The sequence below is a fragment of the Canis lupus genome, chromosome 27 (genome assembly GCF_003254725.2).
Source record: "Canis lupus dingo isolate Sandy chromosome 27, ASM325472v2, whole genome shotgun sequence".
Lineage (NCBI taxonomy): Eukaryota > Metazoa > Chordata > Mammalia > Carnivora > Canidae > Canis > Canis lupus.
The window spans coordinates 17,622,931-17,767,109 of NC_064269.1; the positions used below are offsets into that span (position 1 = coordinate 17,622,931).

Sequence of the window (144,179 nt, forward strand, 5' to 3'; positions counted from 1 at the left end):
TGTGATCTTCCTGGATCCTTACAGTGGCTCTGCTGAGGCAGATGCTGTTTGGGGGCATAAGAAGATTGAGACTTTTGGAGATTGATTTTCTAAGGTCACTAGCAGAAGTTCCTGGGCCAGACCTAGCATTTTCTACAGTACTTTTTTTTCCTCTTTAGTTTTCAGGGGCTTTTGCTTTTAACATTTCCCATGGTTTTGCACGGACAAATGTTTTTGGTGCACTGCTCAGTTTTGCTGTTTAACCAAACCTTGTGAACTGGACAAACTAGATTCAGTTGAGGTGTCCTCATAAGGCGTCGTTCCAATAGCTCCCGAAGTTGAGACCGGATGACTCCTTTTCCATTGTGAAAGTGAAAGCTGGAGGAAATAAACAGCATTTTGAGAAAAACCCTGATTTGAAACTATTTCTTAATTTAGTCATAGTTAATACTACTGCTATCATTAGTTTCTATCCCTTCCCACCATCACTACCATTGTAGTCTCTTGGAGACTATCCCCTATTTCTTTAGCTTATTTATCACTTTTTTTAATTTTTAAAACTGAGAGGTCTGTCAATTCTTTTAGAAAAGTGCACTCAGATCCCTGGGTGGCGCAGCGGTTTAGCGCCTGCCTTTGGCCCAGGGCGCGATCCTGGAGACCCGGGATCGAATCCCATGTCGGCCTCCCGGTGTATGGAGCCTGCTTCTCCCTCTGCCTCTCTCTCTCTCTCTGTGTGTGTGACTATCATAAATAAATTAAAAAAAAAAAAAACAAAAAAAAGTGCACTCAGTTTTTGTTTACATGTTCCATTTTAAAGGAGACTATCATCGACTTCTATAACATTAACAAAGTACTAAAGATCTTACGTTTATAAGATGTATGTATACGCTCATATATTTCAGGTGTCATGATGTTGAGCCCTGGTGATACAGAGGCTTTTGGAGTAGAGATATTCACGTGCTGATTATTTATCATGTTTTAAAAATTGTATTATTAAACTTAAGAGTTTTTTGTGCATTGGGTTTTAACGCCCATTCTCTTTACCATGTGGACTAGATTCAAGCCTATTAACATAGACCAGCAGATGAGCTGCTGCCAACAGATGGGGAAGACAGCGGTGTGATATTCCATTTAGAGGACTAAAATGTTAAATCTCAAAGGCCACAGTGGCAGTGCTTGCAGTAAAAACTACTTCCTGTAATTCGAGTTGTAATGCCAGTTACTGTGCTGGCACTCTGCTGTATTTCTTGGGTAACATTCATGTCTAGGTGCCAACTAACCTATATAAACAGATGACTCATAGTACTCTAACATCATCCTTGTGTTCTTCCTCTAACTCCAACCCCTACCATAGCTCTTTTGGGGTTGCCAGATGTGAATTTTCAGTTGTCAGTGGAAACCTCTAGCTGTCTAACTCATAAGCACTTTTAGTTCAACATGTTGAAAGGCAAACTACTCCAAAATTTAATACTCCTTCAGGTTGCCCTGGTTAATGACTTCCACGGGTCATCAAAACTTGAAACTTCAGAATCATTCTTGGCTTCCCTTTGTTACTTTATATATTGTAGAAGCCACAAATTACTGTTGCGTCAACTTGTGAAATGTCTCCTGTCTTACCTTCTTAATTTCTATCATGGATATCCTATTTCAGATCCCTTAATCAGTTTCACATGCATGCATTTATTCATTCAACCACTATTGATTGCTTTTTTACATACTAGGCATAGTGTGAGACTAGGTCTCACTATGTCTCGTTCATTAAAGGTTGAACAACCTGTCTTGTCTTTTAAATTGAATACAAAGATAGTTAATACTGAACATGTTCCCTAGGCCATGTGATTATCTCATTTTGTCCTCAAAACAGCTCCTGGAAGCAGATGAGACAGACGTACAAAGAGGTGAGACATGTAAACCATGATAGTACAACCAGACAGTATAGCTGGCTTACATCCTACTGTAAATAATGTAAGTGTATCAAGAAATAGACATTCTCTCAAAGAAAAAAAAAACTCAAAAACAATGAGCCATATATAAGTTAAACATAAGTTATGGTTTAGGGAAAGCTATTTTAGAACACTTGCAAAGAAAGATGAAAGAATCATAGATGCTTATGGGGTTTTTCCTGTTGCCTTAGACACTGCTAATTTGACATTGTTTTTTTTAGCAATTTATCTCCACTGAATCTTTGCCTACAGAGTTTTAATGGAAGTGTCAATTCTCTTTAATTATGCATTTTGTTAAAATTTTTGAGATAATTGTAGATTCTCATGTAGTTCTAAGAAATGATACAGATGGATCCTTTGTACCCTCTAATTTACTTCAATGGTAACATTTTACAAAACTGATAAAATATTACGACCAAGATTTTGAGATTTCTACAGTCAAAGATTAGAGAACATATCCATCACCAGAAGGAGCCCTCCGTCATGTTGCCTTTTATAGTAATGCCCACTTTCCTCTTGTCCCCATCCCCATTTAAGCACTCACAATCATTTATCTGTTCCGTTTGTAAAATGTTATTTTGGGAATGTTATTTATTTTTTAAAAGTAGGCTCCATGCCCACTGCAGGGCTCAAACTCACCATCCTGATATCAATACCCGAGCTGAGATAAGAGTTGGATACTTAGCCCTCTGAGAAACCCCATTTAGGAATGTTCTATTTTAAAAAGTTACATAAATGGGATCAGGTAGTATGTGAGCTTTTGGGATTGGCTTTTTTCACTTAGCTTAATTCTCTGAAGATTCAGCCTGGTTGTTGAATAGTTTTCCTTTTTATTGCTCAGTAGTATTCCATTGTATAGGTGTGCCAGTTTGCTTAACCACTGTTTTCCAGATAGTTGGTATCATTTTAAACTCCTACCAATAATACTTGAGTGATCCAGTTTCTCTGCATCCTTGCCAGCATTGATGATGTTACTTTTTTTTAGTCTTTTCTCTCTTTTTATGTTATTGAAATAACAGCATCAAGCATCTCCCTATTCTAAATCATCTTCAGTGCTACCACACTTCAGTTTTAGACATGTGCCTTAAAGGATTTGGGTATATCAGGTAGAAACATGGTAGGCATTTGGATACATTTAGTTTAAGGAAAGAGCTCTTGGTTAGAAGCAGTTTTGTGAGTTGTCTCTGTTGAGTTGATGGTTTGAACTTATCTAAGTGGATGAAATGACAGAAGCATAATGGGTTTAAGAGAAGAGAAAGAGGAGGGCTAAAGACAAGAGTTCTGAGAAGCACCAGTGTTTAAGAGTTGGGCGATCAAGCGAGCCATCAAAATATTATGAATATATTCCTTATAAGGAAACGTTTTGTAAAAAGAACATGTAATACAGTGCCAGATACAAGAGAAAGACATTTTTAGCATTTAGTATCTAAAGGATCAGAGTTGATTTTTGCTTGGCAGTTTCAGTGAGGGAAACAAGGGCAGAAGACTATGGATAGCTGATTGAAGTATGAGTAGGAAGTAAGGAGAGAAGGAATGAAGACCATTCTTTGGAATGAAAGGTGAAAAAGAAGGAAGAATAATTAGCATTATTGGAGAAAGATTGTTTTTTAACTGGGGGAAACGTTTTTAGGCTGAGGTTGAGTCAGTGGGGAGAAAGGGGTTGAAAATACAAGAAAAAGTATTACAAACTAGTCAACTGTGAGCATAGAATTGTACCCAAAATTTATTTTAATGAAAAATACATAGAGAAGAGATTAAGCAAGGTCCCAGAAGAGATAGGAGAGGACTGGTTTCAGATTGGATGTAAGGAAGTGAGGACTGGTAAGCAGAGATTTGTTTGAGTGAGTTGAGCCTGATGACTTTGTTCATCTTTGCATGGTTCTAGGAGACAGGTAAAGAGTTTGAGAAGAGTCTCGAGGGTTGGGACAGTTGCTGGGAGAACGGAAGATGGTGCTGATTAAAGAAGGAACGGGATTGTTGATCCTGAGAAAAGAACACACATTTGTACTGGTGTCAATTTGTACAGTGGGTTAAGGGGTAGACAAGTTGAATTGGGGGTTCAGTAGCAGAGAAGGATGTGTTTCGGGAATGGGGAAACTAAGAACTAAAAAGGTAATTGAGTTGGAAAACAGGTGTAGAATTATTGAGGGAGAGCGAATGGAGGAATAGGTCTTAATTTGAAAAGAGGATATTGGGGTTAATATTTCAGAAGTCAAGGAGCTTTAGATTATCACGAGGCCCAAGAAAGGAGGTTAATGAAGTAGTGTGGGGATGAAAGTACTACGTTTCCTAAGACCCTGGAGTGCTAAGGAGTTTTTATTTTATCTTGAAATTGATGGGAAATCATCAAGGAAGGGACATGACAGTGTCAACCCTTAAACACTCTGATGTCAGTGTGGAGAATGGACTAAAGGGGGAACACGGAGCCGTTGCCAACCCCTGTGCCATTGAATTTATTGTCACAGTGGGTGGAAATTGTATACTCCTGGCCTTTCACTCTTTTTCTTAGAAGGTACAGACCTGTTTCAGAAAACTTCAGGCACATGGTTTCTCTGATCTCTTTATTTTCACACTTACTCTGTAACATTGTACGTTTGTCTCTTCTATCAGCTTGTAAGTTCCTTCATAAAAACCTGCATCTCGACCATCTTGTTGAGATGTGGTACCTACATATATCTCAATACTCTGCTCCAAAACATGTTTGACAAATGTTCAGGGAATGAATGAATGAATGAATGAATGATGGCTCCCAGGGACCAAGGGAATCCTGCCCTCCCTCGCGTGGGCTAGGTGATCTTTAGGTCCCAACAAGTGTGCCCTTGCACAGGTTCGTACTCACAAAGTGCCGCTCCATCTGTACATGCTTAATTAGGAAGTAGCTGTAAAGAGACCTGGAGCCTGCTGGTTTCCTCATCTGGGAAGCCGCGGAGGCTGTTTTCCGTAAGGCGGCATGGTGGCCTCCTGCCCAAGCCCGGGAGCGCCGTTTCTCTCCCGGGAAGAGGCCGGCGCTGTTTTCCGTACAGCATCATGGGGGCCGCCAGCGGGAGCGGCCATGGCGCCCCGCCCCGGGGAAGGGCCCGCCGTAAAGGAAGCGCCGCTTCCTCTTCTTGCTTCTCCCGCCTCCCACCGGCTGTCGTAAAAGGGTGAATGGAGAGCGAGTTGTGGGGGGTAGAAAGGGAGGACAGGGGGCGCGGAGTCAGAGTGGCGCAGCAAGTGGCTGCAGGTGGCGACGGTGGCGGGGGGCGGGGAGTGAGGTAGTGCAGGGGGCGCGAAGGAGGAGGCTGCGAGGGTCAAAAGGAAAACTGAAGCTGCAGTCTGGCCTACTGGTCCGGGGGCCGCGGAGCCCCCGCCCGGGGAGATGGACCTCAACCGGATCATCCAGGCGCTGAAGGGCACCATCGACCCGAAGCTGCGGATTGCCGCCGAGAATGAGCTCAACCAGGTGAGGCGCGGGCCGGCGCCCCCCCCACCCCCCCCCCCCCCCCCGGCCCCCGCGCGCGCTCCGGGCTCGGCGCCCCGGGTCTCCACCCGGCCGGTGCCCCGGACCCTGCGGCCGCCGCGGCCCGCCCCGCCCCCGGCCCGCACCCCGCCCCCACCCTCCGCGCCCCGCCCCGCCCCCACCCGCCCCGCCCGCCCCCGCCCCCGCCCCCGCCCCCGCCCGGGCCGGCTTGGCGCCGCTCCTGCGATCTTTCTTCGGCCAGCACCTCGCGCACCTGTTGGCCACCTTTGCATCTTTTGGTCCCGCGTTCCCGCACAGCGCGGGTGGCGCGGCTCGCCCGGCCGCGGCGAGGGGCTCCGGGCGGCTTTGCTAGGAGCGCAGGCAGGGTGGGATTTCCCCAGGGACGCCGATTTGGGGGACGGCGGGAACGCTCACTCACAATTCGGAGTTCTGCTTTCCTCCAGACCCAGCCTTTTTTTTTTTTTTTTTTTAATTTAAAAAAATTTTTTTTAATTTAAGGTGTTGCGGTGGGAAACCCTGCCCATCGCCTGCTCCCGTGGGGTTGGCAGGACTGTTGGTGGACACTGATTGGCAGAGTTTTGCTGGAGCGCCGGGAAGCGCCGCCGGGACGGTGCAGGGGGAAGAGGAGGCAGTTTTCATGGTGCTACGATTTTACAATAGGCACATCTAGGAATAGGCATCTGGAGGGATTTCTTTCTCTCTCTCTCTCCTTTTTTTTAAGATTTTATTTATTCATGAGAGACACACAGAGAGAGGCAGAGACACAGGCTGTGTGTGTGTGAGTGAGAAAGAGCCAGATGAGGGACTCGACCCCAGCACCCCAGGATCACGACCTGAGCCAAAGGCCGAGGCCCAACCACTGAGCCACCCAGGCATCCCTGGAAAAGATTCTTTATAACCGCTGAAATGTGTAAGACTTTTTTTAATTTTATTTTAAAGATTTTATTTATTCATGAGAAACACACACACAGAGGGAGAGAGGCAGAGACACAGAGGGAGAAGCAGGCTCCATGCAGGGAACCTGATGTGGGACTCGAACCCAGGTCTCCAGGATCACGCCCTGGGCTGAAGGTGGCGCCTAAACCACTGGGCCACCAGGACTGCCCAAGACTTTCTTTTATCTTCTGTCCTCTCTTCTTACTAGCCCTGACCCTGTTCCAGCCTTACCACCAACAATTTGAGAGTGTAATGATCCCCCAAATTAGCTTATGATTTTCATCCTCACCTATAAAATGAATGATAGACCTCTCATTAAAAAAAGTATGGGGACGCCTGGGTGGCTCAGCGGTTGAGCATCTGCCTTGGGCCTAGGGCATGATCCTGCGGTCCCAGGATCCGAGCCCCACATCAGGCTCCCTTCGAAGAGCCTGCTTCTCCCTCTGCCTGTGTCTCTGCCTCTCTCTGTGTGTCTCTCATGAATACATAAATAAAATCTTACAAAAAATAAAATAAAATAAAAGTTATGAATTAAGGTCTACTCCCCAGGGTAGAGTGACAGCTGGTTGAGGTTTTCCTTAAAATGTAAAGGAATATACCCTAAATGAGTGGTTTTCAAAGTATTGCCTAGGATGAGCAGCATCAACATCACCTGGGAACTTGCTGGAAACGGAAATTGCTGGGCTTCCAGGTTAGAGAATTAGAAACTCTGGGGGGTGGGCCCCGATTATGTTTTAATTAGCTAGGTAGGTGATTGGGTGCTTCCTCAAGTGTGAGAGCAGCTGTCTCAAGTAAAAGTTTCTGCCAGAGTTCACTAAGGTTTTCCCTGGTTGGAGTTGACTTTAAAGTGCAGTTGTGCATTTTAAATCTTTGAAATCCAGTGGGAGATCTGGATGGTGTTTGGAGTAAGTGTGAATTCAGGATTCCCAAGAGATAAAAGGGAGAGTGAAAACACTGGAGAGGTTGAGTTAAACTGAAGCATAAAGAGAATGTGCTGTTACCTCAAAAAGAAAAGGACTCTCGCTCAGAATAGGGGAAAGTTAAAGTGAGTACCTGTTCCAGGCTTTGCAGAGCAGAGGTACTATATGTCGATTGGCTAGAAGAACAGTAACCCAGGGATTGGTTAGAAGGAACAAAGCAAGAGCTGAAGTTGCAGTCTATTAGTATGAACAGGGGAGTTGGCCTGCTGGTGACCCCCTTCTCTTCACAATGAGGCCAGATGTTATTTTGCTAGTGTCAGGAGGGATCATATCTTTGATATCATGTTTTACTTTCCTGCCTCCGTTAGCCTGTCCTTGCTTTGTTTCTGATTCATCAGCGTATAAGTGCAGTTGACTGTATAGAAGGGGAAGGGTTGATGGGAAAGCCTGCAGAACTAGAAGAGACGTTCGGGACCCAATTCTACATTTTCTTTCTTTGTGGTATTTCAGTTCACATCTATTTCATCCAAACTCTTGCCCTGTCCCATATCCACCCGTTTCATCCCGGGCTGTAATTTCCTCTGTAACTTGTAAAAGGAGCTTATTGCTATGCCACTCTTTTAGCATTCATATTTTGTATAATGCTTTTAATTGTAATATGCTCTAAGTATTTTTTTTTTGAATTATCTGTAAGTAGAAGACAAGTATACCGCAACATAACCTTGTAGTAAAATATGATTATAATGTTGGGTTTTGTGTGCTTATTTTTTTATCATTGCTGTAATATCCGGCTTTGTTGGATAAATGGGTGGGTAATCTACCATAAGTGATTAGGGTCCAGCTCATGTATTTTAGTCTAGGTCCCCCCACAGCACATATGCTCTGTGTAAGAAGTAGGAGCAGCTTCTGCAGTGTACTGATGATTTGTCAATTGCCATGTAGGAGAGTAGGCAGTTTCAAAACATAACAGCCTCTGTTCTGAAGGATAAATTCTTGTTTGGAGCTATGTTTTTCTGTAACCAACATATTTTTGTTACCAGTGACTGGTTCCTTGATTGCTCTGTGTGATATTGTTTCTGTGGGAAAACATATTTTCATTTTTTTTTTTTCTTCTTCTTCTTCTTTTTTTCTTTTTAAAGATTATTTATTTTAGAGAGAAAGAGAGCTTGTGAGCGTGTGGAGGGGCAGAGAGAGAGAGAAACTTCAGCAGACATGGGGATCAATCTCATGACCCTAAGATCACGACCTGAGTTGGAAGCTTAATTGACTGAGCCACTTAGGGGTCCTGGGACAACATATTTTCAGTTTTATCTTAGGATGTTAAGAATGCATCCTGTGCACAATCTTCCTTGTCTCTGGGCCCAGAGCAGCAAAGGGAAGTAGGAATGGGTAGATATCTTGCTCTAGTAACTCATCCACAAAGGTACGTTCTTTTAATAAAGCATTCTCCACATGGCCTCAATAGGGAAATAAAAAGAATTACTTTCTTGCCGAGCTTTGGAACCCCTGCTTCCATACATCTGTCTCTATTATTATTATTTTTTAAAGATTTATTTATTTATTCATGAGAGAGAGAGAGAGAGAGAGAGAGATTGAGGGGGGTGGGCAGAGACACAGGCAGAGGGAGAAGCAGGCTCCATGCAGGGAGCCCCATGTGGGACTCGATCCTGTGACTCCAGGATCATGCCCTGGGTGTGAAGGCAAGTGCTCAACTGCTGAGCCACCCAACCATCCCTGTCTATATTATTTTTATCGCCCTTTAAGAGAGTTTGCTTATGTGAATAACATATTTATTGAGTTATAATGCAGACACTAACACAAGGCTCAGCTTTCACAGAGCTTGCATTCTTGTTGGGGATCCAGACAAGTAAACGATAAAATACCAGGTCATAAGTGCTATAGATGGTAAAGTCCTGGAGAGACAGTGTTGGGGGTAGAAATAGTGTAGTCATTCTCTGAAGGGTGATATTGAGCAGAGACCTAGATGTTGTGAAGGAGTGAACCAGGTGAAGAACTGGGAAAGGAACAGAGGGATGAGCTAGTCCAATAGAAGCCTTCAGTGTGGTATGTTAGAAGGACTAGCAAAGTTAATGTGGTGGGAGTGGTAGGGCAGAGAATGGGAAACAGCAGGTCTTTAAGTGAGTTCTCAACAGATGCAGAATTACGTTAAGTAAGTAAACTATTTTCAGAAAACTTCACGGATACAAAGTAAATATCAAGAAATGTCTTTTTTTCCTCCCAAGGTGGAAAAAGAAAGTGGATAAACATTCGTGAGGAAAGTAGTATGAGCCTTTATCTGAATTTACCCCTGGATGTTTTAGCTGGTCAAATTAACATAGTTTGAATCAAGGCTGACAGGAGAAGACAAAAAGTTGCACAAGTTCATTCAAATGGCAGGCAGTTGCAAAAAGAGGAGTTCCAAAAAGGGTACAAAGGCAACAGTGTTGAAATGAAAGCAGTCTCCACAATAACTACTTTTAAATAGGTACCATTAATCTAAGTGTACAGGTTATTTTGTACTTATGTGTAATAAGATATGTATCTAAATTCTAGAGATTGGAACTAAGCTATGGATGTTTTAATCTGTGATTCACTACAGGATTTTTCAGTATCTCAAATGTTACAGACATGAGTTATTTTATAATAATGTAAACGTAGAAGGTTAGAAGTTTGGGCTAAATGTGTATTAATTTTGACTCCTGTAAACTGCTGTTGAAAGAAATCTGTTTTCCTAAAAACTACTTTAAAATGGTGGTTTCAATTTTGATTAAAAGAGAACTTACTTTATATATGACAGGCTTAAGATTCTGAGATTTACACAGGATGAATGAATGGAAGAACAATTATTAAGATTTTTGGAAAGCATAATGTTCTTCGGTGGGAAAGATCAATATTTTAAAGACGCCAATTTTCTCCAAATTTTTTAGTCAGACATTTATTTTAATAAATGCTCTTATGAATTAAATGAGTAGGAAAGGTGATAAAAAGTTGAGTGGTATACATAAACCTAGTGTTATATTGAATAGGATGCCTCCGTAGATCCAGGCTCCTGGGAGAAGGTACGCTGAATAGATTCTCTTCATCACTGTTGGCTTTAGCCTTACTGAGAATTTATGAGTCCTTTCTGGGAATGTCAGCCGGCAAGGCCAAGTGTAAGCTCTGGGAATATGGCAGGATGGTAACCTGGTCCAGGTACTAGATATCTGGAGAGAGTATTATGAGACGGAATGAGTTGCTTTGTATTTTTGTTTTTTTTAACTACTAAAGTCCCCTTGTCCAAACTCAGGAGTAGGACAAAGTAGAACTTTGGGGGTGGGGTGGGGTGGGGCACAGAGTGACAGCAGGCACTTCAGCATAGGCTTATTGGGGGTCAGGTTCAAAAGATGCTCCACCAACCGAGGGCAGCTGGTGATGACGACTCTCAACACTGTCTGGTGAGGCACATTGTTCGAATCTGGCCTGGTTCCTCTCCATAGCTCATGCACAGATAATTGATATTATCTTGTCTGTTTTCCTGTGTTGGATCTGCTGTTTTCTGTAGCCCATGTTTTCCATGTTTCTGTTTATCAAACATACTGTTAAGCAAAACTGAAGCACAAATAAGCTAGGAAGAAACACTTGCAATGTATAGGTCTAATAATAGGTTAAGATTTTAAATTCATAAATAGCTCTTAGGATTTATTGAGAATAAAACAAATATTCTGTTCAAAAAAAGATAAAGAGAATAAGGATTTGTAGAAGAAAACAAATAGCCAGCAAAAAGGATAGATTCTTTTTTTTTTAAGATTTTATTTATTCATGAGAGACAGAGAGAGAGAGTGAGAGAGAGAGAGAGAGAGAGGCAGAGAAACAGGCTCCATACAAGAAGCCTGATGTGGGACTTGATCCTGGACCCCGGGATCACACCCTGAGCCAAAGGCAGACGCTCAACCGTTGAGCCACCCAGGCATCCCAGATAAATTCTAACTTAGTAGAAATGCAGTTTAAAATATGAGTCAGTTTTGAAGAAATGATAATGCTTAACCTTGTATTGGATAGGTGGGCATGTACTACTCGTGGGAGTGTAAATTGCTACATTCTGGAGAGCATTTTGACAATATATGTTAAAAAAAACATAGAAATATTCATACCCCTTTATTCATCAGTTTATTCCAATTTATTCTAATTTTGATTTGAAATATTTTGGTGATCTTAATTTGCCTTAGAGAATTTCTCTCGTTTTAAAAGTTTTCCTTTTATTTGGACAGCAATGTATTCAGTAACAGCGCTGTTACTCATTTAAAGCCCCTATTTTATAAATATTTCTTTGTAATTTCAGTCCTACAAGATTATCAACTTTGCCCCCAGTTTACTTCGGATTATAGTCTCTGACCATGTGGAATTCCCAGTACGCCAGGCAGGTAAGTAGGTTTCTCATCCTTTATAAAATTATTTATATCTGTGGTTTCTTCAAAAAATAGGAAGCACACAAAGTATTTCTAATGGCTTAAAAACTCACTTTTGTTTTCCCTGGAAACTTAGCAATAGATACAAGGCTCTTATACCTCTCCTAGCCTTTCCACTCCTTTTCTCCTGCCAATTCCTTGCCTCTGAAACTTTGCCATTTTCCCCCTTAGCTTTCACACTTTTAATGGATTAATATCCCTAATTTTGTTATTCCTGGTGGCCGACCCTTTGGGTCCAAAGATGAAAACTGAATTTATGTATGTGGATTTGAGCTCCATTCATAAGTCAGATCATGGAGGTAATATGTGCACATATGTTCCTAAACACATGTTTGGGGAACAGGACTTTTGTTTTATTTTATTTTTATTTTTTAAAAGATTTTATTTATTTATTCATGAGAGACACACAGAGAGAGAGAGGCAGAGAGACAGGCAGAAGGAAAAGCAGGCTCCATGCAGGGAGCCTGATGTGGGACTTGATTCCAGGACCCCAGGATTGTACCCTGAGCCAAAGGCAGATGCTCAACCGCTAAGCCACCCAGGCATCCCTGGACTTTTGTTTTAAATATGAGACTTACTTTCAAATCTGTGGGATTTTACGGTAGTTCCATGATGTTGTGTGTTCCTCTTTTTGCCTTTTTAATGAGCTGGTCCTTAGAGCCCAGAAGGTAAAAAAATGGGAGACAGTCTTGGAGTGTCATGAGTCCTGAAAGGTGGTAATTTCAAGATAAAGGAAGTAAAACAACAAATGCTAATTAAAAACAATTGATATTTAAAACGTTTTTAAAAATCATGTCACTCAGTATATACTCATTATAAATAATTTGGTCAATACAGAAAAATACAGAGATGAAAGTAAAACAATTATTCAATACTCATTGCTCAGAAATGGCCATCATTAACATTAGGTGAACATTAGTCTTTGCAGGTCGGTAGAAGGAAAGATCAACAATTTTATACAGGTAGGATTATACTCTACATGCTGATAAAAGTAATTTTCCTTGAACACAACAGCAAAAAAAGGTAAGGAATCATTAGCTGTGGGAAAATACTTGTAGTAATATGTATGATTTCCTAAAAGATCTCTTTGTTGTTAAGAAAAACCTATGGAAAAACACAACGTTGCAATTATTTGGTACTTTAGTAAGGTTTATAAGACTTGTATGTAGATTTTCTGAAACCATAACTCTGAGTTGTTTAATCTTTGTTTTATAAAATAGGGCTGTTCTAAAATTACATTTTGCTAAGTGGAACCTATTTTAATTTTATAGGGCCATTGTGAAGGTCCTGTGAGTCTTTGTAAAAATAGTATTTTTAAAGATCTTAAAGCAGTTTGATTTAATATGTCTTCTTTACATATAAACATTACAAAAACTCATTGGATTGCCCTTAATTCCACCCCTAAAGGTAGCTGTCCTCAACTTTGGCAGGTTCTCCTATTCTTTTTTCTCTCCTATAGATACAATGGCTTTATTTATTTATTTATTTATTTATTTTCTTTTTTATTTATTCAGAGGCAGAGAGAGAGAGAGAGAGAGAGAGAGAGAGAGAGGCAGGCAGAGAGGCAGAGACACAGACAGAGGGAGAAGCAGGCTCCATGCAGGGAGCCGGATGTGGGACTTGATCCCTGGTCTCCAGGATCACACCCCAGGCTGCAGGCGGTGCTAAACTGCTGCGCCTCTGGGGCTGCCCGATACAATGGTTTTAAAATGTAACAAACATTGTTTTTATTACACATGGTGTTTTGTAACTTTTTCCATTGAACATATACTCTTGAGGGGGGGTGTTGCATGTCAGTGTATATGCAGATATGTGTACTTTATGCTTTATCACAATTGTTCATTATTTCTTTGTACAGAACTACTATAGTTTATTTAAACAACTTGATGGATATTTCCTTGATTGTCTCTGTTATTATTGATAGAGGCAAAGCTATAATGAGGCTCTTTAGATTTATCTCTGGATACTTGTGGGAATATTTTCAAAGAATAAATGAAGAAATGGAAATGCTGGGTCAATGGATAGTAATGATATTAACATTTAGAATTTTGAATCTTGGGCAACCTGGGTGGCTCAGTGGTTTGGCGCTGCCTTCAGCCCAGGGCGTGATCCTGGAGACCTGGGATCGAGTCCCGTGTCGGGCTCCCTGCATGGAGCCTGCTTCTCCCTCTGCCTGTGTCTTTGCCCCTTTCTCTTTCTCTCTGTGTCTCTCATGAATTGATAAAATCTTTAAAAAAAAATTTTTTTTTGAATCTTCTCACTAAGTTGCTTTTGTTTACTTTTGTATTAACACTGAATTAAATGTTAGGTTCCTCATATCATCTATGCAACTTTGAATCTTAATAACTTAGATAAAAAAGTTTTGATATGAAATGTAAATAGCATTTGTAGGCAGTTTTTCTTCATAAATTATGTAGATTTCAAATCTGTTAGTCACAGGAGTTTATCTTAGTTGTTAATTTTTTAGTTTATTAGGACAGTTATCTCTCCTAGATAATCCATTTTATCGTTGAATCTGAAATACACAGTATTAAATTCTATAACTATCCTGAATTTAAATGCCACTTATAAATTTTCTACCCTATTTATTATTAAAATACAAGGATGTCCCAAGAACCTTATGGCAACACCCAGGCAGGTAATTTATCATTTTATCATGACATTTAAAAGAATGATGTGATCTTTGCTTAAAAAAAAAAAAAATCAGCCTGCATAAAAATGTAAAAAATTATGCTAATATTAAATAGGAAGGCATAGTTCTGCAGAATATTCAGTTCTTAATTTTTTGGCTTGGGGGTAGTATTTTTGTAGTTGTGAGTCTGAGTCCAGGGCATAGGGCTTACGTGATGATTTGTTGTATCTGAGAAGGAGAGAACTGTGCGTATGCTTTACAAAGTTAATTTCAAACTTCAGAGGCTTAGCATGGTAAGTGGATTTTGTAGAAAAACCAGGTTTAATTCCTTTATGACTGGATGAAGATGATATTTGTGTTTTGTTAGCTCTGGTAAATGGTTAGATAGGTGTCTTTAAATAATTAAAGGGAGGGACACCTGGATGGTTCAGTGGTTGAGCGTCTGCCTTTGGCTCAGGGCCTGATTCCAGATTCCCAGGATCGAGTCCCACATACGGCTCCTCGCATGGAGCCTGCTTTTCCTCCCTCAGCCTGTGTTTTACCTCTCTTTCTGTGTCTCTCATAAATAAATAAATAAAATCTTAAAAAAATAATTAAAGGGAGATTTTTAGATTATTGATAGTTTGAATTATCTTTGGTACTTTTTTTTCATTATTCTTAGCAATCCATGATTATCTGTAAGAGAAACTAATATTCTCTTATTAAATTATTACATTATGCTCAATTTTATTTTAAGTAATTGAGGATTTAATTTTTAAAAAAGATTTTATTTATTTGAGAGAGAAAGTGCATATGTGTATGGACGCAAAATGGAAAGAAGGAGGGACAAACCGACTCTGCACTGAGTGTGGAGTCCAATGAGGAGCTGAATCTCAGGACCCTGAAATCATGATCTGAACTGAAATCAAGAGTCAGATGCTTAACTGATTGAGCCACCCAGATGACTCTAATTGAGGATTTATTTTAACATTTACAAATTAGTGTGCCTTTTACATAGGCCATCCTGTATAGTGCCCGATAATAAAAATAGTTTTTAGTAGTAAAGTTAATGACATTTAACGACTGAATTATAAATAAGTCCACGATTTTACCATGTCTGTATCTCTGCTGTCTGAACTTTGCAGTTTATTTTCAAGCTTCTTCTATAGGATTAAAATTTGGTTTTGTGTATAATGTAGCTGATTTTCTTTTTGCAGAGATTAATGAAATCAGTTTGAACTACTGACAGGGTGGGCCATATTCTTAGATCATTTATTCATTTTTTCAATAGTCCAAATTCTTATTGCCGATAATATAATAAATGTACTGGGATAAAAGATGGTAGGTACTTAGTCTAGAGCTTGTGTAGTCTGATTAGAAACAAGTAAGCCCTGCCTCCTCTCTCTTTCTCAAATAATTTTTGTTTTTATAAAAAAAAATGGAAATCTCAAATGGAATTCTCTTTTTCAGACCTTGACTGAATCAAAACTAATGAAAGAGGAACATATAGTATGTCAAGTTCATCATTTCATTAAATTTCAGTTATATATATATTCAGTGTAGAACGTGTTGGTTTATTCTCGGTGTCATAATACTTGTGAGCCAGTTTAGTTTTATGTAAAATTGGGATGAAGGGACGGTGGGGTGGGGGAAGAAGAGGGAGGAGAAACTCAAGAGAAGACAGTTATAATGCTTTGCAGAGCACATCTCTTTATTCTTATGTATTATCTCTATATATCATGTTACAAGTATTTATTTACATTCTGTGTTCAGCTGGAATAGTTAGAAAGCTTCACATTCCCTATCAAAACCCGGTCGTCATACATCAGTTTATTTCTTTCAGAAGCCATTTGCTAACTATTGAAGATGGTTACACAGAATAGGAACAAAATTATTATGTATTTTGATGAAATAGATAAGAAATTTCCTGAGATTTTACAAAGATATTTGAAGATTGATGTCTTTTTTCCTTATTGTTTAATTTACAAGTGGTAAATATTTCAGAAGGGTTTGATAGAAATTAGCAATATTTCAAATATGGTAGTGTAGAATAGTGGCCAGTGAAGGAAAAAACAAAAACAAAAACAAGAAAAGCAGTGTATATGAAGGACGGTAGAATTTCACCTGTTGTGGACTCAGCATTAGTCATTAGGAACAGTATGATCTTTATGCTATCAAAATACAGTTAGTGGAGTTTCATTTAGACTACCTTATATTTATTCTCAGCATATATATACTTGATTCCTAGATCATTTTTCTGTCCTATAAACTCTGAAACCTGATATAATGAAAAGTTTTCTGCTTAGATTTGCTTTACCAGCTAATGAGAAACTTTAAATTCTTACACATTTCCTTTCCTCACTTGGCTTTTTATAATTGTAAGATTTTTTTCCATTTTTGCTGAGTATCATGTTTAGTAGTGAAGGGCTCAGCCTTTCGTGCTCTCTAAAGCTGAATTAAAGCCATCTTCTTAATACTGCTACATTAGCATATTTTTCTCTACCTTAGCTGCCATTTACTTAAAGAACATGGTGACACAGTACTGGCCTGACCGAGAACCTCCCCCGGGAGAAGCAGTATTTCCATTCAACATTCATGAAAATGATCGCCAGCAAATACGTGATAACATCGTGGAAGGAATAATTCGGTCTCCAGATTTAGTGAGGTACATTATACTACATATGATTAGTAGGAAGCATAGAATGTTTGGGAGAGGTTGGATTTAATCATCAGTCTCAAGTTTGTATTCCTAGAGAGATAAAATAATGAAGGTGGGCACTCCAAAAATACTCTTTTACCTATTTGTCTTTGCATTTGTAATCTTTGTCTCAATATTTTGGAAAAGATTTAGTTGCCGTACGTTGCCAGTTAAGGCAAAAATCAAAGTTAACTAAGATTATATAAATCCCTGCTACTTAAATAACCTATGTTTTTAGTTATGATCTCTTTACTTTTTACTATCTGCTTTCTTCCCCCCCTGGCAGGGAAATTGATTCCTGGGAGTTTTAACCTACCACTTTTCTTTAAACTTTACCTATCTTTTCATTCCTTTTTTGAACTGAGTATCTTTTTCTTTGGAGAAGACAGGATAGAAAATTGGCTCTGGTTTTTAAAATTTAGGTTAGATGCTCTTGGGCAGCACTGTCCAGTAGACCTTTTTGTGATGATGGAAATCTTCTGTGTCCATGTGGAGTCTGTGGCTATTGAGTACTTGAAATGTGGCTACTATAACTGGGGAACTGGATCTTTAATTTCGATTAAGGTGCGCACATAATGCCGGCGGCTTCTGCTATTTCACAGCAGAGCTGCAGAGTCACAAACATTTTGCAGTTTTAAAATAGGAAAAACAGGGATGCCTGGGTGGCTCAGCTGTTGGGCGCCTGCCTTCAGCTCAGGTCATGATCCTGGGATCCAGGATCGAGTCCCACATCAGGCTCCCTGTGAGGAGCCTGCTTCTCCCTCTGCCTGTGTCTGCCTCTCTCTCTCTCTCTCAGTCTGTCTCTCATGAATAAATAAATAAATCTTAAAAAATAAATAAAATAGGAAAAAGAAATCCTTTTCTTGTGAGCTAGTAATTAGATTTCTATTGAAAATGGAAGAGGGAAAGAGGTGAAACTGACGCAGGGGGATGAAATTGTTTAACGTCCACAGATGAGCTATTGCTTTATCCCTGAGTGTCTAATGTACATTATGTCCTAAGCAGGAGGAATAGGGAAGAACCTGTGAGGGAAACAGCAAGGAAGGAGAACAAACATTGAACTCCTCTCTGTGTGGCTCTTTTGTTAGTTAAGAGGAGAAAGGATGTGTACAGATTAAAGAAAATCACTATTATTCTCAATGGGTGCCCAGCAGTGGTTCCCCTTCTGGCACCATCGTGTGTCCATGTCTTGTTAGAATCTTTACACTTTCAGTTCCGTCTGAATCTTGTAATGCTTCTACATAGTAAGGTACGAAGGGATGGATGGCTGCTCATAGCCATTCTTTGGTTGGTTGGAGTAAGAAGGGACTGGGAGGTCTCCAGAAGGTAAAATCTGAAGAAATGACAAGTTTCAGTTTTACTGCCCACAAAAATAACCTACTTATTGTTTAGAAACAACTGCTGGTGACACAAAAGGGGACTTTTATCTTTATTATGAGACAGTTGCTTCTTTTATATCCTGAAGGCTTATTGGTAATAATTCATGAAGAACTATTCTTAAAGTTTAAGAGCGTGGCAAAGGAAATTTTTCAAAGGGATTTGGTAACATAGAGAAATGGCATTATTTTTTGTGTGTTTCATTTCCGTGAATGGAAGTTATTAGCCAACTGAACACATGCGTTTTTTTTTTTTTTTTTTTGCATTATGCAATCCTAATTTAGCAAGGTTCACTTTCTAACCATTTGTAAATGACCATATAAGGACATATTGATAGTTTGTGGGAGAGAAATTTTTTCCTCATTTTTTTTTTCCAATCTTAGTTACAGTAGGGATCCCATTGAGGAAATGGTTACTGACATAAATATAATGAGATCACATCTTTTATTAAAATTTGTAGTTTTATTAAAGAGAATTCTCTCTGTTTTATGTCTTTCTTACTGCTTTTTTCTTCATTTCTTTGCAGAAAACTTAGCTTTCCTCTTTAAGAACTACCAGCTAATACTTGTTTCTTATTTAGTCTAAAGGACAATTGCTGTCTCAGGAAGCTTTGATAGGAGCAGCATACTGTGTTGGCTATTAACTGATAATGGATGTTTCAAGGTTTTGACTCAACAGAGATGCTTCCTACTGTTATGTCAGCCTCTGTTTTATCTACTTTGGCTATTTTTAGGCTAAGTTTTTCCAGTTGAAATGACACAATATTTTATTTATTTTGTTTTGTTTCCCCCTTAGGATGTGATAACCAAAATACAAAAGGTAACAAGCTGGGGAAAATTTGCAGAGCTGTGGTAGATTCATTCTTTTTTTTTGAAAATTTTTAAATGAATTTTTAGTTTTAGATTTTTTTCTCCCCAAGGCAGTATTTAGGATAATCCCATTTGAAAGTTTTCATTCATTGTAGGAAATTACCTATTCTGTTTATTTTCAGGAAATGGAGCTACTAAGGTGGTTTTTCTTTATAGAACTTTTCTTTTTTCCCCTTCCCCGAGATATGTAACTATATAATATAGGTAAATAGGGGTTAGAGTGCTTTTGGGTAAAATATTAAAGGTGTTTGAAACCTGATATTTATAACTACTTAGATTTTGGACTTTTCCCCCCCCCACCTTATAGAGTCCAGTTAACAATGTGTCTCCGTGCCATCATTAAATATGATTTCCCTGGTCACTGGCCAGCGGTAGTCGACAAGATAGACTATTACTTGCAATCACAGAGCAGTGGAAGCTGGCTTGGCAGTTTATTATGTCTGTATCAACTGGTGAAGACGTATGAGTAAGTTGATTTCTATTGGCTAAAGATACCAGTCTTGTGTTACTTAGAATTAAATTACACCTCTCTATGCAGAGAGGTCTGCTGTGTGGGTGTTCTGCAGAATCAGGGTAGTTTGGGAATTGTTGGGTTAAGCACAAACATGTTTATTTACTATAGTTATTCAAAGAACCTTTAATTTACTAATGTACATAGCTAATCTCTAAGTGATAAGATATGCAGTGTTTCTTGAATTCATTTGCCAGTTTCAGAGGCCCATTTATTAACAGCTTTCCTTGGAAACTCAGAGAGAGAGAGAGAGAGAGAGAGAGAGAGAGAGGGAGAGAGGGGTACCTTAATATTTAAGTTCTTCAAGTGAGCACATTATTAAGTAAACCAAATATTTATCTTTCTGGATACAAAATAGAAAATGTTAAAGTTTCGTTGCTAGTGACATCCTTTGCCATAAAAGTTGCCCGGGACATAGGAGACTAGTGAGCATCACATTTAATAGCAGTTGCTTTCTGGTTTCTAAGAGGGTTGCTCTTTATGTATGCAGGGTCCTGTAGTGTACCTTTAAAAAAACTAATTAGTTCAGACTTTTTAGAGTTTTTAGAAGATATTTGAGATTTGGAGCATCAAAGTGATCTATGAGCACCTGAGTTTGCAAACTATTTTAACATCTCAACTTAGTATATTACAAGAAGAAATGTTTTTTTCCCCTGCATTATTTGTTATATCATAGGAATGTCTATTTAAACAGGAGTATCAACTTGTATTTTATAGGAAGAATTGTGGTATGATGAAAATTAATGTAAGTCATAGAAAAATTCATTTTGGAAATTTGCAAAATAGTGTAGAATTGTTTTAAATCAATTTAACTGTTTTTGGAAAGATTTTAGGTTTCTCTGCCTAACAGAGGGATATGTTCTTTCCCACTCTCTTTCAAGTTTATTCTAAGAATCCAAACAAAATGTAAGCCAGTGTTTGGAATGTTTTTGTTTCATTAGCTTTATCTAGTTAAAAAACATATATTTAAAAAATTTTTTTTCATTCATTATTTATAGCTCCTTTTTGTAGGGGGGGAATTATTTTTTTCTCTTTTTGTCTTTGCACATGTAGATATAAGAAAGCAGAGGAAAGAGAGCCTCTTATAGCAGCAATGCAGATATTTCTGCCTCGTATTCAACAACAAATCATGCAACTCCTTCCTGATTCCTCACATTATTCTGTTTTACTACAGAAGCAGATTCTGAAAATCTTTTATGCACTTGTTCAGGTAAGTTTCTGTTGCAGAAGGTAAATATAGGACCTTGTATTTCTGCCTGACATGGAAAGTGCCTAATGAGTGTCAATATGTTAAAGGTTATTATATATTCCCACATGTAATTCTTTTTAAAAAAATCCTATGAAGGAACAAGCTCACAGAAATTAACTTAATTGTCCACGTTTATCTTAGGGGCAGAGCTGAGATTCATTGACTATGCCTTTTGATCCAGTGTCTGAAGTGTCAGTGAGGAAGAACCAGAGTAATTAAAACTGCCAGAGATTATTTGACTCATCCATCAGTAACATTCTGCCTGTTGATAAGTTAGGCTTATAGGAAAAGAAGAAGGAAAAGAAGAGGGTCCCTCTTTTACTGGGAAATCATACGGGTGATAGTTTCTTTGCAGTGTGACCCAATTTAAAGCTAACAAAGATTTAGTGCTTCATTTTCTCTCATTTAAAATACTTCCTTTGTCTTATCTGAAAGCTATAAAGAATATTAATATGAGAGTCTAAAAAATAATTAGAAGAGGACAGAGATGGAATGTGTTAGATATAAAAATATTTAAAATTTAATCCTTGGGAGAGTTGGATAAAGTATTTAGATCTGGGTGGAGGAAGAATAATTGTTTTTAGTTTGTTTAAAGTGTTTGATGATGAATGAGTCAAACTCTGTTACATCCTTTTTTTTTTAGTTAGATCAGTCATGTAAGAGGGTGGTGTTGTCAAGCTAGAGAGCCAAGATAGTTGGTTTTGTTTTTGGCTGTTATGTCACTTAAGTACTTTTGTAATGTTTTAGAATATTCCACTGCAATAAAGATTTATATTTTTAGACTCCTCTTTTATTTATTTTATTTTATTTTTTTTTCAAGATTTTATTTATTTATTCATGAGAGACACAGAGAGAGGCAGAGACACAGGCAGAGGGAGAAGCAGGCTCCATGCAGGGAACCTGATGTGGGACTCAATCCTGGGTCTGCAGGATCACGCCCTGGGCTGAAGGCAGTGCTAAACCACTGAGCCACCTGGGCTCCCCTAGACTCCTCTTTTAAACTTTTTTTTAAAGATTTATTAATTTTAGAGAGAGATAGAGAGAGGGGGAGCGGGGGGAGAGGCAGAGGGAGAGGGCGAATCTCTGCACTCAGCACAGAGTCCAACATGAGGCTCAATCTCACAATCTTGAGATCAAGACCTGAGTCGACACCAAGAGTAGTAGGATGCTCAACCAACTGTGCCACCCAGGCACCCCTCATCTTTTAAACTTTTTATAAAGGGTGGTCTGAAGTAATTTTTTTTCTTCCAGCTTAGCAGGGAAAGGGAAGATGGAGAGGAAGTAAATCTGAGGTGGGAAGATACTAGGATACTAGGAAACTATCCTCCCTGCCCCCCTACTGTTCTTTTAAAGTAATAGGAAAGGAAGATATATGGTGCCTTTGGCTTTTTTTTTTCTTTTAAAAGATTTTATTTATTCATGAGAGACACACACGCAAAGAGAGAGAGAGAGAGAGGCAGAGAGAGAGAGAGAGAGAGAGGCAGAGAGAGAGAGAGAGGCAGAGGGAGAAGCAGGCTCCATGCAGGGAGCCTGATGCGGGACTCAATCCTGGGTCTCCAGGATCACACCCTGGGCTGAAGGCAGCGCTAAACCGCTGAGCCACCTGGGCTGCCCTGGCTTTTTATTAATAAGCACCGTTCAGGAAGTTTCCTTGGGAGAATCACTTTACTCTGAGGCAAATGTTTTTTATTCAGAGAGAGGTTTTGCTACTGGATATAGTAATATCCCATTTATACTGAGGCTAGACTGCCCTTCCCATTGGAGAAGCATCGTAGGAATCAGGAAGTAAGACCAGGCTCTTGAAATAATTTTCCTAAAGCCTCTACCTCTGATTTGCTAAGAGGGCAAAGTCTAAAAGTTTTTTCTCAACATATGCTGCTACAAACCTAAAAAAACCAGTGCAAAACCTCAAGATTTTTCATCATTTTGGTACTGTATTATATACTACCAAAGTAATATGCTCCCTCTGGGAATCCTGGAAACAAAAATTTAGGCAGCTTTAAAAGGCATGATATAATGATAAGGTAAGTACAAAGTTAATGTTTGCTAGTTTGGAAAGAGGCAGAAAAGTTTGTTTTAAAACGTATGATACAATTAAATTGATTTTTGTCTAAGTAGCATTAAGTAAATGTTTATTGTGTACAGGGCACGTGGATATTACAATCATACTCCAGAATTCAGTTTGTTCAGACGTGAACTCTTAGTCACTTAACCCACTAACCCGGAATCTGTACCTCTTCAGCTCCCTATTGTAGGATCTAACAATTCCCCATTGCACTTAAACTGGGAACTTCTTAACATAGCCTATAAAACCCTTCATCGGTCTACCTTATCTTTTACTGTTCTTACCTTTGTACTTTGTACTCTAGCCATCCTGACCAGGTATCTACTTCATTTGGTCATGCTCTGTCTCATTCTGAGCCTCTGAAATACTGTCTTTCTGTCTGGAACACTCTAGTCCTTTATGCCCTGGCCAGTTTGTGCTCTTTCTCCAAGTCTCAGCTTGTGTGTCACTTCTAGAAAGATGTCCCTAATATATTACTAGCCTGGTTGAGGCAGTTCTCTGGTGTGTGCCTTTAATGATACTGTGTGTGTAGGTGTATATATATATGGTCAGATTATCACATTGTGTATCTTACACAATGTTGTATGTCAGTGGTATCTCAATAAAGCTGGGAAAAAAGTGGTTAAAATGAAAAACTTGACACACAAAGAGTTAAATGGTAAAAATCACTTTTCTAGAATCTCATGCTGAATAAATGAGACCTTACTGTATTAAAGGATTTTTTTTTTTAATTTAAAAGTAGTTAAAAAAAAATAAAAGTAGTTTAGAGTGCCTGGGTGGCTCAGTCCATTGGGTGTCTGCCTTCGGCTTAGGTTATGAGCCCAGGGTCCTGGGATCGAGCCTCCAAGCCCCGCTCCCCCCTGCCGTGTGTGTGTGTGTGTCTGTCAAATAAATAAATAAAATCTTTTAAAAAAGTAGTCCACAGAAACATTTCATGGCATGCATATTTCTAGATTTTCAAAATTTTAATTTGCATATGCTTTTAGATCTATTTTAAGTTAAATTTTAGGTTAAACCATATGAGATTACCATTTTTGTGGTCAAATGTTAGCCATTTCATATGCTGCCTTTTTTGGAAGGGAGGAATTGCTGTTTGATGATGATGTTCTTCTGTTTTCAGTATGCATTGCCTCTTCAGCTGGTGAATAACCAAACCATGACTGCATGGATGGAGATCTTTCGAACTATTATTGACAGGACAGTTCCTCCCGTAAGAAAGGGCTTCTTGTTGAGAAAAACTGGGAAAAGTAGGGTTTGGGATGTTTGTGGTAGACTGATTTATTATCCTAGCTTGCTATTTGGAAAAAAATTACTATTGTAATGAAAAGAGTAATACATACTCATTTTTATAAAGTTCAGATAGGCAAAATTAAAAAAAATAACTGTATTTAATATTACTAAAGATGATAAAAACCATTTTTAAAAGTTGGTATTTATTGCTTTGGTCTTCCCCCCCCCCCCCCCCCCGGGTCTGTATATAGGCACATTTTATTAATAAAAATGGTATATGTAGGTCCTGTTTTGAAATTCATTTTTCATTTAAAATCTCTTATAAATATTTTTTATATGAATGTTTTTATACTATCATTTTTGTGGAGTGTTTCATTTGCTGGACATTTAGGTGGCTTTAGGGTGTTAGTGTTTTAACTATAAGGATGTAGTTAAATTTTTATGCACATACATGATTATTTTCTTTGGAAAAACTCCTAGAAGTGGTTAAGGCTTTGACAGATCTTGTAAAGTGCTCTCTAGAAACATTGTCCTGGCTTAAACTTTAATAAGTAGGGATTGAGAATATCTGTTACATTAAATTCTAAGTTTGCCAGTTGATAGGTGAAAGATAGTGTCTTGTTTTTATCTGTAATAACAATGATGCTATATGTCACTTATGAAATTAACTCAAAACTAGTCAAAATAACTAAGTAACATTTTAAAATTTCAGCTTGTCTTCAAATGTGCAGTACTCTTTCTTTTATCCATATCTTGGGACACATTATATTGAGGTTTAATTTATATACAAAATGCACAGAACTTAGGGAACAGATTAGTGAATTTTGACAAACACACACCTGTGTTACTGTTACCCAAGACAAGATATAAAACCTTTCTGTCATCCCAGAGTTTCCTCAAGGGACATGGTGTTTTGTATTTTGTTTTCCACTTATTTGGGCCTTTTGAAAATAGGAGATAAATGTGAACAACAGCATTAGTTGAAATTTGCTTTGCTTATTTAATTTCAACCTAGCAACCTATAAGAAAGAATTTGCATTTCTATGGCAATCTAAACTCACATTTAATAGTATGTACTCTATAACAAGATTTATTCTGCTTTTATTATTTGCATAAACTCTTTTATTATGCAGAAATTTAATGTGGATGTTTTTGTCCTCTTAGGAGACTCTGCAGATTGATGAGGATGATAGACCAGAACTAGTCTGGTGGAAGTGTAAGAAATGGGCACTGCATATTGTAGCTCGTCTCTTTGAACGGTAATTCTCTTTATTAGATTCATGATCTTATGATCAATACTTCAGTATTGGACACAGTAAAGCTGGATAGGTCTCTTGATGCTCCACAGTGTATCATTATTTGTCTTTAAAAGCCAGAGTGGGCAAAAAAAGTTACCCTTTGTTTTAAGGTAGGCTTAACTGATTGTTGGCTTTGGGATCATAATGAAGTGAACCATCTTCTCTGGACCTTTCTGTTCCTCTGTGAAAAAAGAATGGATACATGACATTGGTTAGCTCATTGAAAATATATAGGAATTGTACAAGAAGGTGCATGGCTACTCAGCTCCATAGACAAGTTAGTCAAAGTTAATTATAGAAACATTTATTTAAAAAAAATCAGATATAACATTTTTATTTGTAATATTTGCCCTTGGTTAAATTCTTGGTTAGGTAGGTGGACGTGTCTGCTGAAATTTTAAGTATGGCCCAGAATCTAAGTACAACAAGCACATCATGATTTCATCTTGGGGCTTGTAGAAAAGGGGAGAGGGTCAGTTTTCTGGCCAAAGAGAATAGATCTTTCAACAAGGGACAATATTTAAACTAGTGAGCATGCTTTGTTTTAAAAATTTATAGTATTTAAACATTTTCTCTTTGTATTTTAAGATATGGAAGCCCAGGAAATGTCACAAAAGAATACTTTGAATTTTCTGAATTCTTTTTGAAAACCTATGCAGTGGGAATTCAGCAGGTAATAAACGTATGCTTTTTAAATAGAAAGACAGTTACTTTTTAAAGTAGTTAAGTCATTTCTATTCATTTAAAAGTAAGTTATATAAACATAACATTTTTTTCCCCTCTCAAACTAAGAATTCTTAATAGATTGTATATTTATAGATGTTGAAATGGTAGTTCTGGGAATCTAATATAGTGCAATCTGTTTTAGAACCAGATGTGCCATGGCAGCTTCCACAAGAAGTGCCCTTCCAAACTCCTAGATGCTAGACTCAAACCTTCTAAGTTTGTTGATACCGATGTTGCAGGACCAATGCTTAGATTGGGTTCTTCTGTTAACTTTCTGATCTCTTATGCATGTCTTATTCTCTATTCCTTTGATCCTCACCTCTTTCTTTTTTTTTTTTTTTTTTTTCTCACCTCTTTCTTCTAAGCTTTTCTATCAGAAGTTTTATGTAATGAGCTGATCTATTTCAAGATGGGTAGAGCTCAGAAGTTAAGAGCTTCAGCGAAGAACTTACACATTTTTGTGGAAGTTTGGGAACCATTCTATACAGTGAAAGTTAGGAGTTCTTGAGAAAGAAATCCCAAGTTGGTATTAATATTTAAAACCTTCAAAGGACATTTGGGCGTGAAGATTGGTTGGCCTGTGTTGCCATTTGAATCACATTTTTGTTTATATTTCAACAAATGAAGTTTAATAACTATTCAAGCACTGGCTGTATCAAGACCACAGTAAGGAAGTAAGGATTAATCAAACATAGTAAAAACCATTAACAACATAGAGGGTGTTTCTAGGTTTTTATAAATCTGTGCATATTAGTCTGCTTTATTATCAGTGGTATCAAGTTAAATACTTCAAACCTGTCGTCATAGATCAAATACTTCCTTTTATGGACGATCATTTTGTCTGGTATCAGTCTATGGATTATCATTTCTAAAAGGTGTCTCATGACAATTCAGGAGAACTATGGCTGTAATTTTCTCACAAATTATTTTGTTAGCCCATGAGGCAGTCTGTAGGGAAAATTAGTGAATAATGAATAAAATGATCCATTCAGGCATTCTCTGTGGAAACTAGGATAATCAGGAAGCTGGTCAGCTTTGTCTTCTGCTATCTCCACTGCTGTTCAACTCATTAGGCATCCTAAAGTTGATGGCTTCTTGAAGTGTGTTCAGCCCAGTTTTTCCAGTGTCACATATACATGTGTATGTTGTTGTATGTAACATGCTTTCAGATTTCATGGCTTTGTATCTATGTCATAAACTATTTATACCTTGGTTACTTAAGGTATATGTTCCTAGTATTTAAAAATTGTTTTCTTATGAAAAACTGTTTTCTTCTTTGCTCTTGTATCTCCTCTCCTACTACCCCCACTTGGTATGAGCAACAACTGTCTTAGAAAGACCTGTGTTCAGTAGCATCTACTTTTAGCTTGCATTGCAGAAAGGGCATCTAATTGATGGTAGGACTTCTGACAACTTTTATAAACGTGAATTTTACATAACTTGAACTGAATTCGTGTTCTGGCTTTATAAATTCTGTACATGTTTTGAAAGAGCTCTTTTTGTTTATTCAGCAGTTCAGTTTTAAGCTTGCTATAGTGATGTGCTTTGGGATCAGGAATTGGAAGATTTGGACTTTGTTGTAGCGCTACCTCTGATGGAGGGTCCTTGGGACAGTCACAGCCACTTTGGGCATGGTTCCTTCCTCACAAATGATTACTTTTAAAAAATAAGACTTTAATAAAAAATAACTTTTTAGTTTTGTGTTATGTTTGCAAAGACTTTCTGTGGTCTAAGATTATAAAACTAAATTCTTTGATACTTACTCCTAGGCATCTGATGCTTTCATTTTTTTTTTTGTTTTGTTGGTGGTGTTGAAATAGCTCCCCATCTGGAATTCATTTTGGTATGGAGTTTAGTTAGGGAGCTGACTTACTATTTTTTTTTTTTTTTCATAGAGCTCATCAGTTGTCTTGATACTGTTTTTTTGGATAACTAATCATTTCCCTTCCAATTTGAAATGCACCTTTATGAAATATTGAAATCTGTTTATGGTGTCTCTTGCTGTGTAGATGCTTTCAGTGTTCAATTAGTACAGTCTGTTATTTGTATTTCTTTTAACAGGAGTCTTAACTTATTTGAAGAGCTTAGTTACATAGCATAGAGTGTAGACTTACCCTGAGTTGTTCCCCAGGTTAGAAGTGGGACACGTGGCTGGAAATCACAGTTCAAAAGAACATGGACCCATCTAATAATTAGAACTTCCTGTGGGTTTTCTCACAAAATACCGATAGTCCCTAAAATCTGTTTATCTTTCTCGATTCTGGATTTTGTGTCCTGCCTAAAATGCCCCTCCTTTTAATCTGAAAATTATTTATGTTCTCCTCTACTTTCTTGTTCTCTTTTCCTGTAGGTACTACTAAAAATTTTAGACCAATACAGACAGAAAGAGTATGTAGCCCCCCGTGTTCTTCAGCAGGCATTCAACTATCTCAATCAAGGGATTGTTCATTCTGTCACCTGGAAGCAGATGAAGCCACATATACAGGTCAGTGTCAGGGACTAGCTCTCCAGAATCCTTCTCCGGTTAAGTTAGGTTTTCCAGACAAAGTAAGTCACTAATCCTGTATTATGTATTTAATGTATTTTTATTTCCATGAAAAATTTCAAATGCATGCAGCCGTATATCTGATATGATGGGCTTAGAAATTTAAGTATTTGGGAGAAGAGGAAGACCTTCTAGTTTAATGAGTTATAAGACCTGGATTCAGCTGGTCTTGCCTGGAGTCTCATGTAGCCTCAATTTCTCTTCTGGTCAGTCAGGTAGTGTTTTTCTATCCTGCTTATCTACAGGTTGCTAGGCTCAAATGTGGTATTTTATGTGATAACATTTTGAAAGGAGTCACCAAGGCTCTAAGGTGGTAGCTCACAAGGTTTTGATGTCTCTTTTGGCATTAAGTTTTATGAAAGCAGAAGTTAAAGCTTTCTGTTTTTATATCAGTTATGTACTTAAAGATAGAATGTAGCATCATTATTTGATTAAAGAACAAATGAGAATGAGAAATTATTGGCCATTAATAAAAAAATTCCTTCTTGCATATAATTTTGAGTAATTCAAAGATGTTAGGAACTGACTTTTTTTCCCCCCTCTCAAACTAAGAATTGTTAAATTCTGCAATCTCTGTGATAGTACCTAAAAAAGGCAATGTATCTTTATATTGCCTTTGGTGTCCAGAGTAGAATTTGTTATTTATTTATTTATTTATTTATTTATTTATTTATTTATTTATTTATTTATTTCAAAACCTTCTTATTTAATAGAACGCTCTTCATGATACCTCTTAGAATATAAACAGAGCTTGGTGTAAAGAAGCTCACTGTCATGACTAAGACTTCTCTGAGGAGTTAGGCAGTATCTTGATCTATCCCCACCCCCTAACAGATTTTCCTAAAACATGTGGGATAATCAGGGAGGAAACACATACATTCCTTTCCAAATGAGGGCAATGTTACTCTTCCCAGAAGGTAATGTTACAACACTGGCTCCTGAAGGCAGCAGCCGCCCGCCAGCCACGTTGGAATGGACAGTTACAGCTGTGCACTTTGGAACCTGTCAGGTCTCGAGTCTGATGTCTGAGGAGTTTCAGTCCACCTCCATCCCATGAGGGGCAATGGAGTTTGGTGGCTGCAGTCAGCATTCTATCCTTTGATCACAGCAGTTGGTCTCAGTTTAATGGCCTTCTTGCTGATTCCAGCATCATGACAGGTGTTCATCACATCCGTCACATTCTTATAGGACTCAGGAGCCTCTTCCATAACCAGTTTGGGTGAGGCAACTCGGACTGCGATTCCCATATCTGCCAGTTTGTCCAAGACATCCTGGAAATCTAAATTATGACGAGATTTTGCTCGGGACAATGCACAGCCCGCTCCATGGCAAGTGGTCCCAAAGGTCTCCGTCATGCCCTGCTTGGTGCCCGTAAGAACGTAACTGCAGGTGCCCGTGGTGCCACCAGTGAGCATCAGCTGTCCAGTGAGTTGGTAATCCACAGCAATGAGAGGATGGTGAGGAGGGAAAGCCCGAGTGGATCCCTTCCTGTGTACCAACAGTGTCCGTTCCTTTCCATCCACCACGTGCTGTTCTACTTTGGCAATATTGTGAGAAACATCATAGATCACATGTAGGTCCAAGTCATCAGGGGTTGTGTTGAAGACCTTGGCTAAAGCCTGACGGGTTAAGAAGGTCATGGAAGAGCGGTTGACCCAGGCATAGTTCCCAGCAGCTGCCATCCCCTTCAGGTAGTCCTGACCCTCTGGGGAAGCAATCCGAGCACAAGCCAACTGCCGGTTGTTGACTATAATCTTGTCTCTTTTCATGGCTTTTTCCATAGCTACCAGTGCATCTGTGGCTACTTGGTGGCCCAAGCCTCTGCTTCCACTGTGGATCATCACACACACTTGTCCCTTATGGTCGATGCCCATTTTCTTAGCAGCATACTCATTGAAAATCTCATCCACAACCTGGATTTCTGCATAGTGGTTGCCTGCTCCCAGGGTCCCCAACTGAGGAAGGCCTCTTTTCTTAGCCCTTGCAGAGACTTTATTGGGGTCAGCCTGCAACATCCTGCCGTACTCCTCACAGTGCTCCTTGTCCTCAGCCCAGGCATAGCCTTCCCTCAGGGACCAATTCACACCCATCTCTAAGGCCTCCTCCAAGTCTTTGGCACTCATGGGGATGACACCTTTTGATCCCACTCCAACAGGAATGTGGTCAAACATAGTTTGGGCAAGCTGCTCCTTCACAGGCTGGACACCACTTTCATCTAAATTGGTTCTTAGCAAGCGGACACCACAGTTGATGTCAAATCCGACACCACCTGGGGATACCACTGCTTCGGGGTCATTCATATCAAAGGCTGCCATATTCCCAATAGCAAACCCATAACCTGAATGGACATCAGGAAGCCCAATAGATCTATGAACAATCCCAGGCAGGGCTGCCATGTTGCCAGTTTGTTTCATGGCTGGTAGGAAGCCACCAACACCACCACCTCGACCGGCATTTCTTAATTCCTCAAACATTAATTTTCCCAGAGCATCATTCACATAGAAAACACCTTCCACCTGCATGTTGGGCACGAAGCCCTTCTTGATTCTCCAGCAGTTTTTATTGATCTTTTCCAAGAACTGTAGCTCATCATTATAGCTGCGACTCATGGTGACAAGGCTGACGAGAACGCCCGGCTCCGCCTAGAATTTGTTTAGTGTCACCTTATTATTGGTCTGATAAATATAATATCTTTTGTATTTTCTGTGGACATCTTAATAATATTTATCTAGTTCCCTTGATCAAATAGTGGTAGTTTCTTTGCAATTAATAATGATACTGACTGATTTCATTTTATGTACTATAGTTTTATAAATTAAAAGTGAATTTTTTTTCTTGATGCTTTTGGCCTTATTTTTACATTGCTGTAATGTAGGAATAAGAAAAGTCCAATTCATTGGTTGAATTTTTTTCTCCTAGAATTTAATTTGGAATAAGTGAAATGATCCTATTTTTACATATGTAGTTGTTAAAGCACAAACGAGCTTAGTAGAGCTTCAGCAGCAGTGTACATAGAGGCTATTATTATTTTAAAAAGATTTTATTTATTTACTCATGAGAGACACAGAGAGAGAGAGAGAGGCAGAGACACAGGCAGAAGGAGAAGTAGGTTGTATGCAGGGAGCCGGAAATGGGACTTGATCCCAGGTCCCCAGGATCACACCCTGGGCTGAAGGTGGCGCTAAACTGCTGAGCCACCTGGGCTGCCCTAGAGGCTCTTAGATATGATTTTTTTTTTTTTTTTTGACCTGAAACCTGCATTTCTAGAGTAGGAAAATTTTTTCAAAATAGAAGTAGAAAAGACATTTTAATATTGCTGGTACATTGACATTTAGGACCAAAATGGAAATATAAAAATGTTCACAATATGAAACACAATAGTAAATATAACCTTGGCTTGATATTTATTTTTCTTCCTTAAATAATTAAGGTGTGTTTAATATTGATTTGTTAGTAAAGCTATTATCCTTGCTGTTGCTTCAGAAAATAGCATTTCCATTTATCTCTTCTCTATACTTTAAATCAGTTATTTTAAAAAGCAATCTTAAGTTTAACTCTTTTTCCCCTGTACCACGAGGCTCCCCTCAGCCAATGCAAGCTTAACACAAAGGTTAATGTAACAGTTTGGAAAACTAATACCCTAAAGGCTGTCAGTAAATACATGATTAATAGTCCCCAAATTTGAATAACCCATAGCCATTTATTGTTTTGTTTTGTTTTTTTCCTCTTCTTAGAATATCTCTGAGGATGTGATATTTTCTGTGATGTGTTATAAAGATGAAGATGAAGAGCTGTGGCAAGAAGATCCATATGAGTACATAAGAATGAAATTTGGTAATCAAGAGGATTTTATTCCTCATCAATTCCTGCATATGTAAAGTAATATGACTAAATTTGTATTTTTAAGCAGACTTTATTACTTTGTTAAATTCCCAGAGTTCTGTGTTACCTGATAAACTCTGAAACTCATGAAAGTTTGATGTTCTCTTGAGCCAACGGACTTGAGGCCTTAGTGTGTAGAAGATGGAAAGCCGTTTTGTTCATCCCTCTTATGGGTGCTGAAGCATGGTCATGAAGCCATCTACAACTTTTTCTGTTGTGATGGTGATCTGGAGGGACCATCCCTTTCTGTACCTTTTGGGATACCTATTTGTAGAATGGGTTGTCCTGAGTCTGGGATATTGTTTGGATTTCTGCATATTTTGGGAGCACACCAATTTAATTTTTTAATTTTTAAAAAAGATTTTATTTATTTTTTCATGAGAGAGAGAGAGAGAGAGAGAGAAACAGAGACATAGGTGGAAGGAGAAGCAGGCTCCATGCAGGGAGCCTGATGTGGGACTCCCTGAGCTGAAGGCAAATGCTCAACTGCTGAGCCTCCCAGGTGTCCCAGGAACACCCCAATTTAGTATGCCTCTTTATCTTGGTGTCTAAGTATTCCACATGAGAGAGAATATCACTGTGTGGTCCTGTCTCAGGAGGAAACTTTTCACTTGGATCTTTCTGGAAGTTACTGAAAAACTGTGTAGGTTGCTTGAGTTCATTGTCTTTTATCTCCAGTTTAAACTAATTGCTTCATGGAATACTCAGTACTTAGCATAGCAAAATGTTATTTGTGTACTTCTGTTTCTCCTGCAACTTAGAGCTATTCGAGGGAGGGAACTTTATCTTGTTTATTTGTTTGATTTTGCATTCTCCATCCCTTCTACACCTCTCCATTCTTCTGCTAGTGTTTGGCTCTAGTCTACCTTCAATAAATGTTGAAATAAACAATTGATAAAACTAGCACTGCCCAGGGGATGTTGATGATAGTGACACGGTGGTGTTTTTCCCTTGTTGGGGAAAAGCCAGGTGTCTCTGGCTACTCCAGATAAGCCTGCTGGTAGAGGGTTATGTTGTTTTTACAGTGCTTTCTATTTAGTACCATTTGATTCAGTAAGTGAGAGGGTACCCCTTCTCTTGGAGACAAAGTAGAGGAGAAGAAAATAAAGGAGAAACAATATTTACCATCTGCCTTATCCCTTTGTTCTACTGTTTCCTTTTGAAAATGGTTTTACAGATGTATGATTTATTATTTCCCCTTCTTAATACTTTCATTTTCCTGGGAGCAGAATGATTAGCCAGTCCTTAATTCTATTTTCAAAGTATTCTTTTAGTGTTAAGTTTTTCTGTAATACCTGTGTGTTTTTTTAATGGCCAGAGTATTTGTTTAGCGTTCGAGAGTTACCATTATTTCACTTACTCTTCATGTCAAATAAGATAGTATCTCAGTTTTTAGAAATGTAATAATAATAAATGTAATAATAAATGTATTATTACAATAATAATAATGTAATAGTTGTAAAAAAAAAAGAGTTGTGCATGTTGATTGACAGAATTTACATTTTAAAAAAAGATTTTATTTATTCATGAGAGAGACAGAGAGAGACAGAGGCAGAGGAAGAAGCAGGCTGCATGCAGAGAGCCCCATGTGGGACTTGATCCTGGACCCCAGGGGTCATGTCCTGAGCAGAGACTCAACTGATGAGCCACCCAGGCGTCCCTGACAGAATTTACATTTTATTGATTAAAAGAGAATATGGATAATTCAAGATTAACTGAAGTCCTTTTTTGAAAAAATCATTTTCTTTTGTGGGCTAACATATAGTGCCTACTATTTGATACGTTTATTTTCCTTTTGGATAACTATAGGGAAGAACAATTACACAATTATGTAGTTCTCTTTTTTAATATTTTTGTCATTTACAGTTATTTATATGAACAAAATATTCTTATATAACTGCGTTGACATTAATAATGTTTTTAGATTTGGTAAAACTATGAGAGCTCAGGCTCTTTTTTTTTTTTAGATTTTATGTTTTTATTTGAGAGAGAGTGAGAACACAAGCAGGGTGAGAGGCAGAGGGATTAGCAGACTCCTTTCTGAGCAGGGATTCTGATGCAGGGGCCCAATTGCAGGACCCCAGGATCATGACCTGAGCTGAAGGCAAACTTGACTGACTGAGGCACCCAGGCGCCCCAAGAGCACAGGCTCTTAATGTTGAGATGGTGTGGGTATGATCCTGAGTCACTTACTCATTGTGTGACTGTGGGCAAATTACTTAGCCTTTCTGAAATGCATCATATTCAGTTTTTATCAGCAACACTAATAGTATTGGGAGTATTAGGTGGGATAATACATGTATGCTAATGTCTTTGGCTGCTTAGAGTATTAGATGCTTGTAAAATCTCAGCATAGTGCCTGCCAAAGAATAAGTACCTGGCACAGTAGTTCTTATGACTAGTGTCCAGCATTCAATACATGTTAGTTATTAGTATTATTATATTTGTATTTTATATTTTGGCAAAGACTTAGATTTGGTTTTATTTTTATATTTAAATGTATCCACATTTAAATAGGATATAGGAGATACTTTTCAAGTATCTGCCTATTCTGAAATTTGTGAAAATTTTCATGATGTTAAGTGGTGTGTTTTACATAGGCATATATTCAGTCAATACCCCTTGGATCTACTGGTTGAGAGATCCCAGCACTGGCCGAGTAATCCTCCAAGGCTTTTACACTTGTGGTTTTCTTTGGAGAGCTTTATCATTAGATTTCCACGTGGAGTTTTCTCCCTCCATTCAATTTCTGCTTAAGTGTTACCCTAACAGAATTGAAGAGGCTTTCCCTGACACCATATTTAAACTAGCACTCCATATAATGTCACTCTTTCTTCTTAACCTGTTGTACCTGGTATGTGTGTATGTGTATAATGTTTCTTTCCCTTATCTTGTGAGTTCTGTAAGAACCCTTTTTGTTTGATCTTTGTATTCCTAGAGCCTACAGCACCAAATAAATTTTTGTCCTCAGTGAAACATAGACCCAATATATATTGTTCTCTCTCTTTTTTTTTTTTAATCTATTTATTTATGATAGTCACAAAGAGAGAGAGAGAGAGGCAGAGACACAGGCAGAGGGAGAAGCAGGCTCCACGCACTGGGAGCCCGATGTGGGATTCGATCCCGGGTCTCCAGGATCGCGCCCTGGGCCAAAGGCAGGCACCAAACCGCTGCACCACCCAGGGATCCCTATATTGTTCTCTTTAATGTGATTGTTTAAAAGGATAAGCATATAGAGTTTGATAAATAATTGTTGTGCCTGGGAGCACTGATGATATATCCTTAGCTTTTTAATGCTATAAACCAGTGTCATATGTGGGCAGTTTTATTTTTATTGTTTTGGAATAATGGTCAGTTGGGTTTAAAACCTGTAATAAGTAATTGTATCTTTACTCATGTGGTTTAACCTTTTAAAATCTTAGATATTTTTGAAGATTATGCTTCTCCCACCACAGCAGCCCAGACTCTCTTATATACTGCTGCAAAGAAAAGAAAAGAGGTAAGAAAAGAGTTACTCTTTTTATTTATTCTTATTTTATTTATTTATTTATTTATTTATTTATTTATTTATTTATTTAGAGTTACTCTTTTTTTTTTTTTAAGTATTTATTTTTTTTAAGATTTTATTTACTTATTCATGAGAGAGAGAGATACAGGCAGAGGGAGAAGTAGGCTCCGGCAGGGAGCCCGATGTGGGACTCGATCCTGGGTCTCCAGGATCAAGCCCTGGGCCGAAGGCAGGCGCTAAACCGCAGAGCCACCCAGGGATTCCCTTGAGTTACTCTTTTTAAATCCAAAGTTGAGAGATGGACTGTGTTGATTTGATACTCTGTTATACCCCTGCTATATGAAAAATTATATTATTCGTTATAATCTGTTAAATATTTTTCTGTCCTACTAAGGGAAAAGGGTTATTTTCTTAATTATAATTGCTTGATAAAACACAACAAAATGGCTTTAGTTTTGAAAATTTGTATATCATACTTAATACTATAGTAGCAGTTAGTCAGTGAAAGCTCACAAAGACTAAAATGGATTCTTCTGTTTCTCTAGGTGTTGCCAAAAATGATGGCATTTTGTTATCAAATCCTAACAGACCCGAACTTTGACCCAAGGAAGAAAGATGGAGCTTTGCATGTGATTGGTTCCTTGGCTGATATTTTATTGAAGGTTAAGCTACTCACAATATAATTTACTTAAGCATAGGCAAATGAGAGAGTATGAGAGTTGTGAATAATTTAAAAATTATGACTGCTTCTGCATTATTGAGTTGACTGTAAACATCCATTTTTCTTTAATTCAAAAGAAAATTTCCCGTTTGTCCCTTTTTCAGTATGAAAGTATTGCCATATGAAAAAAGGATACAAAATGACTAGTGTTACTTGTTGCTACAAAAGTCAATCAATATCAAATTATATGTAAGGTACTGTTTCTGTCTTGTCTTAAAACATAAAATATGTAGGTCAAATAATTTTATGAAATTGTACATAGAAGTATATTAAGTCATAATAAATATACTGTATTAGGTTGTGATTTTTTATATATGATAAAGGCATTGGTAAGGTGAAACTTCATTTCTGTTTCCTCACAGAAGAGTTTATTCAAGGACCAAATGGAGTTATTGCTACAGAATCATGTATTTCCATTACTGTTGTCTAACCTGGGATATCTTCGAGCTAGAGTAAGTTTTTCATATTTCCATTATGTATCTTAAAGTGTTCATTTGAGGGGTGCCCAACTGGCTCAGTCTTGATCTTGGGGTCGTGAGTTTGAGCTCCATGCTGAGTGTAGAGATTATTATTAAAATAAATAAATAAATAAATGTTCATTTGTAAGATAATTATTGAACTAAATATTTTTGGATAAATTGAACTTTTACCACATATTGGTATAAAATGAAGTCAATTAGAATGTCCCTTATTGTCACCTAAGCTGAATAAAAACAAACTAGTAAATAAGAGATTTATGGATTTTAATTCCAACTGCTTTACATTTTCACCCTAGTCTTACTTGCTGCATTTCTAACACATGCAGAGAGACGGACGATGTTATAGCAATCGTACAAAAAAAATTCATAAACTGATTAATTTTCAGCATCCAGAACAGCATGAAATTCTAGTTTGGCTAAAAACTTGACTAGTATAAATCGTATTTTAGGTCAATATATATGTCTTAGAAAAATGGAGAAAATAATAATCCATGTAAACTTAATTTGTGTTCTAAGTGTATATTACTTCTAGAATCAATCTTTTATGGAGAAATAAAAATAGAACTTTAATTCAAGAGTCTAGTATTTGTCTTTATAACTACATCAACACAAAAAATGTCTGGCTATAAGGAACATATGTTAACAATGTCTTGCACACTAAAGCATTTTATAAAGAGAAGGTAATGTTCATAGGAGAAGTATTTGGGCACACATAGATTAAGAGGTGCAGAAGGCGTACACGTATTTTTATAGGTAGGCTCTTGTCTTTGACAGACTGAATTGTAACTCCCTTGTTAAAAGTCTTTGACAATTCAAATTACAATTAATTGTGTTTTATGTACATAGAGAAAGTAATAATATGATTCTTGGCATTCTGTGGTCTAATAGTTTAAAATTTGATAATCTCTATATGGTTTAAAATTCTTCATACCTTATATGAGCATAAAAAATAAAAAGAAGTTTGCTAAGTCTTGATGCTGGTAAGGGAAAATAATGTTTCATTTGTTTGCTATGGAGGCCAGCAAATGAAGTCAAACATTGGTTTGTAGTAGCTCTTACATATAAATAAATAACAAGTTAGTTATGAATCATAATATTTATTAAGCATGAGCAGGATTTCTGTTTTCAGAGATGTTTCAGTTTGGTTCCATTTTCTTTTTCCTGTGAAAAATGCATATAGATGATTTAGAAGTAAAAAAAAACACCTTTTTAATTAAAAAAAAAAAGGGAAATCCAGAAGTTAGCAACTAAAGCTAATATGCTAACCCTCAAAACAAACAGTACTTGATAGGGTTAATGATATTTTACTTAAAAAAAGCTTCCTGTGTGTGTGACTTTATTATACAATGCCACAATCCTAATAGTTCCCTACTTAATTTCTTCTTCCAACATAGTCCTGTTGGGTACTTCATGCATTCAGTTCTTTGAAGTTTCATAATGAACTCAATCTAAGAAATGCAGTTGAACTGGCAAAGAAGAGCCTGATTGAAGATAAGGAGATGCCTGTCAAAGTTGAAGCTGCCTTGGCTCTCCAGTCCTTAATTTCTAACCAGACACAAGGTAAAGCGAAAAATACCTTTTAAAGGGTGTATTCTATTTTTATGTTTGACGTCGTCTTCTCAAATAATTTCTTTATTTCCTTTCCTGATGAGGATGATTCTCTGAGTCTAAAGGTGCAGGGTTTAGATTTCTGAACTTTTGTCCCCTCAGAACTTTATAGGAGTTTATTCTTCCCCATATTAGGAGTTATTATTGACTGGTTTCCAGAAAAATTTTATTATTTTATTTTATTTTTAAAAACATTTTTATTTATTTATTCATGAGAGATACATAGAGAGAGGCAGAGACACAGGCAGAGGGAGAAGCAGGCTCCCCACAGGGAGCCCAATGCTCTAGTCATCCCAGGACCCTGAGATCATGCCCTGAGCCAAAGGCAGACACTCAATTACTGAGCCACCCAGGCATCCCTCCAGAAAAATTTTAGATTAGGAAATAAGTTGATAATCGCTGGGCACTCGGGTTGACTGGGAATCAAGAGACCTGGTGTCTAATTTTGATTGTGCTCCTGGGTTGCTGTGTAAACCTGGGCAAGGCACACCATATGTCAGGAGTTTGATTTCCATATATTTAAATTCAAGGAGTTGGACTAGATGGCCTTAGGAGTCTTTTTAACTCTAGGATTCTATGATTCTACTAGTTTTGAAAGTAGCAGGTGGTATTTGTTTAGAAGAATATGTTTAAAGTTCAAGTAAACCTTTGAAAGTAAATTCAGTTTTATGAAGAACATGAACTTAGTTTACTTCTATTCTACAGTGTTTCAGTGAATATTATACAAGGAATATGTGGCAGGGAATGGGCACCATCAATATTGGACATAGTTTTTGTGTACATGATTTTTTTATATTTGTATCTTGATGTCATATATATGTCCTATAAGCCTATAAGCATTTGTATAATTAGAATTTCTCAATGAAGGCTCTTGGCATTTTGGGTAGGACAGTTCTTTCCCATGTTGTGGGATTGACTACCCCTAATTACTTAATGGGAAGTGGATATATTGGTGAAGATTATTTTGGTACAGCTGTGTCTTACTTGCCAGAGAGCAAGTATCTGTCAAGAATCTATTACTCTGTGTCACTCTACCTTGTGACCAAGGTAATTCCTTTCACCAGTTGTGAATGCCTAATTTTTTACTGATTTTGTTTTATTGCATTAGCTAAGGAATATATGAAGCCACATGTAAGGCCTATCATGCAGGAGCTGTTGCACATTGTTAGAGAGACAGAAAATGATGATGTTACTAATGTTATCCAGAAGATGATATGTGAATATAGTCAAGAAGTAGCTTCAATTGCTGTTGATATGACCCAACATTTGGTAAGAATGGGCAAAACTTTATGTTAGCTTGAAAGCAAATTCAGCCTTGAATAATAAAAATAAAAGACCTATCTAATCTAAATACATTAAATTCCAAAATTTGAGTTCAGTTTTATATGTAATTGAAATGTTAATATAGAAATGTTTATTCTAATAATTCTGTCAGTTAATTTCTAAAGTAAATTAGGCTTAAATGATGCTGGGATCATTTGTTTTCATCTGTAGTATTCTGAGATTTCACAATGATGTGCTTTAATATAAGCCTTCTAAACTTTCGCTTTCCAGACTTTGAATCTGGAAACTCATTTCCTTCAGTTTGGGGCAATTTCTTGAATTATTTGATTAATTTCTCCCTACTATTTTTTTTTTCCTGTTCTATAGTTTCGATATAGAATATTGGATCAGGACTGAGTCTTTAATTTTCCCAACTTTTTTCTCCTGCCTTCCACATCTGTCTTTTTTTGTTTCATTTTCTAGATGATTTCTTGACTTTGTCTCCTACCTTCTATTGAATTTTTCATTTGTGTATTGCTAGATTTCGCTTTTCCCAGACTTAGGATTTATTTGCTTCATAATAACCAGAGGTTAAAAAATAGCTATCTTATTGTTATAGCTAATGTATATTCCACCCTAGTGACTAGACTAGGAAAAAATGGCTGTATTTAAAACATGGTTTTTATCATTGATTTACTTGGCAAAGTGCACAAATTGAGTTTGAGCAAGGCTGACATCCAGAAGAGTGCCACTGCCCTTTTATTATAACAACAGTGAGAGATAGATACAACAGCACTAATTGTTGAATGTGTATATGTTATGTTCATAGGCTGAGATATTTGGCAAAGTTCTTCAAAGTGATGAATATGAAGAAATTGAAGACAAAACAGTGATGGCTATGGGAATTTTACATACTATTGATACTATCTTGACAGTTGTAGAAGATCATAAAGAGGTGGGATTTCTTTGTGTTTTATTATGTCATTATAATAACATTAATTGAAATTTACATGATCAGTGGGCATGACTTTAAAATTGCATTTTGGTTATGTTGCTAGATTTAAAAAATTACTTTCAAATATTAAAGGAACACTAAAATAATTGAAGGGGGAATATTACTTGTTGTTTTAAGATATATACTATATTCCTTTGTACTAAAACTGAGTTTAGTTTATCACATCTGCTATGTTCTAGGTTAGGTTGTTGGAGAATATCAAATTGAATAAGACATAAGCTCTGATTTCTGGAACCTACAATCAAGTCTTCTTGGTAGAGAGAAACAGCCATTCAATCACAGTGGCAGATATTAAATAATGGAACAAAATTCGAATGTAACAAACATTATGAAAATGGAAGGGAAGAAGAACTTAAAATATCATTTTCCTGAACTGAATTCCAGGAGAATATTGGGATAAGAATTTATGAAGACAGTTATTTTATTTTTTTTAAAAGATTTTATTTATTTATTCATGAAAGTCAGAGAAAGGGAGAGGCAGAGACATAGGCAGAAGGAGAAGCAGGCTCCACTGCACTGGGAGCTCGACGTGGGATTCAATCCCGGGTCTCCAGGATCGCGCCCTGGGCCAAAGGCAGGTGCTATACCGCTGCGCCACCCAGGGATCCCTGAAGACAGTTATTAAATGCTTTCTTCTCTATAAGCTGTTAGAATTTTACTAATGTTATTAAGAGATCATGGGAGCAGATAAATAGTAATGTCTTTTTGATGAATTGTAAAACAAGTTTAGGTAGTATTGAGAAAATTGCTCATGGCCACAGAGTTTTGGGTTTGTAGCCAGATTATTTCAGATTATTTTGATAATACATCCATTCATCTCCACCTGCAACCTTCCACTCTCCTACACAAGCATTACATGGCCTCTCCTTAAATCAGATTTGAGTTCGTTACTTCGTGAACTCAAGCTGACTTGAGCGGCAATGGCGGCAGCTCCTGTTTCACATTGTGCGATTTAGGAAGCAGGTGTCCATTCTTTAAATAGCATTTTGTTAAACCCTATGGCTGTTGACTTATTCTGTGTTTATCACATACCAATGAAAGATTACCAGATTCTTAAAAACAATTCACTATTCTTCTCCCGGGCAGGCCTCCTTCACCTAAAAGGCTGAATGTGAAATTTTACTTCCATATTCATTATTGTTTTATTTTTGTATCCTTGTTAAACTTGTATGGGTCACTCAGAACAGTGAGATGTTCTAAATTAAAATACAACAAGTATGCTTAAGAATAGTTCTTTCATCTTATATGTGAACTTGTATTTTCAATTTGGAGAGACCTTAGAAATTCCCTAGTCCAGTTTTCCAAAATGTATGTGTGTGTGTGTGTGTGTGTGTGTGTGTGTAGGACAGGCAGTAGTAAAATGAGCAGCAGGGTTAGTTTAAAAACAAAACAGTATTTTACCTTTTTGTTTTAATTTTTTTACTCTTTTTTAAAAAAAAAGACTTATTTATTCATGATAGTCGGTGTGGGGGGCGGGTGGCATAGACACAGGCAGAGGGAGAAGCAGGCCCCATGCCGGGAGCCCTACGTGGGACTTGATCCCGGGACTCCAGGATGACGCCCCGGGCCAAAGGCAGGCGCTAAACTACTGAGCCACCCAGGGGTCCCCTAATTTTTTTTACTCTTGACATTAAATTTATTTTGCATTTCATATAAAGGAGCATGTAAACTTACTGTGATTATCAAAGAAGGCATGGTTTAAAATTGAGAAACACTAATCAAATCCAGTTTCCTTACCTACAGATGAAGAAAACTTAAAGCCTTCAGTAAGTGGCTTTACTAAGGTCATAGATAATTAGAGGCAAAACAAGGACTGGAATCTTTGTCTCCTGACTGCTTGTCCTGTGATTTTGAACTTTGACTATTAAAAGCAAACTTTGAGGAGAATGTTTCCTTAAAACGAAAAAAATCACATGTGTATGAATATATGTACAAATACTTAATGTATGCAGAATAAAACTAGAAATCTAAACCAGATGCTTATGCATATGCAGTTTTGCTTTAATGGCTTTAAATATATTGACTAATTTTTAAACTGGGAGATTTTTGGATCATTTGAACTTTAAGACAGTACTTTATTTTTTTAACAGTCATTGTTAGCATTTATTGTATATTCTTCCAAATAATACATGTACATATGTCTATTTCTAGGGCTGGTTTTCAGGGATATACAGTGATAAATAAGCATATCAGTTATTTACAACTGGCAGCTGCTCTGGTGGTTTGGTATCCATCCTACCGGTGGCAAAATATGTTGACTATTTAAGATAGTACTTTAGGGTTGAATATTCAAAGAATATGCTCAAAAGCTAAAATGAGCTACTTAGATGAAAAATGTAACCCATGATGGAATTTAATTTTTTGCTTATTTAAAAAATATTTAGTACAACATATGTTGAAAAATTCAAAAGGTGTGAAAAGATAGTAAATTTCACCTTCTCACTTAGCTCCCCAGATGTAATTCTCTGGAGGTAACTCCTCTACAAGGTTTTGTATCCTTCCAGAGATTTTTTCCTATTATAGTACCTAAGCAAAAAAATGAGTGTATGTATTTTTCTTTTATGAAAAGTATAGTATTAAAAAAAAGTATAGTATACAGTTTTTATCTGCCAGTTTTTTTTAATCTGCCAGTTTTGAATTTGAATTTGAATAGTGATCCTTCCATATTAGTCACTAAAGTTAAATATTTTTAGTAGTTACATATTCCTTTATATCAGATGTCAAGTTTATTCAACCAGTCCCTCATTAGTGAACATAATTTAACTGTCCCTTGTTAAATGGAACTTTAGTTGTAACTAAGTGAGTGGCTCTTTACATGTCATTCCCATAGGTAATAATATGTCTAGAGAGCAAATTCCTTGAAGTGGAATTGCTGGATCACAGGATGTATGTATGAATAAGCTTGAAAGGTATTGCTAACTTGGCCAATTTACATTTCCCAAATCAATGGACAGCAGTGTGTCTCTTCTCAGCCACGTACTTTTTGATCATTACTACCAGTCTGATAGGTGAAAAGTGATAATCTGGGGCTTATAATTTGTACTCTTATCATGTATTAGAGTGAACATCTTGTTAAAGGCTTAAGGTCTGTTTATATTTCTTTTTCATAACCTTTGCTTTTTTTTCTGTTGATTTGATTTCATGGGAGAGAACATTATCTTTGTCTGTGATACCATTTGCAAATGATTCCCTCAGTTTTTCATTTATCTTACACTGCCCCCTACCCTGTGCAGATACTAATTTTTGAAATCAAATGGCTCAATATATTTCTGATTTCTGTGCTTTTGAGCCATTTTCCATCTTTAGGGTTATACACAACTTCTTTTCATTTCTTCTAGTATTTTTATGGCCCAAGTTTTCACATTGAAATCTTTCATTCATTAAGAACTTGTTTTGGTATAAAATATGAGGTAAGGAGCTAACTTAATTTGTAATTTTATTGCAAATTTAACTCCCACTTTTATCTCTAGTTTACTTTTCAGAATTTCTTGGTTATATTTTTCACTTGAAATTTAGAATTGTCAACTTTCCCTGTCAGAAAAGTCCTGTTATTTTTTATTGGGCTAATATTTATAGACTAAGGGTTATCATGATGAATTTTAAACTGAAGACTTAAATTTGTCTTTAGGTTACTCAGCAGTTAGAGAATATCTGTCTACGGATCATTGATCTTGTTTTACAGAAGCATGTAATTGGTAAGTTCAAAGGTAGAGTAAAAAGGTAAACTGATATTTTTAATTTGGTGAACTTAAAGTGCATTTTTAGCCTTTCAAATTCAACAATATGGACAATTTTGAGGAAGAGAAGCTTGCATTCTCTTCTGTTTTGGGATATACTTTCTAGTATTAGATACCTATATTTTTATTTGGGGGAAAATTTAATACATCCAATAAAGTTTTGTTTTTAAAGATTTTATTTATTTATTCATGAGAGACACAGAGAGAGGGAGAGGCAGAGATGCAGGCAGAGGGAGAAGCAGGCTCCATGCAGGAAGCTCGATGTAGGACTCAATCCTGGTTCTCCAGGATCATGCCCTGAGCTGAAGGCGGCACTAAACCGCTGAACCACCAGGGCTGCCCTAAAAAATTCTTTTTAAAGATTTTATTTATTTATTCATGAGAGACACAGAAAGAGAGAGGCAGAGACATAGGCAGAGGGAGAAGCAGGCTTCACGCAGGGAGCCCGATGTGGGACTCGATCCTGGGACTCCAGGATCATGCCCTGAGCTGAAGGCAGACCTTAACTGCTGAACCACCCAGGCATCCCCCATAAAAATTTTTTAGTCTTAGAATTTAAAGCACAGAGAACTTTAGATTTTACCTTTTTTATTTTTTTTTATTTATTTTATTTTATTTTTTATTTTTTATTTTTTTTTGATTTTACCTTTTTTAAAAGGAAGAACTGGGATGAAGTTCAGGCCAGGTTACTTTAGTCTGGAATTGAAAAATGTGAAATAATAGACCTATGTCCTATCAGAAGTGTGAGATAATTGTTCTGTTATAGTGCCTGACTTCTGAACAGAATGAGTAACTAATAGAATCAGGATGTTACAAACTGATGGGAATTTGTAGAGGAGGCTATTTTTCCATAGTAACCAAGCATTTTGAAGATGGCAGCCGCAAGTCATGTGGCCACGAGGGAGATGCAACCTGTATAACGTGCAGATGGAAAGGTGGAAGAAAAGCATGTGACTGCTTATGAGCACTTGTCTCTAAGCGCTTTTATCATTCATCCCATTAGTAAAAATGGAGCATGCATTTTTAATATAGGTGAATAATATTTGAATACATATTATAGGCAATATACATGTGTTACTAAATTACATTTACATCCATAAAAATAGAAATGTAAAAGTATGGGATTAAGCTTCTCTCTATAAATGTGTTCTCATACATTATTTTCCTTTCTCAGTGGATTATCTTGTACACTGCCTGGGGTACATACTGTTTCCTTTTGAAATTATTGCTATAAAGCAGTAGTTCTCAAACTTTGCTGTGCATAAGAATCACCTGGAGCTAGTTAAAATGACATTTCTGGACCATAACCCTAGAGATTCTGATAAGCAAAAAAAGAGTTTATTCACTTATATCCTTATTCATGGAAGAAATTGTAACTGAAAATTCTCCATTTAAATTTAAAATAATCTTGGGGTGCCTGGGTGACTCAGTCGGTTAAGTTCTGCCTTCAGCTCAGGTCATGATCCCAGGGGTGCTGGGATGGAGCCCTGCATCAGGCTCCCTGCTCACTGGGGAGTCTGCCTCTCTGTCCCCCCACCCTCCCCACTACTTGTTTTTTCTCTCTCTCAAATAAAATCATTTTTAAAAAAATAATCTTGAGGAGTGAAGCCGTGAAGTAAGGCGAAGAGAAATAGTTTATACCAACCTTCTAATCTACCTATGATAACTGTTTGATTTGCACACCTGCAATGTCAGGATGTTAAGGGAATGCGTCTATTTTTGGGTGCAGTGGGTAGAGGAGAAAGCCGTGGTTCCAGTTGCCTATCTGATATTCCATCCTTAGCCCTAAGGTGATGGATGATCTTTCTTATGTTTGTAGCTGTAATGTAACGTTAATGGCTGATTTTGAACCAATATTTGTACATACAGGATCCTAGATTAAAAAAAAGATACTTGTGGGATGCCCAGGTGGCTCAGTGGTTGAGCATTTGTCTTTGGCTCAGGGTGTGATCCTGGAGCTCGATCCAGGATTGAGTCCCACATCGGGCTCCCTGCATGGAGCCTGCTTCTCCCTCTGCCTGTGTCTCTACCTTTCTCTCTCTGTGTCTCTCATGAATAAATAAATAAAATCTTAAAAAAAAAAGAGAGAGAGAGAGATACTTGTTCTTCAAGATGTCATGGGCTAACTCTCTTATTCCAAGACCTCTACCCCAGCAGCCTGACTTCATTTGTGTCCATGGTCTAGTCTCTGTCCATTGTTCCACTTTCCTTTTTTCCCTTGCCTGTTTTCATTGCTAATTTACTCATAAAATTTAATTTATTATTAGAATCCAGGATTAGCTATGACTGCTTTAACTGCTTTATTGTGCAGGAAGTCAAAGTAAGTGCAGCCATCCCACCCTAACAGTCAGTCTTCTTGGTTGAGAATGATTGAAATAATTTTTGGTAAATTCAAGCATAAATGGAACTTAGGAAGATGTATGGTAGCTCACTGAATGTGTGGTAAGGTTGAAGCTGGCTGGAACCAGCAGGATTGTGCTGTAGAAGTGGTCTGCTGAGAAGGCCAGGGCTGCCTTTATCAACACCGGCTGCTGCACTGCTGCCCACCACAGTTCAGACTCCAGTACAGCCACAAAAAATAATCCGCAACAGCTTTGCACCTTCTAGTTTTTTTTGTTTTTTTTAAAGATTTTATTTATTCATGAGAGACACAGACAGCGGGGTGGGGGGGCGCGGGGGCGGGGCAGAGACACAGGCAGAGGGAGAAGCAAGCTCCATGCAGGCAGCCCGATGTGGGACTTGATCCCGGGTCTCCAGGGCCACGCCCTGGGCTGAAGGCAGGTGCTAAACCTCTGAGCCACCCGGGCTGCCCTGCACCTTCTAGTTTTTCTGTCAGGTTTCAAAGTCCTGATCTTCACCATCTGAGTGGCTGGGCCATGCACATATGCTGAAGTTGCCAGGGAATGTGCCAGGAAATATTGGGCCCCTTTTCTGTCTGTAGGCTTTGTGTTAGGAAGAGACATTTGCTCTCCTTTCCTCCTATCCACAGTGTGGTGTGGTGATAAACAGAACTTTCAGATATTTCATATTCAATTAGTGTTGCTTTTCATGTGATTGTCTTATGTAACAGATTATTTCCCAGTATCTGTGATTTCCATCTTATTTTGCTCTTGGTAAGAAAAGTACCTGTCTACTAGCTTTTGACTATATTGCTTTAAATAATGTTATAGAGCAGCCTGGGTGGCTCAGCGGTTTAGAGCCTCCTTTAGCTCAGGTCGTGATCCTGGGATCCCAGGATCGAGTCCCATGTTGGGCTCCCTGCATGGAGCCTGCTTCTCCCTCTGCCTGTGTTGTGTCTCTGCCTCTCTCTCTCTCATGAATAAATAAATAAAATCTTAAAAAAAAATAATGTTACAGAAAAAGAGTTCAAGCACATCCAGGGTGTATATTAGTTCTTTTAATTTAATTTTTTTTTTTTTATTTTTTGAGAGAGAGAGTGCACAGTGGAGGGAGGGGTAGAGGGAGGAGGAGAGAGAGAATCTTAAGCAGGTACTGTGTTCATCACAGAGTCCAATGGGGCGCTTGATCTCATGACCTTGAGATTATGACCTGAGCTGAAATCAAGAGCCAGATGCTTAACTCACTGAGCCACCCAGGTACACCTAGTTCCTTTTAAATAAGAGGAAAAAAAACCTTAGAAGTCAAAAGACTTTTGCTCAGTGACATGGTCGGAATTACTTGAAAATTTTGTATTGAGAATTGTGTTTTCTGATTGTATGTTTAGATATGATTTCCTTTTGACAGAGGGTAATAATATATATGCAAATACAAGAGCATTCCCTTTGGACTCTTTATACTGGGATATAATTGTCTTGTAGCAAATACTGTACAAATTTTACAAGGTTTGTAAATTGACAAAATATGGTCCAGAATATAGTTTGTAAACATATGTGAGGCAGGAAGATATTTTAGCCTAGCTTAATTAAGCTTCCCAAAGAATATTAATTATCTGTAAATTACAAATCCTTTGCATGAGAGATATACAACTATTTATTCCTTCTTGTATCCATTTCTAACATAGCTTTAGAAATATAAACTATATTTTATTTATTACACATTATCAACAATATACATATTTCCAGTATTATGGGTAAGGTTAGTAGAAATAAATCTTTGCCCTGTTCTATTGGGAAGAGGAAAGATCTTGGTAAGAAATAGAAGGTGGCAAATATCGGTAGTTGAAGATGGGAATGCCGAGAAAATGGCGCTCAAAATATGTTAGGTATAAGAGGAATGTATGTGAGTGGATAGCCTAAATCTTCCTCTCTGTGGTCTTTGTGTTTAATTTTTGCTGTTTTCTAAGCATTCTAACTAGAGATTTTCTTCATTCTAGAATTCTATGAAGAAATTCTTTCACTGGCATATAGTTTAACCTGCCATGGTATTTCCCCTCAAATGTGGCAGCTGCTAGGTATATTATATGAAGTTTTTCAGCAGGACTGTTTTGAATACTTTACAGGTATGGCTTTTACCATGTAACATTTTTGCTTTTCTGTGTCTAGACATTATTTCCTTTGACACCTGATATAAAGACATATATGATTCCACTACTAATCAGAAAATAATTGTTGTTCTTTCCTTTCTGAGTAAAGGATGCTGCTATCGGAGCAGTGTTTTACAGCCCTAGAAATACAGGCAGCACAAGGGAGACTGTTTCTTATTATATCTTAAATTAGTTTGCAGTCAGAGCATATATCCATAGATTAATTCACTTAATGTTTCCTGAATGCAGTCTATATTCCAAGCACTGTTCTAAGCACAGCAGTATAGCAGTGAACTAACTAGACAGTGCTAGGTCTTTGGGTGCTACCATTCTAGTTGGGAACAGGGAAAGTGAGGAGCACACAGACAAGCAAGAAAATAATACAGTATGCCAAATGGTGATGACTCCTATGGAGAAAAAGACAAAAATTTGAAACAATTGCTTTAATAAATGATTAGTACTTTAATCTTTCTGATCCATATTTTCCTCATCTATAGATAGAGCTGATCTGTCATTTTTGTTACTAGCATTTTGTGGTTGTGAGGAAAGATAGTAGACCTAGTGTTCTGTGTGGGTGCTACAGAAATAGGGTTTCAGTGGGAATAATTCGTTTCTACTCTTGCTACTCAAGTGTCATTGGGCTTTTGAATTTTTTTTTTCCAGATATGATGCCTCTCCTGCATAATTATGTGACAATAGATACAGATACTTTGTTATCTAATCCAAAGCATTTAGAAATACTTTTTACAATGTGTAGAAAGGTAAGTGTGTCCTAATCAGGTGTTGTAGTGGTTCTTACTAATGTTTGAGCATTTTACTTCAGGACACTCTTTTAGTTTGTCTCTTATACTTGACTTCTGTATCACCTTCAACATGTATTTGCCCTTTTTTTGTTTTCTAATAGACCTTGGAATTGTGATTTGACAATTTTATATTGTATTGTGCTTAAGAATGTTTGCCACTTTTATTTATTTAAAATTTTCTTTCTTTTTTTTTTTAAAGATTTTATTTATTTATTCATGAGAGACACAGAGAGAGAGAGAGGCAGAGACACAGGGAGAGGGAGAGGCAGGCTCCCTGTGGGGATCCTGATGCGGGCTTCCATCCCAGAACCCTGGGGTCATGCCCTGAGCCGAAGGCAGAGGCTCAACCGCTGAGCACCCAGGTGTCCCTCTTTATTTATTTATTTTTTAAAAAGATTTATTCATCTATTTGAGAGAGTTGTTTTTTTTTTTTTTTTTTTTAAAGATTTTATTTATTTATTCATGAGAATACACAGAGAGGAGAGAGAGAGAGGCAGGGACACAGGCAGAGGGAGAAGCAGGCTCCATTCAGAAAGCCCGACGTGGGACTCGATCCCGGGTCTCCAGGATCACACCCTGGGCTGCAGGCGGCACTAAACCGCTGAGCCACCGGGGCTGCCCTATTTGAGAGAATTGTGTGCCGGGGTGGGGAGGGGCAGAGGGAGAGGAAGAGAGAGCATCTCTAGCAGACTCCCTGCTGAGAGAGGAGCCAGACATTGGGCTTGATCCCATGACTCTGAGATCATGACCTGAGCCAAAATCAAGAGTTGGAGGCTTGACTGAGCCACCCTGGTGGCCCTTATTTATATTTTTTTAAAGATTTATTTTATTATTTTATTTTATTTTATTTTATTTTATTTGAGAGAGAGAGAGAGAAGAGGGGGAGGGACAGAGGGAGAGAGAGAATCCCAAGCAGACTCTACGCTGAGCTTGTACCCTAACTTGACTGCAAGATCATGATCTGAGCCAAAACCAAGAGTCAGACGCTCAACTGACTGAGCCACCGATGCACTCTGGATGTTTGCCACTTATATAGCTGTGTACTTTATGATGTTTAGGGTAAATAATTTTGTGTTTTTTTTTCTTTAAAAAATGCAAACTTACTACTTGATTAAAGTTCTAAAAGTAACCCTAAAAACAAAAGAGCAAAGTGCTAAGAAAATTAGCCACAGTTTGTCAGTCACTGATTTTTGAAAGTTGAATGTGTATATTGGAAACTACTAGATATATATGTTTTGAATACAAGTAACATAAGACAAAAGAATTGGAATAGTTGGAAAAATGGCATCAGTACAGGATGATTTGTTAGCCATTTACTGGCTACTGTTATATTTACATACAAATATGATTGTCTGTGTTGTCTTTGTCACAGGATAGATTTTGCCCTCTGTTGGTTATATCTGGAATCATTGATGAGTATAGATAATGTTTTCCTTCTCCTTTAGGTGAATATTTATATATACATAAATATAAAATTGTATTGCATAGAGCTCCCAGATACTTAAGTTTGGCCTTGGGAATAAAATACCTAGTGTACAAAGTATTTTCCTCACTGGGAGAAATATGTACCAAGATGTTAAGAGCTCTGAACTGATAATCAGCACATCTGATTGAGGTCTCAGTTCACTTGTAAAGAGCCTGGGAGATTTTGGGAGGTCGTGAAGTTCCATCACATATAAACTGAAGGAGTAGAATCATGATTTTTAAAGATCCATTTAGCTCTGTAATAACCTAGCTTATTAAATCATAATCACTTGGCAGTCTTCAGTATTCTAAGTTGTAGAGATAGTCGCTAGTGAGGATAAGGGGAAGAGAAAACAGCAAGCAGAAAACATAACAGTACTACACCCATTTGTATAGCTGCTCTGTGTTATAGCAGCTGGGATAAAAGTGATGTTCACAGGGATGTCCTTAGACTTACCAAGTGGTTAAAATATATGTTGTAGGGCAGCCTGGGTGGCTCAGTGGTTTAGCGCTGCCTTGGGCCCAGGGTGTGATCCTGGAGACCCAGGATCGAGTCCCATGTCGGGCTCCCTGCATGGAGCCTGCTCCTCCCTCTGCCTGTGTCTCTGCCTCTCTCTCTCTCTCTCTCTGTGTCTCATGAGTAAATAAATAAAATCTTTAAAAAAATAAAATAAAATATATGTTGTATTCTTGTTTTTTTTAGTAATAGCTAATACTTACTGAAGTCATACTGTATATGAGGTATTTCCTAAGTACTTTTTACATATTAACTTATTTTATCTCTACAATATTATGAGGAAAGTATCACCTTTTAGTAAAGAGGAGACTGAGGCACAATTTTTTGCGTCATGCCTGAGTCACTTAGTTTTAAGTCACAGAGCCATATTTGTTGGAGCCATATTTGAAGCCAGGTTGTCTGGCTCCAGAGCCCATTTTTTTAAATTACTGAAATATATTTTGTTTCTTCTTCTGGAGGTAGGGACCAAAACCAACCACCACCAACAACAACAAAAAACCCTGGGTTAATGCAATCTGGGGCAAAGGGAGTGATTGTTTTGTTTTGTTTTGTTTTTTCTGTATTCTGCAGCCCTACCATGTTACGTATATTATTATACTCTTTATATAGTACTGTATATATATAGTAAGACACAGAGGTTAATTAGCTTTTTTAAAAACCCTGATAATGGGATCCCTGGGTGGCGCCACGGTTTGGCGCCTGCCTTTGGCCCAGGGCGCGATCCTGGAGACCCGGGATCGAATCCCACGTTGGGCTCCCGGTGCATGGAGCCTGCTTCTCCCTCTGCCTGTGTCTCTGCGCCTCTCTCTCTCTCTCTGTGACTATCATAAATAAATAAAAATTTAAAAAAATATTAAAAAAAATAAATAAATAAAAACCCTGATAATAAGTGGCAGAGCTGGAATTTGAACTAAGGCATTCTGGTTCCAGAATCCATTCACCTTTAGAATCTAGATGTGGATACATTGCCCTAAGAAGTAGAATTTTAAAATTTCTGTAAATAGGGTTGATTGCTGGCTTTACCAGCTATAGCTTGCAGTTCAGCTCACTGATCCATTTTTTTTTCCATTTCTAAAATTTTATAGCTGTCTACTTTTTTCCTTTTCTCTTAGTGGATTTATGTCTCTAAAATCTCTTTACTGTCATTTTAATGGTCTTTTGGGAAGTAATAAAATTAAATGAGAATGTTCAGTCTGTCTTCTTTATCCAGAATTTCTTTTTAATTCAGTTTTCTTATATTGTATTTGTCTAGGAAATTATCCAATTCATCTGAGTTTTCAAATATATAAGGAATATAATATTCTCCATAGTATTCATTTATTTTATTCTCTCCTTTATCTGTATTTGTCTTTCTTCATTTCTAATATTTTTAAAATTTTGCTCTCTTTTTAAGAATAATTTTGACAAAAGTCTGCTTTATTGTCTTTATTCAATGAGGCTGTCTTTTGTCTCTCTTTGTTACCTCTTTTTGTCTGTATTTTTTTTTGTTTTTTTTTTGTTTTTTTTTTTGTTTTTTTTGTCTGTATTTTAATTTCTGTCTCTTCTTTATTCTTTAGATTAAGTCTGTTCTTTTTCTTACAGCTTGTTTGAACTCATTAATTTTTCCGTATTTTCTAATTTCTAATATGATTATGTCTCTATAAATCTCTCTTCTGGGAACCTTATGAGGCAGTTATATTCCAAATTTTATGTACAAACAAACAGGTGCATTGTAGAATTATTTATAATAGTGAAAATACAGAATTGACAAAAGAGGCATGGCCTGGTAAACTGTTATATTTATGTACTGTAATATTTATAGTCCTAAATGGTTATAACACCCATGGAAAATATAGTTAAAAGTCCATATGGAGAAATTAAAAGGTATATGAAATTAAATTATGGTTATTATTAAGAAAAAATGAACTCAAACAGAAAACTACAGGGTTTGTTTCATTGTTTAAACAGAAGGTTTTCTTTTATTTTATTTTTTTTTTACAAAAACAAAACACCGACAAAAAAAAACACAGTTTATTTATCTTTTTAGTTCTTCCAAAATTGAAAATATCAAGTCCTACTGCTAAGGAGAAAAAAACAAACGAACAAATAAAATCTGAGACCCCTCCCCCCCTCCTCTCTTAAAGTCACAGAACACTGAAGGGACTGCAGCGGGACAGGTGGGGGCAGAGAACCAGGAGGGGAGGACGGCGAGAGAAACTCCCCAAATACTTAAAAGCTGTTCAACAGAAACTGTGATAAATACAGGACAAGGCAAGACAAGTAAAAATAAGGAGCAGCAGTGACGAGGGGCTGTGCTGCAGCCCGGCATCCCTTCCTCTTCTCTTCTCTCTCCGGGGCATCCCAGGCCCAGGGCTGGCCTGCCCCTCCCCGAGCTACCCAGGCTTCCTGAGCTCCTGCTAGGGCCCCTAGAAGCGGCAGGAGGCACAACCATTTTTCCTCGGACACACCGGGAAACACACAGTGGTAGTTCTGCTTCTGCCCCTGAACCATGTGTGGATCCGTGAGGAGGTGGACGCTGGGCAGGCAGGCCGCTGCGTCCCAGGTCTTCCAGGGCAGCAGAGGCACCTCTATCTGCGTGAGGCACAAAAAGCAGGAAAACTCGGGTGGAGGTACCAGCCCGATCTGCCTCACTAGCTCAGGTTGTACGCTTTGTCACGGCTACTAGCCGATCCCAGGAACCTTCTCTTGAGCACTGCAAAGATGGAGCGTAAAGAGAGGTGAGGAAGGTCATGGCAGGTAGGGTGGGATGGAGGGTCGAATCTGCTGGTCTAAACAGAAGGTTTTAAAAATTTCTTTTGATTTCACTTTCTTGCTTTGTTGCCTTTATTTTTTTATTTTTTATTTTTTTCGTTTTAAACTTTGTAAAAAATACACTCTTTGGCTTCATTTTATTTCTTGAGTGCTTTGTTGCCTTTAAAGGGAGGCTTCATTTATCTGGAGAGTTAACTCCTATAGCTTACTTTATTAATCCAAATTTATATAGGTGAATTATTACTCCTTATAAGGAATTAGAGTAGATAAAGAAGATAGATAGAGTTTATATTGACCTTCCTTCTTTGGGTGGGCAAGGTAAACTTGCAAAGCTATGATTTTTTTTTTTTTAAAGATTTTAATTACTTATTCATGAGAGACACAGGGAGAGGCAGAAAGAGAGGCAGAGACAGGAGAAGCAGGCTCCAGGCAAGGATCCCAATGTGGGACTTCATCTCGGGACTCTAGGATCACGCCCTGAGCTGAAGGTAGACACTCAACTGCTGAGCCACCCAGGTGTCCCTGATTTTTTTTTTTTTTTTAAGATTTTATTTATTTGAGAGAAAGAGAAAGCATTAGCAGGGGGAGGGGCAGAAGGAGAGAGAGAGAGAGAGAGAGAGAGAGAGAGAGAGAAGCAGACTCCCTGCTGTGCAGGGAGCCTGCCATTGGGGCTCCATCCCAGAACCCTGGGATCATGACCTGAGCCAAAGGCAGATGCTCAACTGACTGAGCCACCTAGGCACCCCAAAACCCCATGATTTTTTTTTTAAATCTTTTTTTAAAAAATTTTTATTTATTTATGATAGTCACACAGAGAGAGAGAGGCAGAGACATAGGCAGAGGGAGAAGCAGGCTCCATGCACCGAGAGCCTGATGTGGGATTCGATCCCACGTCTCCAGGATCGCGCCCTGGGCCAAAGGCAGGCGCTAAACCGCTGCGCCACCCAGGGATCCCAACCCCATGATTCTAATGCCTAAATTTTCCTGAGATATTTGCTTCATGTGGACTCAGTGAAATGCTATGCAGTCTCATTCACTGCTGAGCTAAATTGTAATTATTGTAGGTACTCTGTGGCGATGCAGGAGAAGATGCAGAATGTCATGCAGCCAAACTTCTTGAAGTCATCATTCTTCAATGCAAAGGAAAGGGAATTGATCAGGTAATACATGTATAGAAAGTCTGTACTTGATGCTTATATTGAAAATTTACATGCTTGAATGACATTTATATTATGATGGAAAATTAAAAAGGTAGCTTTTTGTTTGTGCTTGCTTCAATCCTATTGAAATGACAAAGAAAGATACCCATGCAATTTGCATTCTAGCTGAGAAAGAAATAAACAGGAAAATATATACTAATTTAAGAGGCTATCAAGCAAATCATGAAGGAGATAAATATGTAAATTCTAGTCACTTGGTTTTCCAGAGATTTGCATTTTCCTTTTGTTTTTGTGGATTCTATTGTTATATTCTCAGATGTTGTCTTTTAACCATAATTGAAGATACTGTGCAAAAAGAGAAAGTTTGTTTTACTGATTTAAAAGCACGGTAAATTTTCAACAAAGATTAATTTGATATAATACCGGTATGATAGTAACTGAGGAAAAATGTTCAAGTAAAATTGTGTTGTCTTTTTTTCTTTCAATTCTGTAACTTTTGCTCCATGTATTTTTTGGTAACAGCTTTATTGAGCTATAATTCACATACCATATAATTCACTCCTTTAAGTGTATATACTTCACTGGATTTTAATATATTCACAGAATCATGCAACTATTCCTACAGTCAGTATTAGAACATTCCCTCCCTACGGCCCAAAGAACTCTATACCCATTAGTAATTATTTATTTCCCCTTAAAACTCACCCCCCAGCCTAGGCAACCATTAATCTACTTTCTTATTTTAGAGATTTGCCTATTCTGGACATTTTATATAAATGGAATCATGTGGTCCATTGTGAATGAGTTTTCTTAGTATGATGCTTTTTTTTTTTTTTTAAAGATTATTTATTTATTCATGAGACACACAGAGAGAGAGACAGGCAGAGACATAGGCAGAGGGAGAAGCAGACTCCTTGCAGGGAGCCTGATGCAGGACTCAAACCCTGGACTCTGAGATCACGCCCTGAGCTGAAGGCAGTTGCTCTCAACTGCTGAGCCACCCAGGCATCCCTAGCATGATGTTTTAAAGGTTCATCCATGTGGTAGCATGTATACTATTACTTCATTTCTTTTTATTGCTAAATATTCCATTGTGTGGATAGATCACATTTATTTTAGCTATTCATAAGTTGATAGATGTTTGGATTATTTCTTTTTCTTTTCCTTTTTTTTTTTTTTAAGTAAGCTCCTTGCCCAACGTGGAGCTTGAACTCATGACTCTGGAATCAAGAGTGGCATGCTCTGCCAATGAAATCAGCCAGGTGCCCCTGACTATTTCCTCTTTTTGGCTATTATGAATAATGTTATGAATATTTGTATGCAGATTTTTGTGTGGACATATTTTTGTTTTAATGTCTATATTGCCTATTTGTGTATCTACTCTGGCTTTCATATGGTTGCTGTTTGGATGGTATCTTTTTTCATGTTTTTACTTTCAAGGTATTTGTATTTTTGTCTTTTTTCCCCTTTTTAAAAAAAGATTTATTTGACAGAGTGTGTGCAGCAGGGAGGGGCAGAGGGAGAAGGAGAGAGGGAAAATCTCAAGTGGATTCCATGCTGAGTGTGGGGCCTGACATTGGGTTTGTTCCCACATCCATGAGACCACCATCTGAGTGATATCAAGAATTGGATGCCCAACTGACTGAGCTACCCAGGTGTCCCAAGCTGTTTATATTTTTAAATCTAAAGCATGTTTCCTGTAGATAGCATATAGTTGAATCTTTTTTTTTTTCAAATTGGACATTCTCTCCTTTTTCATTAATCTATTATTATTTAATGTTGTTATGCATGGATTTTATCTGTCATTTTAAAATTTTTTATCTCATTTTTTTGTTCCCTTATTTTACTGCTTTCTTTTGAAATAAGTAAATATTTTCTAATGTCACATTTTAATTTCTTTAATATTTTTTTTCACTATTTAAAAAATTTACTTAGTGGTTGTTCTAGGGCTTACTATAATACATCTTTATCAGAATCTACTTCAGATAGGCAGCCCAGGTGGCTCAGCAGTTTAGTGCCGCCTTCAGCCCAGGGCCTGATCCTGGAGACCCGGAATTGAGTCCTGTGTCGGGCTCCCTGCAAGCACCCTGCTTCTCCTTCTGCCTGTGTCTCTGCCTCTGTGTGTGTGTGTGTGTGTGTGTGTGTGCGTGTGTGTCTGATGAATAAATAAATAAAATCTTTAAAAAAGAATAAAAAGAATTTACTTCAGATTTAGATTAACTTAATTTTAATGAGATATAGGTACATTACTCCTATATAGCCCTATCTCCTCTTTCTCCTTTTTTGTACTGTTTGTACTGTTACCGTTATATATATATAAAACAAATATATTACTTTTATATATGTTATAAGCCTAATAATACACAGTTTATAATTTTTTTTGTAATTTTATGTGTTAAGCTAAGAAAGGTAAGCAAGTATATATTTTTAGAGTTTGTCAAATTAGCCTTCTAATCTACCATTTCTCAATTCTTTTCATTTGTTCCTTTGGATTAGAATTCCCATCTGATGTCATTTACTTATGCTTCTATCTCCTTTGTATTGTTAATGTTGAATATATTATATTTCTATATTTTATAGTCCCAACAATACACTCTTAAGATGTTATTTTATGCAGTTGCTTTTTCTTTTCTTTTTTTTTTTTTTGAAGATTTTATTTATTTATTCATGAAAGATACAGAGACAGAGAGAGGCAGAGACACACACAGGCAGAGGGAGAAGCAGGCTCCATGCAGGGAGCCCGATGTGGGACTCGATCCTGGGACTCCAGGATCATGCCCTGGGCCAAAGGCAGGTGCTAAACCACTGAGCCACCCAGGGATCCCTGCTTTTTCTTTTTCATTATTTTTCTTTTCTTTTTTTTTTTTTTATTGCAGTTGTTTTTTTAGACAGTTAAGAAAGTCAAAGAAATAGTATTTTTCTATTTTTGAAAATTACATAATTACCTTTACTGCCTGTAACTCTGCCCCTCTCTCTGCGTATGTATGTATGTGTGCGTGCGTGTGTGTCTGTGTCTGTCTTTGTCGTTGAATTGCCTTCTGGGTCATTTGCTTTCAGTTTGAAATTCCTTTAGTATTTCTTATAAGGTAGGTCCTATAGCAATGAAATCTCTGGTTTTGTTTTCTGAGAATGTTTTTATTTTCAATTTTCAAAGACAGTTTTTACTAAAATCTTGGTTGACAGGTTTTTTCTTTTAGCAATTTGAAAACCGTTATTAATCTTACTAGCATTCCCTATACTTGGCAATGATATATGTTTTTTCTTGTGCTGCTGTATTTTCTCTTTTACCATTTTTACTATGAAATGTGTTTGTGTTTATCTTATTTGGAATTTGTTGACTTTCTTGGATGTATGGATTGTTTATTGTCACATTTGGAAAGTTTCCAGCCATTATTTTTTCAAATATCTTTCCTTCTTGCTCTTTCTTCTCTTCCTCTGATGCTCCTATACACATCTGTTGGTGTGCTTAATGGTGTTCCCCGTTTCTCTGAGGCTCTGATCGTTCTTCTTCTCTCTGGTCTTTGGATTGTATATTCTTTTTCAGTCTATCTTCAGGTTTGTTGATTCTCTCTTCTGCCAGTTCAGATCTATTGTTGAGCCCCTGCAGTGAATTTTTCATTTTGTTTATAGTATTTTTTTTTTTTTTAAGGTAGGCTGTATACCCAACATGAGTTTGAACTCATAAGCCTGAGATTAAGAGTTGCAGGCCCTACTGGCTAAGCCAGCCAGGCACCCCTATAGTACTTTTTGACTCTAGAATTTCCATTTGATTCTTTTTTATAATTTGTATGCCCTAATAGATATTTTATATTTGATGGACATGGTCATCATAGCTTTCTCTACTTTAAAAATGATTTCCATTATTCTCTAAACATTTATAATGGCTGTTTTGAAGTTTTCAGTCTGTGTTTGAGTTTGTTCTGACCCCAGGAGGACTCTTCATGACCATCTTTTTCCTTGCTTTTTCTCATGTGAACTGCTAGCTTATGGTTTATCTTTTTATTTTAATTAGAAGGAACCACCAGCCTCTCTTATATGCTTACCACCAAATTCTCCATTATATTTGAAAGTGACCCTTCAGCCTCCTTTTTGTATCAATAAAGTTTTAGACGTATTTTGGAAAGCTTATTTTCTCCTTCAGTGAGTAGTGTTTTAGGTGATAACAAAGTAAGGAGGTAGTAGAACACAGGATTTGAGTGTGAGTAGAGAAAGGTTTAGTTCTGTTGACTGGCTTTTGGAAAGTCCTGAGCAATAAAATCTAATAATGCCAGAAAGGTATAGAATAAATCCATGCCAAAGAGTTTAGAATCTCTCCTGTAAGCCAGAAATGGGCAAGGTATGGCCCGTGAGCCAAATCCAGCGTGAACTGTATGTATAGCCTAGGAATGAAGAATAGTTTTTACATTTTTGAAGGGATGTTTTTTGAAGGATGTTAAAAAAAGTATGTAACAGACTCCATGTAGCCTGCAAAGTTGAAAACATTAGTAAGAAGTGTAAAAAAATTTTTATATTTATTTATTTATATTTTAAGATTTTATTTATTTATTCATGAGGGACATCCAGAGAGAAGCAGAGACATAGGCAGAGGGAGAAGCAGGCTCCTCGCAGGGAGCCTGATGCACGACTCAATCCCCCCAACATGGGATCACAACCTGAGCCAGAGGCAGACACTCAACCACTGAGCCACCCAGGCATCCCCCCAGTTTTTATTTATCTAGAGAGCAAGAAAACATGAAGAGGAGGAGGGGCAGAGGGAGAGGGAGAGAATCTCAAGCAGGCTCCACACCCAGCATGTGTAAGTTGATGTGGAGCTCCATCTCATGACCCTGAGATCATGACCTGAATCAAAATCAAGAGTTGGTTGCTTACTGACTGAGCTACCCAGGCACCCCAAATTGAAAGTATTACTAAATATTTACTAACCCTTGCCATGAGCAATTGAACAGCAAATCTATTGAGCAGAGAAATAACTTGATCAAAGATAGGGACTTAGAATGAAGAGTCTGCTGGCAGTGTCCTTTTTTTTTTTTTTTTTTAAGATTTTATTTATTCATGAGAGACAGAAAGAGAGGGGCAGAGAGAGGGGCAGAGTTACAGGCAGAGGGAGAAGCAGGCTCCTCACAGAGAGCCTGATGTGGGACTTGATCCCCGGACCCGGGTTCGCGCCCTGAGCCAAAGGCAGATGCCCAACCACTAAGCCACCCAGGCGTCCCTGCTAGCAGTAACCTTAATCTAAACAAGTCTACTGCATGTACTGGGCTATGAAGATGAGCAAGGAAGCTATTAGCTAATTGAAGTCTGAGGATACTGGTTTTGCTTAAGGCCAATAGCATTGGGAATAGGAGGCTAGAACAAGATTTACAGTGGGGACCATTGAAAACATTGCGCAGAGAACACCTGAAAAAAACAAATTGTTAGATGAGGAGGGCAGGGGAAAGCCCAAGAGCACAGATTTACTGTAGAAAGTCATAAAGATGACTTTTCCCACAAATACAGAGACTATAGATACCAGTAGATAGGAATAGAGTGATATTACTCAAACTGTAACCATCTAATGGTATTAGTAGGTGTTCAATACAAAAAGCATTCAGTGGTCAAGTAAGTCTGGGAAATACTGGATAAAACAAAGTTCAACATATTTCATTATTGCTTGACTTCTAGTGCCTTTATCTGAAAATGTGTCAAAGAGGATGTTAGTATCTGTGTATTTCAAATTAATTTAACTCTGGAATGTTTTTGTTTTCCAAACCCAAGGAACATCTGTTGATTGTTGTGAAAGTGCTCTTTGGATAATGCTGATAGATGTCTTGAGGTAGAAAGAAGAGGTGTAGAAGCTTAAATCCAATAGCTTTATCTTCTCAGCAAAGTAAGAAAAGTTGTAGAGTGTGGAAAATGTTGAAATTTCAGTTTGGAGGAGTCTAATATATAGTAAAGAGTTGAATAAAAGAATTGCTTTTATTAAAAACAGAACTATGATCCAGCAATTACATTACTAGGTATTTACACCAAAATACTACTTCAAAGGGATACATGCATCCCAATGTTTATAGCAGCATTATCAACAATAGCCAAATTATGGAAAGAGCCCAAATGTCTATTAACTGGTGAGTAGATAAAGAAGATACGGTATATATATGGTGGACTACTACTCAGCAATAAAAAAGAATGAAATCTTGGCATTTGCAATGATACGGGTGGAGCTCGAGAGTATTATGCTAAGCAAAATAAGTCAGAGAAAGAAAAATACCATGTTTTCACTCATGTGGAATTTAAGAAACCAAACAAACATGGAAGTAGGGTGCAAAATAAAGGAGAGGCAAACCAAGAAAGAGACTCTTAACTGTAGAGAACAAACTGATGGTTGGTTACCAGAGGGGAAGTGGGTGGGGGATGGGAGAAATAAGTGATGAGGATTAAGAAGGGCCTTTGTGATGAACACTGGGTATTGTGTCTAAGTGTTGAGTTATGAAATTCTACATCTGAAAATAAAAAATTAAAAAAAAAAAAGAAAGAAAACTAGCTCTTAGCTGGATGGACCCATTTGAAGTTAACAAGTGAGAATTTCTGGGTTTCTACTCCTAAAACTGGGTTGCAGAAGGATTAGAAAGTTGGTGTTCAAGAATCTCTTTGTCAGAAAGTTAGGGTCACTACGGAACCTTTACCGTTAGGGAGGTTAGGTTACAGTTAGAGTGCACTCTGGTAGAATTGAAGGACTGTGTTGCTTGAGATTACATTCCTCTGTATTTCCTGTAATATGGGAGTTAGGTCTAGAAATTTGTTTAGATTCATTTGCTATTCTTTTGGCAAGAATACCTCATAGATGGTGGTTTGTATTTCTACCAGGAGGCACAGAATGTCCAGTTGTCTCTCGTCTTGGGATGTTAGTGCTGTTGGTGGGGATTATCTTGTCATTCCCTTTTCATGTATTAGCTGAAATATTTATACGAAGAGAAATTTTTTTTTCCATCTATTATCAGGTTACTCCGAGGAACAGTTAGAGTATGACTATTTATTTACCATGATTCAAGATAATCATTTTGTTTCCTAACATTCTCCAAAGATGACCAGGGAGGTGTTTTTCTTTTTGTTTTTTAAAGTATAGTTATGAACTTACAGATTCACATTTTTTTATGTGTTTCAGTGTATTTCAGTGTTTTTGTACTTTTTTGGATAAATACCCAGTAGTGCAAGTACTGGATCATAGGGAGGTTCTATTTTTAACTTTTTGAGGAACCTTCATGTTGTTTTCCACAGTGACTGCACGAATTTTGCATTCCCACCAACATTGTAAGAGGGTTCCCCCTTTTCCCATAGTAATATTTTTTAATGTCGCCTATATCCTCTGTGCGTTGTGCTGTCTGAATGCTCTTTATCCGAATTGAGAAGAAATCAATAGGGTTAGTCAAATTAGTCATCTCTTTATAAAATACCAATCTTAAAACTACCATGTATAGTTATGTTTTGATTTTATGTATCCTTGTAAACAAGGCTAAATCTGCTGCTCCTAACGTATTTATTGTTTGGACTACAGAAGGTATTAAATTCAACTCTTAAATTTCTACACAAAACTTAGTTCTTTCAAAATTTTTATTTATATTCAAGTTAGTTCACATAGAGTGTATAATATAGTGCATTATTAGTTTCAGGAGTAAAATTTAGTGATCAGTTGCATACAATGCCCAGTGCTCATTCCATCACATGCTCTCCTTAATGCCCATCACCCAGTTACCCCATCCTCCCACCCCCTTCCCTGAAGTGCCCCTCAGATAAAACTTTTCTCATAGACCATTTTCTAGAGCAGTTACAGATTCACAGCAGAATTGAGGAGAAGGTACAGAGATTTCCTGTATACCCTTTCCCTACAGTCTTCTGTTATCACCATCTGCACCAGGGTGGTACAGTGGTTATAGTGGATGATGTGCCTACACTGGCAGTGCATCATTTCACCCAGAGCCCATGGTTTACTCTAGGGGTCTCTCTCAGCGTGGTCTGTTTTATGGATTTGGACAGGTATAAATGACATGTACCCACCATTCCAGTAACTTACTGGGTGTCTTCACTGCCATCAGACTCCTCTGTGCTTTGCCTAGTCTTCCAATTCTTCCCTGAAGCCTTAATTTTTAAAATTTAATTTTAAAATGAGCTTATATTAAAACCTCGGAAGTTAATTTTATGCAGGTCATGTCAGCCCGTCCCTTTCAGTGAAAATAACTATTAGGAAATACTTGTAATGAAAGCACTGCATCAATACTGTAGAATTGGAATCAGATGCCTTCATTTTCACATGCGAAGTCCAGTCATTTTTTCTTCGATCTTTTATTATGCTAACAGGAATTTTATTGAGATAATTTTGATGAGTAGCAGGTTAGTTTCAGGTATATAACATAATGATTTGATATTTATATATGTTGTGAACTGACCACAGTAAGTCTAGTTGACATCCAGTACCATACATAGTCACAAATATTTTTATTTGTGATAACTTTTAATATCTACTTAGCAGGTGCCAGATACGCAATACAGCATTCTAAAGTGTGGTCACCATGCCTTATATTACATCCTATGACTTACTTAGGAATTTTCTTTCTCAAGAGAAATTTTGATCACATCATAATTTTCAGTCTCGTTCAGTTTAACAAAGAGAAATTTCGACCTTGTCATTTTACCTTAAACATGGAAGTGGCTGAGTCTACATTTGGATTATTGCCATCATTTGAGTGTGGACTCTCGTGGGACAGTCTTCAACCAACCGTAATCTGCACTCAGAGAGGAGACTCCCTCATGCTGCCCTCGGACCTCTTTCTGGCCATATGATCTCTAGGTTTTATGAGAATATGAATTTGTTGAATAACTCTAAAAACAATTCAAGCAAAAGTTTAATCATCATTAACAGTATCTTATTGATGACACTCTCTACCAATATGCTGCTTTCTATAAAAGGTACCTGGTTTTTATGTGTATGGTTGACTCTCTTTTTCATTTTTTCCTTCAGTGCATTCCACTCTTTGTTCAACTTGTTTTGGAGAGATTAACCCGAGGAGTCAAAACTAGTGAGCTCCGTACCATGTGTCTTCAGGTTGCAATTGCTGCCTTGTACTACAACCCTGATTTGCTGCTACATACTTTAGAACAAATTCAGTTGCCTCACAACCCCGGACCTATAACTGTACAGTTTATAAATCAGTGGATGAATGATACAGATTGTTTTCTTGGGTATGTGTCTTTTGGATTTTACTCTACATTTCTGTTTCTGGAAAGTTGACTTTTAAAGGTATATAATAGCTTATAGAAGGATGATTTTCGGGACACCTGGGTAGCTTCTTAGGTTGAGTGTCTGCCTTTGGCTCAGGTCATGATCCCAGGGTCCTGGTCCCTTGTTCAATGGGAGCCTGCTTCTCACTCTGCCTGCCCTCCTCCTTGTGCTCTCTTTCAGCCAAATAAAATCTTTAAAAAATGATTTTCATTTTTAAGAATTATATTTAGTGTATTGTTAACATAATTTTTAGAGAATTACGAATGTATTTCAGGAGTATAACCTGGAAAGAATGCAGGCTTGGAAAATTAGATATAGCCTGTCCCTACTCGTTTTTGACTTATGTGATAGCATTACTAAGCAAAAAAAATTAAGTGTCCATTGGGTTCCATGACTATTAAGTGTTTATGGGAATTGTCAAGTTTCTAAGGAAAATTGCCAGTTCGGTAAAGATGTGTTGTCCCAGGATATTGAACTTTGTCCACCTAAGGGGAGCTTGTTCTTAAATGTGAGGTCAGAGAGAAGGATTATTCATTGTTAGCTCAGGTGCTGTGCTGGTGGGAGAGTTTGTCTTTATGTGAAGCACTCCTGGTTTTCGAACTTAGGCAAAGTGAGATGCCAAGTAGCAGGTACGTGCCCACCTTAAGAGACTCAACACCTATTCATGATTGTGTTATGCTAGAATTTCAGCTCTGACAATGTCTTCCTGGGAGGGTTATACCAAATATAGTCATCTTCTCGTTCTTAATAAACAACTTAAACAGAAAAAATTATATAATGTATACTGGTCAAACTTTTTTCCTTCAGAATCAAATTTCCCTTATCCTGTGTTAAAGCAGAGAACATTTGATGGATTTAGCTAGAGCCATCAAGTTAAGCCTGCTTATTACATACTGAATTTCTGAAGAGCTTTTGACAGGCACTTGGGCTTAGTGTACAGTATATGTGCTAAGAAACCTTATAGACTAATCTAATGCAGAAGGCAGAGTCTAAATTTTTCCTTTTCCCCATGGGGTAGGAATTTCATGCTGTCAAGTATAGGTATTCTTGCTTTAATAGAACTTGTTATGCCAAGCCCCAGATCTAGCACTAATATCAATCATAAATTGATATTAGAACAAGATTTACCATATTAATCACAGACTTCTGTAGCTCTTTGATGATGATAATTGGTCTATAAAACTTGATTTATGTAAGGATTTCATATGATACAAAATAAGGGATATCTCTGTATGGTTCTATTCACTGAACCCTAAAATATACCTTGGCCATTTTTTCTTGTAGTTTCTTCAATTGTCATCATTTCTCATGAACACTTTTTTTTCCTTTGTACTTTGTAGGCATCATGACCGGAAGATGTGTATAATAGGACTGAGTATCCTTTTGGAGTTGCAAAATCGACCTCCTGCAGTAGATGCTGTGGTGGGACAGATTGTGCCCTCAATTCTTTTCCTTTTCCTTGGCCTGAAGCAGGTCTGTGCTACCAGACAACTGGTGAACCGTGAAGATCGCTCAAAAGCAGAGAAGGCTGATATGGAAGAAAATGGTAAGGTCTTCTAATTGTAATGAATACTAGAATTTGATTTTGATTTGAGCATGATTTTTTTTTTAATTTTAGTCTATTTAAAGTCATTAAACAGTTACAGACTTTGGCTTGTTGCACATTTAACAAATATTTTGGGGTGGCTTTACATATCATGTGATATAAATTTAGATTTGTTCATTTTTTGACTTTTTAAAAGTATTTTATTTATTTGGGGCAGCCCCGGTGGCGCAGCGGTTTAGCGCTGCCTGCAGCCCGGGGTGTGATCCTGGAGATCCGGGATCAAGTCCCATGTCGGGCTTCCTACATAGAGCCTGCTTCTCCCTCTGCCTGTGTCTCTGCCTCTCTCTCGCTCTCTCTGAATAAATAAATAAATAAATAAAATTCTTTTTTTTTTTTTAAGAGATTTTATTTATTTATTCATCAGAGACACAGAAAGAGAGGCAGAGACATAGGCAGAGGGAGGAGAAGCAGGCTCCATGCAAGGAGCCCGATGTGGGACTTGATCCTGGGGATGTGGGACTTGATCCTGGGGATGTGAGGCTTGATCCTGGGAATCCGGGATCATGCCCTGAGCCAAAGGCAAATGCTCAACCACTGAGCCACCCACGTGTCCCATTTTTGGACATTTTTTCTTTTTCTTTTTTTTTTATTGGAGTTCAATTTGCCAACATATAGCATAACACCCAGTGCTCATCCCATCAAGTGCCCCCCTCAGTGCCCGCCAACCAGTCACCCCCACCCCCCACCCACCTCCCTTTCCACCACCCCTTGTTTGTTTCCCAGAGTTAGGAGTCTCTCATGTTCTGTCTCCCTTACTGATATTTCCCACTCATTTTTTCTCCTTTCCCCTTTATTCCCTTTCACTATTTCTTATATTCCCCAAATGAATGAGACCATATAATGTTTGTCCTTCTCCGATTGACTTATTTTACTCAGCATAATACCCTCCAGTTCCATCCACATTGAAGCACATGGTGGGTATTTGTCGTTTCTGATGGCTGAGTAATATTCCATTGTATACGTAGACCACATCTTCTTTATCCATTCATCTTTCGATGGACACCGAGGCTCCTTCCACAGTTTGGCTATTGTGGACATTGCTGCTAGAAACATCGGGGTGCAGGTGTCCCGGCGTTTCACTGCATCTGTATCTTTGGGGTAAATCCCCAGCAGTGCAATTGTTGGGTCGTAGGGCAGGTCTATTTTTAACTCTTTGAGGAACCTCCACACAGTTTTCCAGAGTGGCTGCACCAGTTCACATTCCCACCAACAGTGCAGGAGGGTTCCCTTTTCTCCGCATCCTCTCCAACATTTGTGGCTTCCCGCCTTGTTAATTTTCCCCATTCTAACTGGTGTGAGGTGGTATCTCTCTGTGGTTTTGATTTGTATTTCCCTGATGGCAAGTGAGGCAGAGCATTTTCTCATGTGCATGTTGGCCATGTCTATGTCTTCCTCTGTGAGATTTCTGTTCATGTCTTTTGCCCATTCATGATTGGATTGTTTGTTTCTTTGGTGTTGAGTTTAATAGGTTCTTTATAGATCTTGGAAACTAGCCCTTTATCTGATATGTCATTTGCAAATATCTTCTCCCATTCTGTAGGTTGTCTTTGAGTTTTGTTGACTGTATCCTTCGCTGTGCAAAAGCTTCTTATCTTGATGAAGCCCCAATAGTTCATTTTTGCTTTTGTTTCTCTTGCCTTCATGGATGTATCTTGCAAGAAGTTACTGTGGCCAAGTTCAAAAAAGGTGTTGCCTGTGTTTTCCTCTAGGATTTTGATGGAATCTCATCTCACGTTTAGATCTTTCATCCATTTTGAGTTTATTTTTGTGTATGGTTTAAGAGAATGATCTAGTTTCATTCTTCTGCATGTGGATGTCCAGTTTTCCCAACACCATTTATTGAAGAGACTGTCTTTTTTCCAGTGGATGGTCTTTCCTCCTTTGTTGAATATTAGTTGACCATAAAGTTGAGGGTCCACTTCTGGATGCTCTGTTGTGTTCCATTGATCTATGTGTCTGTTTTTGTGCCAGTACCACACTGTCTTGATGACCACAGCTTGGTAGTACAACCTGAAATCTAACAGTGTAATGCCCCCAGCTATGGTTTGCTTTTTTAAAATTCCCTTGGCTATTCGGGGTCTTTTCTGATTCCACACAAATCTTAAGATAATTTGTTCCACCATTTTTGGACATTTAAATTAAATTTTTGAGCTTAATGAATTTCATTACACTCTAGGAAATACAAATACATTTGTAACAGAATCAAATGATTTTGACAATAAGTTAGCAACCAGTATTTCATTTTCTTGTTTGTGCCAACAGTCTCAATGGAGTCCCCAGCATGAATTAAATGAACCATTAGTTAAGAGCAGAAGTGTCACAATAGCAGATTAATAGAGAGTGCCCAATATGTTTTTCTTTAATGGTTCTTAATCAGAAATTGTAATTGGGAGATAGTTATGGTTTATACATTGATAAATTTAGAATGAAGTACACAAATAAAGGTTATTTGCTTAATGGAAAGTCAGAATAAGATTGTTAGAGTCAAGGATATAAGTTATTTTATTTGAGGATACTGCCGAAAACTACTTACTTGGGCCCAGGAGGTAACATTAACCAACTCCAAATGGAATTTTTCCTCTTTGGGTTTGAAACAGACATTTCTTTAGAGGAGAAAAATCAGAACTTATTATAGAAAACATACTTCTTTATTTTTGATGCTAAATTCTATGGTTTTAGCAAATGTAGATTTAAAACATTTTGCATTTAACTGGCATCATCCTGGTTTGTTCGTGTACAAGGAATGGTACCCTTCGCTAACCCAGAGCACATCTTCTGATCTAATTTGTTTTTGTTTCTTAAATTTTCTTTTGAGAGAGAGGGAGAGCACACATGTGCATGCACATGAACTGAGGTGGGGGAAGAGCGGTGCAACAGAGGCATAGGGAGAATCTGAACCATGCCCAGTGCAGAGCTGGATGTGAGGGTCAGGCTCATGACCCTGAGATCGTGACCTGAGCCGAAATCAAGTCAGGGGCTTAACCAACTGAGCCACCCACGCACCTCTAATTTGTTTTTCTGAATATTATGTAGGACTTTTGCAGTAATGTTTATTAGAAGGGTTTTTTTTTTCCTAAGTGTAGGCCAACAATTACAGAATTCCTTTTTTTTTTTTCAGAGAGTTATAGTATTCTCTAATTTTTTGTTTTGTAAACTGTTAGTTTACTTTTTAAAGATTTTATTTATTTATTCATGAGAGACACCCCTCTCTTAGGGGGAAGCAGGCTCTCTTAGGCAACCTGATGTGGCACTTGATCCCAGGACCCCGTGATCACGACCTGAGCCACCCATGCACCCCTGAAAACTGTTGGTTTATTTTTATTTAAAGATTTTATTTATTCATAAGACACACACATACATACACACACAGAGGCAGAGACACAGGCAGAGGGAGAAGCAGGCTCCATGCAGGGAGCCCAATGTGGGACTCGATCCTGGGTGTCCAGGATCTGCCCTGGGCTGAAGGCAGGCGCTAAACCACTGAGCCACCCAGGGATCCCTAAACTACAACTAATATGACTTGAGAAAAAATTTTCTAGTACTTTCCCAAATTTTTCTTTTGAATTTCCACTGAAGTATAAAATGATTAATTAGGAAAGGTATTTCTTAATGTCTTTGTAATTGTACCTTTGTCATGTATGTATGATCAAAACTATGATTTCTTGCCTTATCCCTAAGACTACTTTGCAGTTTAATTCAGGTGCTTCAGTGTGGTATGCTTTATAGAACTATTTTTGGAATACTATTGCCTAGTTTGGGTTTTTCCCTCTTAGGTTGATTTTGTTATGCGTTTACTATCTTCTGGTTATTTACAGTACTGGGCTAACTGCTTATAACAGATCAGTACTGAAAATAGGAACAGAATCCATGATGATAATTCAGCTTTCAACTTTTCAATCCACTATTTTTTCTTTATATTTCTATAGTTTTCTGTTTCTCTTAGCAGAAATGGTCTCATCTGAGCACTTCTAAGCAGTTCATCATCAACTTAGGTAACTGTTAAGAGACCAAATTATCAGTGGGAGGTCATTGTTATTTAAAACACATGCAGGGCAGCCTGGGTGGCTCAGCAGTTTAGCGCCACCTTCGGCCCAGGGCATGATCCTGGAGACCCAGGATGGAGTCCCACATCGGGCTCCCTGCATGGAGCCTGCTTCTCCCTCTGCCTGTGTCTCTGCCCCTCTCTCTCTCTCTGTTTCTCATGAATAAATAAAGTCTTAAAATAAAAAACAACCCACATGCATTGACTGCACAGTTGTCTTTTTTTTTTTTGACAAAAAATTTGGGACTCTGATTAAATAGCATTTTTATATTAAAGAGTATGAGGCAGCCATTGCCAAATAGTAGTAATGTCCAGCAGACTTTAGATTTTAGGGATACTTGGAAATTGTTTTTAGTGAGAGTATAAAGTCATCTTCAACTTAGCAAACTATGATAAAGGTTTAGTTTTAGAATTTCATGTAAAAATAGGTGGTAGTTTTAACATTTTCAGAATGTTTTGTCCTTCTGTGTTTTCATTCCTCTTAAATAATTAATGGATTCACAGAGGAGATTTCAAGTGATGAAGAGGAGACAAATGTAACCGCCCAAGCGATGCAGTCAAATAATGGAAGAGGTGAAGATGAGGAGGAGGAGGATGATGACTGGGATGAAGAAGTATTGGAAGAAACTGCCCTTGAGGGATTCAGCACTCCACTTGACCTTGATAACAGTGTGGATGAATATCAATTTTTTACACAAGCTCTGCTAAGTATGTCTTTATTCCTTAAATCTTTAGATGTTTTCTCTAAACTCTATCTTCATTTCCTTCTGTTAGAAGTTGTTTTGGGATCTTCCCAGAATTGGTTTAGATGTTAAATTTGGTTTTAGTTGTACTGAGTTTGTGGTTAGCCGTCCAAATGGAGAAACCCGAGAGCTTAGGGGTTAGTTTTGCCTAAAAGTACCAATTTGAGTTCTTGGTGTGGGAGTAATGCTATGGCTGCAGGTATTGTGAGAATCTGGAGGGAAATGGCAGCACCTGAGTAGAGGTATTTGCCAAGATCTGGAATTTAGGGAGCACACTTAGTAAAACATAACTAAGGGGCAGGGGGGAAGAGATGGTGAAAGAGGCAGAGGACTGGGCAGAGCAGAGTTTTGCCATGTCTTGACCTTCCTCTGATAGCCCCACGTGGTTGGATATTTCTGAGTCAGGTACTCAGAAATAATCCTTTGCTGGAATAAGTTTTGCCACTTTGTGTTTGTTACGGTCTCGTACTCTTTGTCTCTACCTGTACGATGAAGTGATTGCAGACTTTGATCATGTCACTTCTGTTCTCTGAAACGATCATTGTCACTAGATTCTCTTTTTCTTCTCTTCTGTTCCCCGTGGCCCCCAAATGCAACAGCTGTGCAGAATCGTGATGCTGCCTGGTACCAACTACTCATGGCGCCACTCAGTGAGGACCAGAGGAGGGCGCTGCAGGAGGTGTACACCCTGGCGGAGCACCGGAGGACAGTAGCAGGTCAGCCAGCCAGATTTCTAGATCAGAGGGCATGCATTAGCGGGCCAGTAGTCAGCCTTGTGGCACCTAAAGACTGTTTTAAAAATTGTTAGAGGTCAACTTTGCAAGATAATAAGGAATTATTATTGTAGGATTTTTAAAAATTGTTTTTAATCACTCATGATAACTTAGCTCTGCAAAATCCTGTGCATTAATATGTGTCTTTTAGTGGTGCTGTTATTTAGGTACTTACCCTCTATTTTAGAGCCAAAGTTAAGACGTAAAGGTGGGGATGAGTCTTGGTGAGGGAGAGTTAATCAGTTGATCACCCATCTAAAGGTCTTAACCATAAACAGATAGACTAAAGGCCTTTCACAAGTTCTTGCAAGGAGCTTGTCTTCCCAGAAATGCAACACTCTTCATTTCTTTTTGCTGGGCTTTACATGTTGGGAGTTCTTGTCGATTTTCAGTTTTTGACCTGGAGAAATTATTTTGTGCAGACATTATTATGGTCACTCCTAGAAAACAAATCATGGAGCAGGCACCTGTGATTTAGAGCCTAAGTTCTGCATAGACTTCAGTTGTCAGCCCTGCACAGTCTGTATCAGTCCCCCGGATATGAGAATTCTGGGCACTTCCAGCAGTCTCTGGATCTATGAAAATACAACTTTGAGACTTGTTTTCATTTTGCTTATTTTTACTGGAAGTTGAGTTAGGGGAGGTAAAGTTTTTGTGGGTTTTTTTTTTTTTTTTTTTTTTTTGGCAGTTTTTCTGGGATAGTAAACCTAACTACTTACTCACATAGCCCTGTTAAAGGCTAATGCTCAGGGACTTGCTGGCAAGATGGCTGAGTAGGAAGACCTCAAGCTCACCTCATCCTACTGATACAATTAGGTAACACTCACGTCAGAGTAAATGACCCAGAAAATGACTTGAAGACTGGCAGAACAAAGGAAAATCAGTAACATAAGAAACAAGTGTAGGTGCGGGTGTGAAGAAAAAAGGAACATTCGTACACTGTTGACGGGAATGCAAATTGGTGCAGCCACTGTGGCAAACAGTGTGGGGGTTCCTCAGGAAGCTACAAATAGAGCTACCATATGATCCAGTGATTGTACTACTGGTATTTACCCAAACAATACAAAAACACTAATTTGAAGAGACGTATGTATCCCTATGTTTACTGCAGCATTATTTATAGTAGCGAAATTGTTGGAGCAGCCTAGATGTCTATTGATAGATGAATGGATAGAGAAGATGACATGTGTATATATACAATGGAATATTATTCAGCTATAAATAAGAATGAAATCCTGTCATGTGCCACAGTATGGATGGATCTAGAGAGTAAAGTGCTAAGTAAAATAAGCCAGTCAGAGTATGACAAATACCATATGATTTCACTTATATGTGGAATTTAAGAAACAAATTAACAAAGGGGGGAAAAAAAGACCAACAAAAAACAGACTCTTAACTATTGAGAATGGATATGGTTTCCAGAGGAGAGCTGGGTGGGGGATGTGGGAAGTAGGTGAAGGGGATTAAGTACACTTATCTTGATGAACATTGAGTAATATATGGAAGTGTTGAATCACTGTACTGTACACCTGAAACGAATATAACACTATTTGTGAACTACACTAGAATTAAAACAAGTCTACTGCTCATTTGGGCAGAATAATATCATGAGTCATGTTCCTTCACAATGCTAAGTATAAAGAACTCTAGCTCATTTGAGGTTATTTCTAACTTTGTCACCTTAAATACTCTTTTCCCCCCCTGGCTAGAGGCAAAGAAGAAGATTGAACAACAGGGAGGTTTCACGTTTGAAAACAAAGGAGTCCTCTCTGCATTTAACTTTGGGACTGTGCCTGGCAACAACTGAAAGAGGGAAGTCAGCCTACCAAATGTCATCCCACATTGTACTTACTTCACCAAGGGGATGTGAAGGTCGCGGGGAGGAAAAGAGTGGGCTGCTCTTCAGCACCCACCTGCTGTGCCCATTAACTCGGGCATCAGGCAGCACTTTTATCCACTCCCTCTTCCCCTTTGACCTTTCTCACCCCGAAATAATAGATTCTAAGCAGCTACTGTAATGTATGAAATTAAAAGAAGACATCATCAGTGAGCAGAAAAGGACAAATCCTATTCTCCAAAGGATGAATGACCAAGGTGGTTTTAGAGGATTGAATCGAATTGCACGTCTCAGGTTTCCGCCATGCAGAATCAATGGGGTTATGGGATAACAGTGCCTTCTGTTGTACAGGAATTATCTGAAAAATTTTTTTGGAGTGCATTGCAATTTTTTTTAAAGCATAAAACATATTTCTAGATATAATGTAAACTTTGGCTATATGTTGACTTATTCTGCATTTTACCATGTGAATTTACTGTTAGGCAGTTAGCTACAAGTCACTCTGGTTTCAAAAACATCCCTGCTCTCCTCGCTCCTCCTGCTGCAGGGAGCTGGCTTCAGGGGTTGGAAAATATGCACTGGCTCTGGGTTTTCATCAGATGTTTTGTGGCTTTCCTAATAAGTGTCTTAGTCCCTCTTCCATCATATTTTTGAGCCCTAAGAGAGGTGGTATTTCTTTTGGAGTCAGCAAATATGAATATAAATTTCATTTATAACCTTGTAAGTGCAAGACTCCAAGGTCTCTTGGCAGCAAGTGGCAGGAACTCTTTAGTTACTGGAATTAACAGTAAGCCCGAGTATATTCTGAATCATGTACTTAATTATGTAATGAATTGATAATTATACTAAAGCACATTGAACTTCTCTGAGAAAGGTGCTGCCTAAGCACGTGCTCTTGGGGCTTGCATTTTTAACGTACCATTCCAAGCTATGTTGGACCTAGGTCCAAAACATTTTCTAACAAAATCTTTTTATCTAGGATAAAGACCCAAATGAATTTAACTTCTACTTCTCACACGTCTGAATTTTCTCCTACCTAACTCATTCTAGTCTTTATTTTAGCTAAGTTCAGCTTGTTACTTTTTTCACGGGGTGGGCTCTTGGTCAGCTGCACTCTTAGATGGTAATGATGCCTACAGGAAATATTGCAGATGGAGCTTATGGCTGTTTTTCTGAACAAATTCAAGACTGAAATATGGATCATAGTGTTTTCATACAGTAAGGTGAAAGTGTATTTTCAAAACGATGTATTACTGGATGTGATACAGTTTTCCATTTTGTGAAATGTCTGCAGCTTACAGTTCCCCTCAGTGACTGGAGAAATTTTCTCCAGGTGTTTCCTATATCACTATCCCTTGTTAATATTAACTCTTTTTAGAAGTTTAGGTTATTTAAGTAGTTTTTACAGAAGTAGCCTAAGAAGCCATGAGTTTCAGAGTTAAATGATCCCTCCCTTTCCTCTGTCCCTGAGGCATTGATAGTGAATGTGCCAGCTGGCAGAAGAGAAAGATGGCACGGGGTGGGGGGTGCATTTTAGATATCTTAAGCTTTGAAACTCTTCTTGTTCTCCCCATGTCCAAAACGGTTTATTTTAACATAAATAATATGCCTTCACACTGGATTGTAAAAGGCATGTGATTTTATTTTTGTGAGGTATTGTCTTCTGCAGTATTAAAGGGAAAGAGATGTTAATGTGTATCATCCTATCTTGTTTTTGAAGCCAGGGTAGTTGTATAATTTTGTTACCAGCAGTGCTAACCTGAATGTGATCTGGTTACCTTGGAAATGCAGGAACTTATATGAATGTACTGTAAAATAAAACACAGACTGATTCCCAGGATTCTGAACCCCTCTGTGTGGAATGTTTTCTAACATGTGGAGGTACTTTCAGCAAGTGTTAAAAATCCAACAGTGTGTTTTCGATTTGGGGAGAGGTAGAGCAAGGTAGCTGCTGGCTTGGGAGGGTAATGGGTTCATCAGGAGCAGCTAGAGTGGGGAGTGGCTGGGAGCTAAAGCCTATCTATCTCATAAACCATGGTGTCCCAGTGAGAAGGATAGAAGCTCTGAAAAGGCAAAGGTCAGTAAGCCACATCAGGACCTTGAAGGAAAATTAAAAAGGCGTTGGAGATTAGGCAAGTCAAATTTGAGAGGAATGGGGACTCCCAGGGAAGATGGCAGGATAGAAGGAGCCTTAGCTCACCTACTCCTGTGGCTATGCCTAGATAAAACCCACACCAGTGTGAACAACTGCGAAAAGCTGACGACTGGCAGAAGAGACTCTCCACTGCTACGGGTAGAGAGAGGTCACTTCAGAGAGGGTAGGAAGGGTAAGATGCAGTTGGAAACCACACTGCCTTCTAAGGTGACCATGGAGGGGAGGGGCACCTCAGGCATGGCTAGAGGAGACCGGCAGACCTCCACACCAGGCACTAAGCATGGGGGCCCTGCAAGGGGAAGGCTAATCCCCGAACATTTGCCTTTGAAAACCAGAGGGACTTCAAGTTTTTACAAAGTCAATGGGGCTCAACATTGGGAACTTTAAAAATCAGCAGGCTCAGCTCAGAGAGCAAGAGGACGAGAGGACCTCAGGTTGGGACTCAGTTGAGTTCCCACCCTTTAAGAGGATAGCAAACAACCCCACTGAGATACGGCTTAGAAGCAGCAGTTTAAAAAAATGCCCAGGGTGTACAGAAAGATAGATTTACTAATTTCAGGACCTGTGCTGGAGGGGCAGGGATCTTTAGGAGATTTCTCAAGAACAAAAGAGGTGGCCGGGCACCGTTTCTAGTCTAGATAACATGCACGCATACCTGTAGGAACCAGTGCAGCATGAACACTCTCCACCTAGCTTTGCTAACAAGTGCACCCTGCCAACTTACACTCAGAAGTCCATCCAAGACAGTGCCATAAGCTTGGTAGTATGAAAACATCCCCAATAGGGGCCAGCACCAACCTAAAATGAATTCTGCCCTGAGGAGAGGGGTAAAACAAAACCACACATACCAGTCCAAATGTGATGGTAGCAGTGGCTGTGGGCAGACATCTGACTTCAGGCCCTGCCCACTAGTGAACATCTCTCAGGAGACAACATAGGGAGAGTGCCCTGAGTTAGATGGTACTACAGCTCTGGCAAATGCCTGGTCTGACCCAACTCGGGGTAGTCCCAGACTGGTCCGTTAATAACACAGGGCCAAAACTCTCCCCACAACAGGCAAAGAAAGCCATTGCAGATGACTGGACTGAAAGTAAATGCAGCTCAGCCATAATAGGGTGCATATAACACCCATAGGAGGCAGCCCTAAAGTACCAGGTCATGGTGAACAGGGGACACCACACTGCAGGGCACCACAGGACCTCTTCTTCATAAGGATATTACTTTCAAGAGTAGGAGATATCATTAACTTTACAAACTAACACCCAGAAACAGATCCAGAGAGTTAGACAAAATGACATGGGAATATATCCCAAATGAAAGAATAGGACAAAATCACAGCAAGAGAGCTAAGCAGATGGAAATAAGTAAGATGCCTGACAGAGAATTTAATAATCATAAAAATACTCATGGATTTCAGAAAAGAGTAGAGAATCTCAGTGAGGACTTCAACAAAGAGATAGAAAACATGAAAGAGAACCAATCAGAGAAGATCTCAATAACTGAAATGAAAAATACACGAGTGGGAATAAGACCAGAGAAAGCAGAACAGATCAGTGATCTGAAGGACAGAGTAATGGATGGAGAGCAATCATAATGAACAGGAGAAAGAAAAAAAGGAGAAAAATGAGACTAGATTAAGTGAACTCAGTGACACCATCAGGCATAATAGTATTCCCATTATAGGGATCAGAAGAGCGAAAAGGAGGCAGAAAATTTATTTGAATAAGAGCTGAAACTTCTCTAATCTGGGGAAGGAAACAAATTCAGATGCCAGAGACACAGACCCAACAAAATCAACCCAAGGAGGTTCACACCAAGACATACAGTAATTAAAATGGCAGAAAGTAGTGATAAAGAAAATTTGAAAAGCTGCAGGAGAAAAGAGTTACAGAAAAGGAAACTTCATAAGACTATCAGCTGGTTTTTCAGCAGAAACTTTGCAGGTCAGATGAGAGTGGCCTGATTTATTCAAACTGCTGAAAGAAAAACCCTGCAACCAAGAATACTCTATACAACAAGGGCTATCATTCAGAATAGAAGGAGAGAGAAAGAGTTTCCTAAAAAAACACAAGGGAATTCATCATCATTAAACCAACCTTACAAGAAATATTAAAGGGGATTCTTCAGGAAAGGAAAGACCATATGCAGGAGTAGGAAAATAGAAAGCAGAAGAGCAGTAAAATTAAGTATATCATAAAAAGGATTCATAAAATAAAAGGATGTAAAGTATGACATGGTATACCTAAAATGTGGGGGAGATAATAAAACTTTAGTGCTTTTAGAATGGGTTCAGACTTAAGTTGGTGGTCACTTAATATAGCTAGATGTATGTTATATATAATGCTAATGGAAACCACAAATCAAAAACCAGCAATAGATATGCAAAAAAATAGAGAAAGGAATCCAAATATTACATTAAAAAAAGCCAAAGAGAAAGCAAGAGAAGAATGGAACAAAAACAACTGTAAAGTAACAAAATACAATAAGTACATACCTATCAATAATTCCTTTGAATGTAAATGGATTAATTTCTCCAGTCAAAAGTCACACAGGGTGACTGAATGGATAAAGAAAAGCAAGACCCATCTCTATGCTGTTTAGAAGAGACTCATTTCAGACCTAAAGACACATGGAGACTGAAAGTGAAGGGATGGAAAACTGTCATGCAAATGGAAGTGAAAAGAAAGCTGGGGTAGCAATACTTATACTGGACAAAATAGACTTTAAAACAAAGACTGTTACAAGAGACAAAGAAGGACCCTACTTAATCATAAAGGGAACAATCCAACAAGAAGATATAAGAGTTGTAAATACCTTTTTTTTAAAAAAAAGATTATTTATTTATTTATTCATGAGAGACACAGAGAGACAGAGAGAGGCAGAAACACAGGCAGAGGGAGAAGCAGGCTCCATGCAGGGAGCCCGATGTGGGTCTTGATCCCGGGACTCCAGGATCACGCCCTGGGCCGAAGGCAGGAGCTAAACTGCTGAGCCCCCCAGGGATCCCATGAAAGTTGTAAATACTTTGCACCCAACATTGGAGCTCCCAAATATATAAAGCTGCTATGAACAAAAGAAGTAATTGATAGGAATACAATAATAGTAGGGATTTTAATACCCCACTTATATCAATGGACAGATTATCCAAACAGAAAATCAAAAAGAAAACTGGCTTTGAAGGACACATTAGACAAAAAGGATTTAGTATTCAGAACATTCCATCCTAAAACGGCAGAGTACACATTCTTTTCAAGTGCACATGGGACATCCTCCATGATGCATCACATGTTAGGCCACAAAGCAAGTCTCAACAAATTCAAAAAGAAGTCATACCATGCATCTCTTCTGAAGACAATGCTATAAAACTGGAAATCAACCACAAGAAAAAATCTGGAAAAAACACAAATACATGGAGATTAAATAACATGCTAGTAAACAATGAATGGGTCAGTCAATAAATCAAAGAAGAAATAAAAAATACATGTAAACACACGAAAATGAAAACACAGTGGTCCAAAATTATTGGGATGCAGCAAAAGCTATTCTTTTTTTCTTTTTTCAAAAGCTGTTCTAAGAAGATTATAACAATGGCAGTACTACCTCAAGAAACAAGAAAAATCTCAAACAACCTAACCTTAACCTGAAGGAGCAAGAAAAAGGACAAACAAATCCCCAAACCAGCAAAAGTAAGGAAATAATAGATTAAGGTAGAAATAAATGAAATAGAAACTTAACAACAAACAAAGGAACAGACCAATGGAACTAGGAACTAGTTCTTTGGAAAGACCAACAAAATTGAAAAACCTTCATCCAGACTCATCCAGAGAGAGAGAAAGAGAGAGAGAAGAGAGAAGACTCAAAATCAGAAATAAAAGAGGAGAAATATCAACCAACAGCACAGAAAAATGAACACTTAGAATATTATAAAAAACCTCTAGGCCAACAAATTGGACGGCCTAGAAGAAATGAATAAATTCCTAGAAACATATAACCTCCCAAAACTGAACCAGCAAGAAATAGAATATTTCAGCATACTGGTTACCAGAAATGAAATTGAATAATAAAAAAAATTCCCAAGAAACAACAGCCCAGGACCAGATGGCTTCACAGGTGAATGCTATCAAACATTTAAAAAAGAGTTAATACCTATTCTTCTCAAACTATTTAAAAAAATAGAAGAAGAAGGACAGCTTCTAAATTCTTTTTTTCTTTCTTTCTTTCTTTATTTATGATAGTCACACAGAAAAAGAGAGAGAGGCAGAGACACAGGCAGAGGGAGAAGCAGCCTCCATGCACTGGGAGCCCGACATGGGATTCAATCCTGGATCTCCAGGATCACACCCTGGGCCAAAGGCAGGCGCCAAACCACTGCGCCACCCAGGGATCCCCTTCTAAATTCATTCTATGAGGCCAGCATTACTCTGATACCAAAACCAGAAAAAGACTCTACGAAAAAGGAGAACTGCAGGCTAATATCTCTGATGAACACAGATGCAAAAATCCTCAACAAAGTATTAGCACACTAAACCCAACAATATATTAAAAAAGTTATTTACCATGATCAAGTGAGATTTATTCCTGGGATGCAAGTATAATTCAGTATTTGCAAATCTATCAACATGATACATTGTATCCAACAAGAGAAAGGATAAAAACCATATGATTTTTTCATTAGATGCTGAAAATGTATTTGACAAAGTACAACATCCATTCATGAAAATAACCCTCAACAAAGTTTGTAGCTCAATATAATAAAGACTATATATGAAAAACCCATAGCTAATATCATATTCAATGGTGAAAAACAGAGCTTTTCCCCTAAGGTCAGGAACAAGACAACAATGTCCACTCTCATCACTTTTACTCAATATAGTACGAGAAGTTCTAGCCATAGCAATCATGCAAGAAAAAAGAATAAAAGACATCCAAATTGGTAAGAAGGAAGTAAAACTTTCACTGTTTGCAGGTGACAGGAAACTATATATAGAAAACCCTAAAGACTTCAACCAAAAAACTACTAGAGAACTGATAAATGGATTCAGTAAGGTTGCAGAATTCAGAATCAATATACAGAAATTTGTTGCATTTATATGTACTAATAATGAAATACTGAAAAATAAAGTAAGAAAAGAATCCCATTTACAATTGCACCCAAAAAAGTAAAATACCTAGGAATAAACTTAATTAAGGAAGTGAAAGACCTGTACTCTGAAAAGTATAAAACATTAGTGAAAGAAATGGAAGATAACACAAATGAAAAGATATCCGTGCTCATGGATTGGAGAACAAATATTAAAATATCGATACTGCTCAAAATAAACTACAGAGATTGAATGCAATATCTAACAAAATACCAATAGCATTTTTCACAGTGGTGGAACAAACAATTCTAAAATTTGTATGGAGGGATCCCTGGGTGGCTCAGCAGTTTAGCGCCTGGCTTCAATGCAGGGCATGGTCCTGGAGTCCCGGGATTGAGTCTGCATCAGGCTTCCTGCATGGAGCCTGCTTCTCCCTCTGCCTGTGTCTCTGCCTCTTTCTTTCTGTGTCTCTCATGAATAAATAAATAAGATATTTAAAAAATAATAAAATAAAATCTGTATGGAAACAGAAGCAACGCCTAATAGCCAAAGCAGTTTTGAAAAAAGGATTACAAAACTAGAGTTATCACAATCCTAGACTTCAAGATATACTGCAAAGCTATACTAATTTAAACAGTATGATACTAGCACAAAAATAGACACATAGATCACTAGAACAGAATAGAAATTCCAGAAATAAACCCATGATTATATGGTAAATTGCTCTACTACAAAGGAGGCAAGAGTATGCAATGGGAAATGAGATTGAGGAAACTAGACAGCTAAATGCAAAAGAATGGAACTGGGTCATTTTCTTTTTTTTTTTTTTTTAAGATTTTATTTATTCATGAGAATACACAGAGAGGAGAGAGAGAGGCAGAGACACAGGCATAGGGGGAAGCAGGCGCCATGCAGGGAGCCCGACGTGGGATTTGATCCCGGGTCTCCAGGATCACACCCTGGCCTGTAGGCGGCGCTAAACCGCTGAGCTGCCAGGGCTGCCCTGGGCCATTTTCTTATACCATACATAAGATAGACTCAAAATGGACTGAAGACATAAATGTAAGACCTAAAATCATAAAACTCCTAGAAGAGAGCACAGGCAGTAATTTCTCTGACATTAGCTGTAACAACATTTTTCTAGATAGGTCTCCTATGGCAAGGAAAATAAAAGCAAAAATAAACTATTGAGACTATATCAAAATAAACTTCTGCATAGCAAAGGAAACAAGCAACAAAACCAAAAGACAGTCTAGTGAATGGGAGAAGAGATTTATAAATGGCATATCTGACAAGGGTTAGTATCCATATATATATTTATGTGTGTGTGTATATATATATATATACACACACACATAAATATATATGTATATATATATGTATATATATAAAACTTAGACACTCAACACCCAAAGAACAAATAATCCAATTAAAAAATGGGAAAAAGACATGATCAGACATTTCTCCAGAGAGACATCCAGATGGCCAACAGACACATGAAAAGATGCTTAACATCACTCATCATTAGAGAAATGCAAATCAAAACCACAATGAGATGTTACTTCACACCTATCAAGACTGGCTAAAATAAAAAACAGAAGAAACAACTAGTGTTGGTGAGGATATGGAGATAAAGGAACCTTCCTGTACTAGTGAGGAAGCAAATAGGTGTAGCCACTGTGAAAAGCAGCATGGAGGTTCCTCAAAAAAATTGAAAATAAAATTACCATACGGTCCAGTAATTCCACTGGTGGGTATTTGCCCAATTAATATGAAAACACTAATTTGAAAAGACACATGGACTCCTATGTTTATTGCACCAGTATTTACAATAGCCAAGATATGGAAGCAACCCATGTGTCCATCACTAGATGAAGGGATAAAGAAGAGGTCAAACACACACACACACACACACACACACACACACACACACTGGAATATTACTCAGCCATAAAAATAATGAAATCTTGGAGGGGAGGGGCACGATGGCGGAAGAGTAGGGTCCCCAAATCACCTGTCTCCACCAAATTACCTAGAAAACCTTCAAATTATCCTGAAAATCTATTAATTTGGCCTGAGATTTAAAGAGAGACCAGCTGGAATACTACAGTGAGAAGAGTTCGCGCTTCTATCAAGGTAGGAGACGGGGAAAAAGAAATAAAGAAACAAAGGCCTCCGAGGGGGAGGGGCCCGCGAGGAGCCGGGCTGAGGCCGGGGCGAGTGTCCCCAGGACAGGAGAGCCCCGTCCCGGAGACGCAGGAGCTGCACCGACCTTCCCGGGCGGAAAGGGGCTCGCAGGGAGGTGGAGCAGGACCCAGGAGGGCGGGGATGCCCTCGGGCTCCCGGGACAGTAACAGACACCTGCGCCCCGGGAGAGTGCGCCGAGCTCCCTAAGGGCTGCAGCGCGCACGGCGGGACCCGGCGGGGCCCGGAGCAGCTCGGGGCGGCTCGGGGGCGGCTCCGCGGAGGGGGCTGCGGGGTGGGAGCAGCTCGGAGGGGCTCGGAGGGGCTCGGAGGGGCTGCGGGGGGGGGCTCGGGGGCGGCTCCGCGGAGGGGGCTGTGGGGCGGGAGCGCGAATCCACCAGCGCAGGCTCCGGAGCACAGGGCGCCGGGACACAGCCCAGGATCCCCCCTCCCCCGGGACAGGCAGAGGCCGGGAGGGCCCAGGACAGCGAGGACGCTCCTGCCCCAGCTAAGCCGATCAGCGGCCCCGCCCGGAGCCTCCAGGCCCTGCAGACGGAGTTCCTGCCGGAGCTGAATCCAGGTTTCCAGAGCTGCCCCGCCACTGGGGCTGTTCCTCCTGCGGCCTCACGGGGTAAACAACCCCCACTGAGCCCTGCACCTGGCAGGGGCACAGCAGCTCCCCCAACTGCTAACACCTGAAAATCAGCACAAGAGGCCCCTCCCCCAGAACACCAGCTAGACGGACAACTTCCAGGGGAAGTCAAGGGACTTAAAGAACACAGAATCAGAAGATACTCCCCGGTGGGTTTTTTTTTTTTTTTTTTTTTTTGCTTTTTGATTTGTTTCCTTCCCCCACCCCCTTTTTTTCTCCTTTCTTTTTCTTTCTCTTTTTCTTCTTTTTTTTCTTTTCGTTTTTTTTCTTCCTTTTTTTTCTCTTTCTCTTTTCTTTCCTTCTTTCTCTCCTCTCTTTTTCTCCTTTTCCCAATACAACTTGCTTTTGGCCAAATGACTAGAAGGAAAACCTCACCTCAAAAGAAAGAATCAGAAACAGTCCTCTCTCCCACAGAGTTACAAAATCTGGATTACAATTCAATGTCAGAAAGCCAATTCAGAAGCACTATTATACAGCTACTGGTGGCTCTAGAAAAAAGCATAAAGGACTCAAGAGACTTCATGACTGCAGAATTTATAGCTAATCAGGCGGAAATTAAAAATCAATTGAATGAGATGCAATCCAAACTAGAAGTCCTAACGACGAGGGTTAACGAGGTGGAAGAACGAGTGAGTGACATAGAAGACAAGTTGATAGCAAAGAGGGAAACTGAGGAAAAAAGAGACAAACAATTAAAAGACCATGAAGATAGATTAAGGGAAATAAACGACAGCCTGAGGAAGAAAAACCTACGTTTAATTGGTGTTCCCGAGGGCGCCGAAAGGGACAGAGGGCCAGAATATGTATTTGAACAAATTCTAGCTGAAAATTTTCCTAATCTGGGAAGGGAAACAGGCATTCAGATCCAGGAAATAGAGAGATCCCCCCCTAAAATCAATAAAAACCGTTCAACACCTCGGCATTTAATAGTGAAGCTTGCAAATTCCAAAGATAAAGAGAAGACCCTTAAAGCAGCAAGAGACAAGAAATCCCTGACTTTTATGGGGAGGAGTATTAGGGTAACAGCAGACCTCTCCACAGAGACCTGGCAGGCCAGAAAGGGCTGGCAGGATATATTCAGGGTCCTAAATGAGAAGAACATGCAACCAAGAATACTTTATCCAGCAAGGCTCTCATTCAAAATGGAAGGAGAGATAAAGAGCTTCCAAGACAGGCAGCAACTAAAAGAATATGTGACCTCCAAACCAGCTCTGCAAGAAATTTTAAGGGGGACTCTTAAAATTCCCTTTTAAGAAGTTCAGTGGAACATTCCACAAAAACAAGGACTGAATAGATATCATGATGACACTAAACTCATATCTCTCAATAGTAACTCTGAATGTGAACGGGCTTAATGACCCCATCAAAAGGCGCAGGGTTTCAGACTGGATAAAAAAGCAGGACCCATCTATTTGCTGTCTACAAGAGACTCATTTTAGACAGAAGGACACCTACAGCCTGAAAATAAAAGGTTGGAGAACCCTTTACCATTCGAATGGTCCTCAAAAGAAAGCAGGGGTAGCCATCCTTATATCAGATAAACTAAAATTTACCCCAAAGACTGTAGTGAGAGATGAAGAGGGACACTATATCATACTTAAAGGATCTATTCAACAAGAGGACTTAACAATCCTCAATATATATGCCCCGAATGTGGGAGCTGCCAAATATATAAATCAATTATTGACCAAAGTGAAGAAATACTTAGATAATAATACACTTATACTTGGTGACTTCAATCTAGCTCTTTCTATACTCGATAGGTCTTCTAAGCACAACATCTCCAAAGAAACGAGAGGTTTAAATGATACACTGGACCAGATGGATTTCACAGATATCTACAGAACTTTACATCCAAACTCAACTGAATACACATTCTTCTCAAGCGCACATGGAACTTTCTCCAGAATAGACCACATATTGGGTCACAAATCGGGTCTGAACCGATACCAAAAGATTGGGATCGTCCCCTGCATATTCTCAGACGATAATGCCTTGAAATTAGAACTAAATCACAACAAGAAGTTTGGAAGGACCTCAAACACGTGGAGGTTAAGGACCATCCTGCTAAAAGATGAAAGGGTCAACCAGGAAATTAAGGAAGAATTAAAAAGATTCATGGAAACTAATGAGAATGAAGATACAACCGTTCAAAATCTTTGGGATGCAGCAAAAGCAGTCCTAAGGGGGAAATACATCGCAATACAAGCATCCATTCAAAAACTGGAAAGAACTCAAATACAAAAGCTAACCTTACACATAAAGGAGCTAGAGAAAAAACAGCAAATAGATCCTACACCCAAGAGAAGAAGGGAGTTAATAAAGATTCGAGCAGAACTCAACGAAATCGAGACCAGAAGAACTGTGGAACAGATCAACGGAACCAGGAGTTGGTTCTTTGAAAGAATTAATAAGATAGATAAACCATTAGCCAGCCTTATTAAAAAGAAGAGAGAGAAGACTCAAATTAATAAAATCATGAATGAGAAAGGAGAGATCACTACCAACACCAAGGAAATACAAACGATTTTAAAAACATATTATGAACAGCTATACGCCAATAAATTAGGCAATCTAGAAGAAATGGACGCATTCCTGGAAAGCCACAAACTACCAAAACTGGAACAGGAAGAAATAGAAAACCTGAACAGCCCAATAACCAGGGAGGAAATTGAAGCAGTCATCAAAAACCTCCCAAGACACAAGAGTCCAGGGCCAGATGGCTTCCCAGGGGAATTTTATCAAACGTTTAAAGAAGAAACCATACCTATTCTCCTAAAGCTGTTTGGAAAGATAGAAAGAGATGGAGTACTTCCAAATTCGTTCTATGAGGCCAGTATCACCTTAATTCCAAAACCAGACAAAGACCCCACCAAAAAGCAGAATTACAGACCAATATACCTGATGAACATGGATGCAAAAATTCTCAACAAGATACTGGCCAATAGGATCCAACAGTACATTAAGAAAATTATTCACCATGACCAAGTAGGATTTATCCCTGGGACACAAGGCTGGTTCAACACCCGTAAAACAATCAATGTGATTCATCATATCAGCAAGAGAAAAACCAAGAACCATATGATCCTCCCATTGGATGCAGAGATAGCATTTGACAAAATACAGCATCCATTTCTGATCAAAACTCTTCAGAGTGTAGGGATAGAGGGAACATTCCTCGACATCTTAAAAGCCATTTATGAAAAGCCCACAGCAAATATCATTCTCAATGGGGAAGCACTGGGAGCCTTTCCCCTAAGATCAGGAACAAGACAGGGATGTCCACTCTCACCACTGCTGTTCAACATAGTACTGGAAGTCCTAGCCTCAGCAATCAGACAACAAAAAGACATTAAAGGCATTCAAATTGGCAAAGAAGAAGTCAAACTCTCCCTCTTCGCCGATGACATGATACTCTACATAGAAAACCCAAAAGTCTCCACCCCAAGATTGCTAGAACTCATACAGCAATTTGGCAGCATGGCAGGATAGAAAATCAATGCCCAGAAGTCAGTGGCATTTCTATACACAATGACAGAAGAAAGAGAAATTAAGGAGTCAATCCCATTTACAATTGCACCCAAAAGCATAAGATACCTAGGAATAAACCTAACCAAAGATGTAAAGGATCTATACCCTAAAAACTGTAGAACACTTCTGAAAGAAATTGAGGAAGACACAAAGAGATGGAAAAATATTCCATGCTCATGGATTGGCAGAATTAATATTGTGAAAATGTTACCCAGGGCAATATACACGTTTAATGCAATCCCTATCAAAATACCATGGACTTTTTTCAGAGAGTTAGAACAAATTATTTTAAGATTTGTGTGGAATCAGAAAAGACCCCGAATAGCCAGGGGAATTTTAAAAAAGAAAACCATATCTGGGGGCATCACAATGCCAGATTTCAGGTTGTACTACAAAGCTGTGGTCATCAAGACAGTGTGGTACTGGCACAAAAACAGACACATAGATCAGTGGAACAGAATAGAGAACCCAGAAGTGGACCCTGAACTTTATGGTCAACTAATATTCGATAAAGGAGGAAAGACTATCCATTGGAAGAAAGACAGTCTCTTCAATAAATGGTGCTGGGAAAATTGGACATCCACATGCAGAAGAATGAAACTAGACCACTCTCTTTCACCATACACAAAGATAAACTCAAAATGGATGAAAGATCTAAATGTGAGACAAGATTCCATCAAAATCCTAGAGAAGAACACAGGCAACACCCTTTTTGAACTCGGCCACAGTAACTTCTTGCAAGATACATCCACGAAGGCAAAAGAAACAAAAGCAAAAATGAACTATTGGGACTTCATCAAGATAAGCTTTTGCACAGCAAAGGATACAGTCAACAAAACTCAAAGACAACCTACAGAATGGGAGAAGATATTTGCAAATGACATATCAGATAAAGGGCTAGTTTCCAAGATCTATAAAGAACTTATTAAACTCAACACCAAAGAAACAAACAATCCAATCATGAAATGGGCAAAAGACATGAAGAGAAATCTCACAGAGGAAGACATAGACATGGCCAACATGCACATGAGAAAATGCTCTGCATCACTTGCAATCAGGGAAATACAAATCAAAACCACAATGAGATACCACCTCACACCGGTGAGAATGGAGCAAATTAACAAGGCAGGAAACCACAAATGTTGGAGAGGATGCGGAGAAAAGGGAACCCTCTTGCACTGTTGGTGGGAATGTGAACTGGTGCAGCCACTCTGGAAAACTGTGCGGAGGTTCCTCAAAGAGTTAAAAATAGACCTGCCCTACGACCCAGCAATTGCACTGTTGGGGATTTACCCCAAAGATACAGATGCAATGAAACGCAGGGACACCTGCACCCCGATGTTTAAGCAGCAATGTCCACAATAGCCAAACTGTGGAAGGAGTCTCGGTGTCCAACGAAAGATGAATGGATAAAGAAGATGTGGTTTATGTATACCATGGAATATTACTCAGCTATTAGAAATGACAAATACCCACCATTTGCTTCAACGTGGATGGAACTGGAGGGTATTATGCTGAGTGAAGTAAGTCAGTCGGAGAAGCACAAACATTATATGTTCTCATTCATTTGGGGAATATAAATAATAGTGAAAGGGAATATAAGGGAAGGGAGAAGAAATGTGTGGGAAATATCAGAAAGGGAGACAGAACGTAAAGACTGCTAACTCTGGGAAACGAACTAGGGGTGGTGGAAGGGGAGGAGGGCGGGGGGTGGGAGTGAATGGGTGACGGGCACTGGGGGTTATTCTGTATGTTAGTAAATTGAACACCAATAAAAAATAAATTAAAAAAAATAATGAAATCTTGCCATTTGCAACAACATGGATGGAGCTAGAGGGTATACTCCTAGGTGAAATAAATCAGTCAGAGAAACACAAATACCAGATAATTTTGCCCATATGTGGAATTTAAGAAACAAATGCACAAAGAAAAGAAGACAAAAAAAAACCCCGACTCTTAAGTATAGTGAACTACCTGGTGGTTACCGGAGGGAAGGTGCATGAGGGGATGAGAGAAACAGGTGAAGGATTGAGTATACTTGTCTTGGGGCCGCCCCGATGGCCCAGGGGTTTGGTGCCGCCTTCAGCCCTGGGTATGATCCGGGAGACCCGGGATCGTGTCCCATGTCGGGCTCCCTGCATGGAGCCTGCTCCTCCTCTGCCTGTGTCTCTGCCTCTCTCTCTCTCTCTGTGTCTCTCATGAATAAATAAAAATTTAAAAAAATCTTAAAAAAAAGAGTATACTTGTCTTGATGAGCACTGAGTAACACATAGAATTGTTGAATCACTGTGTTGTACACTTGAAGCTGTACATTAATTATACTGGAATTAAAAATAATAAAAGAGTAATAAATACAATGGAATAACAATACAGAAAAGCTGAGTGGGATGGTAAGTGCTGGCCTTTAGATTCTCATGTACTTACCTAGCATGACCGTAAGCTCCTTGCCCCATCCCTAAGTTAAGACCACACTAAAACTGGTAAATCGTAGATCAGCAAAAATTCCTAAAATAAACAACTAAATTATGTCATTGAAGTAATATAGTGAATCACAGTCCACTTTTCAGCAAGGGAGAATGAAAACTAAGAACTCCATGAGAAAACCAAGGGGAAGCTTGGCCATGTGATCAGAGACCACTACATGTGCGCATGTGTTTTGTCTGTTAAGAAGAAAATTGGGGATCCCTGTGTGGCTCGGTGGTTTAGTACTGCCTTCGGCCTGGGGGCGTGATGCTGGAGGCCTGGGTCGGGCTCCCTGCGTGGAGCCTGCTTCTCCCTCTGCCTGTGTCTCTACCCCCCCCTCGCCCTGTGTCTATCATGAATAAATAAAATCTTTAAAAATAAAAAAAATAAAAAGAAGAAAATTCTAGGGGTGCCTGGATGGCTTGGTCCCTCAAGAGTCTGCCTTCAGCTCAGGTCATGATCTCAGGGTCCTAGGATGGAGTCCCAAGTCCAGCTGTCTGCTCAGTGGGGAGTCTGCTTCTCTCTCTCTCTCTGTCCCTCCCCCTGCTCGTGTGCTCTCTCTTAAAAACTAAAATCTAAAAAAAAAAAAAAAAAAAAAAATTCCAGATGAGCCTTTAAAAGTAATCCTTCCTGACCCCATTTCACTCTCCCCTTTAAGATCAATGTACCAGTGTTGACGCTAGGTGGGTTGGAAGCTTCTAGGGCAGTCTACTAGGGAGCGAGGCCACCAAAATCAATGGACAAAAAGCTGGCAGCCGCTCAGACACCAGGGCAGCCGTGGCTGATCCCACAGCCAAGAGACTTCGGTGTGTGCCACAGAGAGGGAGGGCTGGGCAGGGGACAGTCAGGGCAGGAGGCGGTGGCCTGGCCGTGGAGGGACAGGAGAGCTGTGTTGAGGAGAGGAGGGGTGGATGGAGCGGGTGACAGGGCATGTGCTCCCTGCAGGTTGCAGGAGTGCAAGTTCACCCTGGAGATCACCCAACTTGAAAAAGAGATGTCACCAGTAGGTGGGTGCCTCTCAAGAGCTAGAAATTGGAGGCTCCCCAAAGGATTTGAAATATGCAGGAAGCTAAGAGCAACTCGGGCAAGAGTGACTTTCCCCCAGAGGACCTCCCTGGGCGTGAGGGGAAGCTCTGGGGCGGTTGGGAGCTAAGCAGCAAGGCCTTATGGGCACCTTTCAGCTGTGGACCCGTGGCCCCCCCCCCCCACTCAGCTTAGATTATAGTGACCCCCATTCCAAAAGCCTAGTGAGTGAGGACTACCCTCATTTCTCTTGCTTGGCAGTCAATCTCTCTGGAAACTTCTGCAGCTCTGCTCTCGCGGCTGATTGCCAGACCGGCTGACTGCCCTGGTCTCTCCCCACGCGTGTCAGTAAATTAGAATTCCTTTGCAGGGGGTGACCTCTGGCCTTGCCGTTAGCGCCTAACTCTTCTTTCTCATAGCATTTGTATTTTTTTTTTCTGGTCTGCCTTGAATTGCTCACACCATTGATTGCCAGTTTGAGGACAGACACTATGTTTTACATGGTGTTTTGTACACATTTGTCTTCCTCGTATAACCCTGCAACTGGTGGCCACGCGTGGTTAATGTGAACAAATGAATGGGTATTTGAGGTTTTGCCCAGGAACTTGGAACCTAGAGCTTCTCAGAGGCTAAATAAGAGCTCAGAGACGAGTAGCAGGCACCTGGCCTTCAAGGAGAAGACCACCGGACGCAGCAGCCACCTCCGCAGTGGGATGGTGACGTAGGTAATAAATATACTGCGGGGGGAAGGTGTTGACTGTGGATCACTCGGGTCACTACCGTTAGAAGGTTCAGCGGGGTGGGGGTGGGGGGGACAGTAAGGAATCCCCCAAACTGAGAAGGTGCTGTGAGACCAGGAATGAAGCAGGTGACTCCATACAATTCACAGTTTTATCAGGGTGACTTACTGACAGCGGGGATCAAGTGGAAGACGATCCAGGCTCTGTACAGTTATCCTTGCAAAGTCTGGACCTTAGTGTGCAGATTTTTTAGAGCAAAGGGATGCATAGAAAGGCACTTAGGAAGATCAAAGGGTTCACATTTAATGGACACCTTTTTTTTTTTAAGATTTTATTTATTCATGTCAGACACACATACACACACACACACACACACAGACCCACAGAGAGGGAGAAGCAGGCTCCATGCAGGGAGCCCGATGTGGGACTCGATCCTGGGTCTCCAGGATCACACCCTGGGCTGAAGCCGGTGCTAAACCGCAGAGCCACCCGGGCTGCCCCGACAACTAACCTTTAATTAGAGCTTGTGCCACCACCTGTGTATCAGGAAGGGGCAAGACTATATTAGCTCTAACAGATTCAATGGGAGGCCAAAACCAGCCTCCTCCTGTCCTGGCCTTGGTGGGGATTTCTGAAGCAGAAGTCCAGTTTTCGGGGTGCAAAGTGGTTTTTTTAGGATTATAAAAGACCTACCTGGTTACCTTCAGTGATAAGAGTCTCTCACAGGGATTCAGGAGTATGTTAGGTCTAACAGGTCATCATCGGCCTCTTAGTCCCAAGGACGGCTACCCAGCAGGCCCCCTGGAGCACCAGCACACACCTCAGTGAACACGGAGATAGACCTTTGTCATTACCCTCTGTAGAATATTCCTCTATAGAGTGTAGTTTTGCTCAAAACCCCCAAAGGGCATCTGGACTCCCTCATGGTCTTCAGAGGCAACATACGGGTGTGGTAGGCAGTGATGAGTGCGGTGTAGCTCTTGATTCAAGGCAAATGATACAAGTAACCTTGCTATTGTGCTGTGTCCCCTGAAATAATAAGTGTACGGGCTTATGGTTTTTGTTTTTTGGGTAGTGTCTTTTGGGCACAATGTATCACTGATGTCTCATGTATCCCTACATTTTTATTATTTAATTATTTTTCAATTTTTACGTATTATTAAAAGATTTTATTTATTTATTCATGAGAGACAGAGGCAGAGACATAGGCAGGGGGAGAATCAGGCTCCTTGGGGAGCCCGATGTGAGACTTGATCCCGGGACTCCAGGATCACACCCTGAGCTGAAGGCAGATGCTCAACCACTGAGCCACCCAGGCGTCCCTGTTCTTACACACACACAAAAAAAAAAAAAAAAAAGAAAGAAAAAAAAAATCCTTGCCAGCATCACCGGACTTCACAGCACTTATTTTTAATTCCCCCTAGCTACCCTGTTTCTCCACTCTATTCCCTCAGCTTTGCTGCTCATAGTGTGTTGATTCAGAATTTAGCCAACCCGGCTGCTTGTGGCTTTGTTGAGTGCTGCCAGGAAGCCTCTGGCTTTCCTGAGAGTTGGCCCTGACTTCCTCTTTGCTGGCCTCCAGTATTTTGTTAGACCCTAACTAACTGTCTCTAACATTCACCCCCTCAAGGACTCTGGGCCCTTAAAATCTTTTATGGGAAAATGGGTGATGATCCATCTTCTGTAACTACTTCATGCTGGCATGGGACATTGACCCTGCCCCAGGGCTCCAGAAGTCCTTGCTATCTAAGTTTTAGGAAATCTGAATGGATGGTGGGGCAGAGAAGTCATGGCTTGGTTTGGTGGGTGTTGATAGTCATTTGTTTTGGGGCATCTTTGGGGGTTGTTATGGGTCACCATCTGGAGATTTACTGGACTGGAGGCTTTAACTTCTGTGGATGAACAGATCCATACACAGCACGATGTGTTAGCTCTTGTGGAGTCTGATTTCTGTAGGAATGGAGTCAAGGGCCTCCTGTAGCCAAGTGGTTTTATCTATATGGATTCTTCTCAGGAGGAGTTAATACAGGTGCAGCGGGTGGTGTTAGCCATCACAGAGACTGTTTGGTTTAGCATGCAATCGATTAATAAGAGGCACGTCTATGGAAACAAAAGAAAAACATAGGTTAATGGTTAGAGCAAACCTAATATCTGAGTTCTAAGTGCTGCCAGTGAGATTTCTAGATGTCAGGCTTGAAGCATCCTCAAACTGGGGAGGTGGGAGGGAGAGCGAACAATGGAAATCTGATGGGTCCTTTTACTTAGTAGTTCAAATGCCCCTGATGATCCTTTTTTTTAAATATTTTATTTATTCATGAGAGACACAGAGACAGAGAGAGGCAGAGACACAGGCAGAGGGAGAAGCAGGCTCCATGCAGGGAGCCTGATGTGGGACTCGATCCCGGGGCTCCAGGATCATGCCCTGGGCTGAAGGTGGCGCTAAACCGCTGAGCCACCTGGGCTGCCCTGATCCTTTTGAGTGATCCATAGACAACAGGAACTAAGATGGTCTATGCATGAGTTTTGTGGCAATTTCTCTGAAACTGACCTCAGACTGTCCAGCTTCAGTTTGCAGGGCTTTGGGAAAAAAGGGAAGGTTTGGTTCTCAATGATTCCAAGTCAGGGCAATGAAAGAAAATTGGAAAAGTTTGGAGAGTCCCCACCAGATATTCAGGGAAACCAGAACAATTCAGGATCCAGCCCACTTTTATAGGCAAACAATAAACCTCTAAGACCATTAGAACTCGAATCTAACATCCACAAAAACGTGTTATTGAAACATAATCTTTCTCTAAAATGACCCTCATTTTAGAGACAGCCGAATCAAGACTCATTTGTTTGTAAAACAAGTCCAGTTTTAACAAACCTGACCTAATTATTTACATAAGCTCAGCAAGAATAGTGATGGATCATTTAAGTTTTCTTTTAATCTGCTTTGCTGGAACTTCTCTAAGGAATTTCAGATTGAACTTGTAACAACCTCTTAAGGCCAGAAGCCCAGCCAAATACTTGGCATCAGATAAGCCTGCAATACCTGTAGATTTGGGGGAAGTCTTCTCAAGGTCCCGCCAAATACCTGGGAAGGAACTTGGCACCTGACAGGAAGTGACATTGTTTACTCACCTGGTAAGGCTGCTGGGAACTCTGAAAGCAAGGCATCTGGCCAACATTTCCAAGGGGCTTTATTGACTCCATCAAGTCAAACTTAATTCCTTAAAGCTGTGTTGTCATATCTGAGCCCATGCGTGTCTCTCTCAAACAGGACATTGCAGTCAAAGCCTTAATAATGTAACCAATGGGGGATCCCTGGGTGGCGCAGCGGTTTAGCGCCTGCCTTTGGCCCAGGGCACGATCCTGGAGACCCGGGATCGAATCCCACGTCAGGCTCCCGGTGCATGGAGCCTGCTTCTCCCTCTGCCTATGTCTCTGCCTCTCTCTCTCTCTCTCTCTGTGTGCCTATCATAAATAAATAAAATTAAAAAAAAAATAATGTAACCAATGTTTCCAATGGTCTCCAGTTTCTTTTTTTTTCCCCCAAAGATTTGTTAAAGATTTATTTATTCATGAGACACAGAGAGAGAGAGGCAGAGACACAGGCAGAGGGAGAAGCAGGCTCCATGCAGGGAGCCTGATGCGGGACTCGATCCTGGGTCTCCAGGATCAGGCCCTGGGCTGAAGTTGGCGCTAAACTGCTGGGCCACCCAGCCACCCTGGTCTCCAGTTTCAAGGAGAACAGATTCTTATTGAACTTATGCAAACAACCGCAGTTGCCATGAAAGAAAGAATACTCACTGACAGTTCCTGAATTCTGGACGGTTTTGACAGAGTAAATTTAAATGTTTCAGTTTGTTCACAAAGGTATATTTTATATTTTATCATATTTATCTTCTTCTTAAGAGAAGAAGTTTCCTTAAATCTGTAAGAGCAAACATTAGAGAACCAGCAATGTTTTAAACTGGAGTCATAAAAACCATAATCATCTTCCTCAATTCATTCGTCCCCACGTTACTAGTCTTGTTCTGCTTGAATGCAACTTTTCCATTAGTTCCAGAAGTTCTTAACTAGTTTAGTTTTATGATCTTAAGGATATGAGAAATCTGTATTTGTCAAATGTCCTTTCCATGGATCTCCTTGAAGATGAGAAACATTCTGCAAGAGCGTCAAAACAATAACTATAAATGACAAAAGACTCAAAAATGAACACAGTTAAAAATCTGATGAGTTCATTATAATACAGTTGACAAAGAAATCTAGTTACTTCTGTGACATATGACATTTTAATTTTACTTTTAAAAGATTTTACTTATTTATTCATGAGAGACACAGAGGCAGAGGCAGAGGGAGAAGCAGGCTCCCTCCAGGGAGCCTGATGCGGGACTCGATCCCAGGACCCTGGGACCACACCCCGAGCCGAAGGCAGGTGCTCAACCACTGAGCCACCCAGGCATCCTGTCATATAACATTTTAATAATTAGAATGTCAAGTGATGATCTTATGCCAGGATATATTAAAACTTAAGGAATTTAATGTATTTTCTGGAACAGTTATAACATGTACTCTTATAATATAACCTAAAAAGGTTAACCATCTTTTTTGGATAATGCTTCCTACATAACGTATCAAATAAATGAGTTTAATTTGTCAAAATGACCTCATTTAGAACTCAAATCTTGGGAAATTTGTTAAAAACCTCAGAAAGTTTTTACATGCCTAAATAGGATTACAGATCATTACAAAACTTCATATTTAATTATCTAACTGAACCAAGCTGGCCATAAGGGACTCTACAGAAGGCTATATAGTTGTTAGCAACACTTGACTCCTTTAATACTAAGAAGTTTCAATTCTCTTAAGTAATCAAAGACCTGATAAATACAAAAAAACAAACTTTGGTTTTCTGGGCAAAGAAAAAAAACACACACTTGTTTATAATTTCTTATCGAAAACAGACTACCAATTCGAGATAACTTTGTATTTTTAACAGAAAGTAAAACAGAATTTCAATGTTATACCTGTATATTTATAAAAACTTATCCATTCCAATCTTAGTCCTGATCACATATAAAATTTTTTCCCCCAGAGTTTTCCATTTATAAACCTTCTACAGCTCTTTTTCCTTCAGATTTTGTCCTAAGCCTTCTGTCTCTCATTTTAGGACAAAATTACTTTCTTTTACCTCAACAAAAATCTATTTGCATCCCTTACCCCTTTCTTACCCATCTCCTACTTCCTACATACAGAGTTGCTTCCCTTATCATTTCCATCACTCTCAATTACGTTTAGAAGAATTTTACTTTTAAAAACTTAGCCTCCAGTGAAAACTAGTAACTGTGAACTGTCTGTTATAGCGGAATTATTTAGATCAGAAATTTATGAAAATATTTCACAACTTCTAGAAACGTGTTTCTTTTCACAATACAACTTTAATAAAGCATAATACATATTTATTAAGAGACCCAGGTATCCTCAGTTTCTCTGCAAGAAGAAGCCCAAATCAGAAAAACCTACATTCAGTAATCAATGCTTTAGTATTCTTATTTGGAAAAGTCTTAGCCAATGAATTTAACCCAATTTATCATTTAATTTAGCAAAACTTGAATATTTTAGGTTAGCAAATATTTTGAAAGATATTTAAAAGTTTTAGCTAAACTTTTTTATCTGTTTAATTTACTTGTTCTTAATAATTGCCCAGGAGGGACACCTGGTTGGCTCAGCCGGTGAGCGTCTGTCTTTGGCTCAGGGTGTGATCCCAGAGTTCTGGGATCGCGTCCCACATTGGGCTCCCTGTGAGGAGTCTGCTTCTCCCTCTGCCTATGTCTCTGCCTCTCTCTCGGTCTCTCATGAATAAATAAATAAAATCTTAAAAAAAATTGCCCATGAAAACTTTTATGAGACAGACAAATTAACCATCAGTTTAAGTCATCTTTTTGCTGACAAATTGCAATGGAGCTTAACATGATAACATGAGCTTATTTGATCTGTAATAAACCTTGGAAGAATAGAAGTTTTATATTTAATATTGATAAGTCTAAAAACAACCTTAATTAATCCAACAACCTTGAATGTTATGCTTGTATCCACTAAAAAGTCAATCAATTTGTTCCCAATGTCAATTTTACTTGGGACTACTGTGGGGAATCGGTGGTTTAAGTCCAGGGGAGTCCTTGGGCTCCTTCATGCTGATTTGGGAGATGCTTCAGTTTGAACTTCATAAGGAGGTAGCCCAATAGTTTTGGGATGGGGATTCCTGGGTGGTGCAGCGGTTTGGCGCCTGCCTTTGGCCCAGGGTGCGATCCTGGAGACCCAGGATCAAATCCCACGTTGGGCTCCTGGTGCATGGAGCCTGCTTCTCCCTCTGCCTATGTCTCTGCCTCTCTCTCTCTCTCTCTGTGACTATCATAAATAAATAAAAAAAAAATAAAAAAAATAGTTTTGGGATGCTTTTTGCTCCTTAACAGTGAGGGTAAGGGAAGCAGGAACCAATGGTGCCAGAGGCACTGAGGATGATATTGGAGCTGGTTATGCAAGCCACGCCCATGGTAATGCAGAAACAGAAGTAGGGGGAGGCAGAGGCAGAGGTGCTAAGGTGCAGCCAGTAAGGCTGAAGGCAGATAAAAGCCCAGACAGCAAGGAAAAGGAACCCCAATGTGCACATAGGTAGACTTACCTAAAGTTCGTCTGGTTGAACAGATGAACAGATGCACATTTTCTTTTCACTGACAAATATTGAAAATAGGCAGTCATTGCTGGGTCTGAGAAGACAGAAAGCTTCCCTGAAACAAAAGGAGTTTTGACAGATATGGGAATACATTGACAGCAGTCCCCGTCCATAGGTAGACTAATCACAGACAATTGGCTCCAGTTATCATAGCCATTAGCCTGGGAAATGAATGAGGGAGAAGCCTCCACATACACCAAGAATTGGGCAGCATTCATCCAGTTTTCTCAAGATATATTTCAGATCTGACACACAAAAGAAGCAAAGAGACAAGAGATTCAGGAAAAACAGAGGGAAGCATGTACACACAATCTTGATAGCAAGCTGTTTACAAGAGAGACAAAGGAAGGGAGAACAGAACAGAACACAGGTAAAGTGGTGGATTGACAGAAGTAGAACTGCCTGAGGCTGTTGGGGAGCTGATGGTGGATTGAGGGGTAGAGGGTGAGGAGAGTGGTGTCCTTGGATCTCCTAAAGGAGTATGGACAGTTAGGAGTTTTGGTATAAGGCCATAAAGACCTGACAATATGGGATTTTTTTTTTTTTTAAGAAATCAAGTTTTAATATGGTATTATATAGTTAAGACTACCATTCTCTAGTCAGACTTCCCTGTCTTCTAGTTTACAATGGGGCCAAGCAGTGTTACAAAAGAAGATAAGCATGTTTCTTTTTAAGCTTTCTAATGGGAGCTGGTCCCGATGTCTCAAAGAAACATCTTGGAGAGAATTTGAGGGGTGGAAGTAGACTTTCCCATTGTCTTCAAGGAGAGTTGACTCCCATAATGAGAAAAGGAGCAACTAAACATGGGCTCCTATTGTTCCCTCTCCTTAGAGCCTCTATAGAAGCCTGGAATCCTATTATCTTGAGGAGAGCTGATTTCTCCCAGGATCTCAATAGCACCTTTATTAGGAACTCTTCCAGAGAGTTCTGATGCTGAGTGGACTATTGGCATCCCCAGCCTGCTGTCCATTTGCTCCCTGTCATCATGGCAGTAGCTAGCATGCCATGTAATGAACTGGCTAGCCCTGGTCCCAGGGCCTGTGCCTCATCCTGGCACCCACAGTAACAGGAATGATGGCATTCCTGAAGACCCTAGGAATGATAAAACAATGTTCAATAAGTAATCCTCAGGAGTAGACATCATCACGATTTCAAGATCTATGAATATCTATCTCATTCCCCTTGTTCTTCTTCTTCTTTTTTTTTTATTCCCCTTGTTCTGATAGGCCTCTCAACAATTGGTGGCAAACAACAGTTGCCACAGATGGAGGTCACTGTAGATTTTCATTTATATGACTCTCGGGAACTTTTTGATCTTGTCTACTTTATAGCCAGTCCAGATTGAACTAACTTCTATGTCCCATTTTCCTCTGAATCCTTGAACTGCTTGGATTGAATGACATTCAGTTAAATGGTGAATAAGCAAACCCATGAAAAAATCTTGTTGGGCAGGGTCCCTTGTTAAGGAGTAAAATGGCTTATAGCCTATTTTACAGTGACCCATGTGAACGCAACAGTGGGGGTTGCAGGAATTTTGTACTAGGAGGCAGACAGTCCACAGATCTGTGTCTCACCATCAGCAAAGGAGAGTGCTGAAGTAGGTATATGGGCCAGCTGAGGCTATGGGGCATCAAAGTGTCCCATGACCCAGGAGATGTGGAGTATCTGCAAGGTTTATTTCACAACACAAGGACAAGTCTCTGCCACTTTTCTAAGTGAACTTGATCTGCTTGGTATCAGCTTTGTGCCATCCCATGTCTGGTGATTGTCAGAGTTAGTGAACTCAAATGGGCTGAGAAGGGTGAGTCTGTAGTTGATCAGAAAAGATGAGAAGGGGCACCTGGGTGGCTCAGTTGGTTAAATGTCTGACTCTTGATTTCAGCTCAGGTCATGATCTCAAGATTGTGAGACTGAGCCCTATGTCTAGCTCTGCCCTGGGTGTGGAGCCTGCTTGAGATTCTCCCCTTCTCCTTTTGTCCCTCCCCCTGCTTGTGTGTGCAATCTCTCTCTCTCTCTCTCAAATAATAAATAAATAATATCTTAAAAAAAAGAAAGAAAAGATGAGAGAAATAAGCACAAGATGTTTAATACATAAGAGAAGGACCAAAAGAAAGATTTCTGAAGAGATAGAGATCATCTGGGAATAATAGTCACCCAAGGAGGAGTGTGATGGATCTCAGTGTGCTGCTTGTGAGGATCACTTCCCTGAATGACCATGAATCACTTTCTTACAGGTTTCAGTTTTTCCCACTGGAAGTCTAAGACAACCACGTGACTCAGAGCACTGGAGGGTCAGTCCTTATATGTGTGTTTGTGGATGAGCCTAGGTTTTAATTCCCAGCAAGATGGAAAGCCCTATGGGAATGCTGCACCTCCTGAGAAATAATCTCTGACACTTCCATAAAGCTCTTAGTCACCTAGAGTGCCTTTTGACTAGAAAGAGCAAGTGTCCCTTTATTCTTCAGAGCTGAAAGTCAGTCTCTCATAAATGCTACCAAACCATCCAGTTCTCAGACAAGTCAGAGAGAATAGAAGTGACTAAGCGACTCTCCAGTCCAAAGGAGGCAAAAGTTGGAGACTCACTGATGAAAGTCACTTAACACAATTACCTATGTGATTGCCAAAAGATAGTGCCAGGTAAACTGAGAAGACCCCCCAGGGCCCTGAGGCCTCAGCCCAGCTCATCTCAAAGATGTCACTGATGGCTCTTGGTCTTGTCACAAGAAAGAATTCAAGGACAGACACAACATAATGGATGAGTGACACAAGTGGAAGGTTTATTAAAGCAAAAGTGCACTCAAGATGTGTGAGACAGATGTGAGCCCTTGGGTTTAGGTTTCTATTTTTTCTATCCTTCCTTCCTTTGCTATTCTTCTTTCCTTTTCCTTCCTTCCTTTGCTATTCTTCATTCCTATTCCCCTTCCTTCCTTCCTTCCTTCCTTCCTTCCTTCCTTCCTTCCTTCCTTCCTTCCTTCCTTCCTTCCTTCCTTCCTTCCTCCCTCTCCCCCCACTTTTTTTTAACTCAACATCCCTGAGATTAAGACCTGAGCTGAGATAGGTAGTCAGACACTTATCCAACTTAGCCACCTAGGTACCCCCTGGTTTCTGTCTTTTATTGACACTCGTTAACAAAGGGGAGGAATATTCATTATTTGGGGGAGGGGTGTTATAGGTGACAGTAGGGTTTCAGCTTTTTCCTTTTTTTTTTTTTTTTAAGATTTTATTTATTTATCCATGAGAGACACAGAGAGAGACACACACAGAGAGAGGCAGAAACACAGGCAGAGGGAGAAGCAGGCTCCATGCAGGGAGCCCGATGCAGGACTCGATCCTGGGACTCCAGGATTACGCCCTGGGCCAAAGGCAGGCGCTAAACTGCTGAGCCACCCAGGGATCCCCAGCTTTTTCTTTTTTATTTGGCCAGAGGTTTCTAGCCTATTTTGTCAAACATCTTGGGCCTGCCTGGTTTGGAGTACTTCCAGGACAGGCCTCTCTGACTTTCCCAATAGCAAGCCATGACTTCCTCCTTGCTGGTCTCCAGGCATTCTGTTAGAACCTAAGTAATTGTCTCTAACAGAAGGAAGGAAATAATGAAGATTAGAGCACAAATGAAATAGACAAAAAAACTAATAGAAGAGGTCAATGAAGCCAGAAGCTGGTTCTGTGAAAAGATCAACTAATTTAATAAACTTTTTGTCAGACTCATAAAAAAGAGAGAGATGGAGACAGAGAGAGAGGTAGAGAGAATTCAAATAAATAAAATCAGAAATGAAAGAGGAGAAATAACCAACACCACATAGATAAAAAAGATTGTAAGAAAATATTATAAAAAACTACACCAACAAATTGGACAACTTAGAAGAAATGGATAGATTCCTAGAAGCCTATAACCTTCCAAAACTGAACCAGGAAGAAATAGAATATTTGAATAGACTGATTACTGGCAATGAAATGAAATCAATAATAAAAAAAACTCCCAACAAAAGTCCAGGACCAGATGGCTTCACAGATGAATTCTACTAATATTTAAAGAAGAGTTAATACTTACCTTCTGAAACTATTCCAAAAATTAGAAGAGGAAGGAAGGCTTCTAAATTCTTTCAATGAGGCCAGCACTACCCTGATGCCAAAACCAGATAAAGACACTACAAAAAAGAACTACAGGCCAATATCTCTGATGAACATAGATGCAAAAATCCTCAACAAAATATTAGCAAACTGATTTCAACAATACATTTAAAAAATCATTCACCACTGTCAAGTGGAATTTATTCCTGGGATACAAGGGTGGTTCAATATTCATAAATTAATCAATGTGATATATCAGTAAGAGAAAAGATAAAAACCATATGATCATTTTAGTAAATGCAGAAAAAGCAGTTGACAAAGTACAACATCTATTTATCCTCCACAAAAAGGTTTAGAAGGAACACACCTTAACGTAATAAAGCCCATAATGAAAAACCTACAGCTAACATCATACTCAATGGTGAAAAATTGAGAATTTTCCCCTAAGGTCAGGAACAAGACAAGAATGCCCACTTTCCCTACTTTTATTCAACATAGTATTGAAAGTCCTAGCCACAGCAATCACACAGGAAAGAAAATAAAGGACATCGAAATTGGTAAGGAAGAAGTAAAATTGTTACTATTTGCAGATGACATGAGACTATATAGACAACCCTGAAGATTCCACAAAAAAACTACTAGAACTGTTAAAAGAATTCAGTAAGGTTGTAGGATTTAAAAATCAATATACAGAAATTCATTGCATTTCTATACACTAATAATGAAGTAGCAGAAAGAAATTATCATGGACTTGGAGAACAAATATTGTTAAAATGTCTATACTACTCAAAGCAGTCTATAATACATTTAATGAAAGCCATATCAAAATACCAATAGAATTTTTTCCACATAACTAGAACAAGTAATACTAAAATTTGTATGGAACCACAAAAGACCCCAAACAGCCAAAGCAGTCTTGAAAAGAACAAAACTGGAGGTATCTCAATCTAAAATTTCAGGTTATACTACAAAGCTGTAGTAATCAAAATAGTATGGTCCTAGCAGAAAAATAATAGGCACATAGATCAATGGAACAGACTAGAGAGCCCAGAAATAAATCCATGATTACATGGTCAATTGATCTACTACAAAGGAGGCAAAAATAGGCAATGGAAAAGAGATAATCGCTTCAAGAAATGATGTTGGGAAAACTGGACAGCTAAATGTGAAAGAATGAAATTGGACTGCTTTCTCACAGCATACACAAATAAAAAAGAATTAAAGATAACAATGTGGGACCTGAGAGTATAAAACTCCAAGAAAAGAACACCGTCAGTCATTTCTCTGACATCCTCAGTAGCAATATTTTTGTAGATATGTCTCCCAAGGCTAGGAAAACAAAAGCAGAAATAAACTATAGGGGCTACATCAAAATTGAAAGCTTTTGCACAGCAAAGGAAACAATCAAGAAAACAAAAAGATAATCTACAGAATGGAGGAAGAGATTCGCAAATGATATATCTGATATGGGGTTAATATCCAAAAAATATATAAAGAGCTTACACAACAGCAGAAAACCAAATAATCCATTTAAAAAAATGGGAAGAAGATGTGAACAGATATTTCTCCAAAGAAGACATCCAAATGGCCAATAGACACATGAAAAAATGTTCATTATCACTTACCATCAGGGAAACTCAAATCAAAACCACAATGAGAATATTACCTCACATCTGTCAGAATGGCTAAATCTGCAACACAAGAAACAACAGGTATTGGTGATGATGGGGAGATAAAGGAACCCTCATGCACTGTTGGTAGGAGTGCAAACTTGTGCAAAACATTATGGAGGTTCCTCAAAAAATTGAAAATAAGGCAGCCCCGGTGGCCCAGCGGTTTAGCGCCGCCGCCCACGGTGTGATCCTGGAGACCTGGGATCACGTCCCACGTCGGGCTCTCTGCATGGAGCCTGCTTCTCCCTCTACCAGTCTCTGCCCCTCCCCGCCTCTGTCTTTCATGAATAGATAAATAAAATCTTTAAAAAAAATTTAAAAATAGAATCACCATATGATCTAGTCATTTCACTACTGGATATTTACCCAAAAAACACAAAAACACTAATTCAAAAAGATATATGCATCCCTATGTTTACTTCAGCCTTATTTAGTATAGCCAAGATATTGAAGCAACCCAAGTGTTCAACCCAAGAGATGAATGTATCAAAATACATAGAAAAAAATAGATGATAGAAAATATCAGTGAAAATAGGAGTTGGTTTTTCAGAAAGATGAACAAAATAGATGTACACTTGGCTAGATTCACCAAATAAAAACAAAGGACTCAAAATCCAAAATGAAAGAGGGGATATTACAACCGATACCACAGAAATACAAAGGATTATGTGACTGTTATGAACAATTATATGCCTACAAATTGAACAATATGGAAGAAATGAATAAAGTTTTTAGTAACTTACAACCTATCAAGACTGAATCAAGAAGAAAGGGAAAATATGGATAGAATGATTACTAGTAAGGTGATATGAATTGGTAATCAAAACCTTCAAAAAAAAAATGTCCAGGAACAGATGACTTCACTGGTCAATTCTACCAAACATTTAAAGAAGAATTAATACCAATTCTTCTCAAACTCTTCCAAAAAATAGAAAAGGAGGGAACACTTCCAAACTTTTTTTTAGGGGGTCAGCATTACCTGGATACTAACACCAGACAAGGACTCTACAAGAAAAGGAAATTATGGGCCAATATCCCTCATGAACATAGATATAAAAATCCTTAACAAAATATTAGCAAACTAAATTCAATAACATACTAAAAGGAACATACACTCTGATGAAGTGGGATTTATTTCAATATCCACAAATCAACGTATCTTCCCACAGTAACAAAATGAAGGATAAAAATCATACGATCATCTTAAGCAGAAAAAGCATTTGACAGAATTAAATTTCTGTTCATAATAAAAACGTTCAACAAAGTGGGTATAGAGGAACATACCTCAACATAATAAAGACTATATATGATGGGCCCACATTGCCATTATACTCAATGATCAAAAGCTGAAAGCTTTTCTTTTAGGGTCAGGAAGAAGACAAGGTACCTACTCTTACCAATTATACTCCACATAGTATTGGAAGTCCTAGCCCAGAGCAAATAGGCAAGAAAAAGAAATAAAACTCATCAAAATTGGAAAGGAAGAAATAAAGTTGTCTTTGCTTGCAGATGACATATAGAGAAATCTGTAAAGATTCCACATTCGCATATACACAAAACTTTTGGAACTAATAAATTCAGTAAAGTTGCAGGATACAGAATCATTACACAGAAATCAGTTGCATTTTTATATACTAACAATGAACTATCAGAAAGACAGTTTAAAATAATTTCATCTGTAATTGCACCAAAAAGAATAAAATACCTAGAAATAAACTTAACCAAGGAAGTGAGACTTACACACTGAAAATTGTAAGACAGTGTGAAAGAAACTGAAGACACGAATAAATGGAAAAATATACCATGTATAGGAATTAGAAGAATATTGTTAAAATGTCCATACTGCCAAAGCAATTCAATTATAGATTCAATACAACCCCTACTAAAATTCCAATGGCATTTTCCCACCCCCCAAAATAGAAAAAACAATTCTAAAATTTGTATGGAACCACAAAGGACCCTGAATAGCTAAGCAATCTTGAGAAAGGATAATAAAGCTGGAGGTATTATGCATCCCAATTTCAAACTGTATCACAAAGCTATAGTAATCAAAGCAGTAGGGGGTATTGGCATAAAAACAGAGATTAATAAAACAGAATAGAGAGCCCAGACATAAATCCATGGACATATAGTCAATTAATTAATGACAAAGGAACCAAGAATATATGAAGGGGAAAGGACAGTCCCTTAAATAAGTGGTATTGAAAAAACTGGACAGCCATATGCAAAAGAATGAAATTGGATCCTGTCTTACACTACTCACAAAAATGGATTTTAAGTGGACTACAGATTTGAACATAATATATATCGCTCTGAAAAGCTTCTGCACAGCAAGGGAAACCATCAACAAAATAAGAAAACCTACTGAATGGGAGAGAGTATTTGCAAATCATATCTGGTAAGAGGTTTCTATCTAAAATATATGAGGAACACCTATAATTTAATAGCAAAAAGACCCTCACAAGCAATCCAATTTAAAAATGGGCAGCATATCTGAAGACATTTTTCCAGAGAAGATACAGGTGGCCAACACATACAAGAAAATATATTCAAGGTCACTAATCAATAGGGAAATGCAAGTCAAAACCACAAGAAGATATCTGCTAACACCTGTCATAAGGGTTAAAATAAACACAAGGAAACAAAAGTTGATAAGGATGTGGAGAAAAGGGAATGCTTGTGCACTGTTGGTGGGAATGCAAATTGATACAGCCACTATGGAAAACAGTATGGAAGTTCTTTAGAAAATTAAAAATAGATCTAGTAATTCCACTGCTGGGTATTGACCTGAAGAAAATAAAAACATTAATTTGAAAAGATAGATCACTCTTATGCTTATTGTAGCATTGCAATAGCTATGGTATTGAAGCAACTTATGTGTCCATTGATAGATGAATGGATAAAGATGTGATACACACACACACACACTGGAATACTTGCAGTCATAAAAATTGAAATCTTGCCTTTGTGATATGGATGGACCTAGAGGGTAATGTGCTAAGTGAAATATGTCAGAAAGAAAAATATAAATACCAAATTGTTTCAGTATATGTGGAATATAAAAAAAATAAAACATAGACTCACAAATACAGAGAACAAACTGGTAGTTGTTAAAGGGGAAGGGGGAGGGTATGGATAAAATAGGTGAAGGGGAAAAAAGAGGTACAAACTTCTGGTTATAAATAAGTGATAAGGATGAAAAGTATGGCATAGGAAATATAATCAATGATATTATAATTAACTTTGTATGGTGACAGATGGCACTATGCTCACCATGGTGATCATTGCATAATGTATAGAATTGTCGAATCACTATGTTGTACACCTGAAACATGGTATGTCAACTATACTTCAATAAAAATAGTTTAAAAAATATGAGTCAACAATTCCACACTTGAATAATAATGTAAGAAAATGAAAACAGTAAATAGATATCTGCACCATGATGCTCACTGAAGCATTATTTACAATAGCCAAGCCATGGAAATAACCTAAGTGTCCATCAATGGATGAATGGTTAGAGAAAATGTGGTATATGTATACACACACACACACACACACACACACATGCACACACACACCAATTATTCAGCCCTAAAAAGAAGGAAATCTTGCCATTTGTGACAACATGGATGTACCTTGGGGGCATCACGCTAAGTGAAATAAACTGAAGACAAATACTGTATGATCTCATTGATATGTAGAAACAAACAAAACAACAAAATCAAGCTCATAGATGCAGAGCACAGATTGATGATTGCCAGAGGCAGGGTTGGGGAGTGGGTGAAATGGTAAAGGTGGTCAAAAAGCTCACACTTCCAGCTATAAAATAAATAATACATCCTGGGGATGCAATGTACAGCATGGTGACTATAGTTAATATTACTGGATTGTATATTTCGAAGTTGCTAAGGGAGATCTTAAAAGTTCCTATTATAAAAAAAAATGTAACTATGTATGGTGATGAATGTTAGACTGATATGATTATTTCAAAATATATGAACATATCAAATCATTATATTGTGCACCTGAAACTAATCTAATGTTAAGTCAGTTGACTCAATAAAAAAATTTCATTTAATACTTGGTTGAGAGAGTAACAACCCAAAAGGCTTTCCATCTATCAGAATGGACATCTAGACCAATAGCACATAATTAGCTGATTGTTAAATCATTTGGAAGCCTATACTGTTCCATTTGAATTACTAAAAGTCAAGAAAAAGTTATAATGCCTGAAATATTCATTCTTGGGGCATGGAAACAGACACATCAGATTTACATGTAAAATAATCAAATTCATATTATTCACAGTAGAACACTATTCTATTTCTTTGTATTAACATTAGTAACCTAATTTAAATTAGTATTTCTGGTTATTAAAGAACTTCGTATTCACTGTTAAAAATTCAAGAATACAGGAAAGTGCTAAGAATAAAATGAAAAGCACTTAAAATTTCACCATCTAGTAAAAATCCACAACTTTGTAATCTATTTATTTCTTTTAGGCCTTTAAATCCTGAGGATTTTTAAAGTAAAAATTGTGTAAGCAGTAGGATTCTATTATTCTCATTTTTTTTGGTATGAAATCAATGTATGTATATTGGTTGAAAGTCATTTAGTATTTAAAAGCATAAAAAAGTCTAATTCACACTAATACTTGTTAGCTAACTCTTTTTGTTTTAAAGATTTTATTTATTTATTCATGAGAGACACAGAAAGAGAGGCAGAGACACAGGCAGAGGGAGGAGAAGCAGGCTCTATGAAAGGAGCCGGAGGCAGGACTTGATCCTGGGAATCCAGGATCAGGCCGTGAGCCAAAGGCAGATGCTCAATCGCTGACCCACCCAGGTGTCCCTTGTTAGCTAACTCTTGTAATTCTTATGCAGAGCAACAATCTACAACATTCTTTTAACCTATTATTTATAGTTATATTTTTAAGTATTCTTTGATTGCCTCCTTCTTGATTTGCCCAGTGGGTATAGGACAGAGAGCCAACAATTTCTTTTGCTATTAAAAAAAAAACAAAAAAAAAAAAAACAGGAGAAAGTGTGAGAGCAAGTGAGGGAAGGCATAGGGAGAGGGAGAGAGAGAATCTTAAGCAGGTTCCATCTCACCTGGACTGGGGGCTCCATCTCACCACACTAGATCATGACCTGAGCCAAAATCAAGAGTGGTCCAGGGTTCAACTGAGTCACCCAGGCACCCCAGAGGGCCAACAACTTAAATATTCCCCTAATTAGGCCATATAGGGTAATTGGAAAGTTTTACTATTATAAGTAGTACATCAGATAACATCTTTGACACAAATATGTTTGCTATTTTGTTAGAATGAATTTCTTGAAGTGTGATTGTAGATCCAAATTGCCCAACTGCCATACAGAAAGTTTGTATACAGTGTCCTCTCAGACTTGTTTTTGCGTGATTAAATAGATCAGTCTTTAATTTTGTTTGCTTTTATACTTGGAAGGAAAAATTTCACCCCAAGATCTGATAAATACTCACCTACATTTCCTTCTAGGGGTCCTGTGCTTTCATAGTTTTACACTCAAGTCTTTGATCCAGCTGAAGTTTGAGCTTTAATGAGATACAGAAGTTTAATTTTTCTTTTTTCTTTTCTTTTTAATTTTTCTTTCTCAAACATTAGCCATTTGCCCCAGGAACATTCAATGACTTTTCTCGCTGATCTGCAATGTTACCTTCACCAACTGTTATGTTCTTACATATTCTGGGACCTGTTTGGAAAGGAAGTTGGGGTGGGGTGGGGGAGGGTGGTAGTGGTGCTGTATGCATAGGGAGGGTGCTTCTGACCTATTAACCTGGCTGTCCTTTCACCGGTATCAAACTGCTTAAATTAATTAAATAACAGAGTTTGATATGGATCTTTCCATTATTTGATAGTGTCTCACCATTTCTTCTGAAGGGTTTCAGAACATGCCACCCCCAAATATGCCACTTTAGCATATGGATTATTTTGAGCTGAAGGCACTCGAGAAATGGCAAATGTAGAAAAGGCTCTCTGCCCCTCCTACCTCTCTACCTAAAAGCAGGACACAATATTTCCCCAGGAGAAACTTACCCTCCCTATACAAGAAAGAGAAGAATGTTCTTATCAGCAGAGATTGGGAGTCAATGGTGAAATGGATTTCCATAAACAAACCTACTAAATTAATTTATTTTTTCTAAATTAATTTCCATTAATTCTCCCATATATTAACTAGCCACTGTTCTAACATTTATTACCTCTAGCCCATTTAATCGTATTTTGACATATACTCCCCAATTTATTGTTCTTTGTGTAAAATGATACATAGGCTTTAGGCCCTAAAAACCTTCTTTAGTTCATCGTTTTCCTTCCAAAGATTTCCACAAACATAAAAATATTAAATTTGTATGCCTTTCTCCTGTTAATCTTCTTACATCAATTTAATTCTTAGGCCCAAGTCACAGAACCCCAAAGAATACAAGGATATTTTACTTTTCCTACACCTTTCCCCAGCCCCTGAGTTTTTAAAATAGAACATTTCTTAATATATTTATCAAATAGTGAAAATTGTGGTATCTTCTGACTGTAACATTTCCTCTAAGTTTTATCAGGCTGCACATCAATCACTTAAGCCCATGAATTCCATTTCAGAAATGGTTGGATGGGTTTAGCAATCTTCTATATTTGCATTATGTATAGAATACATCGATATAGAATACATTTATTCTTTTTTTTTTTTAAGATTTTATTTATTAATGAGAGACACAGAGAGAGAGAGGCAGAGACATAGGCAGAGGGAGAAGCAGGCTCCATACAGGGAGCCTGATATGAGACTCAACCCCGGGACCACGGGATCATGACCTGAGCCAAAGGCAGACACTCAACCACTGAGCCATCCAGGCGTTCCTAGAATACATTTATTCTTGGGACAACCCATCTGATACTACAGTCTGTATTTTCTTGAGTTGTTGGTGCTCTAGGAGAATAACATCTAGCCTTTATTAAATTGTTACAATGGCAAGGCAAGTTCCTAAACCTTCTACATGTATTAACTTAAGCTGCCTAACAACAGTGAAGATAAATGCTGGTATAACCTCATTTTACACATGATTAACCTGAAGCCCAGAGAGTTAGGTAACTTGACAGTGTTGTCCAGCTTGTGGAAATCCAGGCCCATGAAGCCAAGACTGGTGCTCTTAGCCTTGTATGGTGGCTTTGATTTGTCGTGGGACTTTCAGAGCCTGCCTTTCCCTCACCATCCTTAATTTAATAAACAATCTTTCTCTCTCTTTTTGGAAAGACTTTACTTATTTTAGAGAGAAAGAGAGAGAGAGAGAGAGCATGAGTTGGGGGGAAGGGCAAAGGGAGAGGGAGAGAATTGCCATCAGATCATGCTGACCATGAGCTCGAAGTGGGGCTCGATCTCATGAACCTGAGATCATGACTTAAGTCAAACTCTAGAGTTGGATGCTTAACTGGCTGAGCCACCCAGGTGCCCCCACAACAATCTGTTTAATTATAAGAAATCACTCACTTAACTATTTTTATGTGAAGCATGCAGTACAGTAATGTTAACTATATTCTCATTGTACAACAGATCTCTAGAACTTTTACATTTTGCAAAATCGAAACTCAAACTCTATACCCACTAAACAATAACTCCCTAAATTCCTTTCCTCCTAGCCCCTGGCAACCACAGCTCTACTCTATCTTTATAAGCCGATGGTTCTAGAGATCTCATCTAAGTGGAATCATTCACTTTCTTTTCATGACTGGCTTTTTTTCACTTAGTAAAATCTCCTCAACTTTTATCCATGTTGTAGCATAGACAGGATTTCTTTCCTTTTAAGGCTAAATAATGTTCCACTTTATATATATATATATACACCACATCCTCTCTATTCATTTATCTATCAATGTGAATATGTACCACATCTTTATTCATCCTACTGTTGACTATTGTAAATAATGCTGGTATGAGCGTGGGTATACAAATAGGTTTTCAAGCTCTTGCTTTTAATTCTTTTGTATCTATACACAGAAGTAGGATTGTTGGATCATATAGTAACTATTTTTTTTTTTTAAGATTTTGAGAGAGAGAAGGAGAAGCAGACTCCTCCTGAGCAGGGAGCCTGACTTGAGGCTCCATCCCAGGATCCTGAGATCATGACCTGAGCCAAAGACAGGTGCGTAACCCACTGAGCCAGTCAGGTACCCAGGTAAGTCTACGTTTAATTCTTTGAGGAACACCATACTATTTCCCTAGTGGCTGCACCATCTTATATTCCTACCACCAATACACAAATGTTCTGATTTTTCCACATTCTCACTGTTTTGTATATTTTTTAAATAGTGGTGATCCTGATAGGTGTAAGGTGGAATCTCATTGTGATATTTACATTTTTCTAGTTGTTATCCAATGATGATAGCCATCTTTTCAGATACTTGTTGGCATTTGTATACCTTCTTTGGAGAAATGTCTATTTAATTCTTTTGCACCTCATTCATTCATTCCAGTATAATTAACATACTGTGTTATACTAGTTTCAGGTGTACCGTATAGTGATTCATCAATTCTATATATTATTCATTATCTTATCATCAAGGTAAGTTTACTCTTAATCCTCTCCACCTATTTTATCCATCCCCTCACCCACCTACCCTCTGGTAACCACTAGTTTGTTCTCTTAAGAGTGTTTTTTTTTACATTTTCCCCCTCTTCATTTGTTTTGTTTTTTGAGTTCCACTTACAAGTGAATCATATGGTATTTGTCTTTCTATGATTTATTTCACCTAGCGTTACACCCTCTAGACCCATCCATGTTGTTATAAGCGGCAAGATTTCATTCTTTTTTATGGCTGAATAATATCCATCGTGTATATATACACCACACCTTCTTCATCCATTCATCCATCGATGAACACTTGGGTTGCTTCAATATCTTAGCTATTCTAAATAATGTTGTAATAACATAGGGAGGGATGCATATATCTTTTTGAATTAATGTTTTCATATTCTTTGGGTAAACTCTTAGTAGAGGAATGAATGGATCATATGGTAATGCCATTTTTAATATTTTGAGGAACCTCTATTCTGTTTTCCACGGTGACTGCACTAGCTTGCATTCCCACCAACAGTGCACAATGGTTCCTTTTTCTCCACATCAACAACATTTGTTGTTTCTTGTGTTTTAGATTTTAGCCATTCTGATATTTTGTTATGGTTTTGACTTGCTTTTTCCTAATTAGTGATGATGAGCATCTTTCCATGTGTCTGTTGGCCATCTGTATATCTTTGTTAGAGAAATACCTATACATGTCTTCTGTCCATTTTTTAATTGGATTGGATTGTTTTTTTTTTTTTTTTTTGGTGTTGAGGTGAATAAGTTCTTTATGTATTTTTGGATATTAATTCCTTATTGGATATATCATTTGCAAATATCTTCTTCCACTTAGTAGGTTGTCTTTTAGTTTTGTTGATGGTTTCCTTTGCTGTGCAGAAACTTTTAATTTTGATGTGGTCCCAATAGTTTAATTTTGTTTTTGTTTCCCTTGCCTTAGGAGACATATCTAGAAAATGTTGCTAAGGCCAATGGCAGACAAATTATTGCCTGTGTTCTTTCAGGATTTTTATGTTTTCAGGTCTCACATATAGGTCTTTAATCTACTTTGAATTTATCTTTGAGTATGATGTAAGAAAGTGTTCCAGGGGAGCTTGGAAAGATGGCAGGATAGGAAGACTCTGAGCTCATCATACCCCATGTTTTCTTAAAAAAAAAAAAAAAATTTTTTAACCCCATGTTTTCAACTAGATATCATCCATATCCCAGTCAACAAACCAGGAGCGATCTAAGTATTGGCAGAACAAACTCCACAACTAAATATAGAGAAGAAACTGCATCTGAAAGATTTGGAAAGTCAGAGGGAGCTGCGTTTGTGTGGAGAGAGCAGAGAAATGGGCCCTCACACCAAGGAGCTCACACAGGGAAGACTAATCCCTATAATTTTTGGCTTTAAAAATCAGAGGGGCTGAAATCTAGGAGTTTATAAAACCAATGTTACTAGGAATCTGGAACTTTAAAAGCCTGCTAAGTCAACTCACTTATATGTTGTCTACAAGAGATTCATTTTAGCACTAAAGGTACATGAAGATTGAAGGTGAGAGAATGGAGAAACATTAATCATGCGAATGACTGTTAAAAGACAGCTAGAGTAGCAATACTTATATCAGACAAAGTGGACTTTGAAACAAAGACTGTAACAAGAGACAAAGAAGGACACTATATAATAATAAAGAGGAGAATCCAACAAGAAGATATAACAATTGTAAATATTTGTGCATGCAACATGAGAGCACACAAATACATGAAATAGTTAATAACAAACAATGAACTAATCAATAACAATACAAAAATAGTAGGGGACTTTAATACCCCAATTACATCAGCATCATCTAAACAGAAAAAAAATCAACAAGGAAGACAATGGCTTTGAATGACACACTGGGACAGATGGATCTAACAGATATAGTCACAGCATTCCATCCTAAAATAGCAGAATACACATTCTTTTCAAGTGCACATGGAACATTCTTCAGACTACTCACATAATAGTGCACAAAAGAAACCTTATCAAATTCAAGGAAATAAAAAAAAAATCATACCATGCATCTTTTCTGACCACAACACTATGAAACTAGAGGTAAATCACAGGAAAATATCTGGAAAGACCACAAATACATGGAGGTTAAATAACATGCTACCAAACAATGAATGGGCCAACCAAGAAATAAAAGAAGAAATTAAAAAGTACATGGAAACAAATGAAAATGAAAACACAATGTTCCAAAGCCTTTGGGATGCTGCAAAAGCTGTTCGAAGAGAGAAGTTTCTAGCACTACAGGCTTACCTCAAGAAGCAAGGAAAATCTTAAACAACATAACCTATGGACTTTATTATGTTGAGGTATGTTCCCTCTAAACCTACGTTGTTAAGAGTCTTTATCATAATGGATGTTGTATTTTGTCAAATGCTTACTGAATCTATTGAGATAGTCATATGGTTTTTATCCTTTTTCTTACTGATGTAGGTATATCATGTGATTGATTTGTGAATATTGAACTATTTTGATTGCCATTTGACCTTGGTGAATGATTTTTTAAAATGTATTATTGGATGTGGTGTGCTAATATTTTGTTGAGGATTTTTATATTTATGTTCATCAGAGATATTGGCCTGAGGTTTTTTGTTGTTGTTGTTTTAGTGTCTTTATGTGACTTTGGTATCAGGAATGAATTTGGAAGCTTTCCTTCCTTTTCTATTTTTGGAATAGTTTGAGAAGAATGGGTATTATTATTTTTATTTATTTATTCATTCATTCGAGACACACAGAGAGAGAGAGAGAGAGAGAGAGAGAGAGAGGCAGAGACACAGGCAGAGGGAGAAGCAGGCTCCATGCAGGGAGCCCAATGTGGGACTCGATCCTGGGTCTCCAGGATCAGGCCCTGGGTTGAAGGCAGCGCTAAACCGCTGAGCCACCCGGGCTGCCCAGAAGAATAGGTATTAATTCTTCTTTAAGTGTTTGGTAAACATTAAATGTAATCTTTGGTAACATTTTAATTACCTTTTTAAAAAAATTACTTTTCTGTTTCTTGTCTGATTGCTGTGGCTAGGACTTATAGTAAAATACTTTTTGAAAATCTTAGGGAATTTCTTGAAATAAGTAAGGAAATTTACAAGTCATTACTTAGTTCAGCATAGTAAGTATGAGAAGATAATTTATACTATTATATAAGAATTATGAGATAGAGAAAACTATTCTCAATATCTAGAAGAAATATATCAAGCGCATAGTAGTATGCTACCAGTTTCTCCATATACCTAGAAGACTAATGGCTAAAGAAATAGCATATCTTTTTTTGTTGAACTCAACTGGGCTTTAGAGTCCTGTCACCAGAGCTCTGAGCAACCAGGCACAACTGACTGAGGCAACATGTTAGGTGAAATGCATTTGTCATCCTGTCCTTGAAAACATTTACAAAAACACATTAGGTGAAGCAGAATTGCTCAGACATGCCACATTGAGAGAGTCATCGCTGCAATTTCATAATGATTACAAGCATATTAAACTCACTAAGGAATCTTCCCAGAAAGACATTATTTAACAGATTAATCTAGCACTTCCTAAATTGATTTGGCCATGGAATGCTTTGTTATATTGTTCCTACTCTAACACCATGAAATTTTTATGAAATAGATATTTGAAATATTGAAACAGCTCTCTGATACTTCCCATATAATGATCATTTATAACATTGCTGTCAATTCCCTGAAAAATGTTAGTAAGCTTTATTTTATATCTTAATATGTAGAATTTGGTCTTTACAAAAACATTTAATTTTTAAAGGTTAAAAAACGATATATTTCTTATTTAAAGATTTCATTTATTTATTCATGAGAGACACACACAGAGAGAAAGCGGAAAGAGAGAGAGAGAGGGAGAGAGAAGACACAGGCAGAGGGAGAAGCAGGCTCCCTGCAGGGAGCCTGACATGGGACTCGACCCTGAATACCCAGGATCAGGTCCTGGGTAGGAAGAAGGCGCTAAACGACTGAGCAACCTGGGCTGCCCAAAAAACAATATATTTTTAAAGATACAAGAACATTATCTTATCTTCAAACCAGGAGTGAAAATTTCCATAGTATGAGGAAATTCTAGAACACTATTCAATTTTTAGTGACTATTTTAAACCAAAAAATGAAAAAAGATTGAATAGTTAAACAAAAGGGAGGTCATTAAAAATAGGGTATCTGGGGATCCCTGGGTGGCTCGGCGGTTTAGCGCCTGCCTTTGGCCCAGGGCGTGTCTCTCATAAATAAATAAATAAATATATATTTTTTAAAGGATATCTACCTACTATTTTATACAATTGAGGAACTCAGGCCCACTACCTAAAGACTGGCTGTCATTATTCAGGTGCTTACCTAGATATGGTTTTGGCATTTATCAAAGCCATTGAGCATTTATCAAATTGATTCTTTTCAAGAGATTATAGAAAATAAACCAAGTCATTAAACATCATAGTAACGGTTGCTATGAACATGTAAGTTTGCTAAACGTTTTTAAAAAATATTTATTTATTCATGAGAGACACACAGAAAGAGAGAGAGGCAGAGGCACAGGCAGAGGGAGAAGCAGGCTCCATGCAGGGAGCCCGATGTGGGACTTGATCCCACGACCCCAGGATCACGCCCTGGACTAAAGGCAGGTGCTGAACCGCCGAGCCACCCAGGGATCCCCTTGTTAAACATTTTATTATTATTATTATTTTTTTTTGTTAAACATTTTAAAGCTTAATGTTTTCAACTCCCAGGTATGTGTGTTCACAGGAGTATCTGTTAAAAGAATTCAGTGTAGTAGGTGGGGTAGCAATACTTCTATCAGACAAAATAGACCTTAAATCAGACAAAAGATGATGGAATAGGAAGATCCTGAGCTCCACTCTCACGGATACAACTATTTAGTACCCACATCAGTATAAGTAGCCCAGAAAATGACCCTGAGACAAAACAGACTCTCCGCTGCTAATTGTAGAGAAGAAGCTACTTTAAAAATGGTGGGAAGGGCAGAGGCATGGTCAGGAACCACTGTCTGCAGGAGGGAGGGACACCATAAGCACAGAGGAGAAAGAGGAGCAGACCAGGCCAGGCACCAGCGACCCACACTGGGAAGACAAATTTCCATGACATCTGGCTTTGAAAAACAGAGGGGCTTAACTTGGAGAATTCTTACAATCAATAGGCACAATGCAAGAAACTTAAAAAAACAATAAACAAAAAAACCCAAAAAAACAAAAACAAAAACAAAACCAGTGCCTTGGCTTTAGGAGAACAAGAGGGCAATAGGAAACGGAGTACCTGACCTTGAAAAGACAGCATAACAACCTCACTGAGATATAGCATAGAAACAGCAGTTTGAAACACTCCTTAGGAAGGAGATTTGTTTATTCATCTCAAAATGTGTGCTGGAGAGGCAGAGAAATTTAGGAGATTTCTCCAAGAACAAAAGAGCTGGCAGGCACGATTTCCTTCCTCTGCCCCCCAGCACGGATACACAGACATCTGTGGGAACCAGAGCACACTCCCACCTAACTTGCTAACAATGTACCTGCACCCATACTCTCCTGTAGAGCAGCCCCCTATAACCTGTCATCTGTAGGAGTTCTCCAAAGTGGCTCCAGGTCACTTCCTACAGCACAGTAAGGGATTTTTAACACCCCAGATCATCCAAGTAGAAATCAATGACAAAAAGAGTACTTTTGTAGGATACATCAGATCAGATGGATCCAACAGGTATATTCAGAACATTCCATCCTAAAACTGCAGGACGTACATTCTTTTCAGATGTACATGGAACATTCTCCAGAATAGAAGTTAGGGCACAAAACAAGTTTCAACACATTAAAAAAAGACTGAAGTAAAAAAAAAATAAATAAATAAAATAAAAAAATAAAAAAATAAAAAATAAAAAAATAAAAAAAGACTGAAGTCAGGGGATCCCTGGGTGGCTCAGTGGTTTAGTGCCTGCCTTTGGCCCAGGGCATGATCCTGGGGTCCTGGGATCGAGTCCCACATTGGGCTCCCTGCGTGGAGCCTGCTTCTCTCTCTGCCTGTGTCTCTGCCTCTCTCTCTCTGTGTCTCTCATGAATAAATAAATAAAGTCTTAAAAAAAGAAAAAAGACTGAAGTCATAGCATGCATCTTTTTCCGACCACAATACTATGAAACTAGAAACCAACTAGAAGAAAAGGTCTAGAAAAAACACAAATACATTAAGGTTAAATAATATGCTATTAAACAGTAAATAGGTAAACCAAAAAGTCAAAAAGAAAAGAATACAGAGAGACATAGGAAAATGAAAACACAATGGTCCAAAAATCTTTGGGTTACAGCAAAAGTGGTTCTAACAGGGAGGTTTAATTAATTAATTAATTAATTAATTAATTAATTTTAACAGGAGGTTTATAGCAATACAGGCCTACCTCAAGAATCAAGAAAAATTCCAAACAAATTAAACTTACACCTAAAGGAGCTGTAAAAAAAAAAAAAAAAAAAAAAAAAAAAAAAAGAAAAAACAGAACCCCAAACTAGTAGAAGGAAGGAAATAAGATTAAAGCAGAAATAAATAAAATATAAATTAAAAAACAACAAAACAGGTGAATAAAACCAGGAGTTGGTTCTTTGAAAAGATCAACAGAACTGAAGTGCCTGGGTTGCTCAGTCAGTTGAACATCCAACTCTTGGTTTCGATCATCATCTCAGGATCATGAGATAGACCCCTGCGTCAGGTTCTGTGCTCAGTGAGGAAGTCTGCTTGAGATTCTCTTTCTGCCTCTCCCTCTGTCCCTCCCACCCTGCTCTCTCAAATAAATAAATAAATAAATATTAAAAAAAAAATCAACAGAATTGATAAAACTTTAGCCCAATTCATGAGAGAGAAAGAGAGAGAAAGGCTCAAAATCAGAAATAAAAGAGGAGTAACAACAACCAACATCACAGAAATACAAAAGATTGTAGAATATCATGAAAAATTATATGCCAATGAAGTGGACAACCTAGAAGAAATAGATAAATTCCTAGAAACATAACCTCCTAAACTGAATCAGGAAGAAATAGAAAACTTGAATAGATTAACAGCAATGATGTTTAATCAGTAGTCCAAAAATTCTTAACAAACAAAAAGTCAGAATCAGATGGCTTCACAGGTGAATTATACCAAATATTTAAAGGAGAATTAATATTCATTCTTTTCAGGGATGCCTGGGTGGCTTAGTGGTTGAGCATCTGACTTCAGCTCAGGTCATGATCCTGAAGTTCCCGGGGTCGAGTCCCACATTGGGCTCCCTGCATGGCGCCTGCTTCTCCCTTTGTCTATGTCTCTGCCTCTCTCTGTGTCTCTCATAAATACATAAATAAAATCTTTAAAAAATATTCATTCTTTTCAGACTATTCCAAAAACAGAAGAGGAAAGAAAACCTCCAAATTCATTCTATATGGCCAGCATCACTTGATACTAAAACCAGATAAAGATACTACAAAAAACAAAACAATAACAAAAAAACTATAGGCCAATATTTCTGAGGAATGTAGATTTAAAAAATCCTCAACAAAATATTAGCAAACCAAATCCAACAGTACATTAAAAAAATCATTCACCATGGTCAGTTGGGATTTATTCATGAGATACAGGTGTTGTTCAATATCTGAAGTCAGTCAACATGATACAGCACATGGACAAAAGAATGAATAAGAACTATATGATCATTTCAATAGATGCATAAAAAGCATTTGCCAGAGTACAACATCCATTCATGATAAAAAAAAAAACCCTGAAAGTAAGTTTAGAGGGAACATACCTCAAAATAATAATAACAGCCATATATGAAAAACCCTCAGCTAACATTATACTCAATGGCAGAACACAAGACAAGGATGTCCACTCTCACCACTTTTATTCAACATAGTACTGGAAGTCCTAGCCACAGCAATCACACAAGAAAGAGAAATAAAAGGTATCCAATTTGGTAAGGAAGAAGTAAAACCTTCATTATTTGCCAATGACATGAGACTACATATAGAAAACCCTGAAATGCCATTGAAAGTCTACTAGAACTGATAAATGAATTCAATAAGGTCATAGGACACAAAAATCAATTTATAGAAACCCATGCATTTATATATGTACTAATAATTTCTCTTTCTAATCCTTCGTTAAGAAAATAGTCTCATTTATAATTTCACCAAAAAGAATAAAATACTTAGGAATAAACTTAACCAAGAAGGTGAAAGACCTGTACTGCCAAAACTATAAAGCATTAATGAAAAAGATTGAAGATGACACAAAGTGGAAAGATATTCCATACTCCTAAATTGGGAGAATATTGTTAAGATGTCCACAACTACCCAAAGTCATCTACAGATTCAATGCAATCTTTATCAAAATAGCAACAACATTTTCACAGAGCTAGAATAAAAAATTCTACAATTGGTATGAAACCACAGAAGACCCCAAATGGCCAAAGTAATCTTGAGAAAAAAAAAAAAGCTAGATTTCAAATTCCAGATTTCAAATATACCACAAGCTGTAGTAATCAAAACAGTATGGTACTGGCACAAAAAACAAATACATTGATCAATAGAACAGAGACCGGAGCCCAGAAATAAACCTATGATTATATGGTCAATTAATCTACATCAAAGGAGGCAAGAATAGGCAATGGAAAGAGGTATAGTCTCCAACAAGTGGTGTGGGGGTAATTGGACAGCTACATTCAAAAGAATGGAACTGGACCACTTTCTTATGCCATACACAAAGATAAACTCAGAATGGATTAAAGACCTCAATGTGAGACCTGAAACCTAGAAGAGAGCACAAGCAGTAATGTCTTTGACATCTGCAGTAGAAACATTTTTCTACATAGGCCTTCTGAGGCAAGGGAAACAAAAACAAAAACTGTGGGGACTACATCAAAATAAAAAGCTTTTTTTTTTTTTTTTGTGGCACAGCATAGGAAACCATTAATAAGACAAAAGATGGTTCTGAATGTGAGAAAATACTTGCAAATGATATCCAAAGTGTGTAGTATCCAAAATATATTAAGAACTTCTACAATTCAACATCTAAATAACAGATTATCCAATTAAAAGTGGGCAAAAGACATGAATTGATATTTCTCCAAAGAAGACATCCAGTTGGCTAACAGACACGTGAAAAGATATTCAACATCAATCATCATCAGGAAAATGCAAATCAAAACCACAGTGAGATGTTACCTGTCAGAAAGGCTAAAATAAAAAAACCCTAAGAAACAGCAAGTTTTGGTAAGGATATGGAGAAAAAGGACCCCTTATGTACTGCCAGAGAAAATGCAAACTGGTGCAGTCACTGTGGGAAACAGTATGGAGTTTCCTCGAATTAAAAATAGAATCAACATATGATCCATTTGTTCCTCTACTAGGAATTCACCCAAAGAATACAAAAACACTAATTTAAAAAGATATATGCACTCCTATGTTTATTACAAGAATACAATAGCCAAGATATGGAAGCAACCCAAGTGTCCATCACTAGATAAAGAGATAATGAGGAGGTGGTGTATATATACATATATACAGTGGAATATTATTCAACCATAAAAAATGAAATCTTGCCATTTGCAACTAGTATAATGTTGAGCAAAATAAGTTAGTCAGATAAGGCTAAGTACCATATGATTCACTCATATGTGGAATTTAAGGAACAAAACAAACAAGAGAAAAAGAGATAAACAAAAAACAGACTCTGAAAAATCATAAAACAAACTGATGGTTACCAGATGGGAGATGGGGTGGGGGGATGGCTGAATAGATGAATGAGATTAAGCATACACTTTTTATGGTGAGTATTGAGTAATGTACAGAATTGTTGAATCATTGTGTTGTACACCTGAAATGAATATAACACTGTACATTAATTGTACAAGAATTTTGCAAAACCATCTGTCCACTTTTGTGTGCCCGCTTGTCTAATCAGAGAAAGAAATCACTATATTTTCTGGTCCTACTCATTAGCCACAAGTACTGTTTCCATTTGCATCTTCTATTCCCTGTGCAAAGTCCATTGTCCTCTCTCTTTCTTTACATCTTTGACTCCTTTCCCCAAGATTAATTGAAGATAACCACTGAAAGATTATGACTCTCATAATGATGTTGGTCCTGCTTAGCCATTTTCCCCAATCATGTTCAAAATTCCTTAGAATTCCTAAGTCCCCTTAGACTTGTGACCAACTTCCTATAACATTATTCTGATCCTCAACCTCCTTAAAAGTCATACAGTGAAATGAACAAAACAACAGTCACAATATCTGACTGAAACTCAGGGCCAGGTTTGTTTTTGTTCTGTTTTTGTCCTTCTTCTGAACACTGTACATAAGTTTTGAAAATATGCTAGAAATTTTTACACACATTTTAAGGACATTTGGTATAAATATGGTGGTAGTTTAATTATAAATCTTCCTGTGTTTTCTTTTGAAAGCCATAAGAAAAAACAGATTTTTAAAAAGATTTTATTTATTTATTCATGAGAGTCAGAGAGACAGAGAGAGAGAGAGAGAGAATGAGGCAGAGACATAGGCAGAGGGAGAAGCAGGCTCCTTCTGGGACTGCTTGTGGGACTCAATCCCCCGACCCCAGGATCGAGACCTGAGCCAAAAGCCGATGTTCAACCACTGAGCCACCCAGGTGCCCCGGAATAAAACAGATTTTTAAAGCTACAAACTCAATTTTCATAAAACTAGGAAACAGAAAATTCACTAATTCCAAATCGAATAGAAATGTTTTCTAAAGCAGCTGAGGTCAGCAGAATTTTTTGGAAGCCTAGGCAGAGGCAGAAATGAGAATAAGGGCACAACACAGAGGGATGTAGCAGCAACAGTTCCCGGAAATCATCAGCAATAGGAACTTTCCAAATCAGCAGGATCTCATTCTGAATGAGACCTACTTTGGACAGGACGAGACTGAATAGGTTCCAAGTGCTGGCAAAGACAAAGGAAAGGTGGAAGGTGCCCAGAGGTATCCAGAGTACTAAATATCAAAAGCAGCAACCAAAGGACACTCTTTAGAAATGAAGTGATCACCTTCTGTGTGAAGGTAAGCACATCATTGTGTAAAGCAATGAAAGGAGTGCAAAATGAATTTAGATAGTGAACCAGGGGAAGCACAGAGGGGCATATACAGTGGTGCCATATTTAAAGGAAGAAAAAAAGAAGAATAAGGGGCAGAAAAAATATTTGAAGCAGTAATAACTGAATATATCCACATTTAAAAAGATTATTTATTATTATTGTTTTTAAAGATTGTATTTATTCATGAGAGACACAGAAAGAGAGAAAGGCAGAGACACAAGCAAGAGGGAGAAGCAGGCTCCACGCAGGGAGCCTGATGTGGGATGCAATCCCGGGACTCCAGGATCACACCCTGGGCTGAAGGCAGGTGCTAAACCTCTGAGCCACCCAGGGATCCCCTACATCCCACATCTGATTAAAACATTTATCTGCAAAACCAAGCAGCTCAACAAACTCTAGGTAGGATAAATTTAGACATATTCACGTATACACATCATATTCAAACTGCCAAAAGAGAAAAACAAATTTTTGGACATAGCAAGAGAGAAATCACAATTCACCACAAAGATCCCCATAAGATTAACGGCTGACTTCATCAGAAACAACGAAGGTGAGGCGGCAGTGGGATGACATATTCAAAATGGTTTTCTTTCAAATTTTTATTTAAATATTAGTTAGCATATAGTGTAATATTGTTTTCAGGAGTATAAATTTAGTGATTTATCACTTACATATAAACGCTTATCCCAACAAGGGCCCTCCTTAATGCCCATCACCCATTTAGCCCATCCTTCCACCCATCACCCCTCCAGCAACCCTGTTTGTTCTCTATAGTTAAAATGTCTTACGGCTTGCCTCCATTTTTATATCTTCTTTTATTTTTCCTTCCCTTCCCTTATGTTCATCTGTTTGGTTTCTTAAATTCCACATTTGAATGAAATCATATGGCACTTGTCTTTCTCTGACTGACTTACTTTGCTTAGCATTGCTTAGCATAAAATACTCTAGCTCTATCCATATCAATGCAAATGGCAAGATTTCATTCATTTTGATGGATAATATTCCATGGTATATTCACTACATCTTTACCCATTCAGTAGTTGATAGATATTTGGAGTTTTTCTATATTTAAGCTATTATTGATAATGTTGTTATAAACATCAGAGTACATATAACCTTTTGAATTTGTATTTTTGTAGACTTTGTGTAAATACTCAGTAGTGCAATTGCTGGGTTGTAGGGTAGTTTTATTTTTAACTATTTTGGGGAACCTCCACACTGTTCTCCAGAGTGACTGCATCAGTTTGTATTCCTACCAACAGTGCAAGAGGATTCCCCTTTCTCCACTTCCTTACCAAGCTTTGTAGTTTCGTGTGCTGTTAATTTTAGTCATTCTGACAGGTATCAGGTGGTATCTCTTTGTGGTTTGATTTGTATTTCCCTGATGATGAGTGATGTTTAGCATTTTTCATGTGTCTGATAGCCATCTGGATATCTTGTTTGGAAAAGTGTCTATTCATGTCTTCTGCCCATTTCTTAATTGGATGATTTGGGTTTTGGGTGTTGAGTGTGTAAGTTCTTTACAGATTTTGGATACTAGCCTTTCATCAGATGTTATACACAAATATCTTCTCCCTTTGCATCAGTTGCTTTTTAGTTTTGTTGATCATTTCCTTTGCTGTGCCAAGGCTTTTATCCTGATGAAGTCCCAATAGTTCATTTTTGCTTTTGTTTCTTTTGCCTCTCGAGCTGTGTCTAGTAAGAAGTTGCTGCAGCCAAGGTCAAAGAGGTTACTGCCTGTGTTCTTTAGGACTTTGATGGTTTCCTGTCTCATTTACATCTTTCAACCACATTGAGTTTATTTTGTGTATGGTAGAAGAAAGTGGACCAGTTTTGTTCTTTTGCATGTTTCTGTCCAAGCAGGAAAACTGCTTCTCCTTGTGTGACCCAGGGGATCCTCAGATCACACTGCTTGCTCCCAGGTCTACACCCTCCTTTCCCATTGAAGCACCACTAAGCCCACTATGTGCAACACTGGCGATGGCCTGGACTGATGAACCTTCAGAATCTGTGCTCCACTGTTTATAAAAACTTGTGGTATTCAGCTCTACTCTTTTCCCTTGGCTATGGTTTTGGGGAAAAGTGTTCCTTGTGCAATTCCTTGTGTGCAGTTTCTCACTCTTTCTCTCTCATTCCTCTTTCTGTGATCAAGGCCCCTCTTCCCACTGCAGCATCCACAGCTCTTCTATCCCCCAAATCCACCTCTCTGCAGCTCCTACCTTCCACTATGTGGCAGTTTTCACCCCTAGTTGTGCATTTTTGCTCCCTCAGTCCTCAGATCAATTTCTTGGGGGTTCAAAATGATTTGATATTTACCTAGTTGTGTTCAAGGGATGAGGCAAGGATGAGGTCTCCCTATTCTACTGCCATCTTAACTCCTCCTCCCTCAAAGTGTTAAAAGTAAAAAAGTCAACCAAAAATTATACATCCAGCAAAACCATCCAAAAATTAAGGTGAAATGAAGACATACCCAGGTTTTCAAAAAGACTAAGAGAATTTATTGCTAGCAGGTATGCCCTCATAATAAGTTCTAAAAAAAGTTTTTCTGCTTGAAAAGAAAGGACACTAGATAGTACCTTACATCCTAATGAAGGAATAAAGTATACTAATAAAATAATTACATAGTGGGTTAGTTTCCTATGGCTACTATAAAAAATTCCCTAAAACTAGTGGCTTAAAACAATACACATTTATTGTCTCATGATTTTCAAGTTTAGAAGTCCAACACAGGTCTCACTGGCCTAAAATCAAGGTGTCAGCAGGTCTGGATTCTCTTTTGGTAATCTCTAGGGGAAAATTCACCAAATTCCCTTTTCCAACTTCTAGATGCTACTTGCATCTAGGACACAGATTAGCAGCAGACCTTGTTCACAGAGACCTTGTAAGCCAGAAAAGAGTGACATATTTAACATGCTAACTGGGAAGGGAAATAATTAAGATTACAACAGAAATAAATGACTTAGAAATTAAAGCAGTAGAACAGATCGATGAAACTAGGAGTTGGTTCTTTGAAAGAATTAACAAAATTGATAAATCCCTAGCCAGACTTACCTAAAAGGAAAGAGAAAGGACCCAAATGAAAAAAAAAATCACGAAGAGGAGAGATCAGAACCAACACCACAGAAATACAGACAATTATAAGAATATTATGAGGAATTATGTGCCAAAAACCTGGGCAATCTGTAAGAAATAGACAAATTCCTAGAAACATATAAACTTCCTGAACTGTAACAGGAAGAAATAGAAAATTTGAACAGACTCCTAATTAGCAGAGAAATTGAATCAGCAATCAAAAATCTCCCACAAGAGTCCAGGGCCAGATGGCTTCCCAGGGGAAGTCTACCAACAATTGAAGAATTAATATCTGTTCTTCTGAAGCTGTTCCAAAAGACAGATATGGAAGGAAAACTTCCAAACTCATTCTTTTTTTTTTTTATTTTTTTTATTTTTTTATTGGTGTTCAGTTTACTAACGTACAGAATAATACCCAGTGCCCGTCACCCACAAACTCATTCTTATGAAACCAGCATTACCTTGATTCCAAAGCCAGACAAAAACCCCGCTAAAAAGGAGAATTACAGCTAATATCCCTGATAAACATGGACACAAAAATTCTCAACAAGATACTAGCAAATCAAAACATTACAAGGATTATTCAGCATGATCAAGTGGGATTTATTCCTGGACTGCATGAGTGGTTTAATATCCACAAATTGGAGGATCCCTGGGTTGCTCAGTGGTTTAGTGCCTGCCTTTGGCCCAGGGCATGATCCTGGAGTCCTCGGATGGAGTCCCAAGTTGGGCTCCCTGCATGGAGTCCTGCTTCTCCCTCTGCCTATGTCCCTGCCTCTCTCTCTCTCTGTCTCATGAATAAGTAAATTAAAAAAAATCCACAAATCGATCAATGTGATACACCACACTAATAAAAGGAAGGATAAAAACAATATGATCCTCTCAGATGCAGAAAAAACATTTGACAAAATACGACATCTTTTCTTGATAAAAATCCTCAAGAAAGGGATAGAAGAATATAGCTCAACATAATAAAGGCCACCATATATGAAAGACCTACAGCTAATATCATCCTCAATGGGGAAAAACAGAGCTTTTCTCTTAAGGTCAGGAACACAACAGGAATGTTTGCTCTCACCACTATTGTTCGACATAGTACTGAAGTCCTAGTATCAGCAATCATACAACAAAAATAAATAAAAGCACCAAATTGGCAAAGAAGAAGTCCAACTTTCATTCTTCACAGATAACCTGATACTCTATGTAGAAAACTTAACCAAAAAATTGCTAGAACTCATACATGAATTCAGCAATGGGGTGGGATATAAAAATCAACATACAGAAATTTGTTGTATTTCTATACACTAATAATGAAGCAGCAGAAAGAGAAAAAGGAATTGATCCCATTTGTAATTACACGAAAAATCATAAGATACCTAGAAATAAACCTAACCAAAGAGGTAAATGATCTATATGCTGAGAACTATAGAACATTTATGAAAGGGATTGAAGAAGACACAAATAAATGGAGAAAGCATTCCATGCTCTCGGATTAGAAGAGCAAATATTGTTAAAATGTCTATGATTTCTAAAGCAACTTAAACACTTAATGAAATCCCTATGAAAATACCACCAGCATTTTTCACAGAGCTAGAACAAACAGTTCTAAAATTTGTATGGACCAGAAAGAACCCAAATGGCCAAAGTAATGTTGAAAGAGAAAAACAAAGTGGGAGCATCACAATTCTGGACCTCAAGCTGTATTACTAAGCTGTAATAATCAAAACAGTATGGTACTGGCACAAAAACAGACACATAGATCAAGGGAATAGAATAGAGAAACCAGAAATGGACACACAATTGTATGAGTAATTAATCTTTGACAAAGCAGGAAAGAATAACCAATGGAAAAAGGAACTGTCTCTTCAACAAATGGTGTTGGGAAAACAGGACAGCCACATGGAGAAGAATAAAACTGAACCACTTTCTTACACCATATACAAAGATAAATTCAAAATGGATAGAAGACAGGAAACCATCAAAATCTTAGAGGACAAAGCAAGCAGCAACCTCTTTGACCTTGGCCACAGCAACTTCTTACTAGACATGTCTCCAGAGGCAAGGGAAACAAAAGCAAAATGAGCTATTGGGACTTCATCAGGATAAAAGCTTTGGCACAGCAAAGGAAACAATCGACAAAGCTAAAAGGCAACTGATGGAATGGGACATATCTGATAAAGGGTTAGTATCCAAAATCTATAAAGAACGTATCACACTCAACACCCCATACCCAAATCATCCAGTTAAGAAATGGGCAGAAGACATGACTAGACACTTTTCCAAAGAAGATATCCAGATGGCTATCAGACACATGAAAAATGCTAAACATCACTGATCATCAGGGAAATACAAATCAAAGCCATGATGAGACACCACCTGACACCTGTCAGAATGGCTCAAATTAACAACATATAAAACAATTGATGCTGGCAAGGATCAGAGAAAGGGAAATGCTTTGGCAATTTTGGTTGGAGTTACTAGTGCAGTCACTCTGGAAAACAGTACGGAAGTGCCTCAAAACTGTGAAAAATGGAACTATCCTATGATCCTGCAATTATATTATTTGGTATTTATCCAAAGGATTAAAAAATGCTAATTTGAAGGGGCACCTGCACCCTAATGTTTATAACAACACTATCAACAATAGCCAAATTATGGAAAAGCCCAAATACCCATTGACTGATGAATGGATAAAGAATATGCAGTATATATACAGTGGAATATCACTCAGCCATCAAAAGGGATGAAATCTTGGCATTTGCAACAACATGGATGGAACCAGAGTGTATTATGCTATGTGAAATAGATCAGTCAGAGAAAGACCATGTGATTTCACTCATGGGGAATTTAAGAAACAGGGGCACCTGGGTGGCTCAGTGGTTGCGTGTATGCCTTTGGGTCAGGTCATGATTCCGGGGTTGTAGGATCAAGTCCTGCATTAGGCTCCCTGCAGGGATGCCTGTGTCTTCCTCTACCTATGTCTCTGCGTCTCTTATGAATAAATAAATAAAATCTTTTAAAAACTAAATTAAAAAGATTGAGAAAAATAAATGGCACTATTCTTGATGTAGAAAAAAAATTGCTTAGAACATTGCAGAATTCAGGGAATGGTGTTCATGTGTACTCTTCTTACAGAAGCTACTAGAGGAAACCAGTCAAGGAATGACCAGTCTCAGTAAAAAGACTTCTCACTGACTGCATATGTATCTACCTGGAGATAGAACATTAAAAATAATGTAAAAAAAAAAAAAAAAAAAAAAAAAAAAATAAAAAAAAAAAAAAAAAAAAATAAAAATAATGTAAAAATAAGGATGATGGAAAAGAATATAAGTGATATATGATCTGACAACTTAAAAGAAGATAAACCTTAAAAATGAAAAAAAAATCAGAGGGAGAGAAAATAAAAGAATATGCTTACTGGTTGTTTCATCTATAATACCTAGAAACTAAGAGACATTTAAAATTGAAAACTCATTTTAGAAGTATAACATATTTAACAATAAAAAAGTCAATACTAGAGACAATATTCACTAAAATTATTTGAAGGAGGGGAAAGAATGAGGGGGAAGCAGAAAATATGAGTTAATTTCAGTGCTATTTATATTAGGAAAATTATAGATATGATTCTAAAGAAAAAATAATAAAGGTATTAAAGACATAATTATATAGCCACTAAATAAGAATCACACAGAAGAGGCTTTTAATATGTTACATAAATGATATTATAAAACTAAAATTAACCATAGCAAGAAATGTAAATAAGCTTACCTAGTAGAGGAAAAAAATTGATTCGCAGATTGAGTCACAAATCTAGGCGACAAACCCAATTCCTAGGCTATATATAAAAGTAACCTTGAAAATAAACCTATTTAGAAAAGTTCAAAATCAAAAGATGAAAAAAGACATAGAAAAGAGCAAAACAGAAAGGAAATGGTGGTTGCAATAGGATAGGACAGAAAGTAGAAGTCAAGTCAAAAAACAGTAAAAAGGCATGTTATCTTGCTAATGCACACAAACTAAACTAATGGCTATGGATATCTGTGTATTAAATAATGTAGCAGAAATGTTGCTAAAAACAGTAATCATAGGAGGCATAATGGGAAATGGACAAACAGTAGTAGGAGACTTCATTTCTTTCAGTCGAAGTCAGATCAAACGGACAAAAATAAGGTATCTGCTTCTGGATATGATAGAGTTCATGGCAGGAAAATTCTTCCACTAAGGATAACTACAAAATCCAAATAAACTTAGAATATTATTTTCTAATGCATCAGAAAAACCGTAAAAGTAAATAGTAGAAGAGGGACTAAGATTCCAGAGACTAAGAGGAGAGAGAACATTTTATAATAAAGGAGTCAAGAACCTACAATTGTCTTTTTCAGGAGGATTTTATGCCATTTCTGGGTGTGGGCTGGAGACTGAGGGTCAGGGTGTGGTCTCTCCTGGGGAGGTGGACAAACTGAGCTTTGGGTAAGCATTTAGGACTGGTCTTAGTAGGCAGTCCTAAGTAGTCCTTAGTAGGGACCGCTGGTCCCCCACTCCGTCTCTTGTCTTTTCTGTCTCTTTCTCTGTATGTAAAATGTATTTGCTTATATACATACGTGTTGACCCTTGAACAATACAGGGGTTGGGGTGTTGGCTCCCACACACTCGGTAATGTACATGTAATTTTGACTCCCCAACACTTAACTACTAATAGCTTAATGTTGACTAGAAGCCTTACTGATAGCATAAACAGTTGATTAACACATATATTGTATGTTTTATGTATTACATAATGATTTTTTAAAAGGTATTTATTTATTTATTATTTATTTATTTATTTATTTATTCATTCATGAGAGACAAAGAGAGAGGCAGAGACATAGGCAGAGGCAGGAGACACAGGCTCCATGCTGGCAGCCCAATGTGGGACTCCATCCTGGGACTCCGGGATCACACCCTGAGCCGAAGGCAGATGCCCAACCACTGAGCCACCCAGGCGTCCCATAATGATTCTTTCAATAAAGTAAGCTAGTGTAATCTATTATGTAGACCTATTATGTAGATCATCATAATAGAAAATTCACTGGGAGTGTTGCATTTATTGAAAAAAATCCAGATGTCAATAGATCTGTACAGTTCAAAGCCCGTGTTGTTTAAGGGCAACTGTTTATACATATACATTTATATATATATACATACATATATATATAATCAAATGTTTTTAAACTCCATTCTTATATCTTTTAATTTAAATATTATTTATTTTAGAGAGAGAGAGATCAAGTGGGGGTATAGAGGGAGAGTGAGAGGGAGAGAGAGAATTTTTTTTTTTTTGAGAGAGATAATCTCAAGGAGATTCCCTGCTGAGCATGAAGCCTGATATGGGGCTCAAGCTGACAACCCTGAGACCACAACCTGAGCTGAAATCAAGAGTTGGCTTTCAACTGACTGAACCACACAAGCACCCCAAACTCCATTCTTATACTTTGCTATAAAGTATTTTAAGTTAAATATTACCCTGAGGGAAAAAACAAAAAACAACAAAAAAAATTACCCTGAGGACATTTGTAATCTTATAAAAGCATGCTCTGGAATAAAGATCCAGCATGAAGAAATGCACTTTACAGCATTTAAAAAATTTAGCTCTTTAATAATTAAAGAATATTGCTAATCACAGTTAGCACAGCTTGACTGTGTTGATTTTATTCTATTACAAAATCTCCTAGAGTTTTTGTCAAACCTGATTGACAGTATAATCCGTTACTCTAATTTAGTGGTTCTCTGCATTACAGAATAAAATTAACAGTGTCACCAAATAACCATCACCAAGTGACGGCTCAACAAAAGAGCTAGGGAGGCAAATGCATATATTATTATATTACACAAGCAATACTGTTCTTGTGTTTAAATCTCATAGTCAATTCTAAACTCAGGCATCTCTGAAAATCAGATTTTCAAGTTGAATATAAACATGAGATGGTAAAAATAGAGCCTAAGGGCAGAGGGGCATATTCAGGCTTATGAATACTTTTGAAAGAGACTGAGAAATAGCTTCACAGCAATGCAAATTTGTTATGCACATTAGACTGATCTATTGAAGAACTGTCTCAATTGCATGAGTTAGAAGAGCTGACCCATGGGGGGAGTGTAACTTGAGGGAATATGTGAATATGTGAAAAATGAATTGAGCCTTGGTTGCAAATGGTGTCTTATGCCCATATAGTCTATACATTGTTTTGATTTGCAGTTTTACATACTAAAAAATAAAGCTGACAGGAAGAAGACAAAGATGCCCAGTCTCACCACTTTTATTCAAACATAGTACTGGAAGTCATAGCTATAGCAATCAGACAACGAAAAGAAGTAAAAAGCATCCAAATTGGGAAGGAAGAAGTAAAATTTTCACTATTTGCAAATAATCTGATACATACATAGAAAACCCAAAAGACTCAGCCAAAAAACTGCTAGAACTGATTAATTCAGTAAAGTTGCAGGATACAAAAAAATCAATGTTGCATTTCTGTACACTAACAATGAAGCAGCAGGAAGAGAAATTAAGAAAACAATCCCATTTACAACTGCACCAAAAATAATAACCAAAGAAGTGAAAGACTTGTACTCTGAAAACTACAAAACTTTCATAAAAGAAATTGAAGATGATGCAAAGAAATGGAAAGACGGTCCATGTTCATGATTAGAAAACCAAATATTATTAAAACGTCCCTACTATACAAAGCAATCTACAAATTCAGTGCAATCCCTATCAAAATACCACCAGCAGTTTTTACAGAACTAGAACCAACAATCCTAAAATTTTATGGAGCCACAAAAGATCCTGAACAGCCAAAGCAACCTGGGGAAAAAAAAAAAAAAAAGCAAACCTAAAATATTACAATCAAGATATGCTACAAAGCTGTAGTAATCAAACCAGTATGGCGCTGGCACAAAAATGGACACATATCAATAGAACAGAATGGAAAACCCAGAAATAAACCCACAATTATATGCAATTAATCTTCAACAAAGCAGGAAAGAATATGTAATGGGAAAAAGAATCTCTTCAATAAATGGTGTTGGGAAAGCTGTTCAGCTATGTGCAAAAGAATGAAACTGGATCACTTTCTCTACCATACACAAAAGCAAACTCAAAATGGATTAAAGAATTAAATGTCAGGGATCCCTGGGTGGCGTAGCGGTTTGGCGCCTGCCTTTGGCCCAGGGCACGATCCTGGAGATCCGGGATCGAATCCCACGTCAGGCTCCCGGTGCATGGAGCCTGCTTCTCCCTCTGCCTGTGTCTCTGCCTCTCTCTCTCTCACTGTGTGCCTATCATGAATAAATAAAAATTAAAAAAATAAAAAATAAAAAAAAAAAAAAAAGAAAAAAAAAAAGAATTAAATGTCAGCCCTGAAACCATAAAAATCCTTGAAGAGAGTACAGGCAGTAATGTCTCTGACACTGGCCCTAGCAACTTTTTTCTACACAGGTCTCATGGGACAAGGGAAACAAAAGCAAAAATAAACTATTAGGACTACATCAGAATAAAAAGCTTCTGCATAGTAAAGGAAACAACTGACAAAACTAAAAGATGAACTGACTGGGCAAAGATATTTGTAAATGATATATTTGACAAGGAGTTAGTATCCAAAAATATATAAAGGACTTTTTTTTAATATATAAAGAACTTAAACAATTCAACAACACTTCCCCCAATAATCCAATTAAAAATGGTAAGAAGACATGAACAGACATTTGTCCAAAGAAGACATCCAGATGGCCAACAGACACATGAAAAGATGTTCAACATCACTCATCATCAGGGAAATACAAATAAAAACTGCCAGGAGATAGCACTTCACACCTGTCAGAATGGCTAACATCAAAAACACAAGAAACAAGTGTTGACAAGGATATGGAGAGAAAGAGGAACTCTTTTGCACTGTTGGTAGGCATGCAAACTGGAGCAGCTACTGTGAAAAACAAAGTATGGAGGCTTCCCAAAAAATTAAAAATAAAACTACCCTATGATCCAGTAATCGCAATACTGGGTATTTACCCCCCAAATACAAAAATAGTAATTCAAGAGGATATATACATCCCTATGTTTATTGCAGCATTACTTATAGTAGCTAAAATATGGTAGCAAGCCAAGTGTCCATCAATAGATGGATAAGGAAGAGGTGTTTTACACACATACACACACACACACACACACACAAATACTAGCCACACACACAAAAAGAAATCTTGCTGTTTGTAACAATATGGATGTATCTAGAGAGTATAATGCTAAGTGAAATATGTCAGAGAAATACAGATATTGGATTTCACTCATGAGTGGAAGAAACAGACAGATGAATGAAGTTAAAAAAAAAAAAAAGAGAGAGAGAGAGAGAGAGAGAGACAAACCAAAAACAGACTTTAACTATGGACAACAAACAGATGGTTACCAGAGATGGATGGAGGGATGGGCAAAATAGGTGAATGGGATTAAGAGTACACTTAACAACAACAACAACAAAAATAAGAGTACACTTATCTTGATGAGCACTGAGTAATGTATAGAACTGTTGAATTACTATATTGTACACCTGTAACTAATATAACACTGTACATTAATTACACTGGAATTAAAAAGTAATTTAAAGATGCCATAGACTGGTAAAAATACAATACTTAGTTTAGATGTTATACTATTAGAAGAGCTATATTAAACCATCACAACCTACAGGATATAATATAAATGCACATTTTTACCTTCTACTTGCTCTTTAAGGTTTATCCACCAGAGGAAGTTTTTAGATGAAAACACCCAGCAGGCTCAATGATTTTCTCATCACTCATTGGTAATGATAGGCCCCACAACCACTTTTTACTGCAAAATGTGATCTTAACTTTGAAATTAAGATGTGCAGCCCAAAGTGTTAATTAAAATGGAGACTTCTCCTGTACCTACTCTCTACCAGGGCCTGCCCATTCAGTTTTCCATTGCTGCTATAACAAATCACCACCAATTTAATAGCTTAAAGCATACAGATTTGTTAGTTTACAGTTCCAGAGGTCAGAAGTCCCAGATGAGTCTCACGTTAACATCAAGGTTGTGGCAGGGCAGCAATCCTTTCTGGAAGTTCTAGGAAAGAACCCACTTCCTTGCCTTTTCCAGCTTCAAGAGGCCGCCTGTATTCATTGCCTCATGAGCTCTTTCTTCCACCTTCAAAGCTCTGTCTCTCTCATATCATGTCACTCCGATCTTCTCTCCTGCTGCTTTCTTCCACTTTCAAGGAAATGTGATTAAATTGGGCACACCTGGATAACCCAGCCATACTCCCTGTTTTAAGGTCAACTGAATTTAATTTATCAAACTAAATTGTATCTGAGGGACACCTGGGTGGCTCAGCGGTTGAGCGTCTGCCTTTGGTTCAGGTCCTGATCCCAGAGTCTGGGATCAAGTCCCACATCAGGCTTCCCCATAGGGAGCCTGCTTCTCCCTCTGCCTATGTCTCTGCCCCTCTCTCTGTGTCTCTCATGAATAAATAAATAAAATCTTTTAAAAAAATAAATTGTATTGGAAACTCTAATTCCCCCTTGCCATGTAACATTACCTATTCATAAATTCTGAGGATTAGGATTTAGATACCTTGGTGGCAGGGGTGGGGGGGTTCATTCTTTGCTTACAGGGTGGCTTGTAATATAGCAGCCCACCAACCAACAGCCACTGGGTTGGGGGGGGATTAGCGTGAGGAGGTAGGCTATGAAGGAGCAGGAAAGGAACTAGCATCACTTGGAAGTTGCAGCTGGTTTAGGTTATACCATATTTTTAAAACTCTGGTTGAAAGAAGAGGGTGAAAGCTTGTCAGATGTAGACACCTTGAGAGAGTAAACAATCTGCTTATTTAACTTGTTTCCATCTTCAGAGAATCTGGCGATTGTGCCCAACCACAATCCCATTAAAGGGCTGATCAGCTGGGGAGTGGCCTGGAGCACTGATGGTAAGGCTGTAAAACCTCACTGGACTCCAGTGGAAATATGGTGCCAGCTAATGGAGGTTTCCTAGTACAACTCTCATTGAACTTGACACTTAACCTTAGCCAAAAGGCCAAGAAGCGATCCTTCCTCATTGAACTTGAAATGAAAACTTGTTCTGTTCCTACCAAAGTAAACAACATCGTCATGAAGAAATAAACATTTCTTGTTGTTATCTACTGATGCTGAGCATTCTGTTTTATGTGAAAGTGCCACCAATCCTGACACCACTCAGAGTGTTACTTGACATCAGCAGCTGCTGAGGGGAAGATAAAAACTATGAAATTGAACTTGCAGTTTTGATTATTGGGGATAACCAATGTTGGGTTATCTGGTTTGGAAAACTGTGTAATAAGTGCATACCGAATTTAATTTTGCAAACAAGAAATAAAGAAATAAAAAATAAACAAAAAATCAGTTTCTCTCTAACCCCATCAAATAAAACATTGAACAAGTATTTAAACATCACTAGATGAAAGGGGAGACCAAATTATTGACTTTTAAAAAAATTTTAGTTGCAGCTGAGCAAGTAAATAATTCAATTTCTTTTTTTTTAAAAGATTTTATTTATTTATTCATGATAGACATAGAGAGAGAAAGAGAGGCAGAGGGAGAAACAGGCTCTATGCAGGGAGCCTAACGTGGGGCTCGATCCCGGTACTCGAGGATCACAACCCCGGGCCAAAGGCAGGCGCCAAACCACCGAGCCACCCAGGGATCCCAAATAATTCAATTTCAAGTGGGATATTTTATGTTCCACTCATTCTCCATTATAGCTGTTACCAGAGAGTTTTCCTTTGCGGTGTTGGTGGTGGTGGTGGTGGTGGTGATAGTCTTAGAACACATGAGCTACCAATATTAAAACCCATTAAGAGCAAAGCACTATGCCAGGTGTTAGGGTTTCAGTAGTCAGTAGGACACAGATTTGGCTCCAGAAGCTTATATTGCACAATTATTTGACTATAAGTGGGATATATGATTCACAGTTGCCATAGGGGTCTAGGAGCAGAATAGCTTTTCTGAGAAAATTTTATGTTCCAAAGTGAAGATGAAGAGAAATTTATCAGGTAAAGGGCCAGGGGAAAGAAGAGAAAAGAGCTTCTGTGAACCTCCTGGAGAGGGAAAAATGCAATGAATTGGAGGCAGTAAGGACAGGCAGCTGGAGTGTAGTAAGGATGAGATAGTTGAGGCAGGACCAAATCACTCAGGGTCTTTTGGGAGACATCAATGATTTTATTTGTATGCTAAAAGCCAATGGGAGATCTCACTCTTTCAGGTTAGTAATACAATCAAAATTTGCATTTTGAAAAATCTTTCTGCCTGTTGTGTGAATAGGTGAGGTCAGTGAGGTTGGGCACAAAAGTAGATAGAAGACCTCAGATTTGAAGATAACTAGAATATTCTAGCAAAGCAATGGTGGTGGTCTACACTCAGGTGACACAGAAAGAAGTAGACAGACCCCAAATATTTTTGACTGGTAGTACCAATTAAGAAAGACTGGAGTGGGCAAGGTTAGGAGTAGAATGGGCAAATTATGATTTCCATTTGGACGTGGGGTTTATTCCCACGTCCTCCCTTCAGAGGAGGCAATTGGTTCTATATGTCTGAATGTCAGAGGAGGGATCAGAGGTGGTAACTAAAGCCAAGGGAGTAGAAGGGGGCCTTGGATCAAACATGGAGAACTTTCTATACAGTGAAATGGCTGATTAATTAACAGGCTCTTAAAAATTAAGTAGTGGAGAATAATCCAGAAGGGGAAGGGAAAGGAACAGTTGGATTTAGGAGAAAGGGGTGCTTTGTTATGGAAAGTATAGGAAGAGAGATTTGAAATAAAAAGGACTTGAGTGCATAAAAGCTGTCACTGCTTAGATTCAGAAATGGGAAGATCAGTAAATATATAGGCCCTCCTTGTTCATGCTGCTCGATAACCTCTACTGGGGCTGTGTTCCAGACCCCCTTGGAGATTAAGTGGCTATCTGAGGGTTTTGGTTTCTTCACATCCTTGTTGACACTTGGTATTGTCAATCATTTTGATTTTAGTCATTGTATGTGGAAGTGTCTGTGGATTTAATTTGCATTTCTCTGATCACTAATGATTGAACGTCTTTTTACATGCTTATTGGCCATTTATATGTCTTCTTTGGAAACGTTTCTGTCCAAATCTTTAGCCCATTTTTTACTGGGTTGTTTTCTTATGATTAGTTGTATTCTTCCTACGCAATCATTATTATTTTTTTTAAACATCACAAATATGTTTTTATTTGTCACCATTAAATGTCTGAATTTTAAACAGATTCTTGGACTGATGGTTCATATCCATCAGCTCGTTCAACTTTAGCACCGGTCTCATCCCCCATAGCTTTTCCAGAACTACTACCTTCACCATGAAGCTCCATGAGTTTTCCCAATTCAAACTTGGGCTTCTTCAGCATTTTTACTTTTCTAACAAAAACATCATGGAGTGGATAAATAGACAAACTTTTTCTATATCTTTTCTGATGCTGTCTGGAATCAATTTATTGACCACTTCTTTCAAGTCATTTGTCTGCACCTCTCGTGTCATGATTTCCATCATCTTTTTCTGGATTTGGCGGACCTGTTGGTGCTGAGCGTAAGAGGTCTTCTGAATCTGATTATTGCGTTTTTTAGTAAAACCAACACAAAATAGATGAAGCAAATAACCATCGGTAGTCTTTACATCAACATAAGCTTCAATCATGGTCTGCCATTTTTGACCATGGAGCACATTTTGTCATGGGTAAGATCCATGCCATGGAAATTAGTCAGTTTTTGCCCTGCACATCCTCAGTGATTAGCTTGAATTTCCTAAATGCAACTTCATCATTCTTCAGATCAGCAAGGCTAACTTCAAAAACGTGACCCTTGAGACCATCAGACGCAATTTTGGTTCCTTGAGTTCTTGTGACTAGTGTTTTTCCAATATTTCTTATATTAAACATAGCTGGCGCTTTCACATCATACCAATCTTTCTTAGAAAATGGATCAACCACTTTCTTCTTGGCTCCCTTTTTGCCGCCTTTCGTAAGGCGCTTGTTCTTGCCGACCGCCATGGCGCTGCCTCTCTCCTACTGAATCATTATTATTAAGATTTCTATATTCTAGACATAATTGCTTTATCAGATACATGTTTTTACAAATATTTTCCCCCACTCTATGGCTTACTCATCTTTTCATTTTCTTAAGAGTATTTTTTAAACAGCAGAAATATTCTCTTTGATGACACCAATTTATCAATTTGTTTTTTACAGTTTGTGATAAATCTTTGCCAACCCAAGGAAGACCACTGTTACATGTTGAATTGTGTCCTCTCAAATTAATATGTTGGAGTCCTAACCTCCAGTACTTAAGAGTGTAACTATATGTGGAGACAGGGTTTTTACATAGGTCATGAAAATAAAATGAGGTTGTTAGAGTGGTTCTAATCCAATGTGACTGGTATCCTTATAAAAAGAGGAAATTTGAGGAAAGATACAAACACACAGGGAGAATGCCTATGACCATAAGCCAGAGTTTGGGGTGATGCATCCACAAGACAAGGAATGTCAAAAATGCTGGCAAAGAAAGCACTAGAAGAAAGAGGTATTGGACAGATTCTTCCTCACTGTCCTCAGAAGGCAATACCATTGCTGACACCTTGATCTCAGCTGTTCAGCCCCTAGAACTATGAGATAATACATTTCTGTTCACTTTGTGGTACTTTGTTATGTGTTATGGGAGACCTAGCAAACTAATAAAATCACTAATCACTAAGATTTTCTCCTTCCCCTCCACCCCCCAGAAGTGTTGTATCACTTTAGTAAGATCAATTCAGCAGATAGGAAAAAGAATTCGTGAGATCAAAATGATTTCAAAATGAGTTTAAGGATCCTGGTAGCAATGACATTTTTATTGGAACAAAGAAATCCTGCCTTGTGTCTGGCAAGCAGAGAGAAGAAGATTTCATCTTTGTGTAAACTAATTTCATTGAACTAAGAAATCATAAAAGTTTGGCATCTGTCTCACTTGAATTTAATGAATTAGAAATAAAAATTTGGGGGGGATGGTGTCTGGCTGGAAGTCAGTAGAACATGCAACTCTTGGTGTCGGGGTTGTGAGTCTTGAGCCCCATGTTGTATGTAGGATACTTAAAAGTAAATTAAAAAAAAAAGAAATATATATATATATTTTTTTGGCTCAGAAGCTGCAGTTTGCTGGACCATCACTCTTTTGTTCTATTCTGAGGAAATTCACTGCTTCTTTGTAGGTAGTTTTAAATAGAAAATTTTGGAATTAAGCAGTAAAGTGTTGAGCTGGATAGTTAGTAGCTAAGACAGGCAATGAAGATTGTGGTAGATTTTTAGCAGAGGCCACTGGATGAATTGTGTCTCATCTCAGCAGTATTTGCTTATCATCTTTTATTCAATTGATCTTCTTGAAAACATAGGGAGTTCAGGAAATTCAACTAGAAACCTTAGAGGGCTCACCATATACTTAACATTGTTAGGATAAGAAGAAGTCCTAAGATGAAGACCTAGTGCTTATGAAATCTGTAGTGCACTAGTTTCCAGCCACTGTGTCTACTTGAAGACATCACTTCTGTGTTATCCTGGCTTTTTATGGCAATCCTGAGGGGGGGAATCATTGCCCATATCGGGACTCTCAATGAATTAGAAGCATGCTAGATGGCAGAAAAATGCCAATTTATCATAAAAGAGGTGCTTAAGCATTGCCCCCCACTCAGAAGCATGATATGGAATAAGAATGGTGATACCTCATTTCTGTGAATTAAATAACAGGGGGTATCATAATTATGTTTTACAACTGAGGTTTGAATTAGAAGCTAGAAGGACATACATACCAGATTATCAATATTATTGGTGTTAACAATATTTAACCAATGCTTTCAATTAAAGTTGTGTGTGTGTGTGTGTGTGTGTGTGTGTGTGTGTTATTCTGGTCACAAGCATCTTTTTTATTACAGAATCTTTGCTTTGGGGTTGTACAGAACATTATTGTTTAGCAGATTTCCAATCCCTCTGTTTCTCCAACCTCAATGGGTGCTGTGCACACTCTCCTAACCCTGCCGGGCTTTGGACTTAGCCACCTGGATTGCTTTAGCTGGTGGGATGTTAACAGATATGAGCAAAGTTTTGAAATGTGTTTTTACGTTTGGACTTGCTCTCCTGAGTTCCTGCCTTTAACCAGGAGAAGGACATGCCACGGATACTGCTAATCTAAGAAAGATTAGAGACACAGAGCAGGCCTGGATCCAGCCTACAGCTGGGTAGGAGTCAGGCCCAGCTAAGCCTAGCCCTATCAGGTGAGCCCACAGGTGTGTGAGGGAGCAACATATTGCTGCAAGCCCCTGAGATTTCCAGGTTATTTATTAAGTATCATTGTTTTGATTAATTAAATCAATACATACTTTTGTAGGGAGCCAAATAGCTATGTGTAGCAGGTAGCACATAGTGCTTATGTATCTACATAGATTGGGAGCAGGATAAAAATAGGGGCTGACTGTTTTGAAGAAATGACACAGGAAATGACAAGACCTGGGTTGTCTTGGTTTTCCTACCTGTAATAATAATGGCATACCCTTGTGAAGTACTGACTATGTGGCAGGTGTTTTTCTAGCAGTTTTATTAACTCATTTACTTGTTAATGACTCTACAAGGTAAATTTAGTATTATTCTCACCTTGGAGATGAAGAAACTGTCATAGATGAAGAAACAGAGTGAGGGCCTGTTCATGGGTGAGACACCTATTTACCCAGCTGCTGGGAATGTTGGCTCCTAAGGGCTCTCAGTTGAGTCTCTCTCTCTGTGAATTGCCCTTGACCAAATCACCCAACGTTACATACTTTCTTGAAGATAGCACATCCAGTGTCTGGTTGCAGGGTCCCCCTTAATATTTCTTGCAGAGCTGGTTTGGTGGTCACATTCTTTCAGTTTCTGTCTACCCTGGAAGCTCTTTATCTCTCCTTCTATTCTGAATGAGAGCCATGCTGGATAAGTATTCTTGGCTGCATGTTCTTCTCATTTAGGATCCTGAATATATCCTGCCAGCCCTTTCTGGCCTGCCAGGTCTCTGTGGAGAGGTCTGCTGTTAATCTGATATTTCCCCCCATATAAGTTAAGAATCTCTTGTCTTGAGTTGCTTTAAGAATTTTCTCTTTATCTTTGAAATTTGCAAGTTTCACTATTAAATGTCAAGGTGTTGAGTGGTTTTTGTTGATTTTTTTAGGGATCCTCTCTATCTTTTGGATCTGAATGCCTGTTTCCTTCTCCAGATTAGAGAAGTTCTCAGCTATGATTTGTTCAAATATACTCTGTGGTCCTCTCTCTCAGCCTCTTCTGGAATCCCAATAAGATGAATATCATTCCTTCTCAAGCTTTCGTTATTTCCCTAAGCCTTTCCTCATGGGCTCTTGTTTTTCTCTTTTTTTCCTCAGCTTCCTTTCTTCCCATCAACTTGTCTTCCATGTCCCTCACTTTCTCTTCAACCTCATTAACCCTAGCAGAGCATCCAGCTTGGACTGCATCCAATTAAAGTATTTTTATTTTTATTTTTTTATTTTTTTTCAGTTAAAGTATTTTTAATTT

The 144,179-nt window shown here is 38.2% G+C and overlaps 1 protein-coding gene and 1 pseudogene across 3 annotated transcripts; one reads left to right on the plus strand and one right to left on the minus strand.

Moving 5' to 3' along the window:
* Positions 1 to 5,229: 5,229 nt before the first annotated feature.
* On the plus strand, positions 5,230 to 76,347 carry IPO8 (importin 8). 3 transcript variants are annotated; one of them, XM_025455515.3, is made up of 25 exons: positions 5,230 to 5,364; positions 11,557 to 11,638; positions 16,803 to 16,959; positions 19,546 to 19,704; positions 20,803 to 20,959; positions 24,184 to 24,273; positions 25,458 to 25,552; positions 26,180 to 26,264; positions 28,668 to 28,802; positions 32,597 to 32,696; positions 36,167 to 36,243; positions 36,798 to 36,914; positions 37,336 to 37,425; positions 38,847 to 39,012; positions 40,169 to 40,329; positions 41,153 to 41,278; positions 44,967 to 45,033; positions 49,409 to 49,534; positions 50,222 to 50,319; positions 56,158 to 56,253; positions 65,246 to 65,466; positions 66,847 to 67,052; positions 71,659 to 71,862; positions 72,497 to 72,613; positions 74,380 to 76,347. In XM_025455515.3, exons 1-25 carry the CDS (start codon positions 5,281 to 5,283, stop codon positions 74,475 to 74,477), a joined length of 3,114 nt encoding a protein of 1,037 aa, XP_025311300.1. In that variant the 5' UTR covers positions 5,230 to 5,280; the 3' UTR covers positions 74,478 to 76,347. The 3 variants fall into 3 exon arrangements, with proteins under 3 accessions (XP_025311300.1, XP_048958933.1, XP_048958935.1); XM_049102976.1 differs by lacking the exon at positions 19,546 to 19,704; XM_049102978.1 differs by lacking the exons at positions 5,230 to 5,364; positions 16,803 to 16,959 and having other exon boundaries at positions 11,554 to 11,638.
* Positions 76,348 to 139,801: 63,454 nt separating this feature from the next.
* On the minus strand, positions 139,802 to 140,653 carry LOC112665674 (40S ribosomal protein S3a-like; annotated as a pseudogene).
* Between the last annotated feature and the right edge of the window lie 3,526 nt (positions 140,654 to 144,179).

Coding starts and splice junctions, on each gene's coding strand:
- IPO8 (XM_025455515.3), top strand. CDS start 5,281: ATGGACCTCAACCGGATCATCCAGGCGCTGAAGGGCACCATCGACCCG. Junction 5,365..11,556: donor CCGAGAATGAGCTCAACCAG/GTGAGGCGCGGG, acceptor TTGTAATTTCAG/TCCTACAAGATTATCAACTT. Junction 56,254..65,245: donor AAGGAAAGGGAATTGATCAG/GTAATACATGTA, acceptor TTTTTCCTTCAG/TGCATTCCACTCTTTGTTCA.